The sequence below is a fragment of the Malus domestica genome, chromosome 06 (assembly GCF_042453785.1).
Source record: "Malus domestica chromosome 06, GDT2T_hap1".
Taxonomy (NCBI): domain Eukaryota; kingdom Viridiplantae; phylum Streptophyta; class Magnoliopsida; order Rosales; family Rosaceae; genus Malus; species Malus domestica.
The window spans coordinates 24,991,845-25,136,023 of record NC_091666.1 but is presented as its reverse complement, the minus strand read 5'-3'; the positions used below and the strand labels follow the sequence as shown (position 1 = coordinate 25,136,023).

The following is a 144,179-nucleotide window of genomic DNA, read 5'->3' as shown; positions in this document are numbered from 1 at the left end:
AGGTTGACACACTGGGACTTTCCAATTATCCAGCAGTGATACTGTTCCTTTACCCTTGTGGGTAATAATATGGTAGCTAGACCTTCAAAATTTATGTGTCTAAACTTTGTTAGTGTTGTTTTTTTGCTATTCTTTTACCCTTCTTGGTCAGAGCTATGTACTGGGAGCTGCAAGCTTCACGTGTCTCAACTTTGTCAGAGAACTTTGGCAAAGTTATCTGTGGTACCCATGAGCTACTGTTGCGTGTGGGAAGTGGGTGATTGAACAGTACGATTCATGTGCTTTTTACTCCGCCAAAAATCTTCGACAGAATGCCTATAATTTCCGCAAAGCTGAGTGTGCGTGTGACAGGTGCTGACAAGGCTGGAAAAGTAGGTGCCTCTTCGATTTCTGAGATCGGCCCTCGTGGTCTCTGAGCAGCCCAGCTTTTGAGAAAGCAAGCCTCTTCGATTTCTAAGATCGGCCTTCGTGGTCTTTGAGCAGCCCAGCTTTTGAGAAAGCAAACGCCTCTTCGATTTCTGAGATCGACCCTCGTGGTCTCTGAGCAGCCCAACTTTTGAGAAAGCAAACGCTTCTTCGATTTCTGAGCAGGCGCCTCTTCGATTTCTGAAGCTTCGTCGAGTGCAGATTTTTATAGGGGCTGACATTAAGTTCCAAAGCACACTTGAATATCCACCAGTAGAAGCTCCATTCTTGCACTTCTAAGATCTTGATTTGTTCGACCTCTTATCTCTTCAACACCTTTGAAAATGTCTGGCCCCTCCGACCGTCGTTTTGACTTGAACCTTGTTGAAGAGGCAGCCCCGCCTTCTCCAGACAACATATGGCGCCCATCCTTCGTCTCCCATACTGGTACTATTACCGTTGGGGATTCCGTGATGAAAAATGATATGACCGTTGCGGTAGTGGCCAGGAACCTTCTCACTCCCAAAGATAACAGACTACTTTCCAAATGGTCTGATGAGTTGGCTGTTAAGGATTCTCTGGCTCTCAGTGTTCAGTGTGCAGGTTCTGTGTCTAATATGGCCCAACGCCTATTTGCTCGAACCCGCCAAGTTGAATCATTGGCGGCTGAAGTGATGAGTCTCAAACAGGAGATTAGAGGGCTCAAGCATGAGAATAAACAGTTGCACCGGCTCGCACATGACTATGCTACAAACATGAAGAGGAAGCTTGACCAGATGAAGGAATCTGATGATTAGGTTTTACTTGATCATCAGAGATTTGTGGGTTTGTTCCAAAGGCATTTATTGCCTTCGTCTTCTGGGGCTGTACCGCGTAATGAAGCTCCAAATGATCAACCTCTGATGCCTCATCCTTCTAGGGTTCTGTCCAGTACTGAGGCTCCGAATGATCCCCCTCCGGTGCCTTCTCTTTCTGGGGCTCTACCGACTGCTGAGACTTCTCCTAAGCAACCTTTGTGAAGGCTCCCTCTTGTTTGTTTCTTTTGACTCAAGTATATGTACATATTTGTAACTTATCGGGGATATCAATAAATATGCTTTCCTTCATTTCAACGTATTGTGTTAAATACACCAAAGCCTTCTTCGCTAAGTTCTTTGAATTTTCTTTTGTTGAAGCTTGTATGTTGAAGCTTAGGGAAAAAATGGAGTGAAAATCACTATACTCGAACGATTTAGGAATTGGACGAGAAATTTTTCAGTATGTTGAAATACGGATCGGTACACCAATTGTTATAATACAATTGGTAACAAGATTTTTATTCTAAGTTTCTAATCAATTGTAATGTACTCAACACACTAAAAAATCTTTCGAATTAGAAAAGTTGTTGAAGAAGTTTAATCTTAGTTTATGTAAAAACATAAAACTAATCACAACCTGCCACGTTTCTATCTGATTGGAGCCCAAATGTGTGAAGTTAGCATATACTGGATCCTCGTCGGATTTTCTTTGTGAGGATCCAGGAATTCATGAATTGTGTCTATTCATCGTACATCGTGTAGTCAAAAATCATTTTAAATGTTTCTATTTAAAATTAAACACAAACAGTACCTGACAAAAACTGATTGTACGATGTACGATAAACGTATACGATTCACGAATTTCCAGAATCCTCACCAAAAGAATCCGGAGATGATACTGTTGGAAGTTAGTAGTCACCAAATTTTGGGGCCGGAAAAATATGTGGCATTGTATGCACGTGGTCCAGCAGTGAGCACAACATAAAATCATGGAGGTTTGTGGTCACAGTTGATACAATCACAACAGCCTCTTCCACAGAGTCGGCTCTCAACTCATATCTTCTTTGATGGATTTGTCGTCTCTGTTCTAATTATTAAAGTCCAAGCAATCGATCATTCAGCAATTGGCCCCCTTTTATCTAGGGACCTTGTCTGCCCACCCATATCCAATAGAGGTGGATTGTATGCACTCCCATACCTTTCTCATCCCTTTCTATTTCTATGATCACGGTTAATCCCAAATGATGTCGTTCGGGTTTGCAAATGTCTTCTTTCAAAAAAAGACCGTGAACTTGTTCACTTTGAGGCCTTGTTTGGTGAGATAACAAACACCATATTTAGTTTGGACTTATTTGGTGTCCAAGATTGGATTGAATTAAATAACTTATTATGCTTAATGTTAAATAACTTGAAGGTTGAAGATGAATTACTCGATAAAAGTGAAATTAAAGAGTTGATATTTCTAATTTAACCTTCAATATAAATTAAGTTTGCAAATTAAATGATGTATCATCAATAGGAATGAACACATTTATCAATATTTGGTAATAAATCAATCAACAACTTCTATGTCTTTTAGTTTGTAAAACTTTATCTACAAATTTAGTTTTTCTAGCATTATTCGCAGAGTAAATACCGATAAAAGAGGAATGCCAAAATTGCTACGTGCTACGTATAGTATAGGTTTAATGCATGTACCGTATACAGTCCCTAAAATTTAAATTGCTTTAATCGGGTGCAAGTTTAAGCTGTACACTTTATATATTCAACCCAGTTTTTAATTTCCTTCCCAGTTTCTTGTTGATTGGAAGGCAAAATTCCACATAGCAGGCGGCGTTTGTAAACTTTAGCAACAAAGCAAATAAAATAAAATACAATTTACTTTATGAAAACTCTTCGAAATTTGATTTATAGGTACCAAAAAAATTAACACAAATTTGGGGAAAAAAAAAGAGATGAAAGAATTGTAGTATATCCTATTAACATATACACAAATACATTGGTGCAAAAATTTGAATATAATCTGGGAAGACGGGGGATAAAATTCTAGCAGCCGCTGTAGTTAACGAGAGACGAGTGTCTCAAAGCAGTTGAGCTCGTCCAGCTCCACCGCGAACTGTGGCGGCGTCCTCCGGCTCTGCTTCTTCACACGAGCCTCCGGCGATGACTCCATATTTCCCTCTTGCTTTGCTGTATTAACCGTGTTGCTAGATGGAACTGCGGCAGTACTCTTCAGTTGGTATGCAGGGAAGGAGGACTTCACCATCTGGCCCAAGACCTCAGCACACAAGGCATCGAACGAACTGAACAAGGAATTCATGTTTCTTGAACCTGAAGGTGTTTTTTGACAAGAGTATTGAATCCACCACAAATCTCTCCACCACATCTGCTGTCAAGCCGTGATCCCACCATTCTCTCTATATTGTTTTATGTAAATAATCAAGAGTTATTAGTTACCTTTTATGTTGTACAAAGTCAACTACAGGCTTGTATATATCTTGTATCAATATGATAAACAAATCATCAAGGAATTTATTCAAATACAAAACTGCTTCTTTCTGTCACAAATCTATTTCTCTATATGGTATCATCCTTTCTCCCAAGCTAACGCTTCCCAACGATTCGATCCTCTATACGCCCCCACCACCCCAACCCTCCACTGCCTTCTCTGATTCCTTTCCTTCTTCACCCATGGCTGCATCTACTGCTTCCCTCCCCACCACCGTCAACATCTCCCACACCATCAATACTCCCATGGACCGAAATAATTATCTCAGTTGGCGATCTCAATTTTCCGACATTCCTGAAATTCATGGTCTGGAAGATGTCGTGACCACCAATACCAAACCTCCCAAGAAGCTTGCTGACGGATATCTTAATCCGAATTATTCTCGGGACAAACTTGTCCTCAGTTGGATCAAGTCTACTTGCTCACCCTCTATTCGCTCTATCCTGCTTCCTTGCACTTACGCTTTCGATGCTTGGTCTCTTCTGGAAAAGCGTTTGTCTCCTGTTTCCAAGACTCACCTCCGCACCCTTCGTGAACAACTTCGCACTCTTAAAAAGGATTCAGAGAAGTCCATGTCTGATTATTTGCTGCATGCCAAAAGCCTTGCGGATTCCCTTACTGCTGCTGGTTCCGTTATTTCTGATGAAGAACTCATTGAAAGCATCTTGGACGGTCTTGGTCCCGAATATAAAGAGTTTACAACCGCTGTTCATTTTCGGTATTCTCTCTCCTACGATGACTGCTACGACCTACTCCTTCAAGAAGAACATCTCATCAAAAAGATGTCCACTCTCTCCTTGTCCAGTAGCGCTGCTTTTACTGCCTCTCGTCGCCGTGCTGGTTCGTCACATTCTGCCCATAATGGTCACCGCTCCTTTTCCTCACCTCATTCTTTTGGACAAGGCAATGGTCGTGGTCGACATTGGCGCTCTTCTCATCAAAACCGTCAAGCAAACTGGAATCCTCCTCGGCCTCACTCCAGTCCATCGACCGACACTAGCCCACCTCTTCTTCCTACACCGTCGCTGCCACCTAAGCCACCGACATTTGAATATGATGGCTACTGTCAACTTTGCGAAGAATATGGTCACAAAGCCCGCCAGTGTCCCACCCGAGGCAACTTTGCCTATCTAGCGACTGCGGACTCTCCCTCGCCAACACCTTGGGTGGTTGATTCCGGCGCCACAAATCACATGACCAATGATCCTTCCGCTCTCACACAAATCCAACCATACACAGGTACCGATACTATTGTTGTGGGTAACGGCAATCACTTGCCTATCTCTCATGTCGGTAAATCCTCCATCTCTAGTTTACATGGACCCTTGTTGCTAAAAGATGTGTTATATGTCCCTGCTATTAAGAAGAACTTATTATCCCTTCGTCGTTTTTGTTATGACAATCACTGTTTTTTTGAGATGGATGATCGTTCTTTTCGTGTGAAGGACAAGAAAACGGGCCAACTCATTCTGATTGGGCATAACTATGGCGAACTTTACTATATTAGAGCTGCTCCTCACGTTACTCCCAAGCTTGTGTTTTATGGCGAACGGACGACTAGCGATGTGTGGCATGCTCGCTTGGGTCACCCATCCACTGCTATATTTCATGTTTTGGCCAATAAGTACCATATCCCCATTAGTGGTACACTTTCATCTCATAACAAATGTCATGTTTGTCCGCTAGGTAAGGCTTGTCGCCTTCCATTTTCCTCTCGGACGTCCATGGCTCCATATCCTTTGGACGTCTTACATCTTGATGTATGGGGCCCCGCTCCTATTGTGTCTAATTTTGGCTACAAGTACTATTTATCTATTGTGGATGATTATTCCAGATTTGTGTGGTTGTTCCCTCTTGTTCGTAAGTCCGATGTCATGACTACCTTTGTTACTTTCAAGCGCATAATTGAAAATCGTTTGAACCGTACTATTAACGTATTACAAACGGACGGTGGTGGTGAATTCACCAGTCTTGCATTTCGGCATTTTCTTCGTGATCATGGTATAACACACCAACTCTCTTGCCCACATACGCCACAACAAAACTGTATCGTTGAGCGCAAACATTGTCATGCTACCGAAATGGGTCTATGTCTCCTTGCTCAATCTCATCTCCCGCAAACTTTTTGGGTGGAGGCCTTCACAACCGCCGCCTTTCTTATAAATCGGTTGCCTCTTCATAACCTTGGGAATGTTTCTCCTTATGAAAAACTATTTGCAAAAGTTCCCGATTACCGATTTCTTAAGACATTTGGGTGCACATGCTTTCCCCACTTGGTTCCTTACAACAAACATAAGTTGATGCCCAAGTCCATCCCATGTGTCTTCATTGGTTACGACAACAACTACAAAGGCTACCGTTGTCTCGACGTTGCTTCTGGTAAGGTGTATATTTCTCGCAATGTCCAATTTGATGAACTCACCTTTCCGTATAAAGATCGCAGGACAACTTCTCCTCCTCACGAGCCGTCCCATCAACCATTATTTTTGGAGCCACTCATGCATGCAGCAGCACCTGCTTCTGATCCTCCACCGCCTCACTCTCCACCCACGGCTATTACAGCGCCTACGCCCACTTCACCTGCAACCCCTTTTCAGTCATCTGCATCCACCACTGCTTCCTCACCGCAACCTGTCCCTTCTCCAGAGTCTACTCCTCCACGCAAGTTTGGGAGCATTAATGCTCTCACTTACGACTCGCCTAGGCATCCACTTCCTCACGGTTTAACAGCTGCCCTTGAAGATCCTATGTCCATTGAGCCCACTAGCTATACTCAAGCGTCTAAGTTCCCGCATTGGCAGCAAGCGATGAAAGAGGAACATGATGCCCTTTTTCAGAATCACACCTGGTCTCTTGTTCCTGCTACTCCTCATATGAATATTGTGGGATGCAAATGGGTATTTCGTGTTAAACGAAAGGCCGACGGCTCCATTGATCGTCACAAGGCTCGTCTCGTCGCCAAGGGGTTCAATTAACAAGTTGGGGTTGACTACGATGAGACCTTCAGTCCTGTTGTTAAACCAGGTACTATTCGTACCATTCTTGCCTTAGCAGTCTCACACAATTGGTCCTTGCAGCAACTTGACGTCCGAAATGCTTTCTTGAATGGTATTCTTCACGAGGAAGTTTATATGAAACAACCTCCTGGCTTTGTTGATTCCGACCGCTCCCAGTATGTTTGTCGCCTTCATAAGGCTCTTTATGGCCTCAAACAAGCACCTCGCGCTTGGTTCCAACGTTTAGCCTCATTCTTGCGTACTCACGGCTTTTCCCATAGCAAATCGGATGCATCCCTGTTTATTTACCATTCCTCCACATACTCACTCTATGTTCTGGTATACGTTGATGATCTCATTGTCACAGGTTCAAACAATGATGCTATTCACAGGTTCATTGATACAATATGTACCAGCTTTGCTAGCCGCAAGCTCGGTGACCTCCATTTTTTTCTTGGAATGGAAGTCACTCGACGAGGCCGCCACCTATCTCTCGCTCAAAGCCGTTATGCCTCTGATTTATTATGGAAATTTAAGATGGATCAGTGCAAGCCCAGTCCTACACCATTCCTCTCCTCCTTGCGTCTGTCTGCTCATGATGGTGATCCTCTCTCGGATCCTGATGTCTATCGAAGCATGGTTGGTGGACTTCAGTACCTGACTCTCACCCGCCCCGACATTTCCTTTGCCGTTAATCAAGTTTGTCAGTACATGCACAACCCCAAATCAACTCATCTTCAGGCCGTCAAACGTATCTACCGCTACATCAAAGGGACTGTTGAACAAGGTCTTTTATTTCGTTCGTCTCCAGATTTCTCTATTCAGGGCTTTTCTGATGCTGACTGGGCCGGTTCCATTGATGATCGTCGCTCAACAAGTGGTGCTTGCATTTTTCTTGGTCCCAACCTCCTTACATGGACCGCCAAAAAGCAATCCACTGTGTCTCGTTCTAGTTCCGAAGCTGACTATCGTGCTCTTGCCACCACAGCCGCTGAAATTCGTTGGTTTTGCTATCTCTTCCGTGAACTAGGCATTCCGCTTCGTACTCCACCTTGCATTTTCGTCGACAATGTCTCTGCTCTTCACATGGCCGCCAACCCAGTTTTTCATGCACGTACTCGTCACATAGAGATTGACTACCACTTTGTTCGAGAGCTTCTCACCCAGGGTGTCCTTCAAACTCGGCACATCTCCTCTCATCATCAAATCGCTGATATCTTCACCAAAGGACTTTCACGCGATCGATTCTCTTTCCTTGCTTCCAAGCTCAATCTACACTTTGTTCCGTTTCGCTTGAGGGGGGATGACAAGAGTATTGAATCCACCACAAATCTCTCCACCACATCTGCTGTCAAACCGTGATCCCACCATTCTCTCTATATTGTTTTATGTAAATAATCAAGAGTTATTAGTTACCTTTTATGTTGTACAAAGTCAACTACAGGCTTGTATATATCTTGTATCAATATGATAAACAAATCATCAAGGAATTTATTCAAATACAAAACTGCTTCTTTCTGTCACAAATCTATTTCTCTATATTTTTCTGATCAGATGATCCAATACTTTAAAACCCAATTCTTTTTTTCTTCAATCGAGAAAACCCAATTCGCAAAACCGATACTTTTAAAGTGTAGAGAGAGAATTTGAATGTTTGATTGATGAGGAAGTTGAGGAAGAAAGATGGGTATTTATAGGGAGGAGGAATGTAAAGCTCGAGAGGGAGAGGGAGAGGGAGAGGGAGAGGGATTTGGGATGCGTGTGGAGAGAAATAGCGTGGATGCTCCGTTTTGCAGTTGCGGCGTAAGACTGCTGGGACTCTAGCTGGTGGGACCATGACAAGTCCCAAGGAAGAAAGGAAAGGGTAATATAATTTCAAATTCTAAAGATTTCATCTCGCTGTTAAAAAAATAACTGTTATTGGTATTGTGAAGAGTATAGAATAAAATTTTTGAAATAAATTAAAAAAAAAAAACACAAAATATTTAAAATAAATCAATCATCATCGTTCACATAAGAAGAAGAAAAAAATAGTGGAGGAAGAATCCTAATCAGTTTCTATATGAATCCGGGTCTCTACTTATCTTGGGAAAGGAGTCTTTAATGTCTTATGACTTGGTCTAATCTTATCTTGATTTCTTGATTTAGAAATTGTACGCAAATTGCACACATGCCCAAAAAGGTAATTTTGTGTGTGATTAAAATACGCATGACATGTTGAAGTGGTGTTATTATATTTTGATTGAGTAGTGATACATTTATTATCTATTTATATGATCATTTATATCATTTTTTATAATAAAAATAAAACCTACCAATACATGTAAGTACAATAATAAGATATATAATTTAGAGTTACGAAAGTTTCATAACAAGAATCGTAAATCATAAGTCATGACAAGGTTCTAGTAATACGAAAAAAAATTAAATTTTGGGATCGAACAACTTACCTAGATTCATCTTTGCTTACACACGTCATGTTGCATGTATATACACACACACACACATACAACCAAGATCTTTTCCTCCTTTGGCTTTTGGGGATTAAAAAATTTCTGCAAATTGAAATTTAATATGTACAAACTTAGCACAAAAGCTTGGCATAACGTACAACACATGTATAAAATATTACTTGATATTTATGAGCATTGTTTTAAAAATCTCTGTCTAATACTGCTTAGGTCCCGTTTAGGCGCTAGACGGTTAGCCATCGTCCCAATTAATGTCTAGGCATTTGAACATTAAGAAAGGGCGCCTAGACTGCCTAGGCACCCACCTAACCTGCTCAGATCAACCTAGGGCGCAACTCACTTAGACAAATAGATAACTTCTATTTTGCATTTTATTTTATTTTCCAATAAATTGTAAGAGACTTGTTGCATACTTAAATGAACACACATTATATCCTTATTTCACATGTTTTTGTTATGTTCTAATACTTCATAATATATATGCATTCGATTTTGTAGTTTATTATGAAATTATATATATTTTAAGTATAATAGACATTTATTTACACGAAATATGATATATTTACTTAAATCTGCCTACACCCCACCTAACCGCCTAGGTACTAAGCTCGCTGCCCGCTGCCCGACTAGTGCCTAGCGTGTTTTAGAACCTTGTTTATGAGTTTATTTATGCGTGTTAGGCTATTGAAATATCAACCGTGGGTTTCACAATTCACAGCTCGTTCTAATACATATGATGGACTTGGGCATGAATATCTATCTAGTTAGGATTAGGAAAATATCTCACTTTCTACAAGTAAAGAACTAAACAATGTTTGATATACAAATAGTCAAATAATACCCTGTTAACTCAATTTAAAGCAATTATATATATATATATATATATAGGAATTGCTTAAGGGGAGGGATCCCCATTTTTTCAAAAAAATGGGGACACGCTCCCCACCGTTGGATTTGAATTAAATGAAATCCTGTGGTTGAGATTCTATGGCCTGTGTTTTAATCTCAACCACACAATTTCATTAAAATCAATTTAACGGTGGGGAGCGTGTCCCCATTTTTTTTGAAAAAATGGGGATCTCTCCCCTTAAGCTCCCTGTATATATATATATATATATATATATATATATATATAATTGAACTAAACAGTGTTCAATACATAAAGAGCTAAGAGTATCTCTAAAAGAAGTTTTAAATTATTGTTAAACTAGCAAGCGAATAGTGTCAAAATTTTTATTTTATTTTTTAGTACTAGGATATATTTTACATTAAAAGGAGGAGGAGTTCGGTTAAGCCACACAGTACCTAAGATTCTATTTATCAGTGGAGCTATCGCCCTTGCCTGTAGTCTTGACCGAGGGCTCTTAACAAAGGCAGTTATATTCGGAGTAGCCCGAAGATTTGCAAAAATCGGTAGGAGGTTCTGATTCCAGAGGCGTCAGCTAATGCCATCGTCAAGCGATGTGAGGAATAGCCAAATGCTGGATCTCCGCGCTTTGCCCCATTTCAAGAGAAGTCGATTGGAGGTCTTGTTCTTTGTTGTCCTTGTTTGAGCCATGAATATAACTTAATTGTAGAACATCAGAGAAAAAGAAGCAATAGAAATGTTTGGGGAAAAGAGGGAGAGTGATCGTATAGCCGTATTCGTTAAAGTTGGAAATGTGATTGAAGGATTTCTTGTGCTGCAAGAATGACAGTAACCTAGAGGTTCTCTTAAAGTTGCATTTTCTTTCACTTCATTGATCTTGAACTGCTTCGTAGTTTTTCTGCATACACAACTTCACTATGAAAACTGCATGTGAATACTAATCACATTCCCAATTAGAAGCCGGAAAAGATTTTCACGCTCTATTTTCACAATTTACACCATTTTCCTATTTTATAGTCGTAGATTGAATAAATAAATAAAAAACCAATAGACATAAACAAAAGTGCATGAGGGAAAAATGGAGTGAAAATCACTATATTCGAACGATTTAGGAATTAGACGAGAAATTTTTCAGTACGCTGAAATATGGATCGGTACACCAATTGACATAATACAATTGGTAAAAAGATTTTTATTTTAAGTTTCTAATTAATTGTAATGTTCTCAACACACTAAAAAATCTTTCGAATTAGAACTGTTGAAGAAGTTTAATCTTAGTTTATGTAAAAGCATAAAACTAATCACAACCTACCACGTTTCTATCTGATTGGAGCCCAAATGTGTGAAGTCAACATATACTGGATCCTCGCCGGATTCTTTTTGTGAGGATCCCAGGGATCCATGAATTGTGTCTGTTTATCGTACATCAATCAGAAATCATTTTAAATGTTTCTATTTAAAATTAAACATAAACAGTACCTGACAAAAACTAACTGCACGATATACGATAAACGAATACGATTCACGAATTTTCAGAATCCCATCAAAAGAATCCGAAGATAATCCTGTTGGAAGTTAGTAGTCACCAAATTTTGGGGCCGGAAAAATATGTGGCATTGTATGCACGTGGTCCAGCAGTGAGCACAACATAAAATCATGGAGGTTTGTGGTCACAGTTGATACAATCACAACAGCCTCTTACTTCCACAAAGTCGGCTCTCAACTCGTATCTTCTTTGACGGATCTGTCGTATCTGTTCTAATTAATAAAGTCCAAGCAATCGATCATTCAGCAATTAGCCCCCTTTTATCTAGGGACCTTGTCTGTCCAAGCAATCGATCATTCAGCAATTGGCCCCCTTTTATCTAGGGATCTTGTCTGCCCTCCGATATCCCATACCTTTCTCATCATTTTCTATTTATGTGATCACGGTTTATCCACGTTAACATTTATATTCTCATTATTTTTTGTCTTATTATTTCTATAAAAAAATTAATATAAAATGTTGACGTGGCTTAACCATGACTACAAAAATAGGAGAGAATGAGAAGGGTATGAGATGAGGATGGCAGACAATCTAAGTCCTTTATCTAGACAGCCCAAGTCCTCCTCCAAAAGTAGAGTTCTAGCTTCGTGTAAAAAAGTTAATGCTTCAATGTCACGTGATGAGTCATATATAACACCGCACTATATGCCCTTGCATCAGAAAAAGAGACGGTTTGTAAACTGTATCATATAATTTTATATAACTATACTGAGAGAATTCGGATTAATGACTAAATATATGGTGTGCTCTATTAAAAAATTAATAAAAATTACATGTAAAGTTTTATTTTTCACGTAAAGCTACCTAGACTATCGCCCAAGGTAGCCCATAACGTGGCTCTGCCAGCACTCGACTACTACTTGATCCATCCTTTTTCCCTTCAACTTGGCCTTGCCAGCCGAGTTTTCAGCAATTATAGATATTCTTCGAGGAGAAATTTTTAAGTGCAACTGTTTTACTATTTTGCTCTCTCTATATGTCTCATCACGGAACAAAAACTCATGAAGCGATGCTGACATTGTGTTGATAATGATAAATGAAATGTTATTGGGCAAGAGAATATCACACTTTGATATTTTCTGCTGATATTTTGTGGTTATATTATATATGAATCCAAGTTCCAAGTGATGCCATAGGACTCGCCTGATATTTCTGAGCTAGTATCCTACATGTGCCCCAAACGATGTCGTTCGGGTTTGCAAATGTCTTCTTTCAAAAAAAAGACCCTGAACTTGTTCACTTTGAGGCCTTGTTTGGTGAGATAACAAACACCATATTTAGTTTGGACTTATTTGGTGTCCAAAATTGGATTGAATTAAATAACTTATTATACTTAATGTTAAATAACTTGAAGGTTGAAGATGAATTACTCGATAACAATGAGATTAAAAAAGTTAAGCTTTCTAATTTAACCTTCAATATAAATTAAGGAGTAAATTGTAGTAATAGTCTCTCAACTTTAATCAAATTGGAGCAATGGTCCCTCAACTAAAAATCCATTACCATTGGTCCCTCAACTTATCAAAATATGTAGCTATAGTCATTTTCATCAATTTCATCAAAATTTTATCAAAATAAGTTATGTTGGAATAACCATTTATATAATTAGGGTGACTCAATTCATCAAAGTGTGTAATTATGGTCATTTTCGTCAACTACATAATTTTTTTTGTCAAAACGAGTTATGTTGGAAGGATCATTGCTACAATTGGGTAAAAGTTAAGGGACCATTTTTCCAGTTGAATTAAAGTTGAGGGACCAATGGTAATAAATTTTTAATTGAGAGACCATAGCTACACGTTTTGATGAGTTGAGGGACCAAAGGTAATGAATTTTTAGTTGAGGGACCATTGCTTCAATTGAGTTAAAGTTAAGGGACTATAGCTATAATTTACTCTAAATTAAGTTTTATAAGATATTGACTCACGTTTCATTCATATGCACCAAACGAGCCCTCTAATCATCAGACAAGGCATGATGGGGCAGGATTGAAGTTTTGAGTCATGTTTCTTCTGACTCGTGCAGAGAGTCCAAAAACTCTTTTCCGACATCATATTCCCAATCCGAAATGCATTTAGGCACCGTCAAGCCTCTTATCCAATTCATCGGACTTATTCAGTACTTCAAGCCGATTTGCCCATCTTCCTATGTTTTTGTAGAAGATTTGTTATCCATGCAAATCAACATGGCTACACTCTTTAAAATAGTAAAATATTTTTAGAATGCGGAGTAAGGGTAATGCTAGGAAGACTAAATGTTGAAAATTAAATTTGCAAACTAAATAATGTGTCACAAATAGGAATGAACACGTTTATCAATACTTAGGTAATAAACCAATCAACCACTTCCTTATCTTTTAGTTTTTAAAATTTTATCTACAAATTTAGTCTCTAGCATTACTCACGGAGTAAATACCGATAAAGGAGGAATGCCAAAATTGCTACTTGCTACTTATAGTATAGGTTTAATGTATGTACCGTATACAGTCCCTAAAATTTAAATTGCTTTAATTGGGTGCAAGTTTCAGCTGTACACTCTATATATTCAACCCAGTTTTCAATTTCCTTCCCTGTTTCTTGTTGATTGGAAGGCAAAATTCCACATAGCAGGCGGCGTTTGTAAACTTTAGCAACAAAGCAAATAAAATAAAATACAATTCACTTTATGAAAACTCTTCGAAATTTGATTTATAGGTACCAAAAAAACTAACAAATTTGGGGGAAAAAAGAGATAAAAGAATTGTAGTATATCCTATTAACATATACACGAATACTTTGGTGTAAGAATTTGAATATAATCTGGGAAGACGGGGGTTAAAATTCCAGCAGCCGCTGTAGTTAACGAGAGACGAGTGTCTCAAAGCAGTTGAGCCCGTCCAGCTCCACTGCGAACCGCGGCGTCGTCCTCCGGCTCTGCTTCTTTACATTAGCCTCCGGCGATGACTCCATATTTCCCTCTTGCTTCGCTGTATTAACCGTGTTGCTAGATGGAACTGCGGCAGTACTCTTCAGCTGGTGTGCAGGGAAGGAGGACTTCACCATCTGGCCCAAGACCTCAGCACACAAGGCATCGAACGAACTGAACAAGGAATTCATGTTTCTTGAACCTGAAGGTATTTTTCTGATCAGATGATCCAATACTCTAAAACCCAATTCTTTTTTTCTTCAATCGAGAAAATCCAATTCGCAAAACCGATACTTTTAAAGTGTAGCGAGATAATTTGAATGTTTTATTGATGAGGAAGTTGAGGAAGAAAGATGGGTATTTATAGGGAAGCAAAGAAGGAATGTAAAGTTCGAGAGGGGGAGGGATTTGGGATGCGTGTGGACAGAAATAACGTGGATGCTCTGTTTGCAGTTGCCGCATAAGACTGCTAGGACTCTAGCTGGTGGGACCATGACAAGTCCAAAGGAAGAAGGGAAAGGGTAGTATAATTTCAAATTCTAAAGTTTTCATTACTATATTACCACTCTACAAATCTTATTTTGTATTTCAAATGTTTTATAATTACAAAGAAAAATATATTTATAAAGATTGTAAAATGAAAATTTTGAAATACTAATAACAGTCTTTAAAAAAAAAAAGTAACACAAAATATTTAAAGTAAATCAATCACCACCATTCAAATAAGAAGAAAAAAAAAAATAGTGGAGAAAGAATCCTAATCAGTTTCTATATGAATCCGGGTTTCTACTTATCTTGGGAAAGGAGTCTTTTATGTCTTATGACTTGGTCTAATCTTATCTTGATTTCTTGATTTAGAAATTGTACACATGCCCAAAAAGGTTATTTTGTGTGTGATTAAAATACGCATAGCATATTGAAGTGGTGTTATTATATTTTGATTGAATAGTGATACATTTATTATTTATTTATACCATCATTTATATCATTTTTATAATAAAAATAAAACCTGCCAATACAAGTAAGTACAAAAATAAGATATATAATTTAGAGTTATGAAAGTTTTATAACAAGAATCGTAAGTCATGAGTCATGACAAGATTCTAGTCATACGAAAAAAATTAAATTTTGGGATCGGACAACTTACCTCGATTCACCTTTGCTTACAAACGTCATGCTGCATACACACACACACACACATAACATACACACACACAACCAAGATCTTTTCCTACACACACACACACACACACAAAACCAAGATCTTTTCCTACACACACACACATAACATACACACACACAACCAAGATCTTTTCCTACACACACACACACACAAAACCAAGTTCTTTTCCTCCTTTGGCTTTTTGGATTAAAAAATTTCTGCAAATTGAAAGTTAATATGAATATGTACAAACTTAGCACAAAAGCTTAGCATAACGTACAACACATGAAAAAAATCTCTTCTTTCCTCTGTGAGAGTCTTTTCTCCTCTGTGAGTTACGTCGTTGTGCGTGTCCTTGTTCTGGGTGAAGGCAATCCTGCTTTCTCTTGTTCCGCTGTGCAATTCTTTTCCTTTTGTTGAGTCTATACCTGGCTGGCTTTCTTCTGCTTTGGTTGTTTCTTTTCGTTATTTCTTGTGGGTTTTCCTAATTATGGCTGGATTAGGTGGGGTTATCTCAGGTGGGTGGTTGGTGGTATTTTAATTTTTTGTCCTTCTTGTCAACTTCTGAGGTGGATCTTGCTTGCCAGTTCTGTTGGATTTGACCCTGAGCGGTGTGGGCAGTTCATTTATTCCTCCCTACCAGATCTTTGGTGGGTGGGGCTGTATTGATGTGGGTTGTTTGGGGGTCGTGGCTCAGTTTGGTAGCAATAACTCTTCAAACTGTCTTTGAGCTTTTTGGGGGACGCGGGATGTACTTCTTGGTGAGGGATTTAATGGGGAAGCATAGAGTGGCAAGATTTGACAAAAGGCAGGAAAATAATTGGCCCCCGGTTCTAATTGGCTGGGTGTATTAATGCTCCTCAGTTCCTTTTGCCGATCAAACTCAGGTACTTTCAAAAATAGGCATTTATTGCGATTTTGATTTCCTTACATCAACCAAAAGGAGTTGAGTTTTGGGTGCAAAAGGTTCTTAGTCATCCAAGTGTTCTACTTGAAAAGGTGGTTGCTGAGGATTTGTCATACTCTGCTATGTACATTGGTCAAACAACGAGACTGAGGAAGAAAAAGATGGAGAATCGAGGTATGGAGGAGCTTGTAGTCCATTTGGAGCAGGCCATGGATCTATCGGCTATGGAGCATGGAGTGAAATTGGTTGGCATGGTCTTGACCAATAGAACGCTTAACAAATGGGGAGTCAGGAACATTCTTCGATCGGCTTGGAAAGAGTTTGGAGAGGTTGAAATCAAGTGGGTAAGAAAGAATACTTTTATTATTTCGGTTTAAGATGAAAGTATGGCTACTAGGATTCTGGAAAAGGTGCCTTAGGCAGTGATGAAGAAGAATTTCTCTGTTAAGAAATGGCCCCTGGAACTCGCCTTGGAGGAAGTTGAGATGGAGACAATTCCATTTTGGGTTCAAGTCAGAGGTGTTCCATTGAGTCTGATTTCTACGGCCAATATTAAACGTCTAGCTAGAGAGGCTAGGGAGTTTGTGGAATTGGAGGATCTGGCTAAATCTCATAGGTTTCTAAGGGTTAGACTGTCTTTTAATACGGCTAACCCGTTAATCAATGGATATTGGTTACGGAGGGAGCATAATCGTGACACTTGGGTGGAATTTCGTTACGAAAGGCTTCAAGATTTCTGTTATCGTTGTGGACGCATTGGTCATGTAAATACTGAACGTACTTTTGAGGCAAGTTAAGGAGGGGCAGAATGATATGGTGAATGGACAAAAGTGCCTCTTGTTGGGGATGTTGCAGAGACCAGGAGACCCTTGAGGCAGGCTGAGGCGATGAGAATTTGTGCTCTTCCAGCATCTCAGAATTAGGGGACTGCAACGAGTTTGGTGCAGCATGGCGAGGATCTTACTCCGATTACTGCACCTGGGAGGTGTCTGATCCAAAAGGTCGTGAAAAAAAGAAGTGGCATAGGGTGCCGAGATCAAAGATGCCACCTGACCAGGTCCAATGGATTGTGCCACATGGAAGTAATGTACCGATGTAGGAGTTTGGGGATGGTTGTTTTCCTCAATTCTCAAATTTAAATTTGCATCTACAAGGGGAATGAAGACAATCGATAATCATTTGAAAAATCAATAAGATGAACTCTACTCAGTCTGACGATGATGGTTGGGGTATGAGTTCAAATAAGGACGTTGGAAGGCAAATGATGACCCCTAGTTCTGTTGGAAGGCAAATTGTGACCCCTTGTACTTTTCTCACTGAGGTTAGCCGTATGAAGATGGGAGTGGAACCTCAAAGTATGGAGATGACTCAATCTCCCCAAAAGAAGGTTAGGGGATCTGGAAGTGGGGAAGATAGAAAAGGTAAGATGGCAGAGAAGTTGAGGGGCATAAGCATAAAGGAAAGATGTGTGATGGTGGAACATGCTATCTATGCTGAAGAGGAGTTACAGGAAGTCCCAATCGAGTATCTAGAGATGTGGGAGTATATGGAGGCGGTCTCGGAAGCTGAGAAGTGTCAATTATTGGCAAAAAAATAAAAATAAAAATGGGGCAAAATGGCTCGAGGTGGTGGCGACTAGCCCTTAATAGCAACAAGCTTGCCATGATTTGTCTATTTTGGAACTGCCGTGGTCTAGGGTCGGACACGGTAGTTTGAGCTCTTCATAGGCTCATTAGAAACAAGAAACCCTATATGATCTTTCTCTCTGAAACTAAGATGAAAGATCATAGAATAGATTGTGTGAGGAGACGTATGAGTTTTTTGCATGAGTTCAATGTGTCACCTATTGGTAGGGCAGATGGTCTTAGTTTGTGGTGGGAGGATTCAATGGAGGTGCAAGTATTGTTCTCGTCAAAGAATGTTATTAATACTTTAATGAGGAAAGTCGATGATCAGAGCTGGGTGCGAGTTACTGGAGTTTATGGAACTTCGTACAAATGAGAGAAAGAAGGTTTTTGGGGATGGATGAAGAATCATTTTACTCCATCGGACATCCCATGGTTATGTGGAGGGGATTTCAACGAATTTATTGGGAATATGAGAAGGTTGGTGGGGCGGAGGTGTTTATAATCGACCCAGGTTTTTGGAGGAATTTATGAACTCCTCTAACTTGTTTGACTTGGATTATAACGGTCCGACATTTAAGTGGAGAGGTTTGAGAAATGGAGAGTTGGTGGAAGAACGTTTAGACATGGCTCTTATTAATGAGCTTTGGCATGATCTTTGGCCTAACTCAACTGTTACGCATAAGACGATTTTGGGGTCTGACCACTGTCCACTCATCTTCCAATATGATTCTGCATGACTGAAAGGTAGGAAGATCTTTAGGTTTGAGGCTTTTTGGGCGAAAGAGGTGGAGTGTCAGGAGTTGGTGCGGAAGTGTTGAGCTAGGCGGGAGATTGGCGATGCTTCATCGCAGTGGGTGAAAAAGATAAATGATTGCCGTTCCAGTCTTATATGTTGGAGTGGTAACAAATTTAAAAGGCGGGGAATGCAAATTGGGGAACTAATTGCTTAATTGGATGAACTCCAAAAAGACTGGGGACTTAATGTAACAAAAATAAAGGAGAAGTCTTGGCTGATTGATGACTTAAGGGCTTAGGAGGAAAGTTTTTAGCACCAGAGATCTAGGGTTAAATGGTTACGAGAAGGGGATGCAAATACTAAGTTCTTTCACCATTCAACTATGCAACGCCGTTGGAGGAACAAGGTTGTAAAGATTAATGATGAAGACGAGAATTGGGTAGAGAATTCAAGTCGGGTTCGTAAGATGGTGGATGACCATTTTATTAATACATTCAAGTCGGGGAGGGGGGGTCTCGGGACTGGGGATCGCTTCTGGATTGCATCAACCCAGGTGTTACAAAGGAAATGAATATGACGCTATTGGAGCCAGTTTCGGAGGATGAAATCAAGGATGCAGCTCTGAAAATGGGGGGTCTTAAAGCTTCGGGACCGGATGGGTTCCAAGGGATCTTCTATCAATCCTTTTGGGTGAACATCAAGGAGGATGTCAACAATTTGGTAAGATTTCTTATGCAGGGCACATATAGCCCGTGTAAGCTTAATGCTACCCATATCGTTCTGATCCCTAAGGTTCAAAATCCAAAGTCGGTATCGCAGTTCAGGCCTATTAGTCTGTGTAATTATTCCTATGAGGTTCTGTCAAAAGTCCTTGCCAATAAATTGAAAGTGGTACACAAATACAGGATAACATTAAGATTGCCCATGAGATCTTTCACTTTCTGAAAGGGCGAAAAACGAAAAATAAGTATGAGCTGGGCATTAAGCTTGATATGCAGAAAGCTTATGATAGGGTGGAATGGGATTTTCTTGATGCGATCATGGAAAGGATGGGTTTTAGTAGTATGTGGAGAAAACTTATTATGGGGTATGTGTCTCCGGCAAGGTTATTAGTAGTATGTGGAGAAAGCTTATTATGCGATCATGGAAAGGATGGGTTTTAGTAGTATGTGGAGAAACCTGGAAACAAGTTTGCTCTAGGGGTTTCCGGCAAGGTGATCTTCTGTCTCCATATCTATTTATTTTGGTTAGGGATTTTCTCTCAAGATTGATTCAGAGGGCGATTGACATGAAGCAGCTAGAGGGCGTGCAGATTAGTGTCTTGGGATCGATCATTTCACATTTATTCTTTGTTGATGATACCTTAATCTTTCTATGATATGATGTGAGAAATTGTAGGAATCTAGTGCACATACTTGAGAGGTATTGTGATGCTTTGGGGCATAAAGTGAATATGCAGAAATCAAATGTCTTCTTCAGGGCAAATATTCCAAATAAGGTTTTGATTGAGCTGGGTAACATTCTTTGTATTCGTGTGGTGATAATCTGGGCACTTATTTGGGTGTTCCTGCTATATGGAGACGTTCGAAAAAACGTGGCCTTGCCTATGTGAAGGGGAGGATATTGGGGAAGTTGCAAGGTTGGAAACATAGTACTTTATCAAGAGCGGGGAAATAAGTCTTGATTAAGGCAGAGGTCCAGGCTATTCTTGCCTACCTTATGAGTATTTTTAAATTCCTCGTTATTGTTTGTCATGAGTTAGATGTCGTGGTTGTGGGCTTTTGGTGGGGAAGTAAGGGAGAGGTGTAGAAGATCCATTGGGTGTCAAATGAGGTCTTAAGCCTTCCTAAAGATATGGGTGGATTGGGCTTCAGGAACTTTCAAGAGTTTAATGATGCTTTACTTGCCAAACAATGTTAGCGTTTGATTTCTGAGCCAAATTCTCTTTGGGCGCAAGTGATCAAGACCCGTTATTTCCCACATTGTTCCATTTAGGAGGCCAAAAATGGGGCCGAGCTTCCTGGGGCTGGACGAGTCTTCTCTCGAGTAGGGAGTTGCTTCGAAATGGTTCCCATTGGCAAATTATGAGGGGCAAGGATGTGCGAGTGGGTGGATCAATGGCTGCCATCCTTAACATCGGGGCACCTTGTGCCACTTGGAGAGGTTGCAGTCACTAAAAACTTGCGCGTCAACTCTTATATGCCTAGTTTCAAGTCAGTGGGATTTAAGCTTTCTGCAGCCTTTCCTCTCTGCGGTGGATCAAAAGGCGATTAGAGACACTCCAATAGAAGACCTGAGTAGGAAGGATCGGTTAGTTTAGGTTGCTAGTAGGGATGACAAGTACTCGGTCAAGTATGGATATCGATGGATCCAATCGATGACACTAAAGTTAAGAGATCATCGTCAGTTTACTGCTCGTTTGGTCACAAATGATTGTTGGAAAGGTATATGGCAGTTGGAGGTGCCTCCAAAGATCCGGCATTTCCTTTGGATCTTGATGCATAATGGTCTGGCAACTAGAGCTGCTCTCTTTAAACGACGGTCATCCCATTCCCAATTGTGTCCTATTTGTCATTGCCAAGATGAATCAATTGAGCATCTCTTCGTTCTCTGTCCATGGGTGGAACTTATTTGGTTTAGAGGTACTTTAAACTATAAAGTGGATCGTGCAGGTATTCATTCTTGGGTGATGTGGTTGCAAGTAGTTTTGTTTTCTAATCTTAGGTCCGCAACTAATAGAAAGTGGGTTCAGTCTTATGTTGCGTTCACTTGTTGGTTTATTTGGAAAGTCCGCTGTGATTTTGTGTTTAATTAGGTACCAATTAATCCTTCCAGGGTGTTTATGGCTTTTACCATTGCAAAAATCTATGTGGATGCTAGCTGGTCCAAGGTGTCTAATTTAGGTTTCGCTGGCGTGGTGATAAAGGCAGTGGGCAATAGGTTTTTGGCAGCAGCGAGGTACTCTCTAAAGGCTCCTAATGCTACAGCGGGGGAAGCTGTGGCGCTGCTTCGTGGCTGTGAATTGGGTGCTTCTTTGGGTATTGGTTCTGTTATTCTCGAGTCGGACTCTCTAGAAGATGTTTCTTGTTTATGTCATTCTCTTGACAATGGCAGTTGGGAGACTTATCCTATCTTGGCAAAGGTTAATCAGATGGGTGGGGCTTTCCAGAACTGTCGTTGGTCTTGGGTGCCAAGATCAGCCAATATGGCGGCGCATATTATTGCGTCGGTTGGTTTTCCGGAGATGAGTGAATTTGTTTGGGTCGATAGGCCCCCATCTTCGCTGGTTCATGTGTTGAACAATGATGGTCTTCCGTGTCCTCATTAATTTTGCTTTGGTAGTGTTTGGGGTGAATCTTTCACTTGGTTGAATTGTTAAACAGACACTTATTTACACAAAATATGATAGATTTACTTAAATCCACCTAGGCGCCGGCCCCAACCCGCTACCCGGCTAGCGCATAGCGTCTTTTAAAACCTTGTTTATGAGTTTATTTATGCGTGTTAGGCTATTGAAATATCAACCGTGGGTTTCACAATTCACATCTCGATCTAATACATAGGATGGACTTGGGCATGAATATCTATCTTGTTAGGAAAATATTTCACTTTCTGCAAGTAAAGAACTAAACAATGTTTGATATACAAAGAGTCAAATAATACCCTGTTAACTCAATTTAAAGCAATTATATATATATAAACAGTGTTCAATACATAACGAGCTAAGAGTATCTCTAAAAGAAGTTCTAAATTTTTGTTAAACTAGCAAGTGAACACTGTTAAAAACTTTTTTTTAGTACCAGGATATATTTTACATTAAAGGGAGAAGGAGTTCCACTAAGCCACACAGTAGACAACCTAATTTTTATCGAATTCGCCATCCACAAGATTTAGACTCAAGACCTCTCACTTACAAGTAAAGAGAAATGTCACCAAATCGTAATACTAAGTGGCAGTATAGCTACTCAAATTAACTTTTCATCTTTAACAACACTCTCTATGGGTAATGGTAGGGAAACTAAATTTGTAGCCTAAACTTTATAAACTAAATTATATGGAAGTTGATGATTGAATTATTACTTATGTGTTGATTAATGTATTTATTTTTTATTGATGACACATCATTTAATTTGCAAATTTAGTCTACTTAACATTACTTTTTTTTCTTTCTTTCATTTGATCTCCTTTGTTCACGAGTCCACTTTTAAATTTTATTAACTTTTTAATATTTAGCATATGAAGACTGAGTTTATAAATTTAAAAAGCAACCGTTGTTCACTTTGCTATTACATAGAGTCCATTAAAAAGTCTTTTAGAGATAAATTTCTTAAATTTGATTTTTTTTAAATAAAATTTTAGTAATTTTACGTTCTAAGGAATGTTCTATTGACTTGACTCAGAACCCATTCCGGTATCATTGAATATGTGTTTGGAAAGTTAGAAAGAACAATGGAGACTTGTTGGTTGTTCGATATGAAGAGGAGTTGCACCAAAATTGAATTTTCGAAGACTAGTACTCTTGCATTGGATAGTCAACGGTCAACTCATGGATAAACAAAAGGCCACATTCATACTATTTCAACCTTCAACTCTTCAAGGGTTCCACTAAATAGAATATTGCTTAATGGATTGACTTCAATCTTTGAAAAGGCGAGACAATAATTTTGTTCAATGCATGTAGTTTTGGCCAAGTTTTATTTTAATTTATTTAATATTATAATTTAAGTTTGTCTAATGTTAGAGACATGTATTTAAATTATATTATATTTTTTTAAATTATATGTTGCAGTATTGATAATTGTATTATTAACTTAAGTGTTTATATTTTGTAAATTATATGATGATAAAATAATAAATAAGCACCAAGCCTCCCACATGGATCAAATTACTTCTAAAAATCTTACTAACTAAATTGAAACAAATTATAATTGAGAAGCTTTAAACGGAAAAGATACGAGATTCTAAACTGAAAATGAAATAAAGATTGAAAATAAAATGCATGGAAATAATAGGATTGGAGACACAAGGAAGCAAGACCTATGGTATTCGAGTTCATCGTAACCAATTCTACTTAAGAATTGAACATTAAGTAGGTTTGTTGGAAAAACTAGGGTTTTACAAAGAAGGACAAGCCATCAAAGGTAGGTTGTAAAGCGAGTGCACAGCTCCACGTCCCAGGCAGAATAGTCATTTCACACCGTCGAAACTAAATAATTTGGGATGGGCTGTGACACATATACATTTCTCTACTCCCAAATTGGAAGAGAATTCCCCAAATCCTTGAAGTTTTGAAACTTTAAAGCTTTCAAGCATCCAATCTCCCAAATTCCCAAGAATCCCGAAGGATCAAGAAAGCTTTTCGTTCTTCGTCAAGTCATTGAAGAAATCCACACAACTGTTCATCAAGATCAAGCCCAAAGGCCCTTGAAGATCCGTTCATCCTCGTTCATCAAGATCAAGCCCTGACGGCCCTTGAAGAACTTCCACCAATTCAAGATCAAGCTCCGACGGCCCTTGAAGAAAGTGTTCATCGTTCATCATCCGTTCATCCTGAGATCAAGCCCCAACGATCCTTTGGATCAACAACATAAACAAATCCACACATTCATTCTTCAAGATCAAGCCCAAAAGCCTTTGAAGATCCATTCATCCCCGTTCCTCAAGATCAAGCCCAAAAGCCCTTCAAGATCTATTCATCCTCAACCCTCAAGATCAAGCCCCGAAGGCCCTTGAAGAAACTTCCATCAACTTTCATGATCAAGCCCCGAAGGTCCTTGAAGAAACTTCCTTCAACCTTCAAGATCAAACCCCGAAGGCTCTTCAAGAAACTTCAAACCGTTCATCAAAGATCAAGTCTCGACGGTCATTGGATCAACAAAACATCCACAAATCTACATCTTACGGAGATCGAATGAGAGGATCAAACTATAAAGAGATTGTAACTCCAAAATCATTAATACAAAATATTATTTTGTACACGTGTTCTTATCTCGTTTCATCGTAGGAAAATTCGTGTTTACAGTTACCAAACATAAATTATACACGTTCTATTTGTGTTCAAGAAGACAAGCACACAAGTTATTTTTTCAATGAACGAAGAGTTTGATGTGCGGCTTAAGTGGAGAGTGTGAGGAGCACGTAGAGAGTGTAGGGTGAAAATATGGGAGGCAAAAGTGCTAAATTTTTGTCCTTTGTTAAAAAGAACTTGTTACCAAAAGACAAAAATTACCCGAAATTGCTAAACTTTATCCACGTTCTTGTTCCTGATTTTTTCAATTCATTCTTCTAAATTGCTTCGATTGGTTGCAGGCGTAAGCTGTACACTACACTATATAAACCCGAACCAGTTTCAATTCCCTGTTTCTTGTTGATTGGTAGGCAAAATTCCAGAAAGCAGGCGGCAGTTGTAAACTTTAGCAACAAAGCATAGTAAAATTACATTATTCAATTAAAATAAAACAAAATTTTACGTGATGATAACACTTCGAAATTTGATTTATAAATTCGCCAACATACCAAAATTTCAACTTCGGTACCTGAAACATAATTAGGGGAAAAAAGAGATGAAAGAATTGTAGTATATCCTATTAACATTTACATCAGTAATTCTTTTTTTGTTTTTTTCTATTTTTTTCTGGTATAACAATCTGAATATAATCTGGGAAGAGCGGGATTAAACTTCCAGCAGCCGCTGTAGTTAACGAGAGACCAGGGTCTCAAAGCAATTGAGCCCGTCCAGCTCCACAGCGAACCGCGGCGGCGTCCTCCGGCTTTGCTTCTTCACACGAGCCTCCGGCGGGGACTCCATATTTCCCTCTTGCTTTGCTGTGTTAGCCGTGTTACTTGATGGAACTGCGGCAGTACTCTTCAACTGGTTTGTCGGGAAGGAGGACTTCACCGTCTGGCCCAAGAACTCAGCACACAAGGCATCGAACGAACTGAACATGGAATTCATGATTTCCTGAACCTGAAGGTTTTTTGCTGATCAGATGATCCAAAACTCGAAAACCCAATTCTTTTTTCCTTCGATCGAGGAAAACCAATTCGGAAAATCAATAAATCTAAACTGTAGAGAGAATTTGAATGTCTGATTGGTGAGGAACTTGAGGAAGAAAGGTGGGTATTTATAGGGGCAGGAAGAAAGTTCGAGAGGGGTGGGATTTGGGATCCGCGCGAAGTGCGTAGATCCTACCTCTGCTTTGCAGTAGCCGCCTAAGACTGCTGGGACTCTAGCTGGTGGGACCATGACAAAGTCCCAAGAAGAAAGGAAAGGGAAGCATAATTCCACCTTCCAAGTTCTAGGTTTTTTAACTTTGGAGTAAGATTTTTTTCTCCTTTAATTTTTTTATATTATATATATATATATATATATATATATATATTTACAGAAAAATTGATGTTTTTAATCGTGATCATTTAAATAATAAAATAAGAAAAATAAAATTTAAAGTCTTTAATGTCTTATGACTTGGTATGATCTATTGTCTTGGTTCCATGACTTGGAAATTGCATGTACATTGCACACCTTGACATAGTGTTATTGTATATAGATTTGCGTTCATTATAATTTGAGCGACTTTATATCTTTATATTTGTTATGATTTGATAAGTTTAAATTTTGAATTTATTTACCTATCAGATAGATTTTAAAATTTAAACTCATTTAATGAAAATAAATAAAATGATGAACATCATGATCACTTAAAAGTGATAAACAAAAATATTCCAAATAATAAAAGTAAAGAGCATTTCTCTTATTAATTAAAGAGAGAGAATTATGTGCAAATTTGGAGGGTCATCATAAGATAGGACAAGAAAAAAAAAATTATGGGATCGAACAACTTGACTAGATTGACCATTTGCTTACAGACGACATGTTGCATGTTATATACAACCAAATTTCTAAGGATCTTTTCCTCCTTTGTGGCTTTTGGTGATTAAAAAATTTCTGCAAGTTGAAATTTAGTACAAAAACAACGAACTTAGCACAAAAGCTGCACAACGGACAACACATGTATAAAATATTACATGATATCTATGAGTTGATTTATGCATGTTAGGCATTTGAAATAACAACCGTGGGTTTCACAATTCACAGCTGGATCTAAATACAATTTGATGCACTTGGGCATGAATTTCTTTCTAGTCAGAAAAATATTCTGACTTTTTGTGAGTAAAGAACGAAACAGTGTTCGATATATAAAGAGTTAAAAATGATATTCTATTAACCCGATTTAGAGCATATTCTAATATATTAATTGAACTAACCAGTGTTCTATATGTAATGAGCTAAGTGCATCTCCAAAAGTAGTTTTAAATTTTTGTTGAACTAGTAACTGACAATGTTATAAAATTATTTTAGTTACCCAATTTAACTTTTCATTTTCAACATGTAAAATTATCAGAAAGATGAGACAAAAGCTCACTTCGAACAACACCGATATTGACCTCACGTTTTTAATTATCACATGCATAGTCCGACAAGTGTGAAATTTTATCACAAAAGGTCTCGGTATTTATTAAAGTGAGGTAGGATATTTAAACTTTTTTTTTCTCCCTTATTCTGCTGATGTGAGATATTTCAACACCCCCCTTCGCTTGGGACCTAATTAGTGGGTCATATGTGAGAGATCAACACATTAGCAACCACAGAGCCAAGAGGACTCACCCAACACACGTGACCAGTGGACCCACCATCATCGCGCAGGGTTGGGGGACCCACCCATCACGTGGCAGTACGGGCCCACTTCTTGACTTTAATATCTTTCAAATTATCATTTAGACGTGCCAAGGTCTACTTTCAACAATACCGATGTTGTTCTCAACTTATGAATTATCACATTCATTTTCCGACATGTATGGGGTTTTATAACAAAGCTTCGGTGTTAATTGATGTGGAGTTAGGATATTTAAACACTTATTTTTTTTCCCTCATTCAGCTGATGTGGAATATTTCAACAATACTCTCTATTTTGACAAACTTTGAACATTTTATAATTAAAATTCAAACTCAACCAACTCATTTTCTACAACCACTTTCTCGCTTCCTTTTCTCCTTGGTTCACGGGTCCACCATTGAGTTTTATTAATTTTTTTAACATTTAGCATATGAATAGTGACTCCATGAATTTAAAGAGCAACTGTTCACTTTGCTATTATATAAAATCCTTTATAGAGTCTTTTAGAGATGAATTTTTTCGGTTTAACTTTTTAAAATAGAATTTTAGTAGTTTTACAACTTTTCTTGAAAATATTCTAAGTAGCTTCTCGAGTCTCGACTAAGAGCGCATTCCGGTATCATTGAATGTCTTTGGAAAGTTAGAAGTGACAATGGAGACTTCTTGGTGGTTCGATACGAAGAGAAGCTGCACCAAAAATGAATTTACCAAGACTAATGCTCTTGTATTGTGATAAGGGAACGAGGCAGCCTCAAAAGCCTTCAACCTTCAACTCTTCAAGGATAATGCTTAATGGAATGACTTCAATCTTTGAAAAGGCGAAATAGTAAGTGCATATTTTTTTAAAATATTACATAATTACTGTTTTGTCCTTTTTATGTAAATATTGTGTATAAAAAACGAGGGTAAAATTGAAAAAATAAGTATAAAAAAGAGGGTAAAATAGGAAAAATATGGATATGGTTGTCATTTTGTCAAAATGTGCAAATTATTATTTTGCCCTTCTTTTGTCAATAGCGTGCATAAAAATAAGGGCAAAACGGAAAAAAAGTGGCAACATGTTAACAAGGAGGGTTATCTTAGTAATAGTATAGATAAAGAAACCTGGGCCATAAACTTGTAAACAAAAAATTGTATTATTGCATTTTCTAGTTTTAAAATAGATGACACCCCACTTAAGAAAAAACCCTAACAAACGATCCACCACCTTTCTCTGCAACTGCAGATTTCAACTCATCTTCTTTAAACAAAATACATGAAATAGACAGAGATTAGTACAAAAAATCAAAGAATAACTACCTTAATTTAATAAATCGCAATAATATTTTCCTTTATACTCCATAAAACAAAAGGTTTACATATCATGAAGTACAATTAGTTCATTATTGTTCGCCAATTGGCAAGCAACAATGTAAGAATTGAACATTAAGCAGGTTTGCTGGAAAGACTAGGGTTCTACAAAGAAGAACAAGCCATCAAAGGTAGGTTGTAAAGCCAGTGCATAGCTCCGCATCCCAGGCTTTGGATTCTGAGTTTCCGGAGTTCTCACGTTCTTGTTCTTGTTCTTGTTCTTGCTCGTTGTAACTTGATTCATGGTTGATGATTCTGAAGAACTCGGAGTGGTATCGTTTGCTTTGGTAGTCGACTTGCAATTAGGCAGAGGCACGCCGCATTCGTCGCCGAAGAAGTCAGCACAGATGCCTCCACTGAATCCACTGAAAGCAGACATTGCTTGTCACACAAACAACAAATTTCACAGCCCACCGAGAGGAGGAGGAGTTTGAGATTGATGAACAAAAAGATTATGAGTTGGCAGAAGACTCAACGATTGCATTAGCCTTTATATAGACAAAGAATTCAGGATTTTAGAGGAAATCAGTTTCCCATTTGGATTCCGAATCCTACCCAATTCAGGAATTCTAGTCTCAATTATGGTACATGTGTGATCTAGTATGTTGTATTGGATTCTATCATGTTTACTATAAATAAAGGTACAAGGCATGAAGAATATTACATCGAATCTTATCTAATCTAGAAATTCCATCAAATATGAGTTGAAATTATTACAATAATTTAGAAAACGATATGGAAATGCTGAAAAAATAGTAATAATAATCTCAAAAAAAAAAAAAAAAAAAAAAAAAAAAAAACAATTCAAAGAAAAACTGAATGGCTTATTATATTAACATACCACAAATTGTTAAATAAACCTCATATACTTAATATACCCCACATTTACCTTTTTAAATAAAAATTATCTTAATACACCCCATTTACTTTCCCATAATACCCTCACACCCCACATTCTTAATATACACCTTATATTTTCTATACGCACCTCATATATTCTATACACCCCCACATTTCTCAAATCTTATAAAGCATTTTAATTTGGACAAAAAATGCTGACTAAAAGTTTGACAAAAGATGTCGCCTGGGATTTAAAGTATATGTGGGTTGTTTTCAATTCCACCATTAAAACCCATGTCGTCCTTTTTTTAATATTTTGGTGGTAATTTTAGGAGTTTAATTCTTCATGTAATCCTTGTGATCCCTAAAAGATGAATACGAACATATAAGCTTGAATAATGCATCAAAAGCAAGATTAAATAATTATCGATGTTGTCAAAATCACTAAAACAAGTCTACCGCATGTGAAGCTTCCGAAACATCGATTTCGTGTTTCATTCATCAAAAATAATTTTTCTCAATCAACATGTTTGTAGTTTCATTGGTTAGGGTTTTGTTCAACAATGGAAGGTCAGAGGGGTTTTGATTGTTGAAGAAGATAAATAATATGTTAAAAGTGATTTGGGGTGTATATAGAATTTTTTTTTAATCTAATAAGGTCAAAATTGTCATTGCATAGTAGGATAAATAAGCTATTTAATATTAAATTTTAATGTAGGGTGCATTTAACATTTTATAGGGTGCTAATATAAAAAGCCAAACTGAATAACTAAAGTAGCTCACATCACTAAATTAACCTATGATTCTAATCCCTAACTGCCGCCATGAATCGAAGAGGCACCGCCATAGAACTCAATGCATTTTATTTATGAAGAACATGTGAAACAATTGACAAATATGTGGACTCGAACTTAGTCTCTAATGATTGAATTGCACATAAAAGCGAACATAAGTCCCAACCCCTGGCCTCCCAATCCAGCTCTCACCACTCCAAAGCATATTGATACCAACAATTTCACTTCCGTTCCTTTGGGGTGTTTTTGAGAAGGAATGAAAGTGAAATAGTCGGTGACAGAGATGGATTTCCTGGAGAAAAGAGGTTGGTTCTAAAGAGAAGGTGCACGAGAGACACATGGAGTCTAAGTTGATATTTGTGTGTCTATGTAGTTGGAGTATCACCTCAGCAGGCTTCAACATATGCTTATGGATGAATTTCCATGGCAACTATCATAACTCATGACCAAGGTTCTACAGATATTGAGAGATCAACTTGATTACAATCACCTTACATTCATACCACATATTAATACAAAGAGTACTAAAATTTTGTTCATCTCCCTAATCTATCTCAACTTTCTTTTTGAATTGTTTTTAGCCAATTTACCTCGTGAACTGTATACTAAAGGATTATGAAGCACTAAATATTAAGAAATACAACAAAAAAAGAACTGAACATCAAGCAAAATTTTGGAAAACAAGGGTTTCAAACCAGAAGAAACCATCCAAGGCAGGTGCAAAGGGCGGTGCCAATCTTCGCGGTTTCACAGCCAAGTCGGCTTCTGGTGATGATGAGTCGTTGGCGTTGCCCACATTTCTATTCTTCTTGCTCACAATAACTTCTCTCCTGGCCGATTCTGGAGAACTAATCTTATGGCGTGTTTACCAAACCAGAACGGAATGGCAAGAAACGGAATTGCATTCTTTTCCAGGCATTCAAGCCGTTTACTAACATTTCCAGAATGAAAAACAAGATGGGGTCCACTTAAAATTAGGAATTGGATCCTTGAATCTCCCATAATCGGATCCCCTAGATGGAGGTGGTATTTGGTTTCCGGGGAGAAGGCTATTCCAGGAATCCAACTTTTATACCCAAACTACCCCCTAAATGGATGGGCTTCCAAGACTGAGTTGGTGGAATGGGTTGTCGTTGGTGAAGAACGGATTTGAAACTCGTTTGGTGCTGCATCTGCCAATTCAACGACATTCTAACACCTAGAATTGAAGCTGCAGTGGTGGTGGATCCACTGCTATGGTGGTTGGTATATTCCAGTGGCTGTGTGGTTGGAGAGAGATGGAGTGAGATGACAAGTAAATGGAAAAATAAGAGGGGGAAGCTGAAGATAGTTGGGGTATGTGCAGTGCGGACCATGAAAGAAGATAGTTGGGGTATGAGACAGCAATGATACCGCAGTGCAACTAGACAAGAAAATAGTTAGGAATGTCGGTACTACAAGGTAGAGAATGCACAAGGTAAAGTAGAAAATGGACACCAAGAATTTATGTGGTTCGGCAATTTATGCCTACGTCCATGAAACAAGGATCAATCTTCACTATATGAAAAAGATAAGTACAACAAGAGTAGTCTTACCAAGCCAAAGACAATGCTTGATGGATACAAGAAAGTATGACACACATTTTCTATCACTCTAAACTTCACTCACAATGTGTAGTGGAACACTCTCACTCTCACTCATAGAGTGGAACTCTAGCTTTGGACTTGATCCTTTGCTACTCACACTTGGTTCTTAATTGGTTACTTCACTACAACATCACACCCATATTTATAGGTGAGGGTTTGGCATTCTATTAGTTTCTAGTGTATTCTTCAAACCTCTAGCATAGATAATTCTAGACTAGCCACAAAATTGTAGCTTCTAGATATTTCCATTTGCAACCAAGGAAGCTAGTACTCTCTGGCTTCTTCCATCAACTTAATAACATGTTAGAATTGTATAGCATGCTCCAACCACCTCACTTACTTACTAGAATAATCTAGAACATTGATCATGGGCTGGACCATATACCAACAGTTGGTATATTCCAGTGGCTGTGTGGTTGGAGATAGATGGAGTGAGATGACAAGTAGATGGAAAAATAAAAGGGGTAAGCTTAAGATAGTTGGGGTATGTGCAGTGCGGACCATGAAAGAAGATAGTTGGGGTATGAGATGGCAGTGAGACCGCAGTGCAACTAGACAAGGTAAGGCAAGGAAAGGCATAAGGGAGTGGATTTGGTAATTGGCATGTTTGGAAAGGCAGGGGTGGGTGAAGGGAATCTGATTAAGAAATTTAATTTAATTAAGATATAGATGAATTTTATTATATAAATTTAATTAAGAAATTTAATTTAATTAATTAGTATGCAAATAATTTATTTATGTAAGGGCAATTTAGTAATTAACTTAGTTTTAATTCCGATTGAAGTGAATTAGTAAATAACTTATACGGATTCAACATCATTCCTACTTCGATTCCAGACAGTTTTAGTAAACAACTCCATCAGGAATCTGATTCTGATTCCAACTCATTTCAATTCTTCCTTAATCCAATTTCTCTCAATCTGATTACGAATTAATAAATGCATCCTTAGTATCTTTTGCTTTGATTGTCGACTTGCGAATAGGCAGCAGCAAACCATGATCATCACCAAAGTAGTCACCACATATGCCTCCACGAAATCCACTGAAAAAAGACATTCTCACAACCTAGAAATCGAGCAGCTCACTAAACACAGTTATTCGAGATTGAGGAACGAAAAGATTGCGAATTTACGCAGGACTCAAGATTGCATTGACCTTATATAGACAAGGGATTAAGGATTTTAAACGAATTACAAGCTAGTTTCCCTTTAGTAATCCAACTTCCTGGTAAATGTAGGAAGTTCGTGTTTTGAATTAAGTGGTATTCCTTGTTTAATTATAAGTAGTGCTTTTCCTTAGTAGTTTTGGAAATTGTTTAGATTAAGAAACAATTAAACTAAATTAAAAGAAAAAGGGTTTATCTTTGATTCGCAACTCATCTGCCCAACTAAAGCTCTTTGACTTTGCTTTCAAATAGCACTTCCTTTTAGAGGGGTCCAAGATTACATCTAGTGCTTCATCTTTATATCCCTTTCGTTGGTGAATCCTCTGGTGCTTGAAGGGGCAGGAAATCCACTTACACCGCAGCATTATCAGAAGAAAGACCAAATATGAGCTGAAGAATCTTTGACCATATTCATACGTCTCCCTCGTAATATTCGATGTTTCCAACTACTTTATACACAACGCTATTAGATGCGTTCCTCGCCGTCTTTGATACAACTAAAGACATCAATAGGTCTTGAGTTTGATTTATTTATTTGTGGAATAAGCGTATCTAATAATCATAAAAATCTTCTTAGTTGGGTTCTTTCTAAGAACGAAATTTATCATAAACAATTATTTGGCTTGCGGCATTTAATCCTCACTTTATTAGGAGAGGTTTTGCATTGAAATTTCATGAAACAGTTAAATTTCATCAATCAATGAGTTGCTGCCCAAATTCTATTTGATATCTCATCTCTTACACGAGCCATCTCCCTAAGTTGGCCTTTGAGTTATGTCAATCTCAATTGGATTGTTTGAACTGCTTCCCGCCTCCTATTGATTTTCACTTTCAACAATCCCAGTACTAGAGATTTTCATACCTTAGATGAAACCCATGATTTTTTTTTTCTTTCTAGGAATTTATGAGTGAGATGAGAGATGAGCCGCCGTCAAATCGAGAGAAACAAGGGAGCAAGAGGTCTGAGATGGAGAGGAAGGGGTGGAGCTCATGACATGTGAGAGAGGAGGCGAGCTCAACTCGCGACATCTGTGAGCGAGTCATATAGGTCGAGCGTGAAAAAAGAAAAATGAAAACCAAAAGTGAAAACTGGTTTACTGCGTTTTCACTTTTTGGTCTTATTTTGATCTTTAACTTTCAGTTTTGTTCGTATTTAATATTTTTTTGAAACTAAAAGTAGTCACCAAACGAACTTTTAATTTTCAAAAAAGTGATAAATAAAAGTAAAATTTGTGTATCAAATGCCTTGTAAAAAAAACAAAAATGTTAAATAAGATTATCATAAGTTATGTATTTAAACCAAAGATAAAAAGTTCAAATATTCCATGTGTGATGATAGCATGCGTGAGAACTGAGCAAGCTGATTGACTGACCAAAACGGCATCGAGCATAAACAAATGAACGTTAACGCAACAAGCCAACCAGAGCCCCCCTTCTTCCCTCCAAGAACTCGCAACTCCCCAAGCTAAAGGGACCAACCCTCCTTAGTAAGTTACAGCTCACAACCAAAGCATCTTCGTTGTTGTACCCAAAGAAAAAGGCACTCTAACCTACTCTCCCCCTCCCCCAACCTAATGGTGCACCTACCTCTATCAACTAAACCAACTTTCACGCCTCACACTCTCACGCTTACCCTTCTCACATCATTCAGTTTCTTAATGTGAACATGCCCTACAAATGCTTGACATAGTGCCTCAATAACAAAACTAGGCCAAAAAAGAAAATCGATTGGAACCCAAAATTTTTTTTTTGCACGCATTAATTCTGTCTAAAAATAGTTTTGACCTCCACACTAGATTCATTGTAAGATATGAATTAGTGGATGCATTTTCGAACATCTACCCCGTTTATTCACGTAACTGTCGATTTTAGATTTTTTTGGCAAATCAAACGCCGTGCAATCACAACCATCCATCTATCCGACCAACCAAAACACGCCAGCGTGGCAAAGAATCTCAACACGAAGCCGGATCTAAATTTTAAAATTAAATCCCGTTAAATGCGGTTCGATGAAGTCCCCCTTTACCCGCGAACGCGTATAAATAACGGCCCACCAAAGGCGCCACCCAACGCCTCTCCGCAACGGAAAATTAAGAAAAAAAGAAAACGAAATCGCAAAGTTCGGGTCCGAGATCCGGCGAGCCTCGTCGGGTTTCGACCACCTGAATTCGAATCATTAGTTTCGGAGCTCCGAAACGCACCGTTTCTCTCCTCTCGTCGACTTCGAGTTCTCCGACAATGAAGGGGTCCGGCAGTCTGGTCGCGTCGGTGGTCGCCGTTTCGACGGTGGCTCTGACGACGTCGTCACCGTCCAACCAGGTACGCATAAAATTACAAAATGCTGCTGCAAGGTGTTGTTTTTTCATCAAATTTCATGAAATTAGTTTATGGATCTGCTAATATATCGGAACCTTAATCTAATTACGGCGTTAATTGCATTTGATTAGGGTTCTTCTTCCCCGGCGACGAAGAACGGCGGACAAAATTCGAATTCGGCGTCGGATAAGGATAAATTCGAGCCGAGATTCGACGGGTTGAGGTTCATTGAGACGCTGGTGACGGCGCACAGATGATTAATTTGACGGCGGAGCTCTGGAGTTAATTGTCAGCCCCGCGATTAGAATTCAAAGGAAGAAAACTTGTGCTTTCCTTTTTCTTTCCTCTTTATTTTTTCTTATTTTTCCGAAGTTGAAGACTTTGGCTTCGATTTGTGATTGGGTCCCTTTTGGGTGTTTAATTTAGGTTCTCCAATCTCATAATTCATATTAATTACCATTTAATCTCATATTAATTCAATGAGAAGCTTTTTCTTTTTCTTTTTTTATTTAATTTTAATTTTTGAAATTTGGGGGATCATATGAATCTTCGTGATTTCCAGAAGTACATGTGACAAGGTCTGGACATTGTTTGTATTTCGTTGTAAATTGTCGGTAGCGAATTGGGGTTTCTTGCTGCGAGACGAAATTACTTGAAATTGTACAAACAATTAAACATAGGGAACTTAAAGCTCCGGTACTATTTATTTTAACGAAAAATTATATTTTTACACTAAAAAGTCAATCATGGTATTATTCAGTTTATCTTTATTTTAACATTATTGTTAAAACTCAAAATTTTCAAATAATTGTCATTAGTTTTCTTTAAAACACATGCTTCTGGTTCCAGTTGCTGTTTTTCAATGTTGGAAATTACGTTTTGTTTTTTGTTTTTGACTTTTTGTTAATTGTTGATTGTTAATTGTTAATTGTTAATTGTGAGAAGAAAGGATTTGCTGGGTTTGATTTTTGTCTTATAATTTCTAATTACCCAACGTTCTGGGGTTGCTTTGCTTGCCCTGTATATTATTTTAAATTTGGTAGTTATAAAAATAAATTAATCGTACACATTATTGGCCAATTCGAGTGATGTGGGAATGAGATCCTCTTTGGATCTCAGATTCCTGTCCTTTCGGACTAGGCAATCCAGAGCATTCAAGAGGGAGAGATATCTGAGCGTTGAGGAGAGACGTTATGTGTGAGATGGCTAATAGGGATAGCACAATTTAAATTAAAAGGTCCAGATTGTTCTGTTCGCGGGCTCCAGATCCCAATCCCTTTTGTTATTTACATGACTTTCATGTTACGGAATGTTAATGTTATGTAAAAAGTTAAAACGCATATCATTGCTTGACTAATTTGAGAATTTAAAATACGGTTACAGTGACAAATTCACTTGCGATATTTGGTTTTTAATGTTGGCTTAAAATTTCGATTCCTTTGTTTAACAATTCTACGGTACTTGGGAACATTGGTTAGCCGTATAATTTGACACCAAGATCTCTGGCTATCAAGCCTATCATTCTATGAATCTTTGTCGTGTCGCTGGTTGTTTGGTAACCAGAGGAAGGAGCATATAAACAGATCTTTGCAAGAAAATGGTGGTACAGCTACCGCACCTTTATGAATTAGATTAACAAAGTTTCCAACTACTTTTTATTGATAAAGTAGTTTCCATCTTCGGATGTGTCGATGGCCATTTAGATTTTTGTGGTGAGACATAGAGACCAAGATGGTGGAGAATTTTGGGTATCGTGAGCTTACACATTCACACGTTTATAATACTGATTACGTGATTAGATTCTATTTTATAACACTCTTGCATAATTAAATTTTCTTCTGATCATGTTTTTCAAATTTCATCACGTAATAAGTGCTATAGAGATGCCGGTGTGTTTCCGGTGATTACAAGATAGAGTCTCCATATAAGGATGGGTCTCCAACATCCTAAATTTTTTTTTGTTTTTCTCAATCCTTCAATTGTTTTTGCTTTCTATTTTTAATTCTACGATGACTGGAAACCACATAAGTTTGTTTACAAAAAATCATGAGTGGTCCAACAATGACTATGATGTTTACCTTCGTAAATTGTAATCCAACCATTTTGATGACTTCGATCTATAGAAGGATTGTGGTTGAGATTTAATCTAAAACATATAGGCCACACCTTGTACTGGTATTCAACAAAGCACTAATATTCATTTATGAATTAGGATTCGGGAACACATGTTTTTTACACACTTTTTTTTTTTTTTTTGACAAACAATATTATCTAAACTAAGAGAGAAGATATGAGTTTAGCATCACAATAAGCTAGCAATAATGTGACTCAAATTCATCATTGGCGAGAATTGAACCTAAGACCTCTCACTTACAAGTGAAGAGGAATATTACTAGACCGTAGTACTAAGTGGCCTACTTCGTACTGCATTTCAACGATCTGAGCAGTTTATATTTTAGTAAATTATTCATAGATTATTCTTGTAAAAAATTAGAAAAATTCAAAATCATAAAGACATTCATTTGGAGTGAAGAAAATTGACTAATACGGTTCTACAAAGAAACGCTAAATTTAATTCAACGATCATATAGTTTCGGATTTGAGTGATTTTTGACATATGTTGTCTTTGAGATAAACCATAAAAGATTGACGATTAGATTGTTAAAATACATTGCTGAGTAGATCCCACAAAAACGTGTGTCATCAGAATCTAACCCATCATTTATTTATATTTTAAAACACTTCTGTTTTCTTTGAGAGTCTTTGAGATATTACAAATTTGACTCTTTGATTACATTTTGTTATCTACGTGACAGTTTAAAGACTAAAATTTAGTACTTCACAATTTTGCAGTCCAACAGATTCTGCATATTTTATTATTTTATACATTTATTGTTGTGCTTTGGCCAGTCAGTGTAGTGTGGAACCGAAATTCAAATTACAACCTCACCAAAATACAAACCCACAGTTGAATAGAATAAAATACAATAAATAAAGACACTAAGAAATTTACTAGGATCGACAAATTGTTGTCTACGTTCTCGGAAAGATAATGCTTTTCACTATGAGGATAACTAGTACAAGATATACTTATGTAAAATTGATATAACCCAAACTCGAATCCCTTATACACCCACTCACAAAATTCCCCAAGAGCTCAGTCTACCCCATGAATTTTCTCTCCTCTGTGTTCTCCTTCAAATGCTTACCAAATGCACAAATATTGCATCTGGTTATAGGCATATAAGAGAAAGCATGCACAATTGCATCAAGACCTGCTTTCAACTTTGCTTGTGGCAATCATCATGTCTCTCTTGAACAAAGACTTCCACGCCATGACCGAAAGCAAACACAAAATCACAAATGACTGCTGCCATTTCTTTGTAGCATTCACAAAATTATTTATGCAAAATTGTTGCCAACTTATAATTAATCACTAATTTATGAGCCAATCACAGCATCCAGTACAAAAGTGTTGATTTCTTTACTTTATAAATTTTGGTATAATTGCCGTGTGTTGTTCCTTTTTTTATTTATTTTATTATTGCAAAGAAACATTTGTAGAGTGACTTTCTCACACTACACATTCGTAGAGAGAAAGAATTGAGTCCCAATTTTGATGAGCCACTTTGTAGAGTCCCTTGGAGCAAGTTTTGAAGATGTGGCTCTACAAATTTAGTCAAAAGTAGATTTATGGAATTTGTTGGAGATGTTTTTTAACCTTTTTTTTCTTTTTCGTTTCTTAGTTTTTTTTTTTTTTTGTTAATTTATTCAACTTCAAAACTAGACAAATTCAAAATGCGTAAGGGAAAAAGAGTATTATTAATGTTTGACAAGGCAAGAAGAGAATTTAAAAAAAGAACATATTATAATATTAAGAAGGAAAACACGACTAAATCACGAGTTGGTTTGTAATATTAATTTATAATTTAGACAATGATGCATACTTTATTAAACTATTAAAAAGTGATGGCCACAAGTATGGGGCGAAGCTCTTGGTTGAATGTTATTGCAGCCGCCACACCATAGCTTTTGGAAAAAATATGGGCCAATGGAAATGGAGGATAAAAATGAAGGGAAAATTAGTATCCAGTACCTAGTTTCTATTATTTATTGACTAAGATCTTATCAGTTTTTAGATTTTAATCAAATTTTTTATCATTAATATATTAATAAATAGGTTACATAATTTTTATAATAAAAATTATTAATTGATTTAGAGTTTTAATACTCACACCCTTATTAAACTCCTAATTAATTTTCGATTCAAACATTTCCAAAATATAAAAAATAAAATTAGAATAAGTTTGCACTCATTAAATTATATGTTCTCATTCTTAAAATATAAAAAAAAATTATATGAAAAATGTACCCTTTTTTAATATAAAATGTACCCTTTTTTAATATAAAATGTACCTTTTTTTATATAAAATTCATTCAATCTTTTCTCTAATCCATTTTTAAAACTTTTATGGGTACATTCTACTTTTTTTTGTCAAAGAGTAGATATTATTAAATACTAATTGAAATATTTACATCAGATCTAGAGTGTTGAACAACCACTCAGGCTCAAACTCATCCCAAGAATGCGCTCCCCCCATACGCGTGACATAAAATGCCACAAGATGCGCAACCTCATTACAGACATGAGGAGTGTAACTAACCTCAATAGAACAAAATTGTTGCTTAATAAGATTAATATCCCACAAAATAGCTTCCATAGTTGCATCAGGTTGCAGCTTCCCATGAACCATATCCACAAGAACCTTGGAATCAGTTTCCACATGAATGTAATGTTATTAAGCATAATAATGTTATTATGTCCAGTATAATAGAAGAAATTTAATAATGTTATTAAGCATAATATCTTCTTTTCTTTTTGTGTTTTTGAAAAATGTACTCATGTTTTGGTACAATAATTTTTTGGTTAGTTTTGATAAACGTACCCATGTGTGTGTGTGTGTGTGTGTGTGTGTGTGTGTGTGTGTGTGTGTGTGTGTGTGTGTGTGTGTATTTAGTGTAACAGTCCGTCCCTAAAAATTAGGATTTATAAGTGAGTTTACAAAAATGCCTTCGAGGCAAAGTGTTGTCTTTTGTTGACTGTCGTGTCATGTAAGGTTCATTTTCTTGGCGTATCCTCGTAGTACTCGTAGCTGCGAACGTGTGGGCACAAACGGAGCACAAAAGGAGATATTAATGTTTAAAGTTGAGGGTAAAATTGTAAATTAATATTTTCTAGAAAACTCCAGATTTCTGGAGTTTAATCTGGTCATGCCACGTGTGTGGCTGAGATTGAAGCAAGAAAATATGGGTGGTGCAGATGGGAAATAAAGGAGGAACAGAGGAGAGAAGTGGAGGAATGAGGAGATGAGAGAGAAAAGAACGGACTTACCAGAGAAGAGGGAAAGGAGGGAGGAGCAAAATGAGGGGAAGGGGCCGGGTTTCCCCTTGACCCGCGCGATGACCCGATTCCCTTAGTGTTTTCCGACGGTTTTCTGTCCAAATTTCTGGCTTTCTTTAACCTTCCATCACCACCAAACCTCATCACAACATCCTAGCACCTAGTTCTAACCAAAACCCGACGAGATTTTCTTTGATTGTGCAGGGAAAACCACCCACGGGCCCGAGGGTTTCTCAGTGTTGATCCTCCTATTATGAAACATTTTCTCTGAATTGCCACTACCATAACACTCCTATAGAGGCTAGAAACAATGCCCAATCATTGGTAGGAGAATCGGAGTTGATTTGAAGACGAATCAAGAACCACCCAAACCTAGGGTTCCGGCGGATTTTCATGAAATTGGGGCTTTTCCAAGCACAATTGGCCTTGGTCACAAGTATGAAAGTTACTCTACTTACCAAAATCTTTATTTCTGTGAAATTTGGTAATTTTTAGAAATAGTTGAATTTTTCGGCAAGTCGAGACGGCCAACCACCACCTACGGCTGCGCGTGGGCCGAGGTATCCCCTGACCTTCCTAGGTTAAGTTTGAATACCTTGATATCATTTGTGAGGTCCGATTAACGAATTTCTGTCATTTGAACCTAGTTTTATTAAGGTCCGCCATTCGATTATTATAGCAGTCACTAAACTTTGATATATTGTAGTGCATGATATTTGAGGATTTTAGAAACTTACTGATCGGGAATCCGATGTACGGATCTTCCTGAATAGGATTTGTAAGTTAAGTGTTCTATTGACAAGAACTCTGAGATATGGTTTGGTAATTGTTCTAGGCGCCAATTGTTCATAACGCCTCGAAGTTGTGCTAGGGAATTGTACTGTGGACTCCAGGTGAGTGGGCTTTTGGTTTTCAATATATGTATATATATGCTTTATGTTTTTCCCAGAAAAATTGATTTAAATGATTTTGTGTTTTATATGCCATGTCAAATGTTTTATATTTTGGTATATGCTTTTAGTAGCTGTGTATTCATTGTTTGATGTTGCGGACGCTTAGGTAAGTTCCAGGTGAGTATGTGTATTGATGATTGTGAGTTGCTTTATGATGGTTACATATAGAGGCATTTAGAGCTCATAAACTTGCACCCCGGTGTTAGTGCTCCCGTCTGTGGCCAGGGCACAGTCTTTCACGTGATGTTCACCTCCCGCACTGCACGCTCACCTTGGACCCAAGTTAGGTGCACAGTCATGTTGTACAAACCACTATAGGTGGTTCCGACTCGTAGGTGACCCACGATTATTCGCACAATCTTCACGTGATCGTAGCACTTGAGCGTACTTATTACACCTAGTCCTGTCGTACGAACCACATTAGGTGGTTCCAACTCATGTGCAGGCATACTTGATGAGCTATAGGTTCAGCCGTACAGGCCACAATAGGTGGATCCGACTGGCAGTTCACTTTTTATTAATTTACTTCACCTGGTTTACTTATTCATTATGCTGAGATATTTGATATGGCATACATGTGGATTTTGGTATTTCGAGTATGGTTTTGATATACGTATGTATTACTATTTTCTGGGAAAATTATACATGTTTTACGGTAAGGGGTTATTATTTTTAGAAAGAGAAATGGTTTTGAAAAGCTTTGTTTTTGCCCACTCACATTTTCTGTTTTGCGCCCCTCTAGATTCTAGTAGCAAAGTTTTTGTATCGACGATGATTCGTGGCATATCCCAGTACTGGTGGCTTCCTATGATGGTACAATCCTTATCTTACCTTATTGTGCTTTACTTATACTCTGACATCACGTGTGAAATGGGTTCATACCTGCTCACCGCGCACTCATGTACTTAGGCACTTTTAGGTTTAAATTTATTCACATTTTCCACATCCTCACTTTATGGCTTCGTCACCTTCCAGGTGTCAGGCAACACAGCTCGATTCGGAGTCCTAGTGAACATTCCGGGTCGGGATGTGTCATATAGACACAAAAATATTGAAGAGTATAATTCATCTTTAATATTTTTAATCCAATAAATTATGGGTTTTATTTAAAATCTCATTAATATAAATAACTACAAATTTCATTTTTAATTTAAAAATATAATAACTTACATAGAAATACATTATTACATTTATATCAAGAACTTCGATCAAAAAGTAAAAACCACGAAAGTTTTAGTCAAATAACATGGGTAATTAGGAATCGCATCCAAATTGTCCTAAAATGAAATTATAAAACTATAATATTAGTTCTATGGAAGAAGAAGTGGAGTTGGGAAAATATAAAATAGAATCTGAAGAACGCATATGGCAATAATTTGATGAAAACTTGAAGTGCACGTGGGCCATGAAAAAAGTGGTTCGTGTTTAAATCTTCTGTATACATTTTGTGTGTGGTCTTTTTATAACTTGATTATTAATTAACACGTATTAGGCAGAAGATTGGAAGATAACTTGTTGCTTGAGACTGTACTTAATATGTGGATGGTATGAGACTATGAGTAGTGTGACTAAAGGCGTTTGCACTTTACAGCAGGAATGTCATTGATCTGATCTATGAAGTGTTAATACAGAAGATTGAAAAAATAACTGTATTTTGTTGATGGAGTCTAAAACAATGAATATGTAATCAACACCAGATTATTTGGTATTGAAATACAATCATCTGGTTTAATTAATTTACGTTATGTATACTCTCTTTTAAGTATTTTGTTATAAATGGAGTATGATGACTGTCAGAGCCGGTGATTGGTGTGTGCAAACAGTGCACCTATTCAGGGGAAAATTTTTAGTTGTGACGGGGAATACGGATGGTACACCACGTATTTTTATGCAAGTAGTGGAAATTTTTAATTTTTAAGTTATTAACCTTTTAACACACATAATCCAACATTTATATAAGGACAAGTGATGTACCACTTCATGTGACGCGAACGCTGAAAAATCTCTCCTATCCAGGACCCAAAGTTGTTGGAGGCATCAAAACTTTTGGACCCTGATAGGCGCCCTAGGTCTTCTAAGCCCAAATATTTGCCTTCGTCTTCATCTTCGTATTCTTCGCTACCAGAGTGACAGAGTCAAGGACACGCACCTTGATACTTTGCAAGTTTGCAACTGCAAGAGTAGCAAGATCAAGATTGCAAAAAGCACTAAAGCTGCAGATTGCTGCGATTTGCAATAGAGTAAGATTTTCTCCCTTTCTCTTCCTTTCTATCTCTTTCTTTCTATTTAACGGTTACAATTAAGTAACGTCAATTTTTTGTTTTGAATTTTTTATATTAAGAAAAAGACAAAAAAAAATAAAATAAGGTGAGAGAAAATGATGATAATAGAAGGGGGGATAATCATTCTCATTTGCAATTGCAAAGCACTAAAGCAGCAAAACACGAGTAGGTAATTTTCTAATTTTTTATATTATATAAATTATGTTAGTAATTTAATAATATATAATCTACGTTGGGATGATAATTTGAATTGGAAATCTTTGTTATCTTGTGTAGGTAATTTTTCAAACAGAAAAAAAATTATTAAAGCTATGCTTATTAAAAAACAATCTGATAATATAAAACGAAAAAAAAAAGAGCAAAGAATAAAAATTGCTCAAAGTTAAAAAGATTTTTTTTTCTTCTAAAAAGAATGATTTGCTTGAAAATTTAATAGAAAGTGATGTTGGTGAAGACTTGCAAGATGTTGGTGATGAGTCTCATGATCACAAAAATGGTGGTGATGTAGAGAAAGGTGTTTGTGATGAGTCTCATGATGATTTAGGTACTATGTCCCGGTGTTGTATGTTTTTTCTTCAAATAATATAACAAGGGCGTGAGGGCCTAGCAACCCAACTTTGACTTGGTTCCAGCCCTCGTTAAATATTTCTTTCTAATATATGTTTGTGTATTGACAACATACACAATTTAAGCATTCACTCTAGACACTAAAAACTCAGAATCAGCCCTGATGACTACACACGCAATCAACTTCACAGAAATAAACAACCACATGCAAAAGCAACAAACACAAAAAATACAATAATTCGTAGTGGTTGGGCCGATCTTGCTCGCATCCACTTCATGATCCCCTGAAAATTTCTCTAGCAAAGAATAAGAATAAACTTTTGTCTACAACTGAAACCCATGAGCTTTGGTTGTTGAATGTGAATCTCATATTGAAGAAAAAAAAAATACATTGCATTAAGAAGTTGAACTAATCTTCATATTGCTAAATTGATTTTATGGTGAAATCTCAACTTCCGACCTTCAATGGCCTTATCAAACCCTTGGTCTTAATCTATCTTGTTCATCCTACATTAACTGATTATACCACGTGATTGTATTCCAACACCATCCAACAACTTTTCAACAATTACAACATTTGTAAGCCAATTCACCTTATTAAGATGCCATGGATTCAACAAGTCAGGTTACTTTGCTTGAAATTTGAACTTCCCCATTACTAAGTAAAAGGGTAAAGAGCAAGTAGTCTTGTTGGCAAGATGGCATAGAAATGTGGCCTTATTCACAATGCAAATAATGTTGTTCCTTCTACTTTTCTTAAGTTCAATGGCATTAGTAATTTTAAATCACAAAAAATGGTGCAGAACCAACTCTTCCGGTCAAATCAAGAAAAAAATTGATAAAAAAGATGTGTTGAAAGCAATTTTCCAACTTAAATTAGTCTGCCAATTCATGCAGCACCTGATCATTGTGATGAAGATTGCTGCTTCAACGATGTCCGTGCAGAATATATACAAAACTGCAACTTGATGCATTTTTTTAAAGGTTTCCACCGTCGATTATCTCACCAACTCCACATTCCATAGGAGTCAACAAACATGTGGAAGAAAGCAACGTTAACGTACCAGGTAGCTTCACTGTTTCACAAAATATCGGGATGTCGTTTTGTACTTTTTTCGCATCCTGTGGGGGAACCGTCAACCTCAGAATCCCCACCACCACCAGACCATGCATTCTCAACCGCACACTGCTCGCAACGGTGTCGTTTCCGCCACTTGATTCAAGAAAAAGATTTTCCGGTTGCTCTCTTCCAACTTGCAATGAACATGAGGTGAAATGAGTCACCTCACGTTTGTGGGAGGTTTAATGGTGTACTCTGAACACCGTCAAATGATAATATATGTATTTGGATTTTTTAAATGTCCTCTAAAAATTAGACATATCATTTATTACGAGATAAGTATTTTAAGTGCATATTCTCAAAGACACAAAATCGGGACAATCTGTCTATTAAAATATGAGTATCTAGCCCTAAAACAATTAGCAATAAGGGTGAGCTAACTCCTTACATGCAACGCCTAGTAATTTTTTGATGTGATCGCCTCACAATCATACAAAATCAATTATCTATCTCTTATATTATAGCACGTGTATTAAGTTATTAATACTATACTATATATTTAAAAAAAAATATTATTTATATCGTCCAACTATACTTTAACAAGTGAATTAATAACATCGTTTGTTAAACCAACATGACGGAGTGACTGCATGTGATCATTCTAGAGGGCCAGAAAGCTCGACCATTGCCATTTTGACACGTTTCATGCGACAATAATGTAGGCAGCAACATGGATGGAGCCAATGAAGGCTCACTGGGGTAGATGTCCCCTCTCAAGTAATTTGTTTGTTTAGTTGCAGACTACAATTATATAATATACACGGGTTATCTTTGAAGAAAATATATGTATCTAATATCCAACATACATTCATTCTACTTATACCCCATATCAAATATTATATGAGCAATAGTGCTCTTGTTCTGTCATTCAAACCGAAAAAACCCTCTCCCGCCTATCATGTACTTATATTTTTCTCATCACCTTGCCACTTTCCACTACTATATTGAAATTTTTGTAACATTAAAATTGTGACACATCATCATTTGAAGCCATCCTTAATATCATATTGCGTATAACCATACTATAATAAGGTTTTCTTAGTTGTTTTCGGTTGCCCCACTAGAAGAAATTTTTGGCTCGGCAGCAAGTACATAATCCCCACACTCCCCAGTTTCCATTTCGCACCAACACTCTGAGCTGGCTGTTGAGTGAGACTCGGAGACTGAAACCATCTCTGATTTTTGTGATCTGGTAAGTAGCTTCATCTGATCAAATCAAACAATGTTTTTGCAACTGATTTAAATTTTTGATTTGTCACATAACTTGGTATGATCCGTTCCTAGTTTTGCTAATATTTTGATCACTGCATGAAAGAATATTCAGAGATTTTCTCAATTTGTTATAATTTCAATTTTAAGTATTAAGGTAATCATTTTTGTGTTTGATTTAATGATACTTTCATTGTGTCTGTTGCTTGAGTAATCTAAAAATCCCATGATCTTCAAAGTCTTCAAATTTGCATGATCATAATTTTTGGGTCTATATTTTTTTATTAATCTGTCAACCCTATGAGCCTGAAACTTTACAAATTTTCCTTGGTCATCTTTTTAGGGTAATCTGTCTTTGATTTTGCTTGAACATCTTATTCTGTATTCATGTTAATTTTTTTGGCTTAAAAGTTGTTGACTTTGCGGACATGGAATTAGTCTAGCTGGTTACGAATTCCCTTTCATGTAGATTAGATTAAATTAATTAGAATACCGCTCGAATAAAAATAAATTTGTGGATTTGACTATACTTTTTTTCTTCTGAAATATTGGTTTGGTTGATGTGTTTCAAAGCAAGGACTCTAGAAATGGCAACTCTGGCAGCCTCACAATTTGTATCAAAGAGTTCCCATGTCGATGGAGCTTCAGGGTTAGAAATCAGAACAAACTTGGGGCAGATGGGTATGTGGAACCAACCCATGACTCACAATGGGCTAAGATCTTTGAGGAATTTGGATATGCTTAGGATGATGATCCATCCCAACGCGGTTGCTAAGCAAGCCATGAGGAAATCTGAGAAGGCAGAGAGTGATCGGTCTGTGGGGAAGATTGTATGTGGGAGTGGAATGAACTTGGTGTTTGTGGGGGCTGAAGTTGGTCCATGGAGCAAAACTGGTGGCCTTGGTGATGTTCTTGGAGGACTTCCACCGGCTATGGCGGTTAGTGAATTTTTTAAGTTTGATCTGTGAGTTTCACATTTCATCTCATTGGATTTAATTGAACTGATTTTTGTGCCTGATTCATTTCTAGGCTAACGGGCACCGTGTTATGACCGTGTCTCCACGCTACGACCAGTACAAAGATGCATGGGACACTAGTGTACTAGTTGAGGTAAGATTTGCAGATTCTATATGCTCCTTATACTTGAACAATGTTAAAATGTTTCGGAGATGCTTTCGCAGTTTCATGCTTCAGTGAGTAATGTGTGCTTTGGTGGAAATTCTCTTTGAATGATCACAAGTTCTATGTATACAGATAGAAGTTGGTGGTAGGGTTGAAACTGTTCGCTTCTTCCACTGCTACAAACGCGGAGTTGATCGTGTCTTTGTGGATCACCCACTGTTCCTTGAGAAGGTATGAAATTTATTTCCAATTGTCTGAGGCTATTTGCTGAAAGTTTCTAGGATATTGTATGAATATGTGTTGAATTAGATCTTCAACTGATGCTTGAGCAATGTGGATGTGAAGGTATGGGGTAAAACGGGATCCAAAATCTATGGCCCGAGGACAGGAGAGGACTACATGGACAACCAATTTCGCTTCAGCTTGCTGTGCCAGGCATGTCATGCTCTTTGTTTGATTTATTTTTCTCGAACTTTAGAAATTATCCGCTTGAAAGAACAGAAAATGAAACTATCCTGGTGTTATCTAATTTATCGGAGGATTTCTTCACGAAAAGCAATGGATGAATCTTACAAACCTGAAACACGCATAAAGTTCAGTTGTGAATTTTTCGATCTTTCAGGCTGCTTTGGAGGCACCAAGGGTGCTTAATTTGCACAGCAACAAATACTTCTCTGGACCATATGGTGTGCATCTTTCTCTTTTCCTCAAAAACTTTGTCTTAATAAAAAGTATAATTTCTTCGAAGAAAGAGAATAACTAACGATGTATATCCATCGGTACCACAATGCAGGTGATGATGTTGTATTCATTGCTAATGATTGGCACGCTGCTCTTCTTCCCTGCTACTTAAAAACCATCTACAAACCGAAGGGGATTTACAAAAATGCGAAGGTAAGGTAGCCTGCGTTTGAAGAGCACCATTTTAGAGTCCACAACAATTTTGTTTAAATGAAAACTGAAACAATGCTGGATTAATGAATGGCAGGTCGTATTTTGCATCCACAACATAGCTTACCAGGGCAGATTTCCTTATTCGGACTTCTCACTTCTTGATTTGCCCGACAACCTTAAGGGTTCTTTCGACTTCATTGATGGGTATGTATAACATATTACACATTTGATGTAGAAACTATACGATGGACTTTAAAGGTTTGTTTGCGGAAATGAGATATTGTTCCTTTTTGTGAATGTTTTGTTTGCAGGCATGACAAACCCGTGAAAGGAAGAAAAATCAATTGGATGAAGGCCGGAATACTTGAATCCGACAGGGTTGTAACTGTGAGCCCATACTATGCCCAGGAACTTGTTTCTGGAGAAGACAAAGGTGTGGAATTAGATAACATCATTCGCAAAACCGGCATCACTGGTATCCTGAATGGCATGGACGTTCAAGAGTGGAATCCGGCCACTGACAAACACTTAGATATCAAATATGATAATACAACTGTGAGTAACTCCTAAGAATTTTAAATTCCTTGATGTATGGAGCAGGAAAAGAAAACTTTGTACTGATCAGAATTGTATGTTCAGGTCCTAGATGCAAAGCCTTTGTTGAAGGAGGCTCTTCAAGCAGAAGTTGGGCTTCCAGTTGACAGGAACATCCCCGTGTTCGGATTCATTGGTAGGCTAGAGGAGCAGAAGGGTTCGGATATTCTAGTAGAAGCTATCTCAAAATTTGTTGGAGAGGAGGACTTGCAAATAATAATCCTTGTAAGATCTCGTTTGTTTGCTTTCTTTAGCACTTTTCTGTTGGCACTAAGCATAGAGAGTTGAGTTTGATGGAAGGATATGTACTTTCTATTAGGGAACCGGCAAGAAGTACTTGGAGACGCAGATAAAACAGCTAGAGATCAAATATCCTGGAAAGGCTGTAGGAGTTGCAAAATTCAATGTCCTGTTAGCCCACATGATCATTGGTGGTTCTGATTTCATGTTGATCCCAAGCAGATTCGAACCCTGCGGTCTCATTCAGTTGCACGCAATGAGATATGGAACGGTAAGGAGCTAGATGACTCCCCTTTCACCACTTTGTTCTCGTTTCATACTTGCATTGCTGATGTCTTCAACTGATGAATGCAACAACTTCAGGTGCCTGTTGTTGCCTCAACTGGTGGACTTGTCGACACTGTCAAAGAAGGTTTTACTGGATTTCAGATGGGAGATTTCAACGTCGAAGTAAGTCAATGCTTGGCTTGCATCTACGACACAGAATTGCACTATAGTTTCTATTCCTTTGTGCTACTTACATGACTATAACAACAAATTTCTCTCGTGATTTTTTTCAGTGTGACAAAGTTGATCCAGCAGATGTAGCTGCAATTGCTACTACTGTCAAGAGAGCTGTTGCAACTTATGGTACTCCTGCATTGAATGAGATGATCCAGAATTGCATGGCCCAAGATCTTTCGTGGAAGGTTAGTTTAACTCGGAGTTGCTAAGTCGAGTTTAATTTTTGGTTCTGCAATTAGAACAGTAATTGAACAACATTCTTTCATTCAGGGACCTTCGAAACAATGGGAAAAGCTGCTGTTGAGCATGGAAGTTGCTGGCAACAAACAAGACCTTGAAGGGGAAGAGATTGCCCCGCTTGCGAAGGAAAATGTTGCCACTCCCTGAGCATTAGGTTTCGAATATTAACGTATAAGCTAGTGTGCTAACTTCAAGAGAGAGCCTATGCTTGTTTGTGAAAATCTATGGGATTGTTCTATTGATCAATGAAGTTTGTAAGAACATAATGAATATGACTCGTCTTTGATGCGGTTGTGAAGACTTGGACACATTAGAACACGATGTTTTCGTGGAATCCTAAGCTCTACTATTGATCAATTAACTATCATGTACCGCATAGCATGGCAAACCTTTAAAATCTCTGCCATGCTATGCGGTACAGGATAATTAGAGTGATTTAATTGTTAGATCTTAATTTTTATATTTCTAACGAAATATCTTATGGATAGAAAGTTTAAGAGTATTTGATACTCCATAACACCATTAAAAAATCTAAACAAACTCGTCCGAGTCCTCCAAAAAGGAAAGATTTGATCAGTTGGAACTTTCAACCCACAATCAATTAGAAGTAACAAAAGGGCATATGATGGTGGAGGGAGGTAGAATAATAGTTAATTAGGACTCAAGTAATCAACCCAAATGCTCCGAGTAATAATTTCAGTAACAAGCATGATGATGCTCTAGGGCAAAATTCAACATATAAAGAGAAAAATTTAGAAGACAACTCCCACAAAAATACAACGCCTCTCAACTTCCGATATGCGATCGCACGCTAATTTCTCCCAACGTTCGAATTGCTATATTAGGCCACCCTCTCTTGTAGATTAAATAGATTCCCCATAATATTTGAATGAAATTAATTGTGGAAGGCACAAATGGACATGGTGGAGAAAGGAAGAAAAACTTTTATGGCACAAGTTTATCATAACGTTAGCATCCTATACCAATAATACATGTTTTTACATTACCAGTATAACGTGTGAAAGTAAATTCGTTCTATGTAAGTCTTTATGAATAAAAGACAATAAATTTTCGTAGGAGTGACACATGAGATGTGGACTTTGGATCAGCAAACATCTCATATTTTGTTTGCGGCCCTTGAATAATTAAACCATAAACCTTTAAAACAAAGCAAAAGCAAATCAGAGTTCAAGAAGATAACGAAGGAGATAAGATTTAGTATTCATCCCAACCAGCAACCAGCCAGAAACGGCGATTCACACAGCTTTCCTTTGATTGGCATGCATGCCACGTATCTTCCTTCTGTTCGGCAATTGCCTCTGCCGTTTTTCTCGAACCCTAAAAAAGCAACCAACGGCAATGACAGCCCCTTCAAAAAAAAAAATCTACTAATCTGGGCAATACAACAAAAAAAACAAGAAAACAAAATGCATGAAACTAAAATAAAGCCGATTCGTGTCCACGGTGAAGGAGGATGCGGGTACAAAAGTGGCAGGAGGGGTGAGTAGCAGGAGATGTTGGTCGCAGAGCAAGGACAGCAGAGCAGGAGCGAGGGTGGCAGAGAGGTTCCCCAGCCACAACCACCACCGTTGTCAAAATATTTCAACGTTTTATTATAAACATGGTTGTACATTTATTGAATAATTATTAAATTCCTAAACCACTTTGAATTTCAATAATTTTTAATATATTTAAATAAGCAGTTTGAATTATCGAGCAGGTAGAACGAGAAGGAAAATTTAAAAAAAAAAAAAAAAAGAACTGAGAATGTTCATATGAAATGAAAGCGTGGTTAACATTCCTCCTATTAAAGCAAAGTTTGCGGCGCCCACTCTATCCTTTCACCGCCTCCCCAAAAAGTTCAAAAAATAAAAAAAAAAAACCTCTCCCTGATTGAGTGGGATTGGGAAGGGGGATCATGTGGAGGTTGTCGGACAACAGTCATTTGGACCCCACCAAAAACCCCATCACCACCGCAAAATGCCAACACCAATGCATCAATCATAGCATGGATGTCAAGGAAGAATCAAAATAGCTCACACAAATCACACCCTTACACTTTCTTAATCGGAACGGGTAAAATTGGACAACCTTTTATTTATAGGAAAACTAATGAAAAATTTTTAAAATTTTTGAATTTTAACAAAAATGATAAAAATGTGTAGTAAGTGAATAGTACCAGGATTAACTTTTTAAAGTAAAAATATAGTTTTTCGTTAAAGTTAATAGTACTGGAACCTTTTCATTAAAGTTCCCTTTATTTATACATGGAAGTACTGTATCGGTAGGGGTGAAACTTAGATTAGGCCAATTCAAACCCACTCATGTCTAACCCGATTTTAAACCCGAACAAGTTTTTTTTATTTTTTTTAGTTATAACCCACCCAAACCCAATCCAATTCCAACTCATTTATTGACTGGGTTGAGTTTGGTAGATCATTTGCCAATCCATCCCTAACTCAACCCAACCCGACTAACCAAACATAATCTAACCAGATTGTAACTCATATCAATTAATACTCATATTACACCTAAGTGAGCCAAGTCCAAAAACCAGCGCGCTTTCAAATATTTTTTTAATATATTACCCTTTATAATTACTTAAGCTTTTAAGGAATAAGAAGCGTTGATTAGTCAGCCAGATTTATAATAGATGGATTTATGAAATTAAAGTTAGCTAGCTTTGATGATACTTGGCTTAATTTTTTTTAAGAATTCTTGGAAACTAAATTATTACAAGATTAAACCTGAAAAAGTTGGGCAACCCGAACCCAACCCAAGTAAACCCTAAATCAATTAAATCCAAACCCAAATGAACCCGAATGAAACCCAACTCGAACTCGAGCCATAATTGTAAAAGTTAGGTTAGGATTGAGTTGACCTTCCAACCCGCCCAAGTTACATCCCTATGTATCGGTAACTTAAATCAATAAGACATGTCACGCGTGAAAGATAAATATATAATATTGTTTAATTAGCTTAATTGTCCATTAGTAGTGTCTTGAATCAAAACGCATATCAACTGAAAAAAGTTAAATGCATAACACTGCTTAATTAGCTTAAGATACTGTTCACCGCGAATGCCAGTATTTCATACTTACAGTCATGTAATACTAATTTTAAAAGTTAAAACATGTTATTAGATTAACATGATATTACCGTTGTATCACATTGTTTCTTTCATTTTTTTTTACTTTATAAGTCCAAAATATCTGAATCCCCTCTACCAACGAAAACCTAAAGCGCTCTCTCTCTCTCTCTCTCTCTCTCTCTCTCATACTAACTAAAACGTAAGCTCTCTCCCTCTCCTCTCTCCCCCTCTCATCTCAACTTCACAGTTGCGTGCCTACTTGGACATTGGACCCACCGTCCCAGCTCATTTCTGAATTTGTGAGAGTGAGAGTCTGAGAGTGGAAGTTCACAGCTTTATACTATTACTCCTCACTCTCTCTCCTCAGAGTTGCCCATTCTCTCTCTCTCCCCTCGTTGTGGCCCAATTTGGAGTTGCCTGCAGCTACATTCTTCCCTTTCCAGTCTCCAAGCTGAGCAGTGAGCTCCAAAAATGGCAGCCACCACTAGCTTCCCCTACTCCTCTGCAATTTTCCTTTCAATTCTCATCATTTCAGGTAAAACCCAGCTCCCACTTTCCCTATTTACTTCCAAAGTTGCAATCTTTTTTGAAAATTTTGAATTCTGGTCAGCTAATTTACAACATTTTCTCTGTTTTTTGTTTTTGTTTTTGAAAAGGGTTCATGTTTCCAGAAACGGTAAATTCAATGGGGATAAACTACGGCCAAATCGCCAACAACTTACCCTCTCCCGACGACGTCGTTCCGCTGGTGAAAGCCATCGGCATCTCCAAGATCAAGCTCTACGACGCCGATCCCAAAGTCCTCAAAGCCTTCGCCAACACCGGCGTCCAGTTCATAGTGGGCCTCCCCAACGAGTACCTTGCCAAGGTCCAGGACCCGGCCCAGGCCCAATCCTGGGTCAAGTCCAATGTCCAGGCCCATCTCCCCGCCACCAACATTACCTGCATCTTCGTCGGCAATGAGGTCCTCACCTTCAACGACACGTCGTTGAGCAACAATCTCCTCCCGGCAATGCAGAGCGTCCACACCGCCCTTGTCGGTCTAGGCCTTGACAAGCAAGTCGCCGTCACCACCGCCCACTCCCTCTCCATTCTCCAGACCTCGTATCCGCCGTCCGCCGGCGCTTTCCGCCGAGATCTGACCGGCTGCATCACTCCGATCCTCAATTTCCACGCCAAAACCGGATCGCCGTTCCTGATCAATGCCTACCCTTACTTCGCTTACAAATCGAACCCTAAGCAAGTGCAGCTCGAGTACGTCCTCTTCCAGCCGAACTCCGGCTCCCTTGATCCTGCCACCAATCTCCACTACGACAACATGCTGTTCGCCCAGATCGACGCCGTGTACTCCGCCCTGGGCTCCCTCGGTTTCAAGAAGCTCCCGGTCCACATCTCCGAGACCGGGTGGCCGTCGAAGGGCGACGAGGACGAGGTCGGAGCGACGCCGGAGAACGCGAAGAAGTACAACGGTAATCTGATCAAGCTCATTTGCCAGAAGAAGGGCACGCCGCTCAGGCCCGGGTCGGATCTCAACATCTACGTGTTCGCCCTGTTCAATGAGAACATGAAACCCGGCCCGAGTTCAGAGAGGAACTTCGGGCTGTTTAAACCCGACGGGTCGCCCGCGTACTCAATCGGGCTCTCGACGGGCAACATTTCCTTTGGAAACTCTAATTCAAGTTCAAGTTCGGGTTCGGGTTCGGGTTCGGGCCAGGGACAGGTGAATCCGATTAGTAATGGTGGGTCGCCGTCTGGTTCTTCCGGCACGCCATACTTGTCCATTTCCTCCGCCCCCGCCACGGTAAGTCATTCAATTTCACTGTTTACTTTTTTACCGTGGATGATGTGATGGTTGAAAAAAAAGTGGTCCAGGTGTTGAGTCCTTATTGGTCGTCAGTGTTGATAAGTACCGGGGACGGTGGTGCCGCGGGATACGACGTCGTGTCGCATGTGATCAAATGGAATTGTTTTTTATTTAATTTTTGCTATTTTTGTTTGCAGGAGAGATTCCATGTGATTGGTTGGATTGCGATGATGTGGCTGCTGGCCTCGTTGTTGATGAAAAGCTGATAGCAAAATATCTAAAGTTGCTCAAGATCAGATCTCAAAATCTGAATGGACGGTGGAAAAGAGAGAAAATAAATAGAGGAGGTTGCTTGGGAATTAGGAACGAGGTAAAACTAATCCACCATGTTAAATACTATTTCCCACTATCATCATCATCGTCTGCTATTTTTAACTGTTGATGCATTTACGGTCAGTTGTCCACTTTCTCGTCAATGATTATTGATTTTTGATGCATTTTGAGTCTCACATGTATCAGCAGTCAAGTCAAGAGTCGTTCACTTGGTGATGTGTGACTGACTGTAGCGCACCAACTCAAATTTGATTGTAACACAAATTTGGAAATGAGCCCCATCAGTCGCCTACTCACGCATTAAAATTCTTTGACTCTTGATGCATTGTGAACACTACATGCACACCAACAGTCAAGAATCAACACTCGCTCGGTGATAAACGACTGATGCTAACATATCTCTTAGAAATAAGTCCTAACACAAAATTCCCAATGAGCCCCACCCCACACCTCTTGATGCATATAGGTGATATTTTCTTGAGATCATCAACTAGGTTTTGATTATTTGGGATGGTGTGGGGCTCATTTGGTGAAAGTGATGATGGTGGTGGGTGGCTTTTAGTCTTTTTAGTTGGCAATCGGTGGCACGCAATTCAATTGGTACCAAACCTTATTTATTTAATAAGTGCTTTTCCTAACTTTTCTCTCTTTTGGGCTTTTGCAGGGCAATTATTATTTATTTATAATTCAGTGTCTTAATAACAACTCTAGTGGATTAGGGGTAGGAGGGTGATTAGTGTTTAATTAAAGTTTAATGATGGTGCTGAGGAGCGTTTTAGAAGGCAGAGGCTAGAGGGGAGGGGCCCCCACTTTTGTATTTGTTGTTGTAAAATATTTTATCTTTCTCATGTACTAAAAGAGTTTTTTTTTTTTTTCTGTATTGACTGTAGTATTTTTTACCTTAATTATTTTCAATTTTTAACTTTCAAAAGAATTAAAACTAAAAATTTAAAATTAAACTCTAGGCTAAAATTCGAAAACTCAAGGGGTCATCGGATGAACATTTCGTTTCAGTTTTTTTTTTTTTAAATTGAAAACCAATAACTGAAAACTTAACTCAAAAAAAGTAAGTTTTCAGATTGAATTTCTTTTGAAAAATGAAAACAGCTATCGAACAAGATTTTAATTTTCAATCTCCAAAAAAATGAAAACTAAAAAGGACATGGTATCAAACAGTTCCTAAGAAAGCAATTTTCAGTTCTCTTTTCTTTGAAAATCTAAAAATACTTTTCAAAGATTTCAGTTTTCAAATTTCAAAAGAAATAAAAACAAAATGGTTATCACCATTCACGTGTACGTTATGAAATTAACAGAAAATTGTGACCAAAATGACAAAAAATTGTGACAAAGTTAACGGAAATTAACGTCCAGCATTGAAGTAAAACACAAGGCTCTTAGAAATTTCGACCAAATATGCGTCTGGTCGTATTAACACCAAACAAGTGTTCCGTTACATAATCTATTCTGTCTACACTTGACAGCCTTCACTGCTTTATCGTGGCAGCCGTAAAAACACCAACATCTTATGCAAGTTCCATATATAATTTGCTACCCTTCCCCACGAATAAATGTCCATCAAAATTTCGTTTTCTAAAAGAATATTGTATGAGATGGAGAACAAATTCTTAGTACCAACCGCCATGTCGTGCAGCTCCTTCCCCTCGTATTGCTGTTTGGTCCACTCCCAGCGCCGTGCAATCTGTATGTTCAACCAGCCACAGTGCTCACCATTCTTGCACCAAGCCGGCTTAACTTGGTGGGAAGTTTGAAAACCTTATGATATAGCAAGATGCACGAGATATCCCCGCTCAAGATTCCATACGAGTCCCTGATGACTCTGCCTCTCCGGTATTTTGTCCACTTTTAACTCTCCGATAAAACAGCACATAGGCGGCCGAAGTCTTGATATCAGTTTCATCCACTGGAGATACGTGACTGTCGTCAAAATGGTACCATCTGTTCTCATCAATCAACTGCCAAATCGGAAAGATAACATGTCACTTCAAGGCTTGCCATGCTAATACTTGACCGACCGAGAAAAACTATTCAAATGAAAAATGATGAGATGCACTAGAGCTATCCTACCTTCGCATATGCAGTGTAGTGCCCACCACCTAGACCGCCGTAATGGTTGCTAATGGCGTATAGCTCATAGAGATGAGGCCTTCCATCCTTGCTTTTCACATATTGACTCAAATCAAGATTAAGAATTGGATAAGTCACCAGGGTATCAAGTTTATTCTTTGAGTATCTGCTATATGAGAACCGTTTCAGGTGAAAAACAAGAACCTCCGGCAACATCCACAAATCCAGTTTCTTTGTAGCTTGTCTATGTTCCTTGCACTTAGGGCAGTACCTGTATTGCAAAATTCAATAACATACGTCAAGGATGATACCTACTTGCCCGAAAATTATATATTATGCCGTACAGAAACCATTAGAATAGGTAAAAGTACAAACCACATATCATCGGGACCTAGAGGTTCTTCCTTCAAAAATGCCTCCAAGCATGTGAATAAGGAAATAGCTTCTTGCCGAGTTTTCTTTGCTGTGAACCCATTCTTGTGTACCTCAGGTAGATCCCCGAGATAGCTAGCATCATATACTTCGTCTTCTTGGTCAGTCCAGTCCGCAAATATCTTTACGATTTTACCGGGACTTATGGATGAAGACTTTTCAAGTGGTTTGCAGGTCATACCCCTCTCATCAGCTAAAAATAGCTGGAAGGATAACTCGCCACTTGATGATTCCTCTAGCTCTATGTTCTCCGTGGGCCTCAAATTGTGGCTGTTTGATGGTTCATGAATGGCTTCTGAAACTAATCCATTTTGTTTCGTGCTATGAAGCTTAACCACTCTCTTCAAGGGCGACAGAATTTTAGAAACAGCTCTACCAACATCAACACCAGTTATCCGGTCTTCTCCTAGATAGGCAACCAAAGGTGTTCCAAAAAGCTTTCTCTGACCCTTCAGAGGATCTAATGCACATCTGCAAGTTGACAATAGCTTTTGTTAATAATTCAGCCAAAAAGGAAAAAACAATAATGATAAAGAGCTCATCCAATGGATACACGCAGAACCTAGGTGATTAAGCAATTATACTTAATCACCTATTTATCAGGGTTTACAAAAAAAAAAAAAAAACAGAACAATTCCATGGTCCTCAGATTTTTCACTGAAATCGACATTCCTTGCTTATATAAATTAAACCTTAGAGATAAAGGAAGCAGACTCACTTTTCCTGCCGTCGATGAATAATTTCAAGTCTGGTTCTGGAAGCTACTTCTTCTTTAGAATATCTATAGGCCACAATCCGATCATCATTCTTAATTGAAGACAATGGTTCAGAAAGGTTGTCCAAATATCGATAAATTCGATGTTCATATACCTGAAATGGAAGTGTTAAGACTAATATTTTACCCAAAAACTCAAGTTGTTAGGTGCCAACAATAATATATATCAAGTTAACACTCCTTTAACTTGCAGCCCCTATATATTATATTGCATGTGGTCGAGAGAGAAACATATGCATGGGCCTCAATCTATAGTTCACAGTTAATTGGGGAATGGGGATGAGAGGTTTCCAACGCCTCTTGAGACCATAAATTTGATACCATATAGGCTACTTCTTTTGCTTAAAAACTTAAACTAGAGGAATGCTGAAATGAGCCAACAAATGATTTTGAGCTAACAAAAAGGTTTTGATGCCACAGAAAAATAAAGAATAAAAAACAAAAGGAACTATTAAGTCAGTGAACTCCATATTACCTCAGCAAGCAGAAGGGTTTCATCACTGTTCAAGCAGCATACGTTAGCCAATGCCTCAATAAGATCCTTACAGCACCGATCTTTTATCAAGGTTACAGTGTACGGAAGTGGAAGCCCACGCCCATCTCCATAAAGCACAGTTACCGTCATTGACCGGGTGACAGTTGAAGGTAGTGGCAATGATAGGTACATAAACGGATCAAAAGTAATTGAAACCTTGCTACAAACTGGGCATACCAATGTTGATTTATATTGACCCTGGACATTAGTTAAACCAGAAATGTGAGTCAATAACCAAAAGATAAACCTTGTACATTTAACAAAAGTTCCTTAATTAAGAAATAGATTGCTTGTATGACACAAAGTGAACATCCAACTACACAGAGAAGCAAAAATTACTCTTGAAAGAAAGAAAAAAAAACACAGCTAAATACAAAAGAGCAAGTCCATTCAATATAAATTGATCAAATTGGTCAAAAAAACCAAATTGAAAAATATTAGCATAACAAACATAGGATTACTGAAGAGAGAAAAAGAGCTGACATTTAAGATCTAGCAGTAGCAACATGCACACATTGTATGATATAACACTAACAGTCACAAAACAATTCTTACTTGGCACACATCCACAATCAATGAATCATTTCGGGCCCTGTGATTTTTCCAACATTCAATTGCAACTTCCTCATCTGGACGACCATCTGAATCTTTTGTTTCAATGTACGGCTTATTCTTGACACGATTCAAATCTTCATGTAGTCCATCAAGTAAGAAAGCAAGAAGTTCCTGAAAAAAGAACTTACCATTCAGAAAAATACAATAATAATGTAGCTTGTTATAAATACCCTAGAAAAACACTCTTGGTGGCTTTTCAAGATCAAGTGATATTTTGTTTAAAAAAAAGAAACACTGTTGCACATTTAACATTAGATAATAGCATACTATTACATTGAAGAGCATTAAACAGAGAAGATATTAAGAAAACAAATAGTACTAACTTGAGAATCATGTTGATTATAGCCACTAAACTGGGGAGCAAATCGAGAAAGTTTTCCCTTGAAAGCACGTGGTGCAATTGTTGTTCGTCCTGATGACCACAATTTTCTCAACAACTCACCGAATGCAAGAGCAAGCTCACCCTGCAGAATTACTACATATGTCAGATTTTAAAGGGAAAAAAGGGAAAAATAAATTAATATTCAATAATATCTGCATGGAGAAGGCGTGAGTGAAATATGAAAAAGATAACCACACTTACATGCATCCCTAAAGGATTGTCAGTGTTGATCTCATCAGAGTAATCTTGCAAGAAATACTCAACAAGTGGAGGTGTATGAACTAAGCACTGAAGTGAACTATTCATAAAACATGTGTTTCCAAGATTTTGCAATCCAGCCAAACCTCCCCTATCTAATTTTTTCATTGGATTATAAACATAACTTTTATCATCTGTAAATGTTGATGTTGAGCTGCTTAAGGCACTTCCCTGGTGCAAATTATTATAACTATAATCCATTGAATGACCATTTGACAAGGAAGACCCTCCTGCAATTGTCATAGATGACCTTGATGGTTCTAGGGGTACCAATGCTAACTCATTTCCTGTTGAATCCATGGAGAATTGAGAAGAAAAGTTCCCATTAACTTGCACCTCAAGTAGAATCTGCAGGAAAAGTATAGATCAATAAAGTCATTAGATAAATAAAAATAAACGTCACAACTGACAAATCTGAGAATCATCCAGAAAGAATTCAGAAGTCAAAGCAAAATGCTGATACACATAAATCCCAATCCCAAGTGGGAAATAAGAAAGAGTGCAAAAATAACCACCACACAGCAAATGTCTACTTAAAAATGCAGCTTAATCAGTAATAGTAGGCTGGAAAACCAACTTAGTATATCTCATGTTTATCTTTACCAATTCTATTTATTCCTTTGTGTAATAATTTATGATAAGCAATCATTCAATTTAAGTAACAAAGAATATCCTAATTAATAATACAATAGAACTCACTTCTTGATCCATCTGCAAGTTCAGCTGCTCTAGGGTTTGGTTTGAAGCACTCAATAATGAATTCTTCACCATGTTGAAGTAGTCCCAAATATGAGCCTGTGATTAAAAATTAAGAAAGGAAAAACGAATGTGATTAACTTCATAGTAAATGAAGTCAAAAACTCCCAAAAGGGGTAAACAACTATGTAAATGTACCTTTTGTTGCTCTATTCCTCTAATTTTGTACACCTTCTCGTAAAGTTCCTGTACAGAAGCCTGAAACAGACTAAATTTGTTAAAACCTACATTGTACACTATATACATATGGTCAAAGCCATCACAAGATTCACAACCACGACAGCCAAAGTTTACACACTTCCAAGAATGCAACACCATCAGACAAATAAAAAACAATGAAAATACAACTCTAGATGGCAACCCCTTACATATCCTTTTCTACAAGCAATGAAAAATTTTCCAAAACTTATATGTATGAAGGAAAAAGCAAAAGAAATATTAATGTACCTTTTTGCTTAATCTTACAACTGTCTGGCTGCTGTCTCTTGAATCAATAATCTTAAGACAGAGCGGGTAGACCTCCACCATCAGATTCTTGATAAGGTCACCCTGAGAAATCATCTTTCTTGGTAATGCAGGACCTCCTTTGTACCTGTAAGATTTAAAGGATAATTTTTATAAAAAATAAGGAACAAAATATGAAAAAGGTGCCCTTGCACCTATTTTAAATTGAATTTATTATTAAACACACTCCCTGTATACTTTTAAAGAAAATAGAATACAAGTGAAAGGGGTTTGATGCAAAATAAGTAATTACCAGTCGAAAAGCTTTTCCCAAACTTCTTGAGAAACTAAGACATAGTCACGCTCTTCCAGCAGTGTACTATGAAGTTGTAAATCGCTGCCCTCAGATTCATTTACAACTATATCAGAATTATCAATAGGTCCAGGTCTAGCTATATTTTTAGATGAGAGCAGATCCAACTTTTGAGACACAAAATCCTGCTCGTCATATAGATGTTTTCCAGTGCCTTGCTCAACATACCTCTTCCAGCTTGAGTGCCACCTGGACAAACAGTAGAATAAACCTAGTTACAAACATGCAAGCATTTTTACTATTCAAACAACAGCCAGTAACCCAAATTACAGTCAAGAAGTCTTCAAAGTAGTGTCACCCATATAGTAGTATAGATTCTTATAATGCAGATAACATTAAATCTGTTCAACAAAGTGTAAGGAAAATTTTGCCTAGTTAAAACTGATCCGGATATTGGTCATACTGAACAACGTCATAACCAATTTTTGTAAAAGCACCAGATTAAAACTTCGTTTAGTAATGCTTCTGTTAAAGCAGAAGGGAGGTACCCTCTAGATACACTAAAAGAACTTTTGAAATTCAGAAGTACTATTTAAGATTTTATGTCAAACAATGTCAAAACACCTTTCGTTTTAAGATTGTGGTTTAAGTCATCCTAAAAGCAGTTTCAAACAGGCCTAAGTAAATGCTTGGGAGACTTGGGGGAGCCCTTTTCACATGGTTTGCTACACCCATGGCCGAGCCTTAGCCCACGAAGGAGGCCCACCAGTTAAAAAAACTCAAGCGTTAGCCTATTTAAAAGGTTCCCCCTCTCATAGTAACTATCTCCATCTACATTCACTCTCACTCTCTCAAAAAAGGCTTTCAAGCCTTCTAAGTAAAGGCAACACTTTTAGTGAAAACACAACACAAATCAATGTGGACACAGTGCTACTTAGGTGAACCATGTTACATCGCTTGACTCATGTTCTTGGTGTGATTGTTACGGTCTTAATTCGTCGAGCCAAAGTTTGGAATCAACATGCTCCATGTAAAAAGCAACCATATGAATGTGATAAAAGAAAGCGAAAAAGAGAGTGACTTACTAAACACGAAAAATAAACAAAAGAAAATCTAATCAAATACCCAATTGCTTAATACAGAAGCATAGCACAAATGCATGCTTTTGGCTTAGAAAGCACGTAAAACCCACAAGAAACTAAGAACCCAGAATTAACCAAACAATTACGATGCGAAAAGCACTTCTCAAGAAAGATTCAAAACAAAAGCAACAATAACATGCAAATAGATGGCTGCCAATCCAAAGATAAAACCTCTAGCATTAAATTCAAAGAAAGAGGAGCACACACCTATAGGAAACAACATAGAACAAGTTGCCTTCTTTGACATTGGCCTCCGATTTTCGAGCCAATTCATCGATGATCCGCTTCTCCTCCTCCGGCGTGTTGGGTAAGCAACTAACTCCGTTTTCCATCATGAAATCCGAATCCGGAATTGTCATGGCTGATGATTCACACAACCTAACCAATCAACAAATCAAATAAGAAAGAAACAAAGATCCCAAATTCGAATCCGACCCAATTCAATCGAGACCACAATTAAACAAAATCGGCAAGCAACAAATTAAACACATAAATATCAGGCGAAATAGAGAAATTGGACGAACCAGATCGCCGCGGAGAGAGAATGTGAAAAAGCAGCAACAGCCGCGGGACGGCGGAGGAAGCGTGGAGGGATTGCAGTTGAAGGTAGTTGGTGGGGGTAAAGGCAATGGGTAATGATCTGTGGGAGGGGGAGAGAGAAATGCCCCAGAAATCTCTTACCGTCGTTTTCAACGATTTGTCCCTCTAGTCTGAATCGCCTTTTTATATCTAGAGAGAGGAGAGAGGAGAGAGAGAGAGAGAGAGAGAGAGAGAGAAGATTGAACGGGTAAACTTAAAGGCCCAACTTCCACGGGAGAGATTGCATTCCTCGAGACTTCCTGGTGTTTGGTGGACGCAACGCAACTGTCCACTTGCGTACGTTTCGTGTTACGGTCATCTGACATACGAAAATTTGAAAATATACCCGTATTTTCACGGACCAACTGATTTGACGAAGTTTTATATTTTGCATGCAAACGAAAGAATGAAGCGTTGAATGAGCGACTAAAGATTCACTACTCAAAAAATTCTGTTAAACATTATACGTTAATGTATACTAGATACGGGTGAATACTGCATACAACGAATAAAAAGATGCAGTATTCACCTTTAACTCTCATATTTCTAGTTGGAAAAGTAAAACCAGTCCATGCAAGGCAAGGGGGTGTATCTCAGTTTTAATCCTCTGCATACAATCACAAATTTGAAGGTGAATACCGTATATTGAAATGGATCCTGACCTTTCCCTGAGCCGAACAAACCAAGATGACGAATTCACAAAAGGTTAGGTTTAATTTATGGAGGAGGTGCAGCCTGCCTAAGTTTTTACAGAATCAAATCGAATCTACGCCTCAATAAACGAGGAGTTCTAATCCATTGTCACAAAAATTAAACAACTCATATGTACACTGGTATTACATTTCTCGGATCCAGCATGAAATCCCAACTGGGACTTCATCACAAAAAGCTGTCAAAGCCGTAGGGCAGCTGCAACAGCGTCACACGAAAGAAGGGATGGCGGACTGAGAGGCTTCATGGCCACATTGAGAGCCTTGATATCAGACCAAACAGTGCAAACAATGAACAATCACGTTGCCCCGGTCTCATCATCCGAACTAGTAGAGGCCTCACTTCCTCTTACCGGGCATGCTCCGCCTCCCTGAATATCATCCTCAGTGGACATGCTTCCTTCAGTGGAATTAGAAAATGACTGTCCAACATCATCGTCGGTAAGCATATCTGCCTTCCGCTTCTCCCTGACATCCTTTATTCCTTTTCCCTGAAGAGCCAATCTCCTACGTTTTCGAGCTTTTCTCTTGCCCTTGGGGTAGTCCTCTCTCTGTGTCTCAATGCTTTTACCATCCAACTCCTTTGGATTTTTTCCCCTGCCATATTCATTATCATCTGAATCTTCAGCATCTGCTTTTCGCCTTTTCCTACTTGAATTTGTCTGCTACAGAGATTAAAAAAACATGAGAAAATGCATAGTCCTAATTACTGCCGTTTTCAGCGAAATAGGAATGAGAACACTGAGCCACAATCTGAAAATTTTATTCTACCAAAACTACACAATGTCAGCTTCCTTATAATGAGCCTAATTTGTCCCAAATCCATGTCTCACCCCCAAAACTCACCAAGTTCACATGGGAAGTCCTCTTGCTGCACCAGTTTATTCCAATTTTCAGGTGATTGATTCATTACCCACACCCCACCCCCACCCCAAAGTAGAAAAGAGAAACATGCAAAAGCACATACACAACCATGGTTGAATATTGACACTTCATGTTTTTGGTTCAGTAGTTTTAATAATTTGGATCATGCAACAGGCTTTTGCAATGAAATTAGTAAAGGATGCAATAAAGCATATGTGCATTGATGAAACACAAATGCGCGTATTTTGATGAGGATACCTTAGGACCACGATCAACTAACCGAGCCCATTCATGTCGATTTCGAAGGCAATCAAGAACAGCCTGTGAAGGACTTGTGTATGCATAACGCTCTCCATTATGCTTTCTCAGGTTAAGCCAGTGCTGCAAAAAGAAACGAGAGGAGAGAGAAAAAAAAATTCAGATACATTCATTGTTCTTCACGCACTATGGCGTGTACTACAATTAAACAGCAAGTATTCTTTTGAAAGCAACCATACCGGCATCACAGCATTACAAAGCTCCTCATATGTCATGCGTCTGCCTTTACTCATAATCTCATTTATCAAGGCTGTACAATGAAAACACAATGAGCAAATTTAAACAAAATCTAAGAAGAAATGGGAAACCTTACAGAATTACAGCTACCTGGTAATGTACGATGAATCGGACCAACTGAGCCTGTATCATCATCAGAGACATTCATAGGCGAACTGCGTACAGATGACACATTGCGATCATTAGCCTCATTGGACGAAGATGGTCCACTGTTTGCAGTATGAGTGGAGGAAGAATGAATATTCTTCCTGCCAGAGAGTACCGCTGCTGAAGATCCATTGTCCTCCCTCTTACTAGCAATATCTGCTGCATCTTGTCGTCTTCGATCCGGAGAAGATGGTATTCTCCCCGTCCTTTTAGCTTCTTCATCATGTTCACGTGAACTTCGGGACCCATCTTTAGGTGCATCCCTGATTTTTCTTCTAAAGACCTAAAGATTGTATTAATAGGATTAGCTGGCACAAACATGACTCGGACAATATTATATTATAGACGAGTGCAAGACATCCTCTTAATCAGAAGATGATAAATTAACACCATATTTTTTTATTTTTCTCAAAACATGAAATAAGTTTGACATCTTACCGAACTGTGATCCTTTCCTCCAGAATTAGATGTACGCTTCATTAACGTGCTTGTTGCACTTGAAGTTAATTGAGGTAAGCTAGATGCATTGCGAACACGTGGTACACGAGGTACTCTTGGAGAACTGTTGAGCTCTTGATGCAAAAGCATAGCTATCTGCCAAATTCCCCATAAGATATTTAAGATGTCATCCCAATAACTTACCACTAATAAAAGATAATAAGATAAAGAAATGAAACTTCTTTTCTCACCTCCTGGTCAGTTAATTGTGCCTGCACACTTGGTGGTGCAGGGGGACAAGCAGATGGTGTGTGATTCTGATTAGTCTTAGATGAAGTTGTATGGTTGAACTTTTCACCTCTTTGCAATGCACTAGAAGCTGAACTCTTATTTTGTACATGTAAAACCTTCTGGCTGGGCAGTGATCCAGCAGGCTCACTAGATCCTGAAGGAACAGTGGTATTCCCTGCTGGAGACGTCTTGGAAGATGAGTGATGCACTGAATCTTTTGATTCTGATGTGGCCCACTTAGAATCATGATTCCTGCTCGAGTGTGAGGTTTTCAGAGTAGAATTTGTAGAGGATCTGACATGCTCTTTTACTGTTTTCCTTGACATATTGTCCCTGTCTTCATCCAAGTCGTCACATGAAGCACGATCCTTCTTAGTGCTAACATTACTTTCAGATATTACTCGTTGCTTCAAAATTGGATGAGGATTCTGAGCATCACCAGATTTTAAGATATCAGAAGCGGATGATATGGAGACTGCAACGGTTAATGAAACAGCAGAAGATTTTCCAGCACATGCTACTGTTTTACACTGACTTGGTATTGCTGGAGAGTTGAAGATAATTCCATCTGGTTTTGAAAGCTCTTCAGGAGACCCCAAACTATGTTTGGGATCTGAAGGACTTTGTTGCAGAGCCATGGAACCCTCAGAACCTTCCAATTCCTGTTTAAGTTGACAAGGATCACCAGATAACTCATCGCTCTTGTCTTTACAAGAATCACTAGCCACTTCTGAATTTCTGTCAGCACCAAGCACCTTATGGTCACTAGATAGTGGGCTGTTTACTAGTACCTCATTGATTCTCAGACTTTCAGACCTGTGATCAGAAGATACACTGAGATCTTTTGCATCAGCATGAGGAGAATGCTGAATGTTCAATGAGCTCCTACAATTCTCATCATGATCTTCTGTTTTCAATTTAGAATGAGGTTCCACAGAGATACCACCATTAGAATATTGAATCTGATTCTTAACTTCTGGAGCAGCAACATCTCCAATTAGAGGTTGCACATCCAACGTATCATCTGCTGTCCTACCTCCCTATGGTACAAGAAATGTCAATTCCAAAAAATTGTTCAAGTCTCAAATCTGAAACACTTATAGACGTCTATGTGCACAAACACACACAATACACAGATGCGCAGTCCAATGAACTAACATTAAATAGTGCCAAACTCAGTAGTCAAGAAATGTACAAATCCATTTTATGCATAGAGAGTTGATATTGATGCTTATGTGTATGGTTTCTTCTTTTCCTCGTTAAAGGTTTACTATAAGCTTGGCATCAAATTCCAAAAGTTAATTGTGAATAATTCAATTATTCATGGTGTATAAATATAAAAAGAAAGCGGATTTTGCAGTAATAGTTCCATTACGTGGATGAATGGTTAAATAAAGCAACAAAATACTTAATAAACACTAGCAACCGACTAAGATGAGTATCAATAAAGCGTACCTCTTTCTTTTCACAATCAGCTGCACCATCATTGTGCTCTAACAATGAAGCAACAGCATCAACAGTTTTGGTGAGAGTGAGATTCTCCGGCACTGCAGGAACTTGGTGGCCAACCTTGTCTTCCTTCAGTCCATCACCAATTGAAATTTTCTGTTTACGCGTGTCAGAAATCAAGGATTCTGATGAGTGTTTTTCAACAGTAGAGTCTGCTGGAAGACAACCATCTGATGCAGGTTCTCTGACCACGGAGTCGCTAAACTTCTTGCTCTTCTTACTCTGAATGTCACCCTTGGAAATCTTCGGACCTCTGTCCTCAGAAAATTCCAATTGTTTTGCATCACTCGTGGGTGTAAACACTAGTAATAAAAATTAAAACACAAAATTTGGAGTCAACAGATATTTTCCCATCATAAAATTCTTGCCATATAAGTTGACCAAGGGTTAATATTCTTGCCATGTAAGTTCTCAAAATCAAAACTTAATATCTTCCCATCATAAAAGATATGTATAACAGAAAGCGTCCAAAGCACAGAAAATCACCTGATTTAGAAGATTGTGCACCTCTCTTCTTTGCATCAGCCTCTTTCTCAGCAGCTCTAGCCTTCTTCTTGCCACTCCGATCTTTGGATGTCCCCAAATCATCCTTTTTCCGCTTGCCCGAATGTAACACAACAGGCCGAAGTAGACTTCTCTCCTTCTTCACTCCACTCTGAGCACACCTAAGATCAACAGCTTCATTATCCCACCTTTTCCTCTCTTTCAAAGATGCATTCTTGTTATAGCCCCCATCCTCTGTTCGGCCCCTCATCCCCACCAAAGAAGCTACTGGGTTTGCCAACACACTCTCCTTCAACAAGGAGAACAGAACACCAGCACCTCTATCAACCGGATTCTCATTTTCCTCGTCAAATTTAGCATCATCCTCCTTCTTCTCATCCCAACAAGGGAACTCCCTATACTGAAAATTAAACTTTTTGGGGACATACCCAGTAGACTTCCACAGCTCCGGAGTAAAAACAGACGACAACCCACCAAATAGAGCAGGGTCCCCTCCCGGGATTCCCTGAACATGCACCCTCTCCTCCATCGGTATATCAGTCCAAAGCCGGAACGGCCGCCTGGTAGGCACATTAGGTGGATGTGCATAAGAGCTCTCCATCCTCACAGTCTTCGTCGGAAGCTCAACCAACAACTGCGCAACCTCGGTTTCCTCACTATCATTCCTATTGTTCTTACTCTTACACTTGTCACAAACAAAATTATCATCTCCCTTCACATACCTAGAGCACCGGGTGTGCACCCAAACGCTACACTCGTCGCAATTGACCATCTCTTCCCCATCGTCAAAATTGACACCGCACAGGCAGTCCACGGTCCACGACCCGTTAACCCAGTCGTCCGGCGGGTCCGAACTCTGAAGCCGGTGAGACCGACCCTTCATAGCTACAACCTCCCACCCTCCAAAACTAAAAAACCCCAACTATCCCTGCAACCAAACAAACAACCCCCTACACCTAACCCTAACCCTAAAATCCCAATTCCCCTAATTCTCAATCCGGATGCATTGTTTTCAAAATTTCAAAAAACTACGGATTCTTGTAAATTCTATGCAATAAATCCCCCAAACATCGAAAGATTTAGGGATTGAGAATTCCGGTACCTGGAATCTGGAAACCTCTGGAGACCTCAAGCTTCTGGGGATCTCTGCCCGTAGCGAAGAAATTGGCTTCTTCTTCTTGCGAAGGACTGAGCGGAACTGAAAGAGAGAGAAAGCCAGTTTATGTTTTTAATTTTGTATTTCTGAGTTTTGTGGATTTTGTGTTTGGCGTCCGTGGAGTTTTGACTCGTTCAGCCGGCTCAGCTCAGCTCGGAGCCTCACGGCTCATAAATATCGCGACTCGTGGAAACTGGAAAGACGAGCCGGGCCGTGATCTGTCGGGGCATTCAGACGACGTTGGAGACTAGGGATGGCAACTGTTCGGTTTGAGCACGGAAATGTTATATTCATCTTCATAGTTACAAAAATTAATCATATTCATAACTGCAAGTTAACCATCGAGGATTATCTATAACCATATCCACCGAATAACAGATTTTCAATCGGTTATCGGTTATATCCATCTTTGTCAAAAAACAAAAAAAAAATTATATTCATCCAATTGACGCATTATAAATTTTTGTAGATACTAATTCCGTCATTTAATAGCAACATCCAATTACCAAAAACATAACAATATATTTGAAGTTGTTCATGATAACATGCACCAATTTCTTGACAGTGAGACTCTTGAAGAGAAATGAATCTGATAAACTTGTAACATTTGATAATTGATATATAAAATCATTCAATGAATTAATTTGGTTAAGTATATCAATAAGAGTATTGAATTGATGAGATTGTTGGTATGCCCATGCATAATAAAGATAGCATAGGATTTGATGCATGCATAATGAATTAGTATAGGGAGGATTCGGTAAATTGAATAAAATTATATTATATATCAATATATATATATATATATATATATATATATTCGGGTCGGATTCAAGAATGGATACGAATTGGGGACCCCTATAAGACCATCTCTAACCGAATGGTCCAGAGGGCCAGATGGCCGAAAATAGCCCAAAAACCGTCTCCAACCGAAGGCTAGGCCAGAGAGCTCTGGAATTTGGAAGGGCCCCACGGAATCGGAGAGGGCTGGCTGCATGCAGGGCTGGCCTTTTTTTTTTAATGTTTTGTTATTTCTGTCGGTTAAAACCGACACTAATTTGAATTTGAATTCCAACAGCTAGCCAGTCACTAGCTGTTGTATTCAATTTTTTTTTTTATGAATTTAAACCTTTTTTATTCTATAACTTCCTATAACTTTTTTTGTATAACTTATATTTTACAAAATTTGGTTCATATTTTTTTTTTCGTATAACTTCTATGTTACAAAATTTGGTTCATATTTTTTTTAAATTCCATTTTTTTCCTATAACTTCTATTTCACAAAATTTGTTTCATATTTTTTTTAAATTTCATTTTTTCGTATAACTTCTATTTTACAAAATTTGGTTCATATTTTTTTTAAATTCCATTTTTTTCCTATAACTTCTATTTTACAAAATTTGGTTCATATTTTTTTTAAATTCCATTTTTTTCCTATAACTTCTATTTCACAAAATTTGTTTCATATTTTTTTTTAAATTTCACTTTTTTCCTATAACTTCTATTTCACAAAAAATTGTTTCATATTTTTTTTAAATTCCATTTTTTTCCTATAACTTCTAGCCATTGGATTTGAATTTAAGTTGTAGTTTTTAAATAATAAATTATGTTTGGCCCTATGGCCTTTTGGCCCTCGGTTGGAAACGGTTTTTTGTGACAGGGCTAAAATGAGTCATCTGGCCCTCTGGCCTTCGGTTGGAGACGGAGGCAAATATGACCATGTACTGTTCATTAAAATATTAATATCTTGGAGAATCTTGGAGGGCTAAAGGGCTAAAACGAGCCTTCTGGCCAGCCATCGGTTAGAGATGGCCTAACCCTATCCAAACCCATAACCGAATAAAGTTCACGGTTTTTCCCCATATCCATACCAAAACCGAATTATCATATTCAAATCCAATCCATTCGGACGGTTATTCACAGTTATCGAGTTTAACGGTTAGAATTGTCATCCCTATTCGAGACACTGTGTTTTGACTAGCAATGGGAATGGGTCTCATTAGGCTTTGGGAATGGACACACTAACGGTCTGATGGACCTTTCTTTTCGAACCAAATGTCAATTTTTTCGTCCCTAGTTTTTTTTTTTTTTGGTAATTTTATTTTGTGTGTGAAATGGTAGTTAGCGTTGAGACAAAGCCACATTACGATTTGCGAAGCATCTTGAAGCACATATCAATAATCTTTTATGTTTCAAACTAATCAATTTTGTATTTTATTTATTATTTCACTAAGTGGCAGAGTCAAGAATTTAAGATAATTGGGTCAAAAATAGCTTTAAAAAATCGACAACATAGTTGGTTAATTAGAAGTTGGGCATACCAAGCATACAGAGCCTCCAAAATGTTATAAGATGCCTATACTCTACCCCCAGAAGAAAGAACAGAGCTACCTATAACTCATAAAAGTTGAGCTTTCATTACTCATCACACAAAGCAAGCAATTCCGAATTCAAACACTGCCTTAATGTTTTGTTTGTCATTACCTTGAGGGTCATGGATGGCTCTTCTAAATTAAACTGAAATAAAAGAATGAGCATTGGATACAAATGAAGCCCCTTGAAACAAAGAAAAGAATGGCCGAAAGGGAAACAACAAGTACCTTTGACAGATTGAATTGGAGACAAATGAAGCACCCAAAAACAAAAGTCCGATTTGGGAAATCCTGAGAAAATGCTGAAATGATTGAATTGGTTAAGATTAGATGTTTTTTTATAGGCTAAAATTAAAATGGGGCAAATGTGGGAAAAGTGAATGAGAGTAGCAGTAGACTAATAGTCACCTAAAGTTGATTCATTTGGCAAAGCAAGAGGAAAGGAAGAAGAGAGACCCCAAACCAAACCAAAGGGTCGACCTTGCAACATTTATCCACATAATCAGAGCAGTTATGAGCTGCCCGATTTGATCAGGACTACCTCGATACTCATCATCGACTGCAAAACCAAACAGTGAAAACACAAGAACCTGTGAAACATGTAAAGACCAAAGAACGAAAAAAAAAAGAAAAGAGAGCAATTTCCAATTGGGACTTACTTGATAATGAACTTGGGGATGGCAAACTGAGAACCAAGTCCAGCTTTTCCTTCTTGGATCGCCTTTTTATTGGCTTCACAACCTCCTCCACCAAGCCTGAGACTTTCTCTTCTCGAGTCTCATTCTCCGATCGCCTCCGGGACCTTCGGTTCCTTGGCGAGGCACCCAGTAGACCTATCTGCGAGCCTCTGCTTTTGCACTCACTGCAAACCTCATCTCTTCACTCTTCCCACCCCTCTTTCACTCAGATTCTCCCTTCCCCAAATTTAAAAACCTAGACAAGTAAATAATGAAATTTCATACAAGATAAGTTTACCAGAGGAAGGACACCGAACCGGGAGAATGCGACCTGGAGAACAAGAGAGATCGCTGAGAGGAAGGATGACTTCTTTCATATTTGGTGTGGACTGGGTTATGGGAGAAGTGGCGAAACTGATAGCATGAGAAAGGGGAGGGCAGGATTGGAAAATTAAAAGGGATAAAGGGGTCAAATTATTTTTTAAAGGGATAAGTTGCAAATCTATTGGGGTCAAGGGAGCCCAATGCCCCTGCATTGGCTCCTCTACTAGCTTTGCTCATCAATGTGGTCATCGATGTCAAATTCCGTTAAAAAGTCTGTTAAGATGCTAGACGTGAAACTAAATTGGGCCTATAAAACCAATCATATGACGCCACATAGACTAAATCTTATTCTCGGAAATATTTTAAAATTTTAAAACAATAAGAAACAAAAAAGAAAAAGAAAATAAACAAAAGAAATAAAAACTAAAAAAAAGCACTCTTTCTCTCCTTCCCTACCCGAAGTTACCTCATCCCCAACTCACCCCCTGCTAATTAGTTGCAGGGGTTGGGCTGAAGTTGCCTCTCCATTCCTGCATTTTTCGACCAAATTCAATCCCAACCCCTTTTAATCGTGATTCCCACCCTTCACTCACCACACTCTTCCCTCTCTTCCCCCTCTACCCTGCCATCACCCTCTCCCCCACCACCTAGATTTCCCGAGCCCTTTCTCTCCCCCTCCACCACATCGTCGCTCACCTCCACATCCACCCAAGTTTCCCCAGGCCCTTTCTTTACCCCCTCCACCACGTCATCGCACACCTCCCCACCCATCCTAGATTTTCCCGACTTAACAACGTTACTTTTAAGTTGATTGATTTTATTTATAAAAAAAGTTTAAGGCGTTATGAAATTCTAAACTATTTTTCTTTTTAGATAAGGAAACTGATTTCTTTTATTTCATTCACATGACATAATATAATTGGCTATGTGGGTCCACACGATTGGAGGCAGATTCTTTGCCTTCCCACTTCCCGTGACCTCTTATTTTGTGTGGTCACGGTTAAGCCACGTCAACATTTTATATTATTTTTATAGAGATAATAAGATAAAAAGGAATAGTAGTATAAAATGTTGACGTGGCTTAATCATGACCACACAAACAGGAGGGCACGGGAAGTGGGAGGGCAGAGAATTTGCGTCCCACACGATTTCCATGTCAACAAAGTATAACGAAATGAGACTACAAGGACCACATTGATGAAAGGAGAAATAAATAAGGGACGAAATTAATGAGTTGAAAACATAAAGAACCAAACTATGAGTTAGCTAAACATGAACGTGCATTTTTTTATAAAAACCATTTCATATGCTAACGCGAGAGATTTTTACTGGCATATGTGATATATGTGGTTTATGAGTGGTTGGACTTGCTCCAAATTTACTTTTTAAGATGTTTTATTTCGGAGGGTCGTCAAATAAGGTGGGCCATGAGAATTTCCTCGTTAGATGATTAAGAGTGGCATTAAAGTTAGAATGAAATTCTCACAGTGAGTTGGAACACTTAAATCTAATTTGAGTGAGTCAATTATTAAGTATAATATATGAGTCTCGTTAAAATAAATAAATAAATTACTTGGCCATTCACATCGTTGCAGCAACAATGTCATAAGAAGCAAACTTAGTGGTTGGATTTCTCTCTTTACGAATATTTTATTCTGTCAGAATCGCCGAGATCCTCAATGCCATCAACAACAAGTCTACCTAAAAACTGGAGGGGTGCAAAATAGAAAACGTGAGTGGGCAAAAACAAAGGTTTTAAGAACACATTTAACTTTCAAAAGCTCTAACCCTTCGCCGTAAAACATGTATACTTTTTCCCAAAAATAGAATATAAACATATACATATATCTATATATATCAATTCAAATCATGCTACACATATTCATAATCATAAGTATGTCATGCCAAGATATAAACATAATAAGTAACTCAGGTGAAAATAAATTCATGGAAAATAATACATTAGCCGGAACCCTTACATAAGTCTGTACGGCTAAATTTATAGCTCATTAGTCAATCTAGCGGGAGTCACTATAAATGACCTATACGGCGCTACACTGCACACAAGTCGAAACCACTAAAAGGTACGTACAACAAGACTATGTGTAATATAGTTATGCTCAATACTACGCTCTCATGATAACTGTGCGATAAATAGTTAGTCACTTACGAGCTATAATGGTCTGTACGACATGACTGTGCACCTAAATAGGATCCAATGTGAGCATATAGTACGGGAGGTGACATTATAAACAGGCATGTGCTATATCTCTAGCTAAATCACTAACACCGGGGTACAGGTTTATGAGCTCAATGTTTCTCAATTAATCACAACCGTTATTCACATTCACAATCCATAAACTCACCTAGGCTTACCTAAGTGTCCACAACACCACAATTATATATAATGCATCATATACTAATTCATATACTGAACATAAATTTATATGCGTGGCATTTCAAGGCATACTTTCATTTAAACGCATTTTCTGGAAAAATATCAAGTATATAAGTATATACTAAAAACCAAAAGCCCACTCACTGGTATGTCGAAGGGTCGTAGCCCCCCGAGTCGCCCTTGATTGCGCTCGTCCTCAGGATAAGTCTCCCTTATATGCGAAACAACTATAAAAACGTTAATTTAAAGCACATAACCAATACTAGCTAATAACTTTTCATACATTGCTCAAATGGAATGTTTGAATATACCAACGTGATCTACACAACCTCACGAACATCTCCATATTTTTAGAAAATTTTTCTGACGTCTCACGCGCTGGCAAAGGCACGGCAACATGCGCGGCCATGCACAGGGAGGCCTAACGGAATTCCTAACTGCCATTAGGAATATTCTGTCAAAATAAAGGAATATTCCATCCAAATTACCTGACGCCGTTACCCTCCATTAGGAATATTCCGTCAACTTGACGAAATATTCTCCTTTCTTCTCCGACAGATCCCAGGTCGTCGTCGCAGTTGCCGGAAACTGGACAAAACTTCAAATCGTCATATCTTCTTCAATTTTCAACCAAAGTTCATGAAATTTTCATCAAAATGAAGCTCTAAACATAAAGAACACAACTTTACCAATTTTAAGCTCCAAAAGCCACGGAATCTCATCGAAGAAATCTCGAAATTCCGGTCACCTCTGCAACTTGTTGAAACTGGGTTTCCCGACGTCTAATTCACCTTGTTTTTCTTCTCCGAGCTTCGTGGAGAAGTCCTAAAGCTTCCTAGAAGCTCAAAACCCATTGAAACCTTCACATTCACGTGTGCATGAACAGTGCATCAAATCGGAGGTTCTTAGTTCTCACGATCCCGACGTCCTCGCGACCAACTAAGGGTATCAATGTGATCCTGGGCTTACAAGGAACACAAAACTAACCTTCAAGTCTTCGATCTGTGACTGGTTGAAGGGTTTGAGGGCTGTCCATACAAGGTGTACGGAAATGGATGAAATCCAAGAGAAAAATAGAGAGAAGGGTTAATGGGTGAAAGAGAGAGAGTGAGTGTGTGGTCCAAATTGGGTCACCAACCAAACAATTAAAACTATAAAATTTGATTGGGTCCAAAACCTTAGCCCATTTACACACACCACCACCAACCGATCAAGGGCAATTTTGTCAATTCATGTTATCGATAACTTTAATTCGGGACGGGCTGTGACATTAATATTCACATGCTCATTTTTAATTTTACATATTTTTCTCAATTTTTGATTGTTAGATCAAATGAAATAAAGAAGATTAATTACAAAAAATTAATAAAAATGTGTGAGAGATAAAAATAAGAATGTTAATAATACTATCCTTAATTTTTTCACCGCGAGGTAAATTTGTTCTATCAGTATAGGGTAAATGAAATAAAACATTAACAACAATTAGAAATGAAAATTCTTATCAACAAATTTTCACTTTGAACGTGCAATTTATCATTATTTTTTTACAATTTTAAACTGTTCCGGTTAAAGGATAATTCTTTACTTTTGTCAAAATTTTAACGAATTTGCAAGTTATGGCTGCATGAGAGGTGTTTTACATCGATGTATGATATAAATTGTTAAGTATGAATTTAATAACTGAAAGCACATCAAAGAATTCTACGGAATTTAACGAGTGAATCTCAATTAATTAAAAGACAATATTTAATGAAGTGCTATTAAAATTATTTTTTCATCAACTTTTTAATAAAAAAAATTAATCTTATGTAAAAACACAACTAAACAGCTGTAAAATAAAGTTATTAAGTATTTGGTAGATCCTACTTATGCTTTTATATGCTTTTTTAATTTCATTGACAATAATTTAAAAAAAAACATTTTTGATTTTTTACCAAACACATTTAATGTTTCCGATTTTTTTAATAAACTGTTTTTTTTAAAGCACCACAATCCTAAACCAAACCATATAAAAAGTCCAATTTACCTAACATATGCCTCACGTGATAATTTTGTTGGAAAAAAAAAATATCGATCAAATTACTCCCTTGGATTTTTATACTTTTTAACCACGCGTGAAATTCAAAATGACACAAAAGCCCCGGCTGTTCCCGCTAACGTAAAAATCCAAATAGTACGGAAAAGTCAAAAAAGAAGGCCTCCAATAAAATGATCCCACACAATCAATCGCCTGCCCTTTCTCCTAATCCCCCAGTCCCAGACGATCTTCACAACTCAGAGAGAGAGAGAGAGAGAGAGAGAGAGAGAGAGGTTTGATCCAATCCAATCCGAAAAGGAACCTCCTTTTTCGGTTCGTCACTCTCCTTCTTCTACTAATAAAAAAAAACAGCACGCAGAGAGATAAAAACAAAAACCCCCAAAAATCACTGCCCGAATTTCCGAGTCGTTTTTATAATTTTTGGGTTGTTTTTAAAAACTGTTTTCATTTCGTTTTCTCCGTAGTGATCTCGAGGCGCGATTGTTCTTAGGCTCTGTCTGGCTGTTGATCGACCCATCAAAGAATTAATTTTTAATTACTTATTTAAAATACCCAATTCAGAAAAAGGGAGGAGAGAGAGAGAGAGCTATGGCAGTGGTTGAGAATGCAGGGGTGGAGCTCGGAAAGAGCGTGGGGTCGAACTCGGCGAATCGGAACCCGGAGACTGCTACGACGCAGGACGGCGGTGTTGTTGCCGCATCCAACGATCAGGATCAGTCCAAGCTTAACAGCGCCTCCGCTGCCCCTTTACGGCACCGCATCGATCAGAGCATGTACGTGATGGTCACGCCGCCCCCCAATGGAAACAGCAACATCAACGGCAACGGCCAGGTGGTGGCGGCTCAGCTGGGGAGCTTTGATCACGTGGCGAATCATCATCATCAGCAGCAGAGATCTAACGGCGGAGATTTTCAGATGAGTAATGGGGATCATCATCACGACGTGGACCGGGATATGAGGGAGCTGAGGGAGCTCTTCTCGAAGCTCAACCCCATGGCGGAGGAGTTCGTGCCGCCTTCACTGGCTAACGGCCATGGACTCAGTGCTGGGTTTGTTAACATGGCACTGATGATGCAGAACAGGAACAGAAATGGACAAGCTAATGGCTTTCCTGGTCGACGGGTATGTATAAGACTTCAGCTTTTCTGGGTTCTTTCCTTTTTTTATTATTTGTTTGGTTGCTTGGGAGCAGCCTCCTCATAAATGGGGTAAGGCTAGCCGACATTCACCTCTTCCAGACCCTGCGTAAAGCGGGAGCCTTGTGCACTGGGTACGACCTTTATTATTTGTTTGGTTGCTGAGAAAATGAATGGGAAAATTGTGTATTGTTTGGTATTTTGTGTTGGTTAAGTTTTTGGAGAAGAATTAGGGAACTAAATTTAATGGGTGTTTCTATTTTGCTTTCCTGTTTGTTTTTTATCAGAGAAACAATCAAGGGAAACGGAGAATCAACAGCAGGACTAGTCTAGCGCAACGGGAAGATAGAATCCGAAGGACCGTGTACGTGTCTGACATTGATCAACAGGTACAAATGACCACATTTATTTCCTTTGGTTTGTGATTAGCATTTTCAATTTGGGTGCATGTGAGACTAAAGTTCTGGTCTTTTTGGGACATAGGTCACTGAGGAACAGCTTGCAGCTCTCTTTGTTACTTGTGGGCAGGTAATGGTCTTCGTTCGAAGAGCTCTGTAATTGGTTGATTGTAAATTCTGGTTTTGAATAATTTCACTTTTCTGTTGCTGAAGGTTGTTGACTGCCGAATTTGTGGTGACCCTAATTCTGTTCTCCGTTTTGCCTTTATTGAGTTCACTGACGAAGGTAATTTAGATGGTGTATGCGGAGATCATGTGGCTGCATAAGCTTGAATAGATGTTTTTATGATTTGTGATACTGATTGGTTGATCGGCTTGTGGTTTTTCATTATGCAGATGGTGCACGAGTTGCTTTGAGTCTGGCCGGGACAATGCTTGGATTCTACCCCGTTAGGGTGTTGCCCTCTAAGACAGCTATTGCGCCTGTTAACCCCACATTCTTGCCTCGGGTGAGTCTACTCTTTTGTGACAGTTGCAAAATTCTGAACCAGAGAAAGTTTTAGCCTTTTGGAATCAATATGTTCTTGCATAGTAACTTGTTTATCCATTTGTACTATGGTTTCAGACTGAAGACGAACGTGAGATGTGTGCAAGAACTATCTATTGTACAAATATTGACAAAAAGGTAAGTTTCTTGGAATTTTTTGTCATTGATGTGGCCCAAGTTGTGAATTCTAAAATTTTATATGGCTGCATTTGCGCAGGTTACTCAAGCTGATGTCAAACTCTTTTTTGAATCTGTCTGTGGAGAGGTTTGTGATTTCATTGGAAGTTTGTATTTTACGTTTCATTTTTGGGCAACAATGCTATTATGTCGTTTATACTCTAATGTATTGGACTATTCATGAAGACATCTCTTATGAATCTGATGCAGGTTTATCGTTTGAGGTTACTAGGGGACTATCACCACTCTACTCGCATTGCCTTTGTTGAGTTTGTGATGGTAATTGCTTATTCCTCTACATTCTGCATGCTGTTTTATTATTTTCCCATATCGTTATTTGGTTTAGCTTTTAGGCCACGACGACAGGCTAGGTATAAACGTGGATTGTGTAGTAATACATGGAACTCTCTTATTTTTCCTGATTAGTATTCAACTTTTGAATGCCTCTCTGATTTTCACTTTACAAGTGTGACTAATGTTTCTAAATGATGCAAAGCATTTGCTATTTAAGAAATCATTTGCTACTTAAAGGGATAAGATAAATGATTAGAAGGAATGGGGCTGTAGGACTCTGATAGAGGGAGAATATTCTTTGAAAATCTGTGTTGTGCGTTGAAGTTCATTCGTCTCTATCCTTTCTGTCATGAAATCATTTGCTAGGATATTTTTGGGTCTTTAGTTTAGTAAAGGCCAAGTATATGGTTCATTGAAGGTTAGTTGGTGATTGTAAACAATAGTTTTTGCATCCGAAGAACTTAAAACTCGTTGGGTGTCTAGGATTGGTTTGAAATAGATAACCCACTAGTTTCAAGGTATGTTGAATGAAGAAATGAAAAATTGTATCCAAAGAACTTAAAACTCGTAAGTTTCTTGGCATTTTCTGTATGTCTGGGTATAAAAGGTGATTAATTATGTTAAAAGTGGAAATGAATTTATTAGATTTTTTTTTGCTTTTTTGGGCTGAGAATATATGGGATCTTGATTTTCTTGGAATGGGTCAGATTTGAAATATGAGACGTCATGTGGTAAACTGCCAGAAATTTTAAACAGTACCATTGTCTGAGCAGTGGTTGTCCTGACCATGTCTCATAGATCTTCTCCTGTTCTCGTACCTTTGTTTGTGAGGTTGTGTCACTTATTAAGTGTGGCTCCTTCTCCTTCCCCCTGATTCTTAGGTCCTGTTTTTGGTTTTGACAAGTATATCTTATTTTCCTATTGTTGCTTTTACTTTCCTTTTTTGCCATTGTCAAACAACGTTTTGCCATAGTCATACAACGTTGTTCTTGCATGCCCTCTCCAGCCCATGTGTTTATTATGGAGTAAGCTTATTTTTGCAGTACCTATCTTGTGATATCCAAATTAGTGTATTGGAGGGAAGACTTTTTAGGTCTTGTCAATTTAGTTATGTTTCATTTTCTTCGAGATTAAATTTTTTGTGCATTGTGGAACGTACTATAATCAACTGAGAAGCTTGGTTGCTGCTTAAGAGAGTATATTTGGAGAGTGGTGGTGTTTCCAAACGGTTTATTTTTGTTGGCGTTAATGTCCAACTGTGATGTGAAGTGGTTGATGCCTTTCAGCTCCATTGTCAGAAACAACTCAACAAAACCCAATTTTCTGTGTTTCTCCTCTGGGAAAATCTGTCGGGTGATGCTAAAGTTTAGGGTAGGTTTTTCGGGACAGAAGGTATGGGTAAGGGAGGATTTGTATTGCTTGAGTGTTGATGTATGTATGCTGGGAATATTTTAGTGGTTGTGAAATTTAGGGGCATGAGGGCATGTAAGGACGTTGGAAACATGCATTTCTTAGGCACACTTCCTGATTTCTATAGCAACAGATGAGTAGAAGTAAATCAAAAGATTTGTTAAGTGGCTTGAATCATGTATGAAACCCATAGCATGCATGTTCTCCAGAAAGCCTGCAAAGATACGTCAGTGCAAAAGTTGGATTGCAAATTGAGTTCCGTTAAACTTGATATCCACCTACATAGTTATACACATAAAAAATAGAACTCCAGATTCAATGCTGCAAGTCATAAAAGCCTAATTGTAATGTACTTCCATTCCTGCAGGCTGAAAGTGCAATTGCTGCTCTCAACTGTAGTGGTGTGGTTTTGGGATCATTGCCAATCAGGTTAGCCGCTTTCCCTCATTCCACTCGTCCAGCCATTGCATGCTTTTTGATCTATATTCCGACTGGAGTTTTCTTTGTTTTTCCTACCCCACTGAGTTATATAATTTCGAGATAAGCTTCATTTTGGTATATTAATGTATGGCGTCTTGTACAAGCAGGGTAAGTCCTTCAAAGACACCTGTTCGTCCACGCGCTCCTCGCCTTCCCATACATTGAGTCATCTTCGGCATTCCAGACTGATTTAAGTATCCAGCTGAAATATATTTAAATACACATACAACTATGTAAAGATGTTCTCCGTGCCTCTCTGGTCGTTGCGTTTTGTCGTATACTTGTCCTCGGCTTTCTTGGCCTTTGATCTTTTGTTCTCTTTAGAGGTTTATTATGATGTCCTGGACTATAGAGTTGGACAAAAAAACCTTGAGGCTTAAATGACGATTCGATGTATTATTCCTTTTGGTTTGGTCCTGTCCTTAGACTAAAGCGTTGCAAAGTAGTTCTTGGCGACGCATGAAGACCCCACTTTTTAACAGCCCTTTGTAAGTTCAAAGAAATGTGGCCCTTTTGTTAATGGTTGCCTTGCCTGGACTGAATATGTTCATATTTCATGGATTACTCTCTGTGTTGCATACATACACGAATGTTTACGCTTGCGAGCGTGCGAGCACACACGGGGCACGCCCGGACTGCCGCATTTTACTGGATGTGTTGAGAGGAATGAGGATTCTACACCATATTTTGTTCCGTCTTGAGACAATATCAGCAATGCTTCTTTTTGGGTCTGAAAACACGGTTTTAATGAATTGTATTACTCTTCTTTGGATGCAACGAGGGGACTGAAATGCAATTGTGGAGAGGCAGAGGGAAAGAAAGATTCTATTGCTCTCTCATGAATTAATACAGATTTATTTCCGGTTTTTGAATCAAATAACTAAAGGAGGATTAAAAGGCCCAAATAAGTAAGGTGGAGCAGAAGAACAAAGATGTACAGAAATCATTTTTCTAAACGCCAAATTCTAGGCGGAGGCTATTGTCGTCGTCTTTGGAAAATGAACGTAATGATAAAGAAAAAGTAAGTGCTTTTATAAGGGTTTTATTTGAAAACTTGGTAGTTGCTCCACACCCCATGGTTGGTCGAGGCTATTGTTGTTGCCTTTGAAAAAAGATAAGACAGATTAGGAAGAAAAAGTCAGGGTTTATTTTAAGACCTAAAGTAATTTAGTCCACCTGCCAACCAACTAATGATATTAGTGAGAATATTTAAAAATTAGTGCAATAATACAGGGTCCTTGAGCTCTTTTATCCTCTTCAATTTTTATTTTATTTTTATGAAGGATAAAGAAAGTGATAATCACACTTTCTTTTTCTTTGTATAATACCCCGTTTAGTCCTATGATCAGCTTTTGTTGTTTGATTTATTTGATTTGATGGCCAGAAGTAAAGAGAGATGTGCAAAGCCAACATAATAATACCACCGCACAATTAGAATAACTCGTCAAAATACATCACAATGAGAGGGTAAAGAAAAAGGTAAGAAAATCGTATTAACTCAAAGCCTAGTTTGAGTAAACCCAAAGTCCCATTTGCATGTAAAGTACAGCAATCCAAGAACACAGAAGCTTAATCTGGCCATATATATTATATATATGTACATATATGTATATATAACGTCTGCTAGCAGAGCATCAATGGCTAACTCAGAGTTGCAAAACGCATCTCAATGACTTGCCTTCAATGAGCAACTGAAATGCATCGTTTATCTTCTCAAATGGAAGCTCATGCGTTATGAACTTGTCCAAACCTACAACCTGAAAAGCACAAAATCAACAAAACTTGTTTAGATATGGAAATTAATTACTACGGATAACGTTGCCTTGTGATACATATGTTTATGTTGCCAGACTGTGAATTTGAACCACACATTCGGATAAGAATATCTTATTGAACATGGTTTTATTTCATAGTCTAACGACGTAAGCATTTGATGTTGTTGGACATTGAACTAAAAGAGGTTGAGATTAGTGGAATTCGACTAACCCCACGCATGCACTGTTTAGCGAAATGAGGGAGTTGGGACTTCCCTTTGAAGCCTCCAAACACAGACCCAATAATTCCTCGACCATTAAACAACTCCATTGGATGGAAAGGGAGCGTTGTTGGGGCTGCATGAATTCCCAGTATCACAGTAAACCCCCAACCCTGCAATAAGTAAGAGAACATTATATCTTCTTGGCCATAATTCTGTTTAAAAGAAATTGAAAAACATATATAATATAGGGTAGTTATTAAGTACCTCATGTGTGGACAGAAAGGCCTCCCGAAGAACATCCAAGTTACCTACACACTCAAAGCTATAGTCCACCCCTCCATCTGTAATTTCTCTTATCCTCTGCAACCATGTCAATAAAATGAAATTTTCTATCATTACACAAATCATGATCTTGTAGTACGATAGTAAATATGTCGTGGAATATGCTAGTTGATATTTATCTTGCGATTATTGACACTGTATGAGCGTGTGGCGCTAGCATTCTTTAATATGATTGCATGCCTCACATAATTATATTGCGTTCTGCGTTCATTAATAGAATAACGTAATAGCATTGCATCATGACATCAACAACTATGACAGCGTCGCGGTTCACACAAGATTGACAGTTGATTTTAATTATGTTGTTGATAGTTCAATTTTCTAGTTGGGAACTTAGGTGTATACATTAATGTAAAACTACTGACCTCATGCACTGGCTTTCCAGGTTCGGTTGGGTTTATGAAATTTGTGACTCCCATTTCTTGACCTATAAGGTTCACGCGAAAAATTAATGTATATAAAGTACGTGACTCCCACGAGATAACGATTAAACACTCGGTTAGGAACCAAAGATAAGTGCTAATTAAAAACTAATTACAATTAGACGTTAGATTAAATATAAACTAGAACCTTTGATGGATTTATCGGGGTTAATGTCAACACCAATAATTTTAGATGCTCCTCTGGCTCTTGCTCCTTCAGCGACCTGATCCAGATTGCAAGCCGCATTTAGTTGAGTAATTTGGGGATTAAGAAGCCCCAGTTGGGCATGAAATTAAGGAACAATTAAATTAAATATTATAAAGCAAAATCATTCAAATTTAATTTAAGTTCATATTCGTGTTAATTTAGTAGAAAATATTGGGTTAAGCATCAACATATTTTGTATAAGTTAATACCTGATGAATCGTGAATGTTAAAAAATAACTGGTGAACATGCAGCGCTTACAACTAATCTGAGAATTTGACTTCACATTTCCTTCTTTTTAAAGTGAAAAAGTGTATTTTCTACACCTAAAAAATCATCATTAAGCAAACTCTCGGCAACTCAACAAAAAGGTTAAGAAACTCACAGCAAGTCCCACGGATCCTAAACCGAAAATGGCGACAGTTGAGGCAGGTTGCACATTAGCAGTATTCCATGCAGCACCGACTCCTATATCATATTTCACGGAAATAGAATATTTAATAAAAGATTAAATACCAAAATAAAGCGTGAGCTGTTATTAACATTGCAAGGCCTCGTTTGATAGGAATAATTATCACTATGCACTATATTAAAGACATTTTAAAGAAAAAATGGATGGTAAATTTTTGATTTTAAGGTGATGGTTACTCACAAAGATATCCCTACAAGTCCCCATAAAATAGATTAGAAGGGACACTATTTTCAAATACGTACTTCACTATTCGTTTGTAAAGAAAATTAACAAAACATTAATGTTTCAAGTTGATAGATTTTTTTATTTTGTTTTTTACAATAACACCATCCTTTGTTCAAAATCATTTTAATGGCTCTCTTGATATTCGAGAATTACTCATATGTCGAAAAGTACACTATTATTATAACATTTATTTTAATAAGATATATGAAATCCTTAAGAGTTATGTTAGGGAGATTAAATTTGGAAACTAAAATTATAAATTAAATGATGTATCACAATATAAATGAACACGTCTATCAACGCTTAACTAATAAATCAATAATCAATTTCTATGTCCTTTAATTTTCAAAATTTAGTCACCAAATTGAGTCTCCTTAACATTACTTAATCCCTAAAAAAGAGGATGAATCCAACTATAGCCGCTACATCAAAATTGAGTGCAAAGAACCAACAAAACTGACCTAACCATATACAAATTTATCTTCACATGATGCGGTAATAAGAAATTGCTATTTGATGGTGCCATGACAAAAAAAAAAAAAAGAAGGAAAAACTAATGAAAATGGTTTGCAAACTTTGAGTTTTAATGATAAGGACAAAATAAAGGGTAAAGTGAATAGTATCAGGATTGATTTTTTAGTGTAAAAATGTGATTTTTCGTTAAAGTGAACAGTACCAAAAACTTTTCGTTAAGGTGCCAAAAAAGAGAGAGACATATCCGTATGATGACCATATGATGACCAAATATCCTGAATTTGAGATCACACATGAAAAAAAAAATAAAAATAAAGGGATAATGCTAAGGAGACTAAATTTATAAATTGAATTTACAAATTAAATGATGAAAATAAGCACATTAATTAATATTTAAATCTAATCATCAACAACCATATATCATTTGATTTACAGAATTTGATTTATTTGGTGTCTTTATCATTTTTAAAATAAAAATCTCAAAGCAGAATGTAACGTGTGGTTGTTACCAAGGGACAACTTGATATTATTATTAATAGACCCCTAGATTATTATAAATTATAACCAAAACGATTAAACACGTACACTGATTTTTTTTTTGGTCAAAATCATGAACTGACTGATGCAACACATTTGATGCATGACTTACCAGTTGAAACACCACAACTTAGCAAGGTCATCTTCTTCATAGGAGCCTCAGGGTCGATCTTCACAACACAAGCAGATTCAAGCACTGTATACTCACTGAAAGTTGAAGTGTTGAGAAAATGGTAAATTGCTTTTCCATCTTTGGTCGAAAACCTACTTTTTCCATCGTTAGTCATCACCTTCTTAAATCCGTTCACTCCAGAGTTGCTGCAAATATTGGTTTTCTCAGACTTGCAACACTTGCACTCGCCACACTCTCCGTTGAAAATTGGTACCACATGGTCCCCTTCTTTTATGTCCATCACACCTTCACCCACACTCTCAACAATTCTGTTCATTTCCCAACAAATAGAAAAAGATTAACTTGAGGGGTTTAATTCTAAAAAGGGTAAGATTAATGGTTTGATTGATATTTTGATCGATATTTAGTTGATATTGTTATCTATAAGTTCAGTGTTATATGTACTGTAAACTGGTGCTAGACATGACTTACCCGGAAGCTTCATGGCCTAATATTCGAGGAAAGGCTCGTTGTGCTTCATTCTATAAAAAAGTAACAAGAAAGGTTCGCTTAAATATACTAATGTGTGTGTGTGTGTGTATCGACTTAAAGACATATTTATATATCATATATACATACCTCTCCTAACCAAGCACTAAGATCAGTATGGCAGATTGAGGTGAAGAGGATCTTGATTCGAACTTCCAATTTTTGAGGTGGATCGACTTGAACTTGTTCCATGACAAAAGGTTCTCCTGGAACCCATACAACAGCAGCTTCACCACCACAAACACATGTAAGTTTTAGTGTTTCATAAAATAGACATAAAAGAATGAGAAAGTATGAATATTTCTTGTAAAAAATGAACCCCTTACCTTTGCAGGTGATGACCCTTCCGGCTGTACTGTAATCGGTTGGTTTGGAGAAACCATTGGTAGCTTTTTGGTGGTGGTTCTCCATCTTGATATTTTTTTCGTGTGTGGTTGATCTTATAACTTGATCAATGTATATAGATAGAAAATGTGTATATGTGTGTGTGTGTGTGTGTATCTATGTCAGGATTTGGGTAGGGATGGACTCTGCAACTGCAAGAATAGCTTTAACATTTAATAGGATGGCAAAGTTGATGCATGCGTATGAATCAGAATGACTTGTATAAATAGGAGGTGGGATTATCTGTCGACTTTTCGTTAAAATTCTTTTTCATAAAAGGAAGCTAAGTCGGTTGAGTAATGTTAAGGAGACCAGTTTTTTGAATCAAGTTTATAAATCATGTGATGTGTCATTAATAAAAAATAAATACGTTAATCAACATGTAAGTAATAATTCAATCATCAATAACCACTTCATATTATTTATGACATTTGGTCTAAAATTCTAAATAGTTAGTCTCCAGCATTGCCCAAGAAATGTATATTTAATTAGTCGATTATTTTGTAATTTTTGACTCTGCAAAATAATGAAAAGTTTAGAAGTCTCAAATTCGGCTAAAAACCGTGTCTTAGTAGAAAAAATAAAAAATAAAAAATACAGGATCATGCTATGAAATTGGTCCCCAGCTTGCTAGGCTTGGTGTGATGCCATTGGGATATACTTGTTCAATGCTGGCGGCACCCAATAAACACTTTTGGCTCTCCAGTTTAACATCAATAATTCAATATATATGTATATATTGACAAAATGGCTCTCCAATTTAATAAATCAATATATATATATATATATATGTATATATATTGACTAAATTACATTTACATTAAACATATGTTTTCTTCCACTAAAATAGTCTATCAACTAACGAACCACATTTCGTAACTAGATTTGAAACCTTTGAAAAAGGAGCTTATACCATTTACATATTTGATAAATTATCAGTCAGTGGCCGCCGCCCGGTTGCGTGCGTGAGATGCAAACTTCAGGGCCAACAATTTTTATTCATAAATTAGAAACCTAACCAAAACAATATATATAAATCCCGCCGTGTCAAGCTCGCCACAATTTTATAAGGTCATCAAGATTTTCGTTATTTGTTTAAAATTGAGTTTGATGCTCATATTATAAACAATTTATGAATTCGTTTAATAATTATTTTGGTTTTAATTTTTTGTGTGTGTTAGTGATAGAGGGGAAACACACACAAAAATAAAAAAAAAAAGAAAAAAAAAAGACGAAGAAGAGCAACCAAAGGATGGCGGAGGAGATTAAGAAATGTATAAGGAAAGCCACACAATAAAAAACCAAAAACTATTTTGACTAGTTTTTTTTCATCCGTTTTCTTATTTATCCCCCTCTTTTCCATTCTTCATGATTCCTCATTTTTTCCATATACTTTTCTCCTGTATCAAGCACAAAAAATAAAAATGTAAAAAAAAATTAAAATTGTTATCAATGAACCCTAAAGTTATTTTTGTAACAAACTAAAGAGGTTTAAAGTTTTTAATTCGTTGCGTGCTTGAAATTCAGAATAAAATGTAACAAAGATAAAATTTGAGAGATAGACATTAATTTGTTCATATATTTTGGACTCCATATTTGAATACCAGCCACCTTCCAAATGACCAAGTGGAATCCACAACATTATTATTCAAAGTCGACGAAAAGGAAATTGAAGTCGAACAACTAAGACTATCTCTGCACAGAAAAATGGAAAGTGTCCAAAAGTACCCGATGAATGAAATCGACGGAAGAAGATGCATGGGGACCAAGCTCGATCCCATCCATTAAATATAGAGATCCGTGCACTTGCTTTCAAGTATCAACTATTTTTTGGCTCTGTCCTCTTCCGCTGGCAAATGACAATGGCTGTAGCAATTATTGGAAACATATGTTACCCTCTCATGTACGCACTTGGACCGTCTTGAACTAACCAACCATTACTGGATGGTCCAGTGATTGATGACGAATTTCAGGTCCTTATTCAACACAGCACGTCCCAAGTTAAATTTCTGCTCCTAGTGAATTGTATGATGGTGATTAGGATGAGACTGAAATGATCTGTGAGTCTTCCCAACTTCTGAAAAAGTAGGCTGCTGTGACGAAACCACTCGCTGATCTTTTTTTTTTTAAAAAAAAAAAAAAAAAAAAACTTAACATGTTGAATATTTCAAGAATATATATATATGATTTGGTGCTGCAGTGCGCATCAAGTTACAGTCAGCAACCTTTACAAAAGATTGGGTTTCATTCAATCTTTTGTATATCTTGTTGAATGGTTACAATTTTTAGTTAAAAGACATAATATTTACTCAAATTGTATGAGTAGAATTAAAAGATGTAATTAGTCAAATTTATTTTCTGAAAATTCTAAATAGAAGACATGTCTTTTGGGTCAACACTATTAAGAAGGGTTGTATATCTTCAACTAAAATGAAAGGACTCAATGAATGAGTGCTTTAATGCCTATAAATACCTATTGTGGCATAATGTTTCACACACAATTTCAGAACATTCCTTGCTCTCTTCTTTCTCCATCACATTCATACAATTTCTTTCTAGTTATTTCTAAGGAAATATAATTCGGTTTTGCTAATCGAATATTCTATACTTTGCTGTATCTTGGAAATGATTTGCCAAAAACCCTTTAACAAACTCATTTGAGTGAAAACAAATAACACTTAAAAAAAAACAATTCAAGTCAGTACCTCAAAATCACCATTCGAATTATTCTCTATATTTCTACATTTACTTTAACATAACACTCAACCACTTCAATTAATGCATATTGGTCTACACGCGGGGTCTCATTGTGGTATGGTTCGTAAAAAGATCAAACACAAACAATTAAACAAAATTTACAGTAAATGTAGGCAGCAGCGAGTGCATGCAGGAGCACATGGCAGGTCAGCTAACAAAGGACCAATTATTGCAAATGGGAACGTGTTAGTGTCTTTCGTCGATCTCAATCTCACAGCTAGTGGCCACTGCATCTTTGCGTGGCAAATATTTTTTTTGGGGTAATTTGGCAATGGATCAAAGTTTACTTTTCATCTCCTAACATTAGCGGGATGATTCATCAGAAAGAAAAAGGAAAAAGGAGAAGGATATTTACCAACGTTGAAAAATCACTCCGGAAATGGAACGACGTTTATATAATACAAGTTTTTCGTCATGCGACTTGTTTTGTGTATCTTGAATAAAAGAAGTCAGCTTCAGTGTTCTGAATAACGGAAACTACCTATTTTGGAAGTTTGCGAGGATCACAGCGACGTGTAAAATTGGACAACAGTCACCATCAAAATGCAGAAGGGCATAAGGGGCTAGAAGGAACTTCATAGTCGCAGAGCTGAACGTGCGGAAGAAGAAATGCCATGACTGACTCTCTGGAACATTATTAGTTTATTCTTAATTAATAAAAAATGGACAACGTAAACAAGAGTACTTATCAAAAACCATTCCGTTAGTTTAGTCAAAACCGATGTTAGTGATATATGTTTCTTGTATTTGAAATATAGATGGAAAACTTTGTATCCCAATAGGATTCTATAATAAAATATTTGTATACGATTGAATGAATGAATGAAGGCGAAGCAACGTTATGACTGACTATCTGGAACATTAATAGTCTAATCTTTATTAATAAAAAATGGACAAAATAAACAAGAGTCCTTATCAAAAACCATTTCCGTTAGTCTAGTGAACAAATCCAATGTTAGTGATATATGTTATCTTGTATTTGAGATATAGATGGGAAAAATGTGTATCCCAATAGGCCTCTGTAATCAAATGTATTTATACGATTGAATGAATGAATGAATGAAAGCTAAGGCTTCTACAAATTCGGTTGACCTGTTTTAGGTTTTTTACATAGTATAATTTCTCTTTTGATCCTGAAATCTGCATTTCCACCATGTCGACGTCTGCCTTCTCCCTTCCTGGCCCTAACATGGAACGATTCCTCAAACTTTCCGATTCAAACTATCTTACTTGGCTTTGTCAAATGAAGCCTCTTTTGATTGATCACGACCTCTGGAAGTTCGTTGATGGCACCCGTCCTTTACCCGTTGCCACTGTCACTGCTGTTGGTGGATAAGCATGGAAGCTGGATCATAGGTGCATTGTAGCTGAAGAAAAGAAGAAGAAGATGAAGGTCGAAATGTTCTAAGTGTTAGAGTAGTTGATATTCAACTAATGTAATGAACGGACAAGATTATAACATCTCAATGGTGTGTATTTTGCCACGTGTCTAGTTTGCTAGAAGTTAAATGAAAACATGTGAGGTGCACTTGATCACAGTCATGGTGCAAGTGTGTGCGTGCGTGGGTAGCAACGACTATAAACCCACATTGTATGCCGACTTTGGTGGATCGAATCCAACGTAGATTCGAGGGAGCAACATACTCCTTCCCAAACATTCATCTTTGATATTCAATCTCTGAGTTCATTTCAATTTCTTGTTGAATTGATTACAAATATATAAAGAAAGTTAGCTCAAAAGTAGCTCAAACACTAACATAGCCTCAAAGCCAAGATAGATTTAAATTTGGGAGTGAATATGTGAGTGTTCATCTGGGTTTTCAACGAAGAACTCAAAAGCATAAAAATGGCTGGATCGAGCACCGATCTTCGTTAGCCAGTATTCGCATGAATCAATTATGAATTTTGGTGTATCAAAATGAAAACAATTTTCAAGTGTCACAATCTGTGGAGCTTTGTTGAAGATGGCTTCACATTATCGAAGGAAGGGAAGAAGATGGATGAGAAGTAAATTCTTGCTAATCAGGATCTCATCTCCAGAGATGCAAAGGCGTTGGGATTGATACAAGGAGATGTGAATGATGAGATCTTTCCTAGAATCGCAAATCAAAAGACTGCAAAGGATGCTTAGGATGTACTTAAGCAAGAATTCAAGGGTGATGCTCAAGTCATGGCTGTGAAATTACAAGGTATTCGCCGTGATTTTGAATATGCTAGGATGAGAAATAATGAATCTCTCTTTGATTATCTAGCTAGATTATCTGGTCTTGTGAATAAGATGAAGATGTTTGATGAAACCTTGCCAAACAAGAGACTAGTTGAGAAAATGTTAATTAGTCTAACCCCTGCATATGATAATATTGTTTTTGTCATTGAGGGTATCCAAATGAGGTTGTTGTAACTCTGAAAGGATTTGAGCAGAGGTTGAAAAGACATACTGAAGATGAGGAAGTGAGTGATAAGGCATTTAGCAGTCTTAGTATCCAAAACAAAAGTGGATCATAGACCACTGGGTACAAGAGGAAGAAACCTTTCAAATTTAGAGATAAGAAGGGTGATTTTAAGGGTAATGATAGGCCTTAATATGCTGTCAAACCCTGGTTTAACAAGGAGAACACAAGAGAGACATGTAAAATCTTTGGAAATATACACTATGGTAAATGCATATTCAAGGGAAAGCCTAAGTGTCATAACTATGGTAGATTTAATCATTTTTCCAGAGATTGCAGAAGTAAACCAGTTCAACAGGTTCAAGTGGCACAACAAATGGAAGAGGAAACCTCTATGTTCTTTGCTTGTAATTCTGCTGCAATAGTTAAAAGTGAGCATGTTTGATATATTGACAGTGGATGCAGCAATCACATGACTTCACATGAGTCTATGTTGATTAATCTGGATAGAAGTGTCTCAACAAGAATCAAAATGGGGAATGGACAGATTGTTTAAGCCAGTGGGAAAGGAACCTTGGTGATTGAAACCAATAAAGGTACTAGACACATTGAAGAAGTAATACTTGTGCCAGGACTGGATGAAAATCTCCTAAGTGTGGGGCAAATGATGTAGCCTGGTTATTTCTTATTATTTGGAGATAACCAGGTTGCAATCTTTGAAGATAGGAGCTTGGAGAGTCATGTTGTTATAGTACAAATGACCGGTAATAGGTGTTATCCACTACTTATGAAGGATATGAATGATTTTCTGCACTAAAAGCCAATTGTGAGAGTGATGCTTGGGAATGACACAAAAGGTTGGGGCATTTGAATTTTAACAGCTTGCAATTGTTATATGATAAGGAAATTGTGTTGGGATTACCAAAACTCAAGAAGTCATCTGGTGTCTGTGAAGGGTGCATTGCAGGAAAGCAGCACTTAGATGCCTTTAGTGAAGAGCTGACTTGGAAAGCAAGCAAGCCTCTAGAATCAATTCACTCAGATGTGTGTGGACCAATGTAGGTCACAACATTTAGAGGAAATAGATACTTTTAAACTTTCATTGATGATGCAACCAGAATGTGTTGGGTTTATATTATGAATCACAAATAAAAAATGTTCATAGTATTCAAGAAATTCAAAGCCATGTTGAATTGTAGAGTGGCTACAAAATTCTAAAGTTAAGAAGTGATAGAGGTGGAGAGTATAACTCTTATGAGTTTAATTAATTCTGTGAAGATTTGGGGCTTGAGAAATGGTTGACAGTGGCTTATTCGCCACAGCAAAATTGTGTTGCTAAGAGGAAGAACATAACCATTGTTGAAATGGCTAAGAGTATGCTTCATGACAAGCATTTGCCTTATGAGTTCTGGAGAAAAGCTGTTAACACAGCTGTGTACTTACTTAATAAGTGTCCCACCAAGGCTGTGGAACACAAAACTCCATTTGAAGCTTTCAGTGGCATGAAGTCAGGTATTTAACATTTAAAGGTGTTTGGGTGTATCTGTTATGGTCGCATACCTAGACAATTAAGACAGAAACTTGATGAATCCTCTATGAAAGGTATCTTTGTTGGATATGGGAAGATGAAGAAAGGATACAAGATCTACAACTTGAGTACCAAGAAGATATTTCTGTCTAGAAGTGTTGTATTTGATGAGAAGAGTACTTGGAGTTGGAATGCAAAAAATGGTGAGAAATTATCTGTTGGTACCATATTATATTGGGCCTCGTTACTTGGGCTTCCAGACATTGAACCCATGATTTATGTAAAATGGGATGAGCCCTTAGTCTATAAAAGGGACTCCTCACCCTCATAATCCTCAAGCTTCACATCCCCAAATAGAGGCTCTTATATTCAGAGCAACCATCTCACAAACAGAGAAACTCTCTCAAACTCTATCTTTCTCTGGGGGTTCCCCCTCACACTTGTAATCCATACATTCATACAGAGAAATACAATCAACATCAGTATGGACGTAGCCCAAACATTGGGGTGAACCACGATACATCTTGTGTTCTTTACCTTCTTGCAGATTCACGGTCGGATTTACATTGGAGTGAATCTCCACCATATTATATTGGGCCTCGTTACTTGGGCTTCTAGACATTGAGCCCATGATTTATGTAAAAGGGGAGGAGCCCTTAGTCTATAAAAGGGACTCCTCACCCTCACAATCCTCAGGCCTCACATCCCCAAATAGAGGCTCTCATATTCAGAGCAACCCTTTCACAAACAGAGAAACTCTCTCAAACTCTCTTTCTCTGGGGGACTCCCCCTCACACTTGTAATCCATACATTCATACAGAGAAATACAATCGACATCAGTGTGGACGTAGCCCAAACATTGGGGTGAACCATGATACATTTTGTGTTCTTTACTTTCTTGCAGATTCACGGTCAGATTTACGTTGTTCCAAGACTCCTCCGGTTTTGTGCATCAACATTATCATTTCCTGTCAATCTGAATTTACTTGAGATTGATTCATTACCATTGAGAGATGACATTCAACTAGAAGAGAGTAAGTGTGTAACATATGAATTCATTGATTCTCAAAGGTATCGTTTGGTATGCAGACGAGACGGGACATGATGTGACGAAACGAAGAGGAAGTAAAGATGTCGTCGGATGGAAATAAGGAGGAAGAAGAAGAAGACGGAAAGGTTATAATTTTGTATTCCACGGATGTGGAACAAGTCGTTCTAGGGGGTGAGGAGGAACGAAAATTCACCCAAAATTCGTCCCGTAGAACAACAAGTTCCACCCGTTTTAGGCGCATCAAATATGGGACGGATTGCCTCATCTCACTTCGTTCCATCCAGTCCCACGTACCAAACGGTACCAAACTGAGAGTGGTGAATCTAATACTACTAAAGCCACCACTTAAAGAAAGATCATTAAGTGAAATTTATGCCAAATGCAAGGTAAGTATGATTGAACCAAAGAATTTCACTGATGCTGCCATATATGTAGCTTGGAAGAAAGCAATGGATGCAGAAATTGAAATGATAGAGAAAAAAAAAACCTGAGAATTGGTTGATAGAACATCAGGAAAACCCATTGTTGGAGTAAAATGGATCTACATGACCAAACTAAACTTGGATAGGACAATTCAAAAGCAGAAGGCAAGACTTGTTGCCAAAGGGTATACACAGAAGCCTGGGGTTGATTTTAATGAAACTTTTGCTCTTGTTGCAAGATTGGATACCATCATGACTCTCATATCCTTAGCAGTTTAAAAGAAATGGAAGTTGTTTCAACTAGATGTGAAATCAGCTTTCCTTAATGGTGTGTTGCAAGATGAAGTCTTCATTGATCATCCAGAAGGTTATATTGTGCAAGGTGCAGAATATAAGGTCTACAAACTTAAGAAAGTTTGATATGGATTAAAGCAAGCTCCAAGGGCTTGGTATGAAGAAATTGATACTCATTTACATAGCTGTGGATTTACCAGAAGTCCAAGTGAAGCAACTGTGGAGCAAAAAATAATCACAAGGCGATACCTGGATCTTTGGATAAAAAAGGACAAGAATATCCTTGAGGCACATTGGGATTCTTACGCGCGAGTAGCGGAGAATCATCTTTCAACAAAATAAAAAATGCTCCAAAAGAGGTAACCAATTCAAAGTCCATCTCATCAAATCCCTTTTTGCAAGGTAACCTACAAAATAATGTTAATTGGTTAATTAATGGATTAATTACCCAATTAATCCATTAAACATCAATTAAATTACCCAATTAATCACAAAATATATCCCATTCACCCTAAAAATAGGTAGTGGCCGACCACCTCACATTCTTCTTAGTCTTTCTTACTTTTCCCCATTTTACTACCCCATTTATATAAATAAATAATTTTATAACCTCCCAGTTACTTTTTTCATACTTAATTAGGCAATAAATTGGCTAATTAAGCCAAAATCATAACCACAAAAACCATCAAGGCCGGCCACACCAAGGGGAAAAATGGGTAAGCTTAATCCTATAAATAGGCACCTATTCTCACTAAAAAGTCATTCCAATTCTCTTACAAAAAATCCCAAATACTCTAAACACTATTTCTCTATAAAATTCTAACTTTGGCATCGGAGGTTCTTCGGCCAAAGCCCCCCCATTCATCATGGGCGCGTGAGGCTTTTGGCCTTAACCTAAGGTGCTAGTTGTTTTGTAGGTGAAAAATTGTCCAAGATCAAGGAGGAGAAAATTTGCATCCACAAATTGGTGCTTTCATTGAGAGTTGAAATCCATACTCGTAGAAGACTCTCGCACAAAAAGGTTTTTTCTTTATTTTCTAGTCCATTTGAATATTTTCATACGTTCTTATTAGAATTTTTTACTTGCAAAGGTTTTTTGATAAAATGTATAAGAAAAATATAATGGCTAGAAATTTAGAAAATTCCACAAGTGAATTCTAATATTCAAGAAATGGGATTGTGGAGATCAGTAAGGCTAAATGCGACAATAAGTGGAGTGGCACCACCACCACGAGTTTCCACCATGGGAACCACCACGGTGGCGAGGTCTATGGTGCCTTCACCACGGCCCGAACCATGCCATCCAAGGCTCACGGCACCAATGCCATGACCCAAGCCATGTCACTCCAAGCCCAACGCGAACTCAATGCGTTGCCAAGCCAAGCCCAAGCCTCGCACCTATGTGCATCACACACCGAGCAGCCTGCTCTCGCCGAGCAGCCCACTCTCGTGGCCCAACCTGCTCTCGTGGCCCAGCTTGCTCTTAACGGGCAGCCCACTCCCGTGGTCCAGCCTGCTCCCGCCGAGGAGCCCACTTTCGCAGCCCAGCCTGCTCCCATGAATTTCTAAACAGCCCAAGTTGGCCCAAGACTATCTCAACTATTTCAGACCTACCATCGAGCCGGGGCATTCTCACCACATTTTTTCACGGATTTGACATTTCCCAACTTAAATCTCTCGCCCGGAGTTTACCACCCCTCCACTGCCTAAGGAGGCGCATTCCTTCCAAGCTCTTCCAATCCAAATGGCGAACAACACTTGTCTCGACAAGTCATAGAGTTGACGAGCACCCTTGCACAACAGACAACCTTGGTGAATCAACTTTTGCAACGCATCGTGATCCAATGTGCCCCGGACGAGGTATCCCGAAGTAGGACAAGGGTAGACGAACCTTTCCAGCAGCGTCCCGGTAAGTAGCCACTCGACCAGCCATGAGCCGAGCATTCAGGCAGTGTACATTCCCGATTGGGCCCCCAAGATATCGTATACTCCCGTCTTAGCGCGCGAAGGAGCGTGCACTCTCGACTAGGCCCACAGATGAGCATATATTCATGGTTAGGGTCACACTCCGATAGTCAACATGAGCAAGCTTCCGGGCAAAGTGTTCATTCGTAGCTAAGCCCGTAAAGAGCATCCTCCACCTCACATCGGAGTAGGCAACACGATGGATGAAGAGAAGCAGTCAATCAATCCAGCTCAAGTTCAACCAGCAGCCTGCGAAGAACTCGCTCGTCTGCTAGGAACGCACCACATGCACTGCATTCGCGGTATAGACAAGCCAAACACATGGAAGAGCAGCCTAGACTAGCAAGTCATGGCTAGGGGCAGCCGAGAGCTCCGCTACCCCAACAAAGGTAAATTCAGGAAGAAGTAGAGAGACTCTTAACCAAGTGATTGCACGATTTCCAACGTAACGAGGTCACCGACGAGGCACTACGACGGAACATGACCAATATAAGCAGGTCACCCTTCATGGACAAGATCGAGCAGGCAGAGCCTCTACGCAAGTTCTGCATGCCACAATTCACATCTTTCAAAGGGGATGAAGACCCGGAGAGACACTTAAAGCGCTACTGAAGCGCAATGATCCTTTATCGAAACAATGATGATCTCATGTGCAAGATATTCACCACCACTCTACAAGACGAGGTGCAAGATTGGTTTTACACCCTGCCGCCACAATCCATTCGGAATTTCTACGAACTTTCTTTGGTTTTCACCAAAGAATATTCATCTTATCGCTCGATCAAAAAGAAGTTTGACCATTTGTTCGACGTCAAGAAGAACCCAAAAGAGTCGCTTCGCGACTATATGAGGAGGTTCAAAGTAGAGAAGGCAAAAATAGTCGGATGCAACGACTCGATAGCTAGAGCAGCCTTCCAAAAAGGACTTCCAGCAGACCACCTACTATTCAGAAAATTGATAATGAAAGAAGATCTAACTCTAGCAGACTCTTTCGCTCTGGCAGAGAAGCATGCACTTTGGGATGAAGTTCGCCGATGCCCATTTAAGGAAAATCCAAGCAATCTTGAATATGAAGTTCCCCACTACTTTGAAGGAGATTCAAAGTCTGATTGGACGAGTAGTTGCATCTGAAGCAGAAATAAGCTCTACCATCATACGAGAAGAGTTGGGGGCCCGACTACCTGTATTCCACAGTTTAAAAGCTATCCTCGATGCTATCAGTTGTATTCCACAGTTTAAAAGCTTTCATTGATGTTATCAGAAATTCAAAAGCTAACTTTGGCGATAGTTGTTGTAACCTAAAAGCTCAAGTTTTACCCTCAAACGCACGCAATCATCATTATGATGCATTATTCTACCGAATCCTGACGAACGCAACAACTAGGCCCAAAAGACACACCAAGGGTAGACGAACACTGGAAGGAACATTCAAAAGCAAGTTTTGCCCTCGTCGCCTAGAAGATTCTACATAAAAGCAACATGTACCGGCAGTTAAGCACTACCTCCTGCTACGCGTCACACGGCCCTAGCTAACTTTTGCTCCATTATTCAGCTCTAGAGTGGCCCAATACCAGAAATTGAGCATTTCCTGCTACATGTAACATGGCCCCAGCCCCACGGCTTCCTACCGCGCCTTTACACCTAGCCTTGACAACGCAACAGAGCGGCCCAACGGCTCCCCGAAGGCAGCCGAGCACACTTTAGCTGCACCTGCTCCCTCAATGGAGATTTCTGGCATTTGCATGTCGATGACGTAATACTTAGAGAAAGTACGCAAGCAGCTTGAGGCATTTCAGACTTAAACTCTCACTCAATTTCCCCAGGCAGACAACGCCCATGCAGACGTACTAGCCGGCCTAGGCTCTGCACTTGATTACCAACTCAAAATGCTCTATTTCGGTGGAATATCTTGACAAGCCAAGCATAGAGATGAAGCCAACAACCTAAGTGTCATAACATTCTCATCCAAAGATCCCACACTGGATCACATATCCGCTGCCTAGCGCCTCCCAATGACTTGAACATTCTAAGATCAAATCCACGAAGATGTATGTGGAAACCACTCTGGAGGCCAATCCTTAGCATAGAAGGCTCTTAACGCAGGCTACTATTGGCTTACCATGCACCAAGATGCTAAGGAGTTAGTACAAAAGTGCCTTAAGAATATGGCATTTAGCAGCACATGTCCATGCCGAGATATCCTCAAGGCAATGGGCAGGCCGAAGTATCCAACAAGGCGATCCTCGACTGCCTCAAGAAATCCCTCACTAACAAGAAGGGAAAATGGCTAAACGAACTATTCGGATGTCTATGGGCATATCGTACCACCAAAAGATGAACAACCGAACGATAAAGAGATGGCCACAAGTTTAGATCTGGCAGATGAGAAGCGTGAACAGACCATCACTTGAATAGTAGCCTACCAGCATCAACCTCTCCCCAGCTACAACAAAACCCGAAGACTTAAGAAGCTCGACAGGCACCACCTCACAAGCCAAAGACTATCAGTTGTTATGTAGTTCCTACCTTACAGCTAAGTTCTCGTTTGTTTCATTCATTTTTTTAATGAGGAATTAAGAAGTAATCACAACTTGGCTCGACCGTATGCTTACAACAACTGATCACTCCCACACTTCAAAAGAAGACTACGCCTTACTTAGGGACTCATCGCAGGAATTGGGCCCTCTGAGGGACCAACCATGTTCTCCAGTCCGAGAGGGTAAACCAATTCCCCGACACCCATATGGGTCAGCTCTTCAAGATGGGAGGATAAACTTTACACTCCGAATATCCAAACGTGGATGAGCCTGGTTGCCCTAGTATAACTAGATACACAATGGCTTGTGTCGGGATTCCTAGAAGTAGCTATAATGGTCTTTTTCAAGGCTTAGCTAACTGAAGGATTTTGGGTCTCTTGGCCTAATCTGTGGGGAACTGGACCCCAGAGACGGAGGGGGCACATTATGCAGTACGCCTTACAGATGGCTGCCCAGGAACCCTAAAGCTGCTACCGAGTGCACTAAGGTAGCCTACGGATTCTGGAAGATTGCCTACAGCTTGCCCTTCGAGCAGTAAAACCGCGCTAGACTTATATAATCGCACATTCTTGTGAAAGGTTAAACAAGCTAGCACGCATATATGAAGTTTTATCTACTGCCGACATGCTACGTAGTCGATAAGCTTCACCTCTGCTAAGCGCGGAACAACCTACATCAAGTCCTAAAGTGTTGTGATACTTGCTACGCAACCTACGGAATTGGAGAAAGCCAAGGTTAACAGCCTAGTGGTTACGCGGATTTGTCTGATTCTGTAAGTAAGGCTTCCGGCTGCCAACCCTATGTCTAACAACTTTGCAAAGTTCTACACCAACACCTACGGCTGCATAGGCTACGCGGGCTTGTCTGCTTATAAAAAAGTAGCATGCGTGCCATTAGTCTATCAAGTCTAAAGGTTAGGGCATGAACAAAAGAAGCGAAGATGAAGAAAAAACGAAGGAAAACATGTTTATAAACAAATAGCAAAGGTCAAAAGAGTTCAAGCAAAACAAGAGCTACAAGGAAAAACAAATAAAATCCTAAAGGCTACTTAGAAGACTATAGCAGCTTGGACATCCCACGACTACTCGGTTGCCACACCTTCAGTAGCCGCGACGCTCTTAGCAGCGGTATCATCCGGCGCTTCACCCCTAGCTGCCCCAACCTGGGCACTAACTTTTCCAACTACTTCACCAATAGAAGCCTCAAAAGTAAAATCAAGCAAGTCTTCCGGAGAAACAGAGAAGGTCTCGAAACCCCAAGCCCAGCCTTTTCACCTTTTCAGTTGCTCATCCTCCTCGAGTAGACCAACGTGGATGCTCTGCAGCTCATCCACTACCTTCTTCAGACTTTTGTTGATCTTTAGTACACCTTGAAGTTCCAACACTTGGGGGTTCAAGCCTATCGACAATTCTCTTGAAGTGGATCACTTGGTTATAAGCAGCAATCAACTCTTCATCTTTTGCAGCAGAACGAAGCTCAGAAACGACATGCTTAAGATCTTGAATCTAAGGCGGGGAAGATCTCTTATTTCCACCTTCAACAATGCCATTCACGATACTCAACATGGGAGCTCAACCTATACTGGCTTATCCCTCATTTTTTCCTTTCGGACCAGCAAGCATGATGCCTGCATACCCAACATTCCAGCAGCCCATAGGACCCACAATTTCCTCATTTCTCTCAATCGCCAACCTGGCCCGAGTTAGGTCTAAGAGCCCAAAGGACATGAGCCATGAGGCTCGCCTAGCACTGCGCCCCAGCGCCACAATCCGCTACCCCAACCGCACAAGTTGCCCTTGGCTCAAGCCAAGCCAAGTTGCCCAAGCAGTGGTCCTTGCCACGACATCTCTTCGACCCATGCCGAGCTAACTTCTGGCCCCTGCCAGCCGACGTGCCGCACCACCCTGATGGCTACCCCGCAATAGCACTATCTAAGAAGAAGGTAAGAAAAATTAAATTTTTCTTACATCGGTGCGGCATGGAGAAGACGAAGAAATCAACGAAAGACGGTCCTTTGCACGGGCAAGATGTAGAAGATTTCTAGAGGAGGGGGAACAAATATCCTCTAATTTTCTCTCTCTTGTGGGGTAGAATAAATTGCTCTCCAAAGTTGATATAATAACCCACTTAAGGTGGACTTAAATAGGCTTTGAGAAAAGTTTATTTCCCTTTCCTAGAAGGACCTAATTTCCAATTAAAGAGAGAATCAACATCAAAATAGGAAGGAATCCTACGTTTCCTGAAGCAAGAAGATCTCTACACCTGCAACCCTTTCTTACAAGCAGCCCAACAGGTGTCGGGGCATTTGTGGAGCCAAAAATAATCACAAGGCGACACGTGGATCTTTGGATAGAAAAGGACAAGAATACCCTTGAGGCACATTGGGATTCCTACGCGCGAGTAGCGGAGAATCATCTTTCAACAAAATAAAAAATGCTCCAAAAGAGGTAACCAATTCAAAGTCCATCTCATCAAATCTCCTTTTGCAAGGTAACCTACAAAATAATGTTAATTGGTTAATTAATGGATTCATTACCTAATTAATCCATTAAACATCAATTAAATTACCCAATTAATCACGAAATATATCCCATTCACCCTAAAAATAGGTAGTGGCCGGCCACCTCACATTCTTCTTAGTCTTTCTTACTTTTCCCCATTTTACTACCCCATTTATACAAATAAATAATTTTATAACCTCCCATTTACTTCTTTCATACTTAATTAGCCAATAAATTGGCTAATTAAGCCAAAATCATAACCACAAAAACCATCAAGGCCGGCCACACCAAGGGGAAAAATGGGTAAGCTTAATCCTATAAATAGGCACCTATTCTCACCAAAAAGTCATTCCAATTCTCTTACAAAAAATCCCAAATACTCTAAACACTATTTCTCTCTAAAATTCTAACTTTGGCATCGGAGGTTCTTCGGCCAAAGCCCCCCCCATTCATTGTGGGCGCGTGAGGCTTTTGGCCTTAACCTAAGGTGCTAGTTTTTTTGTAGGTGCAAAATCGTCCAAGATCGAAGAGAAGAAAATTTGCATCCATAGCAACCTTGTATATGAAGTCAAGGGGAGAAGGTTAAAGCATCATTGTCTCTATCTATGTAGATGACATTATCTACATAGGTTCTAACGACCCGTTTTGAAAATTATGTTTTAATTAATTGAAATTACTAAAATACCCTTAACTATGTAAAGGTTGACTTTCATTGACCTTCGTCCGATGACACGTTAGAAATTTTATTTTATTTTATTTTCATAGCACTCATTGATACGAACCCGTATGAGTGATCATAATCAAATTTGGAGCTAAAACGAAGCTTTGACAAAATTTTGAACGTAAGGGCATTTCGGTAATTTCACAAGTGGAGATTTTCCCCACTTTTGGACCTCTACATGGGTGACACATGGCACCCACTGTTTGGTGCCCTTTTTCCTTCTCTCCCATGATCTCTTTGGAATACTCTTTCACTCTCTTCTTATTCTTCCTTCACCTACACCTCAAACTCTTCCCCAGAACACCATTCGACGACCACCATTGGCCTTTCTCCCTCGGGCAATCACTACATCACCATCATTCCCTTCCATACAAGTTCTATGAACCTAGAATAAATATAAACCCTCGTTTTCCTTCTTTTCCCTCGTTACACAGTACATTCACTGTGCAAAGGTTTATCTGGCGAGTTCTCACCAATTTTTCGACGAGGTAAGCTCGATAACTACTCCAAATCTTTATAGATCGTGTTTAGAATTATGCTTAGGTCATTTTTGAGACAATTTGGTAGTGTTTGGAAGTAGTGATAGCTCGAGAAAATACATTTCCAGTTTTTCGGCGAGATTCCGTTCTTGTCAACCATTTTCTGGCCGATCTCGACGTCCACTCAACCCCATCTTGGTATATTCTTGTTCCTTTTCTTCATATATTCATTTTGGCTTTTGAATGATAAGTTTTGTTTGAATTTTGACCCCAGATCGGAGCCAAGGAAGTTTCCCATTGAAAACCCAAAAATCTGGTGTCTTTCTTCGATGATTTTTCTAGCCCGGGAAATAATTAGGCCGATTCGACCCACAGTCCAAATAAGAGCCCAACCCAGCTGCCAAGGCCAACCAAACGGGTCCAAGCCCAAACCTAACTAATCCCAAGTCTAACCCAATCCGAACCCAAATCCAAATCCAACCCAGGCCTAAATAAACCAGCCCAACCCAACCTACTAACCCTAGCCTAGACCCAAACCGATGTTGACCCGACCCGACTGTTGACCGTTGACCATTGATCCTTGACTTTGGGTTGACTTTTTGGGTTTCGACCAAGACTCCTTCTAGACTAAATCTAAAGTCTTGATTCCAAATCCACGCTCCGTTTTCCCAAACTCTAACTTTTTGGTAGAGTTTTATTAAATGCTCTCTATTTGTGTATAGGTGCATTAGTTGAAGGTGATCCAGTTTACCTTAGTTCGAGTGGCTCTTCGGCAGTAGAATACTTGTGAGTGGACCCCTTCTAAACTTATATATTCTTATAGAATATTAGCCTAGCATGCATTGCATATTTTATGAATGGAGCATGATTTATATTATGTTTTATGGATTTTCATACATATGATTTATTTAAATTGCTTTTACGGAATGGTTACGATTTATCGGATTTATATATTACTAAAGGTAATGAATCATTGGATTTTCATTTATGAAATTCTAGGGTTTCATGTATATGTTTATTATGGATTTATGAATATGATTTGCCATGGATTTATAAGACAAGGTTTGAGCTTTTGAGCATCGATGTTTGATACGAGTTTTGAGATATGTTTTTGGTACTTATCTAGTTGGTTATCATATGACACATATGCACACCACATGTATAGATGTCTATGGCCATAAGACATATATGACGGAGGAGTGAGATATGATATATGATATACACCCAGCTTCACTGTCAAAAGCAATGTCATAATGCTAGGGTTTTTATAAAACTTATACGTAGTATTATATATATGTTTTCAAAAGAAATATGCAGTCAGCCTACTATTGAGCAAAAATTATATACAATATGTAAACAAATAATTCACTCGACACAATTTCACCCTCGTTCATTTTTTCGAAGATGGTTTTATTAATTTGAGTTCGACATACGCGCTTATTAATTACAACCCTTCTTTTTGGGAAAGGAATACCCTTTGATTCTAATATGAATAAATCGTAACTTGGGGATTTGGGTGTTTATTTGATTTTGTGACTGCATCTAGGTACAACCCTAGATTGCCTACGTACCCTCGTTGAGGGATCAAGTCACTCGTATTTCCTTGGTATTTAGTACTTGTTTGGATTTGATGCCTTGTGCAGTTTTAGCTCGTGCGGGCGAGGAATTTGAGCCATTGGAGCAATTGGTGCCTTGTCCAGTTTTAACTCATGCGGGCGAGGAGCATTTGATGCCTTGTGAAGTTTTAACTCATACGGGCGATGACTTTGAGCCATTGGAGCAATTGATGCCTTGTGCAATTTTAGCTCATGCAGGCAAGGAGCAATCGTAGCTTCGTGATTTTTTGAGACTCATTGTAGCTTTGTGCCATTTGACATTTGATACGACTTCATGCCATTTGAGACTTTTCTTCGGCTTCGTGCCTTTTGGGATTTGATACGGCTTTGTGCCCTTTGAAACTTGATGTGACTTCGTGCCACTTTGAGTTTTTGTCGCGGCTTCGTGCCATTTGATATTTTGACTTTTTCTTCGACTTCGTACCATTTGATATTCTTTACGGCTTCATGCCATTTTGTAGTGGCCTTATGCTATTTGTAGTAGCTTTATGCCATTTGATGTGGCTTCGTGCCATTTGAAGCGGCTTTGTGCCTTCGAGTTTTGACGCGGCTTCATGCCATTTGAATTTGTCGCGGACTATCATCGAGCTTTGTGCTTTGAGATGGTTCGCATCCACGATATTTGGAGTAGAGGGTATCCAATGATTTTGACACCGTCGAAGTTGTTTCCACTCCCCTTATATTTGTATTTGATAAGGGGTTAGTATGCCTTTGTCTTCCACTTTGCTCCTTGTTTTAATTTTGGCCCATCATTTAACAATGGGTTTATCTTGGAAAGACCACCAACATAGCTTTTTCCAATTTTGAGAAGCTTTCTTTCTTTTGTCTTTTGCTAGAACATGCTTTTGATTAAACCAAATGTGGGTTGAATTCCTAGCCTAAATAAGACTTAGAAAAGCACAACCACCAAGGGCCTTGGATACATGAACAATTTGTCATTTTCGTAGAGTCATTGGAAAAGAACAACATGCGGCCAAGTTGCTGATTGCTTGTGTTGAATTGCTCTTTCTTTGTTTTGTTTTTCTTTTCATTTACTTTGTCTTGAAACTCATTTCATTTAGTCTTCATGTTCAATTAATGAGGCCATGCTTATAATGCCCACATGAAAAGTATGGAGGTGTGTTCTTTTATTATTTTCTTTCCACTGTAGCTTCTATCCTCCTTTATTTCTTGGACAAAGGGCATAAAGACAGCAACTGACATCTTTCAGGCAAGGGTTTTTGCCTTGTTTCTTTGTAGGCTTACGTTTAATTTAACCTCATTATTTAAATATGCTTTTGCCGAGATTTTTCTAATAGGATGGGATAATTTCCCTTTTTCTTTTTTTATTTTCACCATTGAAGCTTGCTGTCAAACCTACGCAATGAATGTGATGCCTTCTTTCTTCTTTCTTTCTCCATTTTCCAGTCTCTACTGTAGCTTTCTTTGTTGTTTTGTTATCCCAAATTTAATGGGATCTTTAGAAAAGACATACAACAAAACAACAACTTTGGTCATTGGAATCATGTGGAGATTGCTTTGTGCATCTGTATCACTCTTTCACTTCCCATATTTGTACGAGAAGAAAATAAAATAACATCGATCAGTAGAGGTTGCCCTCCTCTTATTTGCTGTAATCATCAGAGTCAATGGTTTATTTCCCCAAGTGAGTACTTAAAAAAAAAAAAGGCAGGATGACTTTCTTTTCTGTTATTTGTAAAGAACTCGCAGTTGTTGGTTGGGCTTTTGACTTTGGCGTTGATCGACGGTTGGTGCTGCGAGATATTTCCATCGATGGAGAAGAAGAATGCGTGGCAGATTTCCAGAGGCCTACGTCTTTATTCTATAGTTCGAAATCTCCGTGACGGATGCTGTGACTTCGGAGAAGATAGCGATGAAGAGGAGGCTGCTGCTGCACCCTCAGCTGATGATTGCAATTGGGCACCGGTCTTGTTTCCTTCCTTCCCAATTTTCAAGCTTCATTCCCTCTTTTGTAAGCTTCTCTTCTCCCTAGAGCATTGTAATTGTTCATACTGCCTCCATTGACAGAATCGTAGTACCGCTTCATCCATTGCATGAACTCTATATTAATCCAGCGGCCTTCCTTTCACAAGCTTGCTCACTTCAATGTGCGTGGTGATTTTGAGTTTATTGAAAACATCCTAAAGGACCTTATAGTTCTGAATCATCTCGTACTCGTTATTGGCATCAAAATTGACCTTGTGCATCGGCATGATATCGTTATGAACGGCATCCATGAGTTGGCAGTGAACTGCACCGGAACATGCCTCTTCGACTTTGTTGAGGTTGAGATGGAGACTTAAGTTGATCTAGGCCAAGATCTCGGTCCTGCCTACGAAGTAAACACCGTCCATCATACCAATATTCGTCACAATTGCAGATTTTGGTAAGGTCTCTACATCTCTGTAGAGAGAAAGAGAGAAAGAGATTCGAAGCCATCACCAGGCACAGTGGGTTGGCGCTGTTCCCCTATGCAAGTCATACTTCCAAACTTCTTTAGGCACCCATGCGACTGGTTCTTCTTTTTTGAGATTGGGTTGAATCCAATCAGTATGTTTTGCTGAAATCTTCATTGTATGTTGCCGTGGCGGTAGAGAGATGTGATTTTGTTGCGATTCATTGGGCTGCAAATTGAGAGAACGTTAGGGAATATGAGAGGTTGGAGAAACAAATTTTCTTTTTTTTTCTTTCTTGTGAAACCGAGAGAAACCAAACAAATAACAAATTTAGAAGGATGAATTTGTACCTTTAAATGCTTTGTTGCTTTCCTTTGCCATGTATCCTCTTCTCTGTTTGCTTTTGTCTCCTTGAATTCCCACAGCAGTTCACCTCTTCTTTTGATTTCTGCAGAGTCTCTTCTTTCTGTGTCATCTCCTTTGCATTGGTTTGATGCCTTTTTATAGGCGAAAGGTGGACATGGCAGTTGAAGCTAGTGGGATGCTATTTTGCTAGGGTATGGAGATACTGAGAGAAAGCCATCACTTGAGTGGAGAACGTCAGGGTTTTGAAGAGTTCTAGACACACATGATCTCTGTACATGGTTGCCACGCAGATGACAAAACTCCATCAGACTTGTCATAGTCCACATACGTGCGGGTGTAGAATAATTTTTTTTATTTTTTTATTTTTCTCTTAAGTCTCCCTGTTTTTAATAAGACTTGCTAATATATTTTGTTTGTGAAAATATATAGCTTAACACCTACTGTAGAAATTTGGGTTAAAGGACTGCAAGCCTGTTAGTACTCCATTAGTGGTGAGTGATAAACTTAAGAAAGATGATGAGAGTGAGAAAACATATGAGAATGTATATAGGCAGTTGGTTGGAAGTCTTTTGTATCTAACTGCAACCATACCAAATATCATGTTTGCAACTAGCTTACTTGTTAGATTCATGCATGGACCAACAAAGAAGCGTTTGGGAGCAGCAAAGAGGTGCTCATATATATACAAGGCACATTAGACTATGAGATTGAGTATGAGAAAGACAAAGAATCAATTCTCATAGGCTATTGTGACAGTGATTGGAGTGGGGATGAAATTGATATGAAAAACACATCTAGATATGCTTTCTCATTTAGAAGTAGGGGTTTTCTCTTGGGCCTCGGTTAAACAACATAGTGTTGCTTTGTCAACAGCTGAAGCTGAGTACATGATTGTAATTGAAGCAACCATTCAAGCTATGTGGTTAAGGTTTGTGCTTTAAGATTTTGGTGAAGAATAAACTGAAGTTACTTATATCTACTGTGACAATACATCTGCCATTACTATGGCAAGAAATCCTATATTCCATCAAAAAACAAAACACGTTGGAATAAGGTATCATTACATTAGAGAAGCATTGCAGTCAAACATCATCAAGCTAATCTATTGCAAATCAGAAGACCATCTTGCTGATATTTTCACCAAGGCACTACCCAAAGATCGATTCTGCACACTCAGAGAGAAATTTGGAGTTAAACTAACTACTAGCTTAAAAGGAAGTGTTGGTGGATAAGCATGGAAGCTGGATCACATGTGCATTGTAGTTGAAGAAAGGAAGAAGAAGATGAAGGTCGAAATGTTCTAAGTGTTAGAGGAGTTGATATTCAACTAATGTAATGAATAAACAGGATTATAACATCTCAATGGTGTGTATCTTACCATGTGTCTTGTTTGTTAGAAGTTAAATGAAAACATATAAGGTGCACGTGATCACAGTCAATGTGAAAATGTGTGTGTGCATGGGTAGCAATGCCTATAAACCCTACATTGTATGCCAACATTGGTGGATCGAATCTAACGTATATTCGAGGAAGCAACGTATTTCTCCTTCCCAAACATTCATCTATGATATTTAATCTCTAAGTTCATTTCAATTTCTTGTTGAATTAATTACAAATACATAGAGAAATTTAGCTTAAAAGTAGCTCAAACACTACCTCTGCAACTCCGCGGGTTCAGATTCCCATGTCTGCTCTGCCACTGCTACTACCTCGTCCACAATTCCAACCCATGCATACCTTCAATGGTTTTAACAAGATCAGCTGTCATCAGCTACATTACATCCACTTTGACTTAGCCCATTCTTACTCTCACAATGGGTTATGAATTTGCCCAAGCTCTTTAGGAGTGCCTTATGCGTCGATTTGTTCAGCCCTCAATGATAAATGTTGCCACTCTATGCTATCAATTGCTTAACTTAACAAAGGGATCCACCCTTGTACTTGAGTTTTTGCAGCAAATCAAATCATTGGTTGACAAACTTGTTAACAGTGGGCGCCCTGTCGATCCAGATGACCTCGTTACCACCGTACTTCATGAACTTGGCCCTGACTACTCTATGCTTTGCACCGTCATTCTCAATGTTTCTTTGTTGCCCACTTTCGAGGAACTTCACTCTAAGATCATTACTTTTGATATTCGGAACCCACGCTTTTGATCCACTATCACTGCTTATCAAACTGCCATAATCACCACCCAAGCTCATTTGCGTGGTTTTCCTTCATCTACATAACGTGGTGGCTCAAGCCAAGGCTACCATTCTAATTGTGGAAGCATTATGGTGGCTCATCTCAAAACTCTATTGGGCTAGACCTTCCCACAGTTGGTTGGGAAACTGGAATGGGCCGGCTCTACCTTAGAATGACACTCGTGCTGTTGGACCTCGGGGTAATTGGGCTTCCCCTAGTTTATTAGTCATCTATTCCTATTGCTGGTTCTTGGTATCCTACATGTTCCACGACCCATCACTCGACTTCTATCTGCCATCATCGCTATGAAGGCCACGAGGCTTATCCTCCCATTGGTTGTTCAATATTAAGATCCCAACACATGGTTTTTCGATACTGGCGCCACACATCCTATGACTAGAGATGCAAATGCTCTTTAACATCCACACTGCTTTCAGGGTCACAACTCTGTTAAATTGGGTAATGATGATACTCTTAACATAATTTCCACTGGTGCAATTCCAATTTATCTCAATTCTTGTCCATTTTTTCTTCATAGCATCTTTCTTGTTCTCTTATTATGCAAAAATCTCTTTTATAGATAGGTTTACATATGATAATAATGTTTGTAAAACCCCACCCTTAAAAATAATGTAATTTCATTTTGTTTTGGGTATTTTTTTCTTTTAAAATTGTTTTTGGTGTTAAATTGTGTGCCACGTGGGGCCCACCTCCCTTTTGGTCTCCTTCTTACCTCTCTTTCCCGTCACTCTCCGTCACTTTCTCTTTTTCTTCTTCTTCTTCACCGTGCAACACCCATAACCCATATCCTAAAATCATCATCAAATCACAATTTCAACATCACCATCGTCTTTATCTTGTCACTACTAACTCAACCATAGTCTTGGCATCTTGGAAGTCGAACCATGAAGCCCCGTACGCGAGCTCTGACCCAGACAACCCATTTCGAGGTAAATTCTGGCCAAACCACGGCAAGTTGGCTGACATGCAAGGTATCAATCTCTTTGTCTCGTTGAGTACTACAACTTTTCTTTTTGTTTCACCCAATTTCGTAGAGTATTGAAGAAGTTATACTCATTTGAAATTACCCTGTTCTCGGCGACCGTCGAGGCTTTCGAGGCATTTTCCAGTCAAACCACAGTGAGTTAGACGTCATGTGAGGTACCATTCTCTTCGTCTATTCGAGGGCTATGATTTCCATTTTTGAATCACTAGATTTCGTTGAGTATCGACAAAGTTATTAACGTTTAAAGTTTGTTCAGTTTTCCAGCCGAAATCTTGCCTTTTGTTTCAAATGGGTCCGACGACCTACAATTGGAACTCAGGCCGGGCTTTCAAGCCCCAAAGTCCTTTCGAACCAGGCCTTCGGGCTGTTGAGCCTAAGCCCAAAACCTTAAGGCAACCCAATCTTTTTATTTTGTTATTTATTTTATTTGTTTATTTTTTGTTAGAAACCCAAAGGCCCTTGGGCCATTCAGTTAGGGCCTTAGGCCCGTGGACTCTTTTAACCCTTAAAACCCTAAGCCATTTTTCCCTTAAACCCAATCCAAATCCTTTTATTTTTATTTATATTAATTGTTTGAAACTAAACCCAAACTCTTAAAGCCCAATCATTTTTAAAAGCTTAACCCAAACCCCTTAGCCCTTAGCCTAAACCCATTAACCCATTATTCTAGAACTTAACCCTAACCCAAGTCCTAAACCCTAAACCCTAACCGACCCAATATTCCATTAGAGAATTTTCCGTCAGGGAATATTCTCTAGAATATTCTATGGACTTTACGAAATTTATCCGGAACCCTTCTTAGGGTAATTCGATGTCCAGAATTCGTTTCCGACGGCCGTATTCCCAAATTCAATTGTTATATTAGAGTTTTATTAATTGGACCCTTTATGTGCTTAGGGGCAATTATCTGTGGCGTTCCTTCTTCGATAGGTTGCGTGGCTCTTCGGCGGCAAAGTACTGTGAGTGGATCCCTTATAAAAATGCATGTTTTGATAGTAGAAATGCATACATGAAAAGCATGATTTAACAATTATGTCCTATGAGATGCTTTGAGATAACATGCTTATTGAGGCTGATTTGAATTATTACTATTTTTCCTATAACTCATGTTCTTATAGAATATCCGATGGATGGCGATATGATATTTAGAACATGTTTAGAACACTTCTTTATAGTATAGATGATGGATGACTTTATACTATGAAGTTGCTTTTCAATATATATATATATGTTCAATGGTTTTGTACTTACCTAGTGGTCCTTATTCTGCTACGGGACGTAGGGATAGGTTTCGGTCCGTCCCGAATGACGGTTTGGTGTTGGCATAGGGCCTGAAGGGTGTTTCCTCTGGCATTTAAGACCAGGGACGGGGAGTCGGCAAAGGGCCTGTAGTGTATTTTCCTCTGACTGTCTGCTCAGAGATGGGGAGCCGGCATGGGGCCTGAAGTGTTGTATTGGACATTTACTAGCAATTATGTATATACGAGTTATGATTTGAGACATTGCATGGCATGCTAGGTTTCGGAAAACCTATGTTTATCATGATATATGTGTTTTCATAAAACTTGGGGGTTAGTACGTTGATAACTGTTTTATTATATGCATATCCAATTGGTCCACTCATGTTTGTTTTACGCCCCCTTCAGAACTTAGAATCGAGGCATACAATCCCGGCATCAAGGCACTGCCGCACCGGCATCTTCGAGTTTTATTGGTGTAAGACCCATTCTTTTATACATTCAATTTTATAATATTTCTTTTAGTGTTCTAGTTAGTTGTATGCTCTGAACGCGTTCCTTAACTACATATTCTTTATTCTTTTACATTTATAAGTCTTATTTAGTCCATATTCTTAGCAATTGCACTCAATAAATGGCTTTCGTCACCTTCGGGTGTCGGCCAGCACGTGCCTATCTTGGTATTTCGGGGAATATCGGGATCAGGGCGTGTCAACATTGCCATTTTTTTCGTTTACATATGATAATAACGTTGCCATTTTTTTCTGAACTTCCTTTTATTGTATATTTTTGTTCAAGGCCTATGTATAGATGGACTATATCTATTTTCGTTTTCATCTCTTAAAGCTCTTGTTGCGTTTTCTGTTGGTCAGCATCAATGAATTGGTCATCCATTTGCGTCTGTGCTATCTCATCTCAATCCTAATTTAGTTTCAAATTCTCTTGATTCACATTATTTTTGTACAAGTTGTACTTTAAGAAAATCTACACAACTTCATTTTCAATTAAATAATATATGTGCAACTGTTCTTTTTTTTTTCATTGTTCATTCTGATGTGTGGATGTCAATTGTTGATTCTGTTTCTAGTTATCATTACTATGTACTTTTCATGGATGATTTATCTCACCTTTGGTGAGAATCGAACCTAGAGTTTCTCATTTACATGTGAAGAGGAATACTACTAGACCGTAGTACTAAGTGACAAATGATTTGAAGATTTGAATTTGTTAGAAATGACGTTCAAGCATCAAATCCCAATCTCAAGTTTGTTGTAAATTTTGATATTAGCTGAATAGGATTAATTGGATAGTTACAAAGGAGTTTTATACAATACAAAGACGAAGCACGATCCTAAATTAAAGCCTATACAAATTATTTCCTAGTTTACATATTTGTACAGAATGGAAGGTGAATCAATATTAGTTGACTTTTCATGATACAAGGAAATCACCATAATAGAGAATCAATGGATTACTCCCCATCAAGTTGGAATGTATGTCAATGATTCCCAATTTGCCAAGTAAAGAATTGAATTGCGCAGAACTTAATGACTTTGTGAAGATGTCGGCTGGCTGCTGTGATGTAGATATGTGAGATTTCTTGATCATTTCATTTTGAATCTTTTCTTATACAAGATAACAGTCAATCTCTATGTTTTGTTCGCTCATGAAAGACTGGGTTTGAAGCAATGCGAAAAGCCGCTTGATTATCACAATATAACTTGACATGATAAAAATGTTTAATGCCAAAGTCCTGCAAAATATATTTCAATTAAGTAATTTCACAACAAGTAGCAACCATGGATCGATATTCGGCTTTTGCACTTAATCGTGCTACTGTGGTTTGCTTCTTAGTTTTCCATGATACTAGTGACTGGGCAAGGAAGATGCAATATCCAGTAATAGATCTTCGAGTGTCATGAAATCGAGTACAATCCACATCATAAAATGCATTTAGTTGGATTCAACTAGCAGCATAAAGTAAAATTCATTGGCCTAACGCGTGTTTAATATAGTGCAAGACACTATAAGCTGCTTCCATGTATGGAATTTGTGGCTTGTCCATGAATTGACTGCATATACCAGACCAAGACGTGTGATGGTCAAGTAAATGAGTCGCCCAACAAGCCTTCGATATAAAGAAGGATCGCTAATATAATCACCATTAGTTTTACTGAGACACAAATTTTGTTCCACAGTGAGCTAGCTTCGCACCCAAATATCCAGCATCCTTAAGGATTTCAAGAGCATATTTCCATTGAGAGAGTGCAATGCCCTCCTTAGATCGAGTCGCCTTTATGCCGAGGAAGTACTTTAGTTGGAAAAGATCTTTCAACTTAAATTGTTTCTTTAAAAACAACTTAGTGTCTTCAATATCTTTTAGATTATTACCTGCCATGTTGATGCACAAAATCAATGAGGACTTTGATACAACAGAAAGTGTCAAGTTTATGACTTTCGCTAGATTGCTTCGGTCACTAGTGTGGATAAGTATGCAAATGGATAGAGACAGGGAAGCAAACACAAGATGTACGTGGTTCACCTAGATTTGCTACGTCCACGGAGTAGAGGAGTTCTCATTAATTATGAAGGGTTTACACAAGTACATAGGTTCAAACTCTCATTTAGTGAGTACTAGTGAATGATTTAGTACAAATGACATTAGGAAATGTTGTGAGAGAATGATCTCTATTTATAGAAGAGAGTTTCTAGTTTCATTCTGACATTGACACGTGTCGTGTTGTGATTGGCTTCTGATGTTAACACGTGTCACGCTATGATTGGCTTCTGATGTCGACACGTGTCATGCTGTGATTGACCTCTTGGTTGGAGGGAAACTCTTTTGGGTCCTTGACGGTATAACGTTGACCGGTGCTCAGTAGTTTCAGGATTGGTCAAGCACGGTACAAACAGTGATCCCCTAAGTTCCCGAGTGAAGGAAGCTTCTCGGTTAGGGACTTGCAAGATCCAAGCCATTGAGTAATCACGAATATGGTATCATTTTCACTTGCCTTATCTGTCTCATATGTAGATGTGGCATATTCTCTGGAAGTACTTTTCCTCCATCCAGGGGTGGTATCTTTAATCGATGAAGATGCACAAGGTAATGTATCAATTTCACTTGAAGCTTACTTGTAGTTTCGGGCTTGGTCAAGTGCGATACAAAACCTATAGTAGGAGTCCCCTAAGTCACCGAGCTAGGGGATTTGCCGAAGGAGGTAACAGATAAGGTAAACAATCAGACTTCCAAGCAAGCAACTTGGATTGGAGGTTTAACTTCAGCTTCCGATTGATTATTCTCCTTCTCATTGTGTCGCAAACAACAACAAGTATAAGGAGAAGCAAATGGAGAATAGATGATATAAGATACTTGCTTTTGAAGAAGTAACTTTCCACAGACTTATTCTTGAATTGGGCTGTATGGTTTTCTAGTTTCCTCTAGAGTATAAGGCCGACTCAAGAATTTGAGGGTCAAAACAAGTCCATCAAATCTAGAGTACGTTTGAACCTAATGATATGGGATACTTTTGCTGTTGACAAAGTAGTGGATGTATTGGCACGTGTTCTGTTACGCTTGTCTCTACATGCTTCCTTGTATCCTTCTCACTTGCCATATCTGTTCCTCAGGCAGATATGGTATCTTCTCTGGAAGCATAGATGTTGAAGATGAGTACTCGAGAGCAATGCCATGTAAGTAATCAGGTAAGAGGTTCCAGGCAGTCAGTTCCTGACTGGAAGCTTGATTGTAAGTGCTAACTGATTGTTCTTTTTTTCCTTGTCTTGTAAGTAAGAACAAGGCCAAAGGAAAAGATAGGGAAAAAACATGATATGGGATACTCTTGCTTTTAACCCTGATGATATGAGATACTCTTGCTCTGGTGTGGCTTGTTTTCAGAGGTATTATCGGGGGGAAAAGAAGCTGAGTATTTCGAGAGACTTTGCTGAGAGTGCCCTCTCGGATGTGAAGAAAAGTTGAGCATTTTTTTTATTTGTAAGTCTGCCTGGCTGTGGAGGATGAAGGTCAACATATATAGGAATTGTCCCAACAGTAAGTGGTAACGCTGTTCTTTTACCCTTATCGGTCATAGCAATGTAGTGGGAGCTGCAAGATTCACATGTTTTAACTTTATCTGAGCATTTTGAAAAAGTGGTCTGTGGTATCTGGAAAGTTGATGTTGCATGTGTAGATTGCAGACAAGCTTTATCCAAGGAAATCTAGCTCTCGAAATTCAGAAAGCGGTGCCTCTTCGATTTTCGAACAAGCAATCCTGTTGGGGATCTGGCTCTTAAAATTTGGAGAACGGTGCATTTTCGATTTTTGAGAAAGCAATCCTGTTGGGAGTCTGGCTCTTGAGATTCGGAGAGCGGTGCCTCTTCGATTTTTAAGCAAGTAATCCTGTTGGGAGTTTGGCTTTCGAGATTCGGAAAGATGTGCCTCTTCAATTTTTTAGCAAGTAATCCTGTTGGGAGTCTGGCTTTCGAGATTCGGAGAGCTGTGCCTTTTCAATTTTTGAGCAAGCAATCTTGTTGGGAGTGTTTTCTCAATGTGAGTAAAGGTTGGGCATTTTTACCAATCTGCCTTGCCACAGAGGACGGAGGTTAACACACATAGGGACTTTCCAGTTATCAAGCAGTGGTGCTGTTCCTTTACCCTTGTGGGTAATAGTAGGGTAGCTGGACCTTCAAAATTTATGTGTCTAAACTTTGTCAGAGATCTTTGGCCAAGTTATCTGTGGTACCTGAGGAGCTGATGTTGCGTGTGGGGATTGTCGACATATTTTACTTACAAAAATCTGTATCTCGAAATCTGGAGAGTGGTGCCTCTTCAATTTTTGAACCAACGGCCTTGTTACCCTTTCTTTTGTAGGGGCATCAATTGTGTGCAAGAAGTACGTTCAGAGAGTTATTGCTTGTAGGAATTTTCCCCTTATTTTTGTACTTCAGAGATTTATTGCACCTCATTTCTCCTTCATCATTTCTGAGAATGTCTGGCCTATCCGACCGTCGTTTTGACTTGAACTTTGGTGAAGAGGCAACCATGCCTTCTCAAGACAACATATGGCGCCCATCCTTCTTATCCCCTACTGGTCCTCTTATCGTTGGGGACTCTATGATGAAGAATGATATGACCGTTGTGGTGGTGGCCATGAACCTTCTCACTCCCAAAGACAACAGACTACTTTCCAAACGGTCTGATGAGTTGGCTGTTAAGGATTCTCTAGCTCTCGGTGTTCAGTGTGCAGGTTCTGTGTTTAATATGGCCTAACGTCTATTTGCTTGAACCCGCTAAGTTGAATCATTGATGGCTAAAGTGATAAGTCTCAAACAGGAGATCAGAGGGCTTAAGCATGAGAATAAACAGTTGCACATGCTCACACATGACTATGCTACAAACATGAAGATGAAGCTCAACCAGCTGTAGGAATCTGATGGTCAGATTTTACTTAATCATCAGAGGTTTGTGGGTTTGTTTGAAAGGCATTTATTGCCTTCGTCTTCGGGGTTGTACAACGTAATGAAGCTCCAAATGATCAACCTTCGGTGCGTCATCTTTCTGGGGTTCTGCCTAGTACTGAGGCTCTGAATAATCACCCTCTGGTGCCTCCTTTTTCTGGGGCTCTGCCGGCTGCTGAGACTTCTCCTGAGCAATCTTTGTGAAAGCTCCTTCTTGTTTGTTTATTTTGATTCATGTATATGTACATATTTGTAACGTATCGGAGATATCAATAAATAAGCTTTGCTTCATTTCAACGTATTATGTTAAATACACCAAGGCTTTCTTCATTAAGTTCTTTGAATTTTTTCTTTTGTTAAAGCTTGTATGTTGAAGCTTTGAGAGTGAAGCATGTATGTTGAGGTAGTGCTCCTTTAATTGCCCGAGTGAGGAAAATTTCTCGGTTGGAGACTTGAAAAATCCAAGTCAATGAGTGGTCGTGAGACTTCTGAGTATCAAGGTGCAGTAGCATATGGTAGGAGTCCCCCAAGTCTTCGGTCGAGGGAGTTGACGAATAGGGCAATTCCTTTCTAAGTGGTAGCCCAAAACTCCTCCTTCATATATATTTGTTATGAAAGTTGTTAGGTCCAAAGAAGAAGAGGCATAGGCAATTTTTTTTTCGAATTTTTTTTTCAAATTTTTGAATTTTTGAATTTCCAATATATATATATATTTTAAGCTTTATAGGTGAAGCTTTGTAGGTGAAGCTTTGTTGGGTACCATGAATTGATTTTGCTTCACACTAACTTGATGAAGATAGTGTGAAGCTTTTGAGAATTTGTAGTTGTCCTCCATTGATGAAACTTTTATTGGTGAAGCTTTGTTGGGTACCATGAATTGATTTTGCTTCACACTATCTTGATCAAGATAGTGTGAAGCTTTTGAGAATTTGTAGTTGTCCTCCATTGATGAAGCTTTGTTGAATTTCCCAATTTTTTTTTTTTGGGAAACTAGAAATTTGAAAATGTGGGAGAGACAACATATACAAATTTTGCTTCCACATTGTTGAGCAAGAGATTGTGATGCAAGCCACACCTTGTAGTAGTCGAAGGTTTGGATGAATCATATAAATTGAATTTGCTTCGAACAATCTTGATCAAGAGTGTGTGAAGCTTTCTACAAGTTGTAGTTACCCTTCATTGATGAAGCTTTTGTTGGCACCATAAATTGGTTTTGTTTCACACTGTCTTGATCAAGAGTGTGTGAAGCTTTTGAGAATTGTGGTTGCCCTCCATTGATGAAGCTCTTGTTGGCACCATAAATTGGTTTTGCTTCACACTATCTTGATTAAGAGTGTGTGAAGCTTTTGAGAATTGTGGTTGAACTCCTTTGATAAAGCTCTTGTTGGCACCATAAATTGGGTTTGCTTCACACTGTCTTGATCAAGAGTGTGTGAAGCTTTTGAGAATTGTGGTTACCCTCCATTGATGAAACTCTTGTTGGCACCATAAATTGGTTTTGCTTCACACTGTCTTGATCAAGAGTGTGTGAAGCTTTTGAGAATTGTGGTTGCCCTCCATTGATGAAGCTCTTGTTGGCACCATAAATTGGTTTTGCTTCACACTGTCTTGATCAAGAGTGTGAAGCTTTTGAGAATTGTGGTTGAACTCCTTTGATGAAGCTCTTATTGGCATCATAAATTGGTTTTGCTTCACACTGTCTTGATCAAGAATGTGAAGCTTTTGAGAATTGTGGTTGAACTCCTTTGATAAAGCTCTTGTTGGCATCATAAATTGGTTTTGCTTCACACTGTCTTGATCAAGAGTGTGTGAAGTTTTTGAGAATTGTGGTTTCCCTCCATTGATGAAGCTTTTGTTGGCACCATAAATTGGGTTTGCTTCACACTGTCTTGATCAAGAGTGTGTGAAGCTTTTGAGAATTGTGGTTACCCTCCATTGATGAAACTCTTGTTGGCACCATAAATTGGTTTTGCTTCACACTGTCTTGATCAAGAGTGTGTGAAGCTTTTGAGAATTGTGGTTGCCCTCCATTGATGAAGCTCTTGTTGGCACCATAAATTGGTTTTGCTTCACACTGTCTTGATCAAGAGTGTGAAGCTTTTGAGAATTGTGGTTGAACTCCTTTGATGAAGCTCTTATTGGCATCATAAATTGGTTTTGCTTCACACTGTCTTGATCAAGAATGTGAAGCTTTTGAGAATTGTGGTTGAACTCCTTTGATAAAGCTCTTGTTGGCATCATAAATTGGTTTTGCTTCACACTGTCTTGATCAAGAGTGTGTGAAGTTTTTGAGAATTGTGGTTTCCCTCCATTGATGAAGCTCTTGTTGGCACCATAAATTGGTTTTGCTTCACACTGTCTTGATCAAGAGTGTGTGAAGCTTTTGAGAATTGTGGTTGAACTCCTTTGATGAAGCTCTTGTTGGCACCATAAATTGGGTTTGCTTCACACTGTCTTGATCAAGAGTGTGTGAAGCTTTTGAGAATTGTGGTTACCCTCCATTGATGAAACTCTTGTTGGCACCATAAATTGGTTTTGCTTCACACTGTCTTGATCAAGAGTGTGTGAAGCTTTTGAGAATTGTGGTTGCCCTCCATTGATGATGCTCTTGTTGGCACCATAAATTGGTTTTGCTTCACACTGTCTTGATCAAGAGTGTGAAGCTTTTGAGAATTGTGGTTGAACTCCTTTGATGAAGCTCTTATTGGCATCATAAATTGGTTTTGCTTCACACTGTCTTGATCAAGAATGTGAAGCTTTTGAGAATTGTGGTTGAACTCCTTTGATAAAGCTCTTGTTGGCATCATAAATTGGTTTTGCTTCACACTGTCTTGATCAAGAGTGTGTGAAGTTTTTGAGAATTGTGGTTTCCCTCCATTGATGAAGCTCTTGTTGGCACCATAAATTGGTTTTGCTTCACACTGTCTTGATCAAGAGTGTGTGAAGCTTTTGAGAATTGTGGTTGAACTCATTTGATGAAGCTCTTGTTGGCACTATAAATTTGTTTTGCTTGACACTATCTTGATCAAGAGTGTGTGAAGCTTTCTACGAGTTGTAGTGTTTGCATTGTCACAGATGAGAAATGTTTGAAGCAGACGCAAGATGGCTGAATAGCTTGATCTTCGTATTAGGGGTGGGCGCGGTTCGGTTTGGTGCGGTTTTGAGTGAAACCAAAACCAAAACCGCAAGTTTTTGCGGTTTGGTTCGGTGCGGTTTTGAAGCCAAAACCAAAATGAAACCAAACCGTTTGGTTCGGTTCGGTGCGGTTTCAAACGGTTTCGGTTTGGTTTTTAAGAAAAAATGTACAATTTGCAATTTAACATATTAAAAAGCATTTCCCAATAGTAATAGGAAAATGACATTTGTTATGTAAACAATTAGCATTTTGCATGTAGTTGTGATGTTAAAACATGTTTGTGCAACAAAAAGGTATCCCTTACAATATTTTTCATAAAACAAGTTGAATAAATTTGAATTCATTAAACGTGAGCAAAATTTTCATATTAGAATATGTGATATCATGCTTCAAATGAGTGGCTTTTAGTAAATCATTGTTCGACCCTTGATAACAAGATTAGTCCACCCTTGTACATATATGTGTGTGTGATGGTATAAAATAACAAAGGTCCTTCAAGTTAATGAACAAAAGAAAGTGATGAATGATGATATTCTAGTGTGGTTGAGTCCATACTAAGTGTATGAATTTTAACAAACGACCAATTAAAACATGAAATCTAATATGGACATTTAATTAAATGTTTATTAATATTTGCGGTGCGGTTCGGTTTCGATGCGGTTTTCAAAAGCCAAAACCGAAACCAAACCGTTTTCTATGTTGCGGTTCGGTTTCAAAACCGCAAAACCAAACCGTTCGGTGCGGTTCGATTTGGTTCGTGTTTCGGTTTCGGTTTTCGGTTTTAAGTGCGCACCCCTACTTCGTATGCCAAACACTGAAGTTGTTGTTGGCTTGCAATAAGACTTTGTTGGTGACTATAACTTTTGTTGGGCATAAGTGCTCCCCTAGTTGAGTTGTTAAGCTTGAGGGTTTTTGATTATTTATGAATGCTAAGAGTTCACATGTACAAGTTGCACCACTCGTCTTCTGGTAGGTGGAATGAATGATGAGTTGCTTTCATCACTTGGTTGGTGGTACGAAGGTGAGTTCCTTCATCACCTCTCATCACATTTCATCACCTGGTTGGTGGCACGAGGATGAGTTCCTTTTTCACTTGGTTGATGGTATGAATTGCAAGTTGCCAAATGATATTAGAGTACAGGTTGTACATTTCATCACTTGGTTGGTGGCATGAATGGCAAGTTGCCAAATGATATTAGAGTATGCGTTGTACATTTCATCACCTGGTTGGTGGCATGAAGATGAGTTTTTTCTTCACATTTCATCACCTGGTTGGTGAGAATAAAGGCAAGGTGTCAATGCACATTGTAGCAAGTGTCGAATGACACAAAGTATGTTGAACCCTTTCAAAGCACAGTTGGCTTATGTATGAATGTGTTGGAATGTATGATTGAACGAATATACTATGAAGCTGTTCATTTATTTGTATAGTCTTGTTGACATAGACTTTGTTTCATGTTGGAAGTATTCATGTTGACGCTTTGAACCTGAGTGTTTCATTGCTATGAATGTAAGAGGATTATGACCGAGTTGTCTAAATCACCTCTTTATTGAATTCATGCCAAATAGTCTTCGTTACATAGGATGCCGAATGGCTGAAGCTTAACACTTGTACGATGTGAGTTTACTTGTAATAGTACTTCAAGTGATCAGCGTTCTATGGATGGCCAAGGGTCTTGCTATCGGTGCTTCTAAGCTTGTAGGAGCCAGGGCGACTGATGCTACAACTTCAAATGGTCCATCCTAGTTTGGACTAAGTGTTCATTCACTCGGGACTCTGTCGTAGAGTTCTTTTCTTCAATACCCAGTCCCCCACTTTAAAAGAATGAGGTTTGACCCTTGAGTCATAGTAGTTGGAGATGCGCTGCTTGTAGGCGACATTCCTCAAGTGAGCCTGATTTTTGTGTTCCTCGACTAAATCTAAGTTAAGGGTAAGTTGTTTGTCATTTTCGTTTTGCACATAGTTCTGTACTCAGAACGTTGCTTGCTCAAGCTCAACTGGGACAACTGCCTCTGTACCAAAGGCAAGTGAGAATGAGGTTTCTCCTGTTGATGTCCGATACGAAGTGCGGTATGACCAAAGAACTTGGGGTACAAATTCTGGCCAACAACCTTTAGCCTTGTCCAAGCTGTTTTTCAAAGTTCGCTTGATTATTTTGTTGATGGCTTCAACTTGTTCATTAGACTGGGGATGAGTTGGGGAGGCGAAACATAAATTGATGTTGAACTTAGAGCAGAACATCATGAACTTATTGTTATCGAACTGTCGCCCGTTGTCAGTGACTATCGCATTGGGAATGCCGAATCTACAAAGGATGTTCTTCCATACGAAGTCTTCTATTTTTGCCTCAGTAATGGTTGCCAAAGGTTCTACTTCAGCCCACTTTGTGAAGTAGTCAATTAAAACGATTGCATAGCGGACCTTACCCTTCCTTGTAGGCATTGGGCCGATCAAATCAAGTCCCCATTGGGCGAAGGGCCAATGGCTGTTGGTTATATTTTATGAGCTTCTGAGGGTAATGAAACCATTTCTTTAGGCGTAGAAACAATGTCAACATGATATGTGAAGTCGGCGATGAAGTCTGCCACTGCTTGGCCCTTCTCAGCTAGCTTTGGTTGGTATAAGATGTCAAACTCACCCAATGTTATCGCCCATTTTATCATTCATCCCAAAGTGTCAGGACTTTAGAGTATCTGTCAAAGATGATGATTGGTAAGCACGATGATGAAGTGTACTTGGAAGTAAGGGCGAAGTTTTCGAGCAGACATGACCAATGCTAGAGCCAATTTCTCAATGTTGGAATAGTATGTCTCTACATCTTGTAAGGCCTTGCTAGCGTAGTAGACAGGTTGTTCAACATTACCATCCTTTCGAATGAGAACAGAACTTACTGCTGAAGCCGATACCGATAGATAGATAATGAGAGTGTCACCAACCTCAGGTTTGGAGAGCAGACGGGCTTTACTCATGTAGTCTTTGAGGTTCTTGAATGCCTCGGCACATTCATCAATCCATGTAATGTACTTCTTACTTCCCTTAAATGCTTTGAAGAAAGGAGCACATATGTCTATGGCCTTAGAGATGCACCTAGTTAAGGCTGCCACTTTGCCAGTAAGGCTCTGGATGTCTTTTAAAGTTACCAGTTCCTTCATGTCGAGGATTGCTTTGATCTTCTTGGGGATTAGCCTCAATGCCTCGTTGGCTTATCATAAAGCCTAAGAATTTGCCAGAGCCTACGCCGAAGGCACATTTGTTGGGGTTCAACCTCATTTGATACCTCTTCAGAATGGTGAAAGTTTCAGATAGGTTAGCGATATGTTGGTCAGCATGTTTGCTCTTGACTGGCATATCATCAACGTAAACTTCCATGCTTTTCCCAATCTATTCGGCAAACATTGAATTGACTAGTCTCTGATAAGTCGCTCCTGCATTCTTTAGGCCGAAGGGCATGACTTTATAGTAATATAGTCCCTTGTCAGTAGTGAAGGCTGTGTGTTCTTGGTTCGGAGGGTTCATAAGGATTTGGTTGTATCATGAGTAAGCATCCATGAAGCTCAGGAGTTCACACCCTGCCGTAGACTCTATAATTTTGTCAAGGAGAGGAAGATGAAAGCTATCATTCGGGCATCCTTTGTTTAGGTAAGTGTAGTCGACACACATTCTCCACAAGACTTTTTGGAGCAAGAGACTTTCTTTGGTCGGATTTTTCTTAACAAGGACCACATTTGCTACCCATGTTGGGTAATTGACTTCGCGGACGAAGCCTATGCCTTTGAGTTTTTCAACTTCTACCTTCAATGCTTCGTATCGTTCAACGCCATAAGATTTTCACTTCTGTCTCACCGGCTTGGTCTTGGGGTCAATACTCAAGCAATGACATATAATATCGGGAGAGATGCTTGGCATGTCCTCGTATGACCAGGCAAAGACCTCAGTGTTCTCTTGCAAAAAAAAAGATCAATGCCAACCGAATGGGTGGTGACAAGGTGGTGCCAATCTTCACCATGTGATTTGGATAATCTTTTGATATATAAACCTTCTCCAGCTCTTCAGCGGGTTGTGTTTGCTGGGTGAAAGAGTCATCTCAAGGATTGTCGGGTTGACTGTTGCCACCGTGAAGATCCAAGTTGGCTTCGTCTGGGCTTGTCTTTATGAATTGGTCATGTATAGAAAAGGTTTCCTTGGGCACGGGCATGTGTTGTTGCTTAACCGAAGTTTTGTAACATGACCGTGCACTAAGTTGATCTTCTCTGATGTAACCATTGCTATAACGGTTTGAAAATTTCATCAACAACATATGTGTGGATACCATGGCCCTGAGATCATTGATGCCTGTGCGTCCAAAGATGACATTGTATGCCCTTGGGCAATCAACTACTAGGAAGTTAGTGTTAATGGTAGTTGTGTAAGGGTCTGTACCAATGGTGAAAGGTAAGTGTATGCTCCCTATAGGTTGCACGATATCACCGGAGAAGCTTATCAGAGGAGAAATCGATCGATCAAGCAAGTGTTTAGCTACATTAAATGCCTTGAAAGCTTTAGCAAACATGATATTGACCAAAGCCCCTATGTCTACCAGGATTCGTCTTACTTCAAAGTTGGCTATGTGAGCCTCCACGATCAGTGGGTCATTTTGAAGGTAGATGATACCTCTTTCTTCCTTAGGGTAGAAACATATTGGATCCAAGTTAGGTTTTTGATACTTGACTCCCCTGATGTCTTCCACGTGAAACACTTGGTGGCCAGGCCTTAAAGCTCGTTCGCTGTTTTTCATGGCCCTGTTGGAAGAATCAGATATGGGTATGCCGCCATTTATGGAATATATCACATTCACTTGGCGTTGGTTATGGTTATCCCTTGAAGGGTGAAGGAGGAATCGATCAATTTTTCATTCACGTGCCAAAGCTTCAATATGAACACGAAAGGTGATGCACTTCTCGCCGTCATGGCCGTTATGTTAGTGGTAGCAGCAAAACATGCCTGTGTTCTTCGTGGGCTTGTAACCTAACTGCCTCAGCATTGGCTTCGGTATCAGGTGTGCTATGCTGGGGTAGATGGCCACGCATGTGGCGTTCAAAGGCGTGTATGTCTCATACCTCAGGGTAGGGTCTGTCCTAACACTTGCTTGGCCCACTGTTTTGACTGCCTGGGGGTGGGCATTATCGTGGCAATACCCTTAATTATCGTGATAGTGTCCCTTACTCATTTTACTAAAATAGGACTGGTGAGGATGGAAATCTTTCGTTTTGCCCTGAGATTGATATGTCTATTTACTTGGCGAAGTACTAAGTAAGGCAGGAGGAGGCACCGCTTCCATTTGGAAGGCCAAGGTCTTCTCATTTGGTTAGATCTGGCTTCCACTCCTTACTTGCTGATAAGGGGTGGCTGTGAGGGGTTTCCCTTGATATGTCCTTGCCTCAGCAAATACATGGTTGTAAGCCTTTGCTATCACCTTAGAGTAAGTCTTCAAAGTGTTGGCATTGATCATGTACTTGAAGAAACAATCACGTAGGCCTACCATGAAGGCTTTGAGGGCAGTCTTGTCGTCTGTCTTAGCACAACGGGAATACTCATGGCTGAAACGGCCATCATATATACGTAATGACTCGTCTGACTTCTGGCGAATAATGTATAAGTCATCCACAGAGTGCAAGCGATCGGTCTGGAAAATGTGTTGAGAAACAAACAGTTTTCTCAATTCCTCAAATGAGTCTATCGTCTTAGGTGGAAGACGACAATACTAGTTTAGAGCTCAGCCAGAAAGGGTGGAGAGGAAGAGAAGACATCGCTCTTCGTCGGTGCGCATCCGGTATGCCATGGTGGACTCAAAGAGGTAAAGGTGTTCAATCGAGTCCTCATTTCCAGTATAAAGTTGCAAGCCAAGCTTCTGCTTTGTCTTTGCTTGGAAGGGGGTGTCGAGGATCCTCCTTGTGAGAGGGCCAGACCTAGGTTGGTTCCAATCAGGTATCTTAGCTTGTCGTTCGGCCTTTAACTGGTTTACTTTCTTAAGGAGCTGTAGGACAAGAGGGTCCTGAGTGGAGTCATGTAGTACTGGAGCTTTCTTTCGTAAATCTCCATCTCTTCTTGAAAGTAGGAAGGTTTGATCAAGAGCATATGGTTTTTCCCTGGACTTGCCGTACTGACTTCCAAGGTATGTCTGTCGAAACATCTCTGAGTCCCCTATACCTTCATGTTTCTTTAGGGCTTGTTGCCCTTTCCCTAAATTGGTAGTCGGTCTGGGACATGAGAGGGGACCGAGTCTTTCAGAGACCCTTGGGTCATTGATCTTCGAGCTTACATGGATGAGATTGTTTCGACGTTGCTTTAGGAAGTCTTGACAGTCGCGAAAGACGGCTTTCGATCTTTTCACTCATTCTGTAAGGAGGTGCATTTCTTCACTCCACCTGCTTTGGGTCGAAGCAGCTGGGTTGAAAGAAGTCTCAACAGGAATACCCATGTCGAGGGTAAATGACCCTCCGTGTTGGGGGGCACCTAGTTGATGGTTGATTTCCACATGGGTGATGAGCTCGTGTGTTTTAGTATATCTAGCCTCGTGGAGCATCTCGGAGACCTTCTCATACTGCTCTTGGAGGATCTCATTCTTCATCGTTATCTTGTTGTTCTGAGCCTCCAGCTCATCGACTTTAGCCTGAAGAGCAAACTTCTTTTGTTCATTCTTTCGTTGCTTCGCACCAGGTGCAAGATGGGTGTCATTTTGTGTGTTGTGGCTTCTTTCGCTCCCCATGTTGGAAATGGATGCTTGGTAAAAAAAGAGTGTACGAATGGTGGAAACCAGCTTAACAAAGCTGAAGAGAGTGGGAATAAGTGTCGTTCCCACAGACGGCGCCAAATGTTGATGCACAAAATCAGTGAGGACTTTGGTACAACAGAAAATGTCAAGTTTGTGACCTTCGCTAGATTGTTCCGGTCACTAGTGTGGATAAGTATGCAAATGGATAGAGACATGGAAGCAAACACAAGATGTACGTGGTTCACCCAGATTGTCTACGTCCACGGAGTAGAGGAGTTCTCATTAATTGTGAAGGGTTTACACAAGTACATAGGTTCAAGCTCTCATTTAGTGAGTACTAGTGAATGATTTAGTACAAATGACATTAGGAAATATTGTGAGAGAATGATCTCTATTTATAGAAGAGAGTTTCTAGTTTCATTCTGACATTGATACATGTCGTGTTGTGATTGGCTTCTGATGTTGACACGTGTCGCGCTATGATTGGCTTCTGATGTCAACACGTGTCGCTTTGTGATTGGCCTCCTGGTTGGAGGGAAGCTCTTCTAGGTCCTTGATGGTATAACGCTGACCGGTGCTCAGTAGTTTTGGGATTGGTCAAGTATGGTACAAACATGCCAAAATAACATCATCTACATAAACAAGAAGAGCATTAAATCTACCACATCTGGATCAAACAAATAATGAATAATCCGTTTTGGATTATTGATAGCCAGCTTGTTTAAGAGACTGAGAAAGCTTGATGAACCAATGACGAGAAACTTGCTTGAGTGCATACAATGATTTGTGAAGTTTACACACTCGTGTCTCTCCTTTTCGTCTGAATCTGGGAGAGAGAGATATAAGGTCAACATGCAAGAAGGCATTATTTACATCAAGTTGATGAAGATACCAATGTTGGGTAGAGGTGATGGCCAGAAGAAGACGAACAATAACATGGTCCGTGAAAGGAGGGACACACCAACATGATACTCAATTAGATAACCAAGTACCTGTGTACCACGTGTTGGGTGTGAGCTAGGATTTGGTACATCAGGTGAAAAGGGTGTTGTTGGTGGCAAAGCAGAAGACATAGGAGAAGTAGGGGCAATAGAAGAATGCGGAGATGAGGGTGCCTCAGAAGTGTCATTAGTCCCTGACGATGGAGGATCAGTAGTAGAATGTGGAAGAGAGGTATCATCATAAAATGATGCTTGAGTGTAAGAAAGCATGATGGAAGAATCTACAGTGTAGGCCTCATTAAGTCCCATGAGAAATTTCATAGTCTTTTGGTTTTGGTGGAATTACAGCACCTTTTTCACTATACCACAAGTACAAGCGAGGATAGAGCATATTATATCTCACTCATCCCAAAGTCATTCAGCTTGGTATAGTAAGCACCAATGGTGATGCTACTCTACGTATAAGCATGGATTTCTTGTTCAATTTGAAAGAGATGAACGTTATTCCCTTATGAAAACTACTCTTTCAATTCTGTCCAAATTTCATAGGCACCCTCATTATAAATCACACTTGCACCATTGTCTTTTGGAATCAAATTGAGAAGCCATGATTTTAAAAGGTTGTTACAGCGTGTCCATTGTTGGAGTTTTGTGGTGGATGTTGTTGAAGGCTTCCAAATAGTGTTGTTGATGAAGCCTTCCTTATTTTTAGTGCTGAGAGCCATGGTCATGGCTCGACTCCATGTGCTATAATTTTGTTCATCCAATTGGTGAGTAACAAGTACTGCTCCAAGTTGATCGGAGTGATGGAGATAGAGAGGATCGTTGAGATCTTTATATTTGTTAACCTCAGACTTGGCTGGGGTTTCAGTAGGAGCCATGGTGTTTGGCGATGCAAAGGATGATGTTTAGGGTTTGGGTATCAAAAGCGCTTAGGCTCTGATGCCATGTAAATTTTGATATTAGCTGAATGAGATTAATTTAATAATTACAGAGGAGTTTTATACAATACAAAGATTAAGCACGATCCTAAATTAAAGCCTATACAAATTGTTTCCTAGTTTACATATTTGTATAGAATGGAAGGTGAATCAATATTAGTTGACTTTCCATGATACAAAGAAATTACTATAATTGAGAATTAACTGATTTTACTTTCCTTAACATTTGTTAATATGAGGCGTGGGTTTAATTTATCCATAACAGTGGAGCGAATGTGTTGATGTATCATTTTGAGGAACCAAAGCTTAATGATTTTTCCTGTGTTTTTTTTGTTTTGTTTTGTTTATGAACCTTATGTGTGGGTCGAGTGAAGTGAACCAGTAGTTTTGGTTTATAAACCTGTAATTTTGGTTCGTGAACCTGTTTTGCAAGTTTGATATTTAATAGGCTAAAAGTGGAGTTTCATCAACGTATGACATGATTGGTTCAAGGTGGAAAGTATTATCTTCAAAAGGAAACCTTAATTACCTAGTGAACAGGAAGTTAGTATTACAGAATAACCATAACAATAACAAACAATACTTGGCTGCTTAAAATGAGTAAGAATTCCTACTCAAAATTCTTATGGCGTGTTTACGAAGGGGTAATAAAAAGAGCAGAAACGGAATTGCACATAATTCGAGCAATTCCCTTGTTTACTAATGCGAGAGGAATGAAAATCTGGGTGAGATCTAGCTTAATTCAAGAATCACATTTCAGAATTTCTTGGAGTTGGATTCTCTAACATTCGATGGTATTTGGATTCCTTGAATTGGTGTCCTCCATGAATCAGACTTTTGTTCCAAAATTGCCCTCAATTCGTCTTCTCCAGAAATTCACCAATTTAGGAAGCAGTGGGAGGACATATGAATACAGGAGGCGGTGGGAGGAATATGTGAATATGGAAGTTATTGGGGCTGGGGAAGAAGATGATATGGAGGAAAGGGGGAGGCGTGGAGGACCTGTGAAAACGGGAGCTGATGGGAAAGGCTGGGAAAGAAAAAGGGGAATGCTTGGTAGGCTGTGAATAAATGGGAAGGCGTGGGAGGGCTATGCATGTTGGGGAAAGAAACGATTGGAGATCGGGGAGAAGAGATAATTGATGAATTTTATCTGGATAAATATTATTATATGGATATATATATATATATGTGTTGTAGGTATAATTTACTGAACAATTATGGAGGTCAAAGAGAGAAGGAAGGTGTGGCAATAGTAGAGAGAAAGAGAGATGTGTAATTGTGGGGTGTGTTCTATTCCACCCCATTGTGCCTTTATTTACAGTAGTAGGGAAGGTTAATTCCTTACCCTTTAGGATTACAACATTTAATAAGCAATCTACTCCTAATAGGAATATAAGATACATTCCCATATCTACTAGGATTTACACAATCACATTCCTAATCTAATAGGACTACATCACTCCCCATTGAGTGTGTAAATACTCAAGTAAATGGCGCATTAGGTCTTCAGTGATGAAGTAAGTACAGTTGATGAAGTTGTCGGCACAATGAACGAATGCAAGTCTCAAATCAACGGAAGAATGCATAAAAAGTAAAACTCACAATACCTCGCTATGGTAAAACCTAAGGTGGGAGAAAAACCCATAGACTAAGGAGAAAAGTGAGAAGTTGCATTAAGTCAAAACTATACGTCTTTTGGATGCAAGTAGAAGAGCTCACAAAGGTATGATCAGCTCAGGATGGGTGCCTCGTTAAAACCCAGTGGGGAAAATGCTCCTAATCGTAAGAAAAAGAGTACATTAAGATCAAGTGAGTATACTTCTGGATACTCCCCCTGAGTTTAACATAACTTCCAAATAAGAACTACAAGCATTGCATATGATAGTTAGGCATACCAATTCTTCGGACAAGCTTCTGGAAGGTTAACTTTGGTAGTGATGTTGTGTAGAGGTTGGCAATGTTGTCTGGGATCGGCTTGCATGACTTCAATCTCCTCATGCTTTGCTGATGTAGATGTAGACGCAATATGTCTTGGTGTTGACTTTGTTGATGTATCATGGCTTGGTCGGGTTGATACATGTGGCATAATCTGCATGGATCGTTATTGGGACTCAATGATGGTTGAAAACACATCAAGTATTTCGAATATGCTCAACAAGAACTCCTAACCATGTCTCACTTGTGACGTAGTGATGTAAGGTGAGTTTTGGAATGATTCATAGATTTCACAACTTAGGTCATATCGTGGACCTCTAAGATATTGCGATATCCCAAATGGTAAAGACATAACCATTCAGGGATTTTGCCTTGTGTAAGTTTAACCTGTGTCAGCATAACAAACAAGGCAATCATCATTCTTAAGATTAGGGGGTGGGATCCGCTCGAGATGTGTCAAGATTTGATTTGCCCAAATTCGTAGTACCTTCAGGGTACGTCTTTAATACCAATTCAGTGGTTGCGTGTAGGCGCAATGCTGCATCTTTACCAAGATTAACAGCAAAGAAGATGTTCTATTTAAATACAACGAGCTAAGTACAATGAAGTGCAAAGTTGAATTTAGATATGGAATTTCAGATTCCATAACCTCTTCAAGGGTCTCATTTGTATATAACGTATGGACAATCATAGGTATACTCAAAGGTGGCACATTCGGGGTGTAGTTCGACTGGTAGACCAAAATATCGTCAAAACAATGCTTGAACTTCAGGTCAAAAGCATAAACAAGTTTTCCTAAGATCATTCATCTCAAATTCCATCTTCAGGTACGAGGCAGTTTTCTCAAGCTCGTCTAGAGTCTTAGTGAGGTGTATGTCAACGACATAAATTGTAACTCTAGCAATTTGGAATAAGACTTCATAGTTTAACACGCAAGGACATAATTCATCCTTAACTGATCAAATAATCACTTACATGGGTATACCACATTCGTCAGATTGTAAGTGAATGCCTCAAACAAGTTAAGAGGGCATTCTGTGGTTTTGGAACTATTTGAACCAGTCCATGTAATTCTTCAGGAACTTACATGTAAATCTCCGTATCTATATCCCCATGGAGAAACACTAACCACATTTCATAATTTTGTTATAAATCACATGACGTTTGAGAGAAACCTTGTGCCGTAAGGCTTGCATCATATCGCACTATTTCATTCATCTCATATGCCTCATTTCCCACTTGTAACACAATAAGGTTACCTTGGGCAGTATAGGAACGACAAGTCCAATACATACTTTGGTAAGGAATTTGACCTGGATTGTAATTTCGGTTTTCCAATCAGTTCTACGTTGTCACTTAATCAACGGAACACAGTTCGATATCGTCGCTTTCATTTATATCGGTAGCTACCATATAAATGAAAACATCATCGATGGTAATCTCATTTCAATTCCATTTAGCTCATCCAAACTAGTATACTGGACCAAGAACTTCAAGTCTCGGGAGTAATCCAAATTAATCTCAAGAGATGGAAATGATTTGAGACAACGATCGAGTATAGATTCATTATTGTGCCGTGTCTTCCTCTTCTAGGGAAGTGAATCCTACGAATCGAATGATCTTTCGTGCTCCAAGCCAAGATAGATTGATTGGCTATCCGCTTGTGTACCGAACCGTCCAACAGGGGCGGCACACCATCTAGGGATGTTAACTCGATGTCCGTTAAGTACGTCTATCCTTGCAAGAATGTTTGCAGCTAGTATATGATCTCATCACTTTAGCTAGATCAGAGGAATACGTATAGGGCAACATTCTGAAAGCTAGAATTCATCACTTGCTTATCATACTTGTGTGGTACGGGGATCGATATGTGACATAGTGGGCAACGTCCACGCAAATTCGAGCTGTTCTCTAGGAACATTGACGTTCTTATCTCCTCCTAACGGCGAGAAGAATGTCTCATTAAAGTGACAACTTGCAAATGAACAGTAAAGAGATCGCGTGTAAGGGCTCGAAGAGAGCTAGTGTGAAGGAGAATCATAATTGACAAAGATTCGCATCCTTCTTTGAGGACCCAGGTTGGTACGTTGCGGAGGCGCAACTTGGCACATGGAATGCTCACCCAAATGCGTAAATACAAAAATCATCAGGTTTGTACCTAGTAACCAATTGTAACGTCATATAGGTTGGGTGGCAATGGGCCTCAAGGCGGACCAACATAACTGCGTACAACATTGCATAGCCCTAGGCAAAAACTAAAAACTTGGTACGTTTACTAAAATTCGGACGATCATTTAAATTGTGCTTTATATCTCTAGGCAAGGCTATTTGGGGTGAATCATGAGAATTTAATGTTTAATTATAAACCAAAAATATATGTAATATTTTATCGAAAACCGTCGATATAAACTCTCCAGCATTATCCAGTCTCCCGGACCTTAAGGGATAAGTAGGATGGTGAACCCTTAATCGGCTAGGGGGTTTAGCAACAATGTGTGTGTGGATAAACATGTGACCAGTTTGTCGATTCATTAATTAAAACCATAAGTATTTATATGGTCCGCATTTTGGTTGAATTAGTCCACATATATTCCCTTGAATCCACTGTGAAAAAGAGTGATTTCGTATCTTTGCTAGGGATGATTTAGAAATCAAATTTTCCAAAACAAGCGGGTTTTGGCAAAGTGTGCTTGTAGGCACAAGATTCTTCATTCGGGTAAGGAGATACGTTCCAAAAGGTCGTACCAAAACAAGTAAGCTGCTCGAATCACTCGGCTCCAGGCCGGCCACATGTGGCAGTGCCCCAATTGGCCCATTGGTCCCAAATCAAAGCTTCGAGCTCATTTTTGGAGGTGGTGCAAAATTATTTCACTTTATTTTCTTTAGTGGTTTCATTTATGATCATTGTCATCTCAAATATCCTTAAAAACTCAATGACATAGAGAATTTAAGGTCCCTTAAATGGTGATGCAATACCATTCATACAACGAGAATCGTGCCAATGCTCTTAATCAGGTTGGATAGACCTGAAGTCATTGTTAGATATGTGATTTAGGTGTAAAGTTAGTATGCGTAGTACGCATTCATCCAGATAACTAACTTTCCCCCACATTCCTACCTAATCATGTGTTTAATTGAATCAATCACATGTATTAAGAAACATGATTCAATTAACTCATATTTGAGGACAACATCAAAAAGATTATCCATAAGTAAAACATACACCAAACTTGAATTCAAGAACATGGAAAAATGTTCACAAAGTAAATGGTTTACTAAGGGGATTCGGCCAACAAGGTTATCCATGTCACAAATCTGCTCTTCCGACGATGTTTGGTGGAGCAAAATCAATCTCATATATTGACTATGAGAATGGTACTCCTCAACAATATTGGTAGGGGCACGAATAAGTGCATAACCAATGATCTATTCCATCGAGACTGAAGTAGATTCTGCAGGGTTGAAGTTCAGGAATATTATCCTTTATTCTTGAAGTTTTAGGTCTTAGGTGCCAAAGAGCACACTTCGGGCATGATGCCACACCTTGGCAGGCCCTGATTCTACCATATATTTGTGGCTGTAATCAGATCCAAGAATTTGGTAAACTTCCGCTTTCTATACTGCTGCTTTATGGGCGAGTTAGAAACATGGAAGGACGAGAAAAGTATTCTCCAGTCAAAATTCGATCGGATTTATAAACTTCAGAATTGTACTCATTCATGGACGTAATCATGGTGTGCTTCAAGTAATGTTTTTCATGATTAGATGGTCCGTAGGACGAGCCAAAGAGCCATAGAATCCTTGTTCGGGAGGTAATTTTGTTTGTAATGCTTTGGGCATAAGTTTTCGAATGAAGATCATGGAAAATGCTTATTCAGCTCTTCCATGCCATTGTTGGCATCAATGGCTTCTCAACTTCTTGATAGTCAAATGGAGATTCACGCCTTGTACCCCATATAAAGTGGTTTCTCTTAAAAATGTACAAATCAGAAAAATCGAATTTGTAACGGTTCTACAATTTACTAAATTAGAGGGAACAAGATTATGATTGGTGCTATGAGAATGAATCATCCATAAGCATCAAAGTTAGAACATGTGAGTTCTAAGACATGGTTTTCATGAAAAAACGTCTGGTTTTCATGGGTGTATTGTTTTATGAAAATTTCGGGTTTCAAAGGCACTAAATTTGAAACTACAAGTTCAATTTAGTTTATGAACGTTTAGTTCATAAAAGAGATGTTCCTACAAGAACACAAAATGCAATATGCTGATTTAAGTGTAGTGGATTTTAGGTTTTTCGGGAGCTTAAGTGCGAGAGATTCATTATTACGAATATATGTCAACGGTTCAAAGTATAAAAATAAATTTGTGAACACGGAAAATTCCTGAAACGAAAGAGACAAGAACAACGTGCACAAACAAATATTTGTATTTGATGATTTTGGGTTACAATCTCTCTCTATTTTGATCTTCTGATTTGATCTCCGTAAGGTGTGTATTTGTGGATGTGCGATTGATCCAAAGGGCCGTTGGGGTTGATCTAAGGATGAACGTTCTTCAAGGGCCGTGGACTTGATCTTGAAGGTGCATTTGAGCGGATCTTCAAAGGGGCTTTTGGGCTTGATCTTTGAAGAACAGTGATGAACAGATCTCCAAGGGCTTTTGGGCTTGATCTTGAAGAACAGTGATGAACGGATCTTCAAGGGCTTTTGGGCTTGATCTTGAAGAACGGTTGGATATGTGGATTTGTTGATGTTTGTTGATCCAAGGGCCGTCGGGGCTTGATCTTGATGAACGGATGATGAACGATGGTGCTTTCTTCAAGGGCCGTCGGGGCTTGATCTTGAATTGGTGGATGATTGTTGATCCAAAGGGCCGTTGGGGCTTGATCTTAGAAGAACGATGAACGGAGAACACTTTCTTCAAGGGCCGTCGGGGCTTGATCTTGGAAGAACGATGAACGAAGAACGAAGAAGGCTTTCTTGATTCTTCGGGAACCTGGATGTTTGAGAGCTTCAGAGTTTCAGAGCTTTAGAGATTCAAGGTGTAATATCAATTGGTTTCCCTAAATGAATGAAATGGGCTTGTATTTATAGAATTTTCCAAGGCCTAATTTTGAATATAATATCCCAGATGAAATAAGTCATTTCTGCCAAGTGTTGACACGTGTCCTATTTGATCACTTTTCCAACTCATTTCAATTTTCGTTGAGTCACACGCTACGTGTGAAATTTATGTAATACATGAGCGTTGACACTTTGATTTATCGGTCAACATTTATTTACCGAAATTTCGATGTCTACAAATGCCCCCACTTCAAGGCACGTCGTATACATGTGCTTGTCACGTGTAGGAGATGCGTTTTGAAGTCCCTTACTGTAGATGTCGATCCAAGGGCCGTCGAGGCTTGATCTTGAATTGGGCTGGAGATTTCTTCAAGGGCCGTCGAGGCTTGATCTTGAAGGTTGAAATTGGGCCACAAGGAGCTTCATGTGGTAGATGATCTTTGGCTTTGGTAGTGGATGAATCGGCACGTGTTTTGTTGCGCTTGTTGACTTTCCACATCTTTGATCTTGAACTGGGTTGGAGGATTTTCTGGATTCCTCCAATTGTTGATTTTCCACAGCTTATTCTTGAACTAGGTTTTGATTCAATGGTGGTAGACACTTAATCTTGAATCGGACTTGTGATTTCCTCAAGGGCCGTCGAGGCTTGAATTTGGTTGGAAGCTTCTTCAAGGGCCGTTAAGGCTTGATTCTTGAAGGTTGACTCGAACACATGACAAGCAGGCACGAGGTGAAGGTGACGACTTGTTGCTCTGTTCAATCTTTCTAATTCACACCTGAGTAGTTTGGTCAACGGTATGATCTTCAAGATTGATGGGCTTTTCTTCCAGTTGGTGACTTGATCTTTAAGGATTTGATTCAAGGGTGGTGAATCGGCACGTGCAGCCCACAACGCCTAGTAAGTCGACCCAAGAATTTGAGGGTCAAAACGAGTTCACCGTCCTCAGGCAGATGCGGCATCTTCTCGAGTTCTTCTTCTCAAACTCTTTCTGCTGAGTTGACTGTGCATGCTGCATTCTTCTCTGCTTGTTTCTTCAGGCAGATGTGGCAGCTTCTCGAGTTCTTCTTATCAGACTCTTTCTGCTGAGTTGACTGTGCATGCTACATTCTTCTCTGCTTGTTTCTTCAGGCAGATGTGGCAGCTTCTCGAGTTCTTCAGCTCGGACTCCTTCTGCTGAGTTGACTGTGCGGACCGCATTCTTCTCTGCTTGTTCCTTCTGCACCTTGTCTCCACATGCTGCAAGGTATCATTTTCACTTGCCTTATCTGTTCTCCAGGCAGATGTGGCAGCTTCTTTGAAAGTACAATAGCAGTGGGAGACGAGTACTCGATAGCAGTGCTAGGTAGGCAATCAGGGAAGTGCTCCAAGCAGTCGGTTCCTTACCCGCGTTTGAGTGGAGGTTCCGGCATATCGTTTTCCTTATCCTTGTCTTTGTAGGTAAGAACAAGGACAAAGGAAAGGACAGGGAGAACGCATGATATGAGATACTTTTGCTTTCTACCCTGGTGATATGAGATACTTTTGCTTTGGTGTCATTTGTTTGCTGAGATACCCCAAGGAATAAGGAACACTGAGTGACTCAAGAGGCTTCGTTGGGAAGGCATTCTCGGTAATGAAGAAAGGTTCCGTATGTCTGCCTTGCTATGGAGGGTGAAGGTGGACAGTTATAGGGAGTTCCTTAATACCTGTAGAGGTACTGCTCTTTCACTCGTGTCAGTAACCAATGCGTGATTGATCAGTATGTTTTCACGTGCTTTCTTCTTTATCAGAAATCTTCGACAAATTATCCGTAATTTCCGCCAAGCTGAGTGTGCATGTGACAGGTGTTGACGCGGCTAAAGAAGACTGGCGCTTCTTCGATAACTGGGATCGGTACTTCGACAAATTACCCGTGATTTCCGCACAGCCGAGTTTGCGTGTGATGGGTGTCGACGTGTCTGGAAAAGACTGGCATATCTTCGATATCTGGGATCGGCGCTTCGACAAATCACCCGTGATTTCCGCAAAGCTGAGTTTACGTGTGATGGGTGCTGACGTGTCTGGAAAAGACTGGCGTCTCTTCGATATCTGGGATCGGCGTTTCGACAAATCACCCGTGATTTCCGCAAAGCTGAGTTTGCGTGTGATGGGTGCTGACGCGTCTGGAAAAGTAAGATGCCTCTCCGATTTCCGAGTTTGCCTCTTCGATTTTTGAATTGGCCTCTTCGAATTCTGAGCTTGCCTCTTCGATCTCTAAAATCCCGTTGAGTGCTGATTTTTTATAGAGGCACGCAGTTTGTTTCAAAGCACACTTGAATTTTCGCTTGCAGAAACTCCCTTCTTGCACTTCTAAGATCTTGATCTGTCTGACCTCTTCTTTCTTCAACACCTTTGAAAATGTCTGGACCCTCCGACCGTCGTTTTGATTTGAACCTTGGTGAAGAGGCAGTCCCGCCTTCTCCCGACAACATATGGCGCCCCTCATTCATATCCCCTACTGGTCCTCTTACCGTTGGGGATTCGGTGATGAAGAATGATATGACCGCCGCGGTGGTGGCCCGGAACCTTGTCACTCCCAAAGATAGCAGACTACTTTCCAAGCGGTCTGATGAGTTGGCTGTTAAGGAGTCTCTGGCCCTTAGTATGCAGTGTGCGGGTTCTGTGTCCAACATGGCCCAACGCCTATTTGCTCGAACCCGTCAAGTTGAATCGTTGGCGGCTGAAGTGATGAGTCTCAAACAGGAGATTAGAGGGCTTAAGCATGAGAATAAACAGCTGCACAAACTCGCACACAACTATGCCACCAATATGAAGAGGAAAATTGACCAGATGCAGGAATCTGATGGTCAGATTTTACTTGATCATCGGAGGTTTGTGGGTTTGTTCCACATTTGCCTTCGTCTTCTGGGGCTGTACCGCGTAGTGAAGCTCCGAATGATCAACCTCTGATACCTCCTCCTTATGTGGCCCCGCCGACCGCTGAAGCTCCGCCTGAGCAACCTTTGTGAAGGCTCTCTCTCTCTCGTTTTTTAATTTTGATTTATGTATATTTGCAATTTATCGGAAACATTAATAAATGAGCTTTATTTCTCTTAATGTCTATATGCACTTTTTTTTTTTTTTTTTAATTTTTTATTTTTAGATAATTTGCAATTCATTGAATAGAATTCTCACGTCACATTTCCAAATGCCAGTAATCTAGTCTTAGGTTTTACAAAGCATAGATACCCATCCGGAGATTCAAGTAAAAAATAAAAAAAATTTCACTGATACAATGGATGAATGCTAAAGAAAAATGTATGACACCATGCTATTCAGACCATCCACACCAATCTTGTTTAGGAAGCTTAAGGGAAAATGAAACCTCAATCTCAAACTTCTCAGGTGTAGCATCTCCAGCTCCATCTTGCTGGTGGTGACTCGATGTTGAAACATTTATGGCATCACCGAGATGCTATTTTGTGTTGTTTATTTAGGTCAATGCTTGTTTTTTTTTTTTTTTTTTTTCGTTTGCAAACCAGGCAGGACTTGACATGCTGGAAACAACATTAGTCGCCTTTCAGGACATCTCATTGGATAAGATTTTTTGATGATGCCGGACGCAAGACGTTGTGCGCAGACTAATGAACCAGGGTTTTGCGTACTTGCCAGCCGGCATTTGCATGTCAACGATGGCTCGCTACGTGTCGTACGAACAAGCGATTGCATGGAAAGTACTTGCTGCAGAAGAAAACTCTGTCCATTGCCTGGCCTTCTCTTTCATAAACTGGTCTTTTGTGTGAGCATTTTAAGACCCACCACACCAATCTTGTTAGGAAGCTTAAGGGAAAATGAAACCTCAATCTCAAACTTCTCAGGTGCAGCGTCTCCAGCTCCACCTTGCTGGGGTGTAAAGCCACCCGTTTGATACTGTGCAGGAAAATCTTCATACATTCGCTTTGCAGAATTCATCTAGATAAAGTCCTGTGTTGGGGGTTGATGAGAGGCCCCTCTATCCGCCTCATCCCGTCCTTCCACGTGAACAATATTAACATCAAGAGGGGGGAAGGCAACCTACGTGGTGATTATTCAATCTCAAATATACAGCTAAAGCTGTATGTCCTTTGTTTTCTCCCCAAATATGCTGTTTGCTGGCGGTATGTCCTTGTTTTCTCCCCAAATATGCTGCTTGCTGGTGGGCAAATATGGGCGTTAAAGCTTTTCCAGCTTTAACAAAAGGTTTTGCTGCTGCATCCGAGTATCATCATTCATTGCAAACCAGACGTTTGCAAACCAGGCATGACTTGACATGCTGGAAACAACATTAGTCGCCTTTAAGGACATCTCATTGGATAAGATTTTTGATGATGCCGGACGCAAGACGTTGTGCGCAGACTAATGAACTAGGGTTGTTAGGAAGTTTAAGGGAAAATGAAACCTCAATCTCAAACTTCTCAGGTGCAGCGTCTCCAGCTCCACCTTGTTGGGGTGTAAAGCCACCAGTTTGATACTGTGCAGGAAAATCTTCATACATTCGCTTTGCAGAATTCATCTAGATAAAGTCCTGTGTTGGGGGTTGATGAGAGGCCCCGATATACTCCTCATCCCGTCCTTCCACGTGAACAATATTAACATTAAGAAGGGGAAAGGCAACCTTCGTGGTGATTATTCAATCTCAAACATACAGCTAAAGTTGTATGTCCTTTGTTTTCTCCCCAAATATGCTGTTAGCTGGCGGTATGTCCTTATTTTATCCCCAAATATGCTGCTTGCTGGCGGGCAAGTATGGGCGTTAAAGCTTTTCCAGCTTTAACAAAAGGTTTTGTTGCTGCATGCGAGTATCATCATTCACTGCATGTGCTCTGTGATGTTGGTCTGTTTTGATGTGTATAAGTAAGCCCTCTTGTAAGGCTTTTAGGCACCAAAGCTTGCTGCTTCGTATTTGCGCAGGTTTGCTTGCTTCTCTGAACACCACAACTACTCAACAATTTCACGGCCAATTGTGCGGCTACTGCATGCTCGCTGCCTTTTACTGTCACTTCCAAGCCATTGCACAACCACTATCCTTGCCGCACTACCTTTGTCATCCTTGCCCTTATCATTGAGCACAGTCGCCGAGTACAGCGGATCGTCAGGCAGCTGGAGGAGCGACAATGAAATGATTGTCAGCCGTTTCGCCGCCATTCTCCAAGCACTCGCATCTGACTGTGCAGATCATCACTGGTTTTTTTTTTTATTTCTACTTGTTGAAGGACCATGGACCGTGAATCCCGGCTTCCATGCGTTGTAGTTTTCCTACGCCTAGGTAAACTACAACCCCTATCAAGAGAAGAGGGCAAAGAACCGATTTTTTTTTTAGCCTACCAGTGACTGTAGGTGTTCGAACCGATGGGGAAGAAAGCTTTGAGGCCAACTTCCTGACTCCACTGACAACAAGAAGCCCATCCAAATCAAGCTTCACAGCTGTTTCTCGCCCTTGTTTAAACTGCTCTGGAGTTTCAATCTTGTCCCTTCCACTGCACATCATATCGAAACCACCCTGATTCCTTGTGCTTCCTTTGGCGTGGGCTTGCAAGTAATCGAAAATATTAGGAAACAACTTCGCGATCTCCTTTGGATTGCCGGCGGCAGAGTTTGCGGGACCTTCGACGATCTTGAAGGGCTTTTTTTTAGCACAGAAAGGAGAGGAAGCGTATGGTCGATACGACTGGTCCTGGACCTCGCTATAGACGGAGGCGACTCGGCCGGTGACTGGAGCTGGAACTGCCTAGACGGCGGCGGCGGCACCGCCGTTAGCAACCAGTGATGCTGGAGCCATGGCTAAAACACAGACATTGTCTCCGAAATCTTCGCGTTTTTAGGTACGACAGCGAACGGAGTGTGAAATCTATCGGATGACATTTCCTGCATGCATATATATATATATATATATACACTTATTCCTTTGTGGCGTCTTCTGCATGCACATATATATATATGTTTGTTTGCTTCATCACTTGTCATCCGCACGCATATATATATATATATATATTTGTTTGCTTTGGT

General features: G+C 38.9%; 7 protein-coding genes and 1 long non-coding RNA gene across 13 annotated transcripts; 5 read left to right on the top strand and 3 right to left on the bottom strand.

Annotated features, from left to right (window-relative positions):
* The first annotated feature begins 3,893 nt into the window (after positions 1 to 3,893).
* On the top strand, positions 3,894 to 4,711 carry LOC139196895 (uncharacterized). Its single transcript, XM_070823248.1, has 2 exons — positions 3,894 to 4,429; positions 4,615 to 4,711. The coding sequence occupies exons 1-2, from the start codon at positions 3,894 to 3,896 to the stop codon at positions 4,709 to 4,711; spliced, it is 633 nt and encodes a 210-aa protein (XP_070679349.1).
* A 30,663-nt stretch (positions 4,712 to 35,374) lies between these two features.
* Positions 35,375 to 36,197, top strand: LOC103437449 (uncharacterized). Its single transcript, XR_529698.4, has 2 exons — positions 35,375 to 35,700; positions 35,829 to 36,197. It is a non-coding gene; the product is annotated as an uncharacterized lncRNA (long non-coding RNA).
* Positions 36,198 to 46,882: 10,685 nt separating this feature from the next.
* LOC103437450 (granule-bound starch synthase 1, chloroplastic/amyloplastic-like) lies at positions 46,883 to 51,157 on the top strand. 4 transcript variants are annotated; one of them, XM_008375917.4, is made up of 14 exons: positions 46,883 to 47,212; positions 47,803 to 48,167; positions 48,259 to 48,339; positions 48,484 to 48,582; positions 48,697 to 48,786; positions 48,974 to 49,037; positions 49,145 to 49,245; positions 49,340 to 49,449; positions 49,557 to 49,800; positions 49,885 to 50,064; positions 50,159 to 50,350; positions 50,443 to 50,529; positions 50,640 to 50,768; positions 50,854 to 51,157. In XM_008375917.4, the coding sequence occupies exons 2-14, from the start codon at positions 47,817 to 47,819 to the stop codon at positions 50,968 to 50,970; spliced, it is 1,845 nt and encodes a 614-aa protein (XP_008374139.1). In that variant the 5' UTR covers positions 46,883 to 47,212; positions 47,803 to 47,816; the 3' UTR covers positions 50,971 to 51,157. The 4 variants fall into 4 exon arrangements, with proteins under 4 accessions (XP_008374139.1, XP_008374140.1, XP_070679137.1 ...); XM_008375918.4 differs by having other exon boundaries at positions 47,095 to 47,212; positions 47,807 to 48,167; XM_070823036.1 differs by having other exon boundaries at positions 47,178 to 47,287.
* Positions 51,158 to 54,046: 2,889 nt separating this feature from the next.
* Positions 54,047 to 56,923, top strand: LOC103437444 (glucan endo-1,3-beta-glucosidase 11-like). 2 transcript variants are annotated; one of them, XR_001790300.3, is made up of 4 exons: positions 54,047 to 54,449; positions 54,571 to 55,715; positions 55,916 to 56,088; positions 56,716 to 56,923. XR_001790300.3 is itself a non-coding variant. In XM_017332935.3 (4 exons), the coding sequence occupies exons 1-4, from the start codon at positions 54,386 to 54,388 to the stop codon at positions 56,782 to 56,784; spliced, it is 1,455 nt and encodes a 484-aa protein (XP_017188424.3). In that variant the 5' UTR covers positions 54,049 to 54,385; the 3' UTR covers positions 56,785 to 56,923. The 2 variants fall into 2 exon arrangements, 1 of the variants encoding a protein (XP_017188424.3); XM_017332935.3 differs by having other exon boundaries at positions 54,049 to 54,449; positions 54,571 to 55,719.
* A 501-nt stretch (positions 56,924 to 57,424) lies between these two features.
* On the bottom strand, positions 57,425 to 64,795 carry LOC103437445 (ubiquitin carboxyl-terminal hydrolase 9-like). Its single transcript, XM_008375914.3, has 14 exons — positions 64,313 to 64,795; positions 63,996 to 64,166; positions 62,647 to 62,895; positions 62,337 to 62,481; positions 62,028 to 62,087; positions 61,833 to 61,928; positions 61,077 to 61,481; positions 60,817 to 60,957; positions 60,434 to 60,604; positions 59,819 to 60,076; positions 59,287 to 59,438; positions 58,512 to 59,039; positions 58,137 to 58,407; positions 57,425 to 58,024 (listed from the first exon to the last, which is right to left on the bottom strand). Exons 2-14 carry the CDS (start codon positions 64,145 to 64,147, stop codon positions 57,860 to 57,862), a joined length of 2,793 nt encoding a protein of 930 aa, XP_008374136.1. The 5' UTR covers positions 64,148 to 64,166; positions 64,313 to 64,795; the 3' UTR covers positions 57,425 to 57,859.
* A 267-nt stretch (positions 64,796 to 65,062) lies between these two features.
* On the bottom strand, positions 65,063 to 70,640 carry LOC103437443 (probable GPI-anchored adhesin-like protein PGA55). 2 transcript variants are annotated; one of them, XM_008375911.4, is made up of 8 exons: positions 69,368 to 70,640; positions 68,828 to 69,183; positions 67,333 to 68,412; positions 67,082 to 67,237; positions 66,587 to 66,926; positions 66,439 to 66,509; positions 66,200 to 66,322; positions 65,063 to 65,742 (listed from the first exon to the last, which is right to left on the bottom strand). In XM_008375911.4, the coding sequence occupies exons 1-8, from the start codon at positions 70,266 to 70,268 to the stop codon at positions 65,377 to 65,379; spliced, it is 3,393 nt and encodes a 1,130-aa protein (XP_008374133.1). In that variant the 5' UTR covers positions 70,269 to 70,640; the 3' UTR covers positions 65,063 to 65,376. The 2 variants fall into 2 exon arrangements, with proteins under 2 accessions (XP_008374133.1, XP_008374134.1); XM_008375912.4 differs by having other exon boundaries at positions 65,063 to 65,739.
* A 7,900-nt stretch (positions 70,641 to 78,540) lies between these two features.
* On the top strand, positions 78,541 to 83,312 carry LOC103437441 (polyadenylate-binding protein-interacting protein 11-like). The gene is made up of 10 exons (XM_008375909.4): positions 78,541 to 79,472; positions 79,774 to 79,875; positions 79,970 to 80,014; positions 80,098 to 80,170; positions 80,281 to 80,393; positions 80,510 to 80,569; positions 80,649 to 80,696; positions 80,819 to 80,887; positions 82,680 to 82,741; positions 82,900 to 83,312. The coding sequence occupies exons 1-10, from the start codon at positions 78,939 to 78,941 to the stop codon at positions 82,955 to 82,957; spliced, it is 1,164 nt and encodes a 387-aa protein (XP_008374131.1). The 5' UTR covers positions 78,541 to 78,938; the 3' UTR covers positions 82,958 to 83,312.
* Positions 83,313 to 84,204: 892 nt separating this feature from the next.
* Positions 84,205 to 88,860, bottom strand: LOC103437442 (alcohol dehydrogenase-like 4). The gene is made up of 10 exons (XM_008375910.3): positions 88,436 to 88,860; positions 88,200 to 88,336; positions 88,053 to 88,102; positions 87,561 to 87,889; positions 86,126 to 86,208; positions 85,683 to 85,758; positions 85,478 to 85,539; positions 85,035 to 85,130; positions 84,779 to 84,940; positions 84,205 to 84,549 (listed from the first exon to the last, which is right to left on the bottom strand). The coding sequence occupies exons 1-10, from the start codon at positions 88,518 to 88,520 to the stop codon at positions 84,439 to 84,441; spliced, it is 1,191 nt and encodes a 396-aa protein (XP_008374132.1). The 5' UTR covers positions 88,521 to 88,860; the 3' UTR covers positions 84,205 to 84,438.
* Positions 88,861 to 144,179: the final 55,319 nt, after the last annotated feature.

Bases quoted from the DNA above. Each gene is read 5' to 3' on its own strand.
- LOC139196895 (XM_070823248.1), top strand. From the start codon at position 3,894: ATGGCTGCATCTACTGCTTCCCTCCCCACCACCGTCAACATCTCCCAC. The intron at 4,430-4,614 runs GTATTCTCTCTC...CTTTTGGACAAG, and splicing joins ACAACCGCTGTTCATTTTCG to GCAATGGTCGTGGTCGACAT.
- LOC103437444 (XM_017332935.3), top strand. From the start codon at position 54,386: ATGGCAGCCACCACTAGCTTCCCCTACTCCTCTGCAATTTTCCTTTCA. The intron at 54,450-54,570 runs GTAAAACCCAGC...GTTTTTGAAAAG, and splicing joins TTCAATTCTCATCATTTCAG to GGTTCATGTTTCCAGAAACG. The intron at 56,089-56,715 runs GTAAAACTAATC...GGGCTTTTGCAG, and splicing joins GCTTGGGAATTAGGAACGAG to GGCAATTATTATTTATTTAT.
- LOC103437442 (XM_008375910.3), bottom strand. From the start codon at position 88,520: ATGGAGAACCACCACCAAAAAGCTACCAATGGTTTCTCCAAACCAACC. The intron at 85,131-85,477 runs GTCAGTAGTTTT...ACATGGTTGCAG, and splicing joins CTGGAAAGCCAGTGCATGAG to AGGATAAGAGAAATTACAGA. The intron at 84,941-85,034 runs GTACTTAATAAC...TACTTATTGCAG, and splicing joins CCTTTCTGTCCACACATGAG to GGTTGGGGGTTTACTGTGAT.
- LOC103437445 (XM_008375914.3), bottom strand. From the start codon at position 64,147: ATGACAATTCCGGATTCGGATTTCATGATGGAAAACGGAGTTAGTTGC. The intron at 61,929-62,027 runs GTACATTTACAT...TTTTAATCACAG, and splicing joins GAGGAATAGAGCAACAAAAG to GCTCATATTTGGGACTACTT. The intron at 59,040-59,286 runs GTGAGTCTGCTT...GTCAACTTGCAG, and splicing joins ATTCATCGACGGCAGGAAAA to ATGTGCATTAGATCCTCTGA.
- LOC103437450 (XM_008375917.4), top strand. From the start codon at position 47,817: ATGGCAACTCTGGCAGCCTCACAATTTGTATCAAAGAGTTCCCATGTC. The intron at 49,450-49,556 runs GTATGTATAACA...TTTTGTTTGCAG, and splicing joins TCTTTCGACTTCATTGATGG to GCATGACAAACCCGTGAAAG. The intron at 50,530-50,639 runs GTAAGTCAATGC...GATTTTTTTCAG, and splicing joins TGGGAGATTTCAACGTCGAA to TGTGACAAAGTTGATCCAGC.
- LOC103437443 (XM_008375911.4), bottom strand. From the start codon at position 70,268: ATGAAGGGTCGGTCTCACCGGCTTCAGAGTTCGGACCCGCCGGACGAC. The intron at 69,184-69,367 runs GTGATTTTCTGT...TTTTATTACTAG, and splicing joins TGCACAATCTTCTAAATCAG to TGTTTACACCCACGAGTGAT. The intron at 67,238-67,332 runs GTGAGAAAAGAA...GGAATTTGGCAG, and splicing joins CACAATTAACTGACCAGGAG to ATAGCTATGCTTTTGCATCA.
- LOC103437441 (XM_008375909.4), top strand. From the start codon at position 78,939: ATGGCAGTGGTTGAGAATGCAGGGGTGGAGCTCGGAAAGAGCGTGGGG. The intron at 80,171-80,280 runs GTAATTTAGATG...TTCATTATGCAG, and splicing joins TATTGAGTTCACTGACGAAG to ATGGTGCACGAGTTGCTTTG. The intron at 80,697-80,818 runs GTTTGTGATTTC...AATCTGATGCAG, and splicing joins TTGAATCTGTCTGTGGAGAG to GTTTATCGTTTGAGGTTACT.